This window comes from Pleurodeles waltl, chromosome 4_1 (genome assembly GCF_031143425.1).
Source record: "Pleurodeles waltl isolate 20211129_DDA chromosome 4_1, aPleWal1.hap1.20221129, whole genome shotgun sequence".
Classification (NCBI taxonomy): Eukaryota; Metazoa; Chordata; class Amphibia; order Caudata; family Salamandridae; genus Pleurodeles; species Pleurodeles waltl.
The window spans coordinates 490,281,365-490,425,543 of NC_090442.1; positions in this window are offsets into that span (position 1 = coordinate 490,281,365).

The window sequence follows — 144,179 nt, forward strand, 5'->3', positions numbered from 1 at the left end:
GATTCAAGAACAGGCCAGCGCAGACTACCAGGAGACAACACAGATGCAGGGTAAGTCGCATGGGGAATTATAATGCACTAATGTCAACTGTAAGCGGGGGGGATACCGACCACAAAATGCATGGAAGTCATCATATACATGGAGTGGCATGGGTAAAGGGGTATGGCATGGTGGCATGGCCGCACAGAGAGAAGCTGGGGCACACCATAACACTACACCAACAACAGTCCCATGGGGGCATGCTGCCATGCCAACGATGGAGCAAAGGTAAAGCCACGCCAGGAGGGAAGGGCACAACATCAAACTGACATCCTGGCACACGTCAGCCACTATACCCCCTAAAATAACTAGGGACCAATTAACAACCTCTAGCCATAATGACAACTGGAATGTAACAGTGACAACAGTTGCCACTACCACCTCCACTCTCTGTGCAGCTCAAGTAGCCAATGGCAGTAACATCCCCATGGATCATACACACCTAAATTAGAGGGTTGAGGATGACAACTTCAACAATCCCCTGAAACAAGACAAAGGCTTCAGTCCTGTCAAACGTGAATGTCCATAGTTGCCGCAAACATCAGCCAATGTCATCAACAGTAGGAGCTACACAGCACTAAGGTCACACCCATGCTGCATATGCCTGGGTCAAAATGCAACATCCCTAATGTCATACTGTTCAGACAACAGCATTGAGGGGGAGGACACATGTAACTGGTCCCTGACATACACCTGCACAATCAGAGGAGGAAATAGGACACTGCTACGACTATCAGGGCAATCCAATCTCCACACATTCCCCAACATCAGCTGTACACATTACCAATGCCAACATCCATATCGTGCCATGACAATGCTATGCATAGGATACGCTACATGTCAACTACATATACGTGGATGTGAAAAATCAGAGCCTGGGGCGGCTCCAGATTGTTAAGTGTGGTGCCAGTGCCATCAGAGCACCCACACCCAGTGAAAGGTCTCACCATGAGAATGGATGTAGACGGAGGCTTGAGTAGGACAAGAAGGTGGCAATTCATTATTTGGCCTAAAATAACACTAGAGGAGATGATGCTGACAAGTCCAATAACTTAATACAATACATGTGACATGCAGGTGGGCCAGAGGCCTGGGAGAATGCCCATCTAAAAGACTGGAGCAATGAACAGGAAACAAGATCGCAATGTTAAATCATCACAAGGCAGGCATGTCACATCACAAATGCCACAACAGACACACACTAATTGTACCCCATTTCATTTCAGAGGACGATGGATATGCCTGTCCCGGAATACCCTGATGACATGGATGACGATCTGACAAATATTCCCCAGCAGACCATCCAAGATGTCCTTGGAACCCTCCAGACCCCACCTTCAGTCACAAAGAGGAGCACAGAACAAGCAGCCATTGCAGAGGATCCACCCACCACCCCAATTGTAAGACCTGCCAGCTCCAATACAGCTGAGGACTCAGACGACACAGGCACCAGCTTTGAGAGAACTGTAGTTGGAGTACAGCGGGAGCTGGCCAATGAGGTGCGGGTGGGGATGGAAACTATGGCAGCCAGCCTAGCGGGGGTGCGTTAGTGCATGATGTCATCTGCAGATCAGGCAGCAGCTATGTAAGCCCTAACATCCATCCTGCAAGGACTACAAGAAACTGTCAAGGAATTCACCACTGCATTAAGGGAGTTGCCACAACACCTCGCACCCCAAACCTTCCACTGCATGCACGAATGCAATCATGACCCTCTCAGTGCCGACCTGGCTGCCTACCATCGTAATGTGGCTGCTATTCTTAAGAATCAGCAGATCCTCCTTGCAGCAGTACTGCCCTTAAGACCTTCACAGGTAGCAGCGACCGGGATGTCTGACTCCACTTCTTCTAACACTGAGGTGTGTGTTGCCCCTTCACAACCACCAGCACCAAGAACAGAGGAGGCAACACACACATCAGAAGAAGAAGATATGGAACAGATCACCTTCACACGGAAAAGTACCCAGACGCACTAGTCCCTGCCACTTGGCCAAGTATTACCAAAGTCCAGCTCTTTGTAACATGCCAGCCTTACGACAACTGTACTCAATGACTGTTCTGCAAACCACTGTTAATCTTGTCATCCTGCCCAGTGATTGTCTCTCACTCACTCATTGGCACATCCTGTCCCTATGCACTGTCTGACACACCACCCCAGCATGTCAAAAGCATTTTCCTTTACCACTTGTGTAGGATCACAATGGAAGATGTCACTATAATGTACATATAGCAGTACAGCAATTTTCAATAAATAGCACTTACACAACCACTTTGTCTCTGTGTAATGTGACACATCAACTGTGCAGTATATAACTGAAATGTTACTCCTGTCAAATTACATAGCTTGTCAATACAACTGTCCTGAAATTATGTAGTCAGATAAATTTGCACACTGGCCAGGATTACATCATACTCTGCCCTTCCTGAGGGTAATATCTGATGAAGTGAGAAACCATACACCATCATGCTGTGTTGGACAAAATAATGCTTCCTCAAGGGCTATCTAAGTCATCAAATGGTGGCAGCAAAACGTTGTCACCATGCAATACTAGCACATATAACAGTGCCCACAAATCTAAGCAAACACTCCACAAACTGCATGAATGAAGGTGTCTGAGTTTACATCCAAATAAGTAATCATGCTGAACAGTGTCACAAATGATGTCTGTGAGTCATGAAGACGATACTACAAGAGTGCTTATGACCACTCACCTTATAAGGGTGTCCTTGAACATCACACTGCAGTCAGACCTAAAACAGTTCCCCCAAATCCAAATCTGGAAGCACTGTTTGTGACTTTGAAAACATACTTATTGACAACAAAACTTTGGGATCCATATTAACTGTGATTGGTGGTTGCAATGAATGGTTGAATCTTTGCAAGGTAGCTCTGGGGTAGCTGCCAATCCTACAGCTCAGTTGGGATTTGTTCGTAGCATAGGACACAAATGTAATAGAACAAAATTAATGTACACTTATGCCAAGGCCCTGATCAACAAGCATTAAACACATACTGTAAAGTGTTCACTATATATTCATTAAACGGTAATAACAGAAGAGGAAACTCGGGGAAAAGTCTTACCTACCCTAATCTACCCTAACTACTCATTACCCACAACTGTTCCTAACTAACCTAACCTAAACTTATTTATCACATGTAACAAAACGTTCTAAACATCAACCCCCCACCCCCCTTATGAGACGGGACACATGGAGGACAACAGTTACTAACCTAAACACATACTATACTATCCTAAACAAATATATATTTATTTGTATTTCTTTGATATTTTTCTTTTTTTTCATTTTTATTTTTTTATTTGTTTTTGTAAACACACGAGAACCCCAACATAGCCCCCACCCACACACCCACCCACCCACACACTCAAAAAGTACAAATAGAAAGAATCAGGACCCCACACCCCCCACCCACTAACACTAACTAAACTAACAGCCTATACTAACCTAACACTAAGCCCCCTAAGCCCACTAAGTATAAGAACAAGGAAAGAGGAGGGATAGGAGGGAATTATGTCCATATTAAAAGTCTAGAGGTTGGCCCTCCGGAGGGTCCGCTTTATGGACCGCACATGCCTGTTCATATGTCGAACATCCCGCTGCAGGTGACTAATTTTCCGTAGCACACGGTCCATTTTTCTTTCCATTGCCTGAAAAGCTGCAGGGTCATCTGTGGCAGCTGGGACAGTCTGGGTACCGGCAGAGGATGTGTGTAGGCGTGTAGAGTCAATGCCTGTGGGCTGCCCTGAAGGTGTTCCACTGCTGTGGCCTGGAGCAACTGCAGACATTGGGACAACAGTCCCAGCTGTGGGTGGTGCCACCTGGGTGGAAGTGGTGGTTGTGCTGGTGGTGGCTGTGGTGGGCAAAGTAGGGCCCCACCCTGTGTGAAAGCCCTACATGCTCCAGAGGCCCGTTCGTTCCAGTATCTTCGGGCCATCCGTCTGAACCCCGACTCTACCAGCAGGATATGCTGGTACCTCATAGCCCGCCTCTGGAACTCACGGACCTGGATGGGTGTCATGTTTGCAGCTGTGAAGACAAAGGCAAACAATTTACATTAGGAACTGCATTGTGTGAAATTGCACAAGAAGTAAATCAGACAGTAGATCTATTGTACTTGTAACAGCTCATATCATCATAGAGATCATTGAATGTCCCTGAGGAAGTACATGGCAGGGCAGCCTACAAAGGTCATATCACACATAGCACATCCAAACCCTACAAGATGGGTAACAACTGGCATTTATTTGGCATCTGAATTCTGGCAGTTGTCAGCTAAAAATCATGCTGCACATCCTCCGCCAATGCCAGGGCTACAGATGTCAGTGTACGGGATGGAAATCTAAAGCCACATGATCTGCAAGTTGTAACTGGACTTACTAGTATAGTACTCATGTGCCATACCTGAGTGTGTATAGTAGGTTCCGACCAAACATTCACTTATTCACATGTCTGTGTAACAGACTGGTAGCATCAGTCCTAGGTACCCTATTCACAAACCCATGCCTGTGTTTGAGGGTGGGGGGGAGAAGCAACGAACCATTCCAAACAACATGGACACCAAGGAGTCTATAGAAAGCTGAACATGTGTTTGGCTCTACACACACACACCACAGGTAAGGTCTATCAACTAATAGGAGACAGCAAACCCTTGAGCAATCCTAGCGCCACACATGTCAGGAAATGCAGACCTTTGTCCACATCATTTACTTCCAGTAAGGCATGACTTACAACAGACACAGAGTTGCAAGAACATCCATGATCATGATTTGCATGCACACCTAGGCCATTGCACTCAAGTGCTGCATACATGTAGCACTACATGTGGAGCTACATGCTGCTAGGAAGATCAACCTACATTTTAATAAGTACTTTGGTGAATAGGGAAGCAGAAGTCTGTTGGAAAGCGATTTGCAGTCCCAGTCTGGGAGAATGCTGGTCTGACAGGCAGACTAAATCTGAGATGAGTTCCAGTGCAACTCTTGTTGATACAAGTGTTATCCACATGACTCACCCCAGTTCTCATTGCAGGGCCTACAGGAATGACCTACAATCCCTAGATAATACAATAGGATAAGCATTGGCCAATTAAAAAATGTTGAGAAACTGAAATCCCACTCATGGAACAAGACAAATGATTGGCTAGCGCTTCATACCTTGCTATGTGTTCAACACACAGGAGTCCATCACACATCACCAGCAAACACAACACATAACAGACATATCAACACTTACTGGAGTGGTCGGGGTCCTGAAATGAAGCCACCTCTCCCACAGTGTAGGGTGCTGGTCCACCTGTAAGGCATGGAAGGAAGAAATGTGCTCAAAATCTGTGCACTGACCAACAATTCCAAAGACAAAAACAATGTGTAAGATGACATAAGTAATGAAAGCCATTCAGACATGATGATACTGCATCTGATATAGCACGGCTAACGTGTACATAGCATGGGTCTCCTGTGACAATTACACACATATCTGCACACATGCAGTGACCCTAATTATCATGTGGTGGCAAACATGCTCCTTCATTAGTGAACAGAAATATTAATGGAGTGTAATCGTCTCATCATGTGCATCCAAGAGAGACATCCAAAGCCTGGTTATTTGAGGACTGCATTACCAGTCAAACAGCCTATGTGGCCATGACACATTTATGACACATAGGTACAATGTACAGAGGGGCAGGGACTTATGTAAGCCCTCATGTTGTTACAGTTTCTTCATTTGATGTGGCCCAGCAATGGTGATTTGCACCAAACATAGAAATATGAACCCATGTGCATACCTTTGGACTGCCATCCCTAATTGGAATGTGGCACAACAAACTCCAAATACCAGTGTAAGATCTTAGCTGAGGGTACCTTACACCTTTTCCCGATGTTTTCAAATCCAGATCTTACATGTATCCAAAAAGATGAAGGACCACAATAATCCCTAACATTCATAGAACTTCCAAAAACGCTTTCCTTACACACTCACCAGACACCCATGAGACATATGTCTGGCCCACATTGCTATCATCAATTGACGTGAAGCCAGCACTCATTTTCTGCATCATGTAGTGTTTCTAAAGTCAGTCTAGCTATTGCGTCAACAAAGGTTGCCAATATTTTAGTAAATCTATACTTCACTGGCAAATGTGACCTATATAGACATGATTGGCTCCTATTTTGTGTTGCTGTCTGACACAAAGGCGGCACCAAATTACATTAAGCAAAAGTATTCACTAAGTTTGCAGAGCACGTGCTTCCTGACAGCTATCAATTGTGGTCCTTCACATAGTCAATCAATGACCCTGTATGTTTCCGCAGCATTCCACACAGTCTCCTGCTCCCATACACGCGCTGCAAGTGATGCAGCACCTTTCCCCACCGGATTCGTTGCACCTCAGTGTGATATCCCTGTATCACCCTGCCCCCTGCCTCGATAATGAGTGGGAGGAAATGGTACACCAGCCATATAAACCCCCCAAGCTCCTCCTCAACCATCCTGCCAAGACGTGGCCTACCCAACATTGCAGCACCGAAAAGGGGAATAGGGGATAACGAAGAAGAAAGGAGAAAAGGGGGAAAGCAGAAGTACAAAAAAAAAGTAAACTTAACAAATAAAAGAGCCAAACTAGCACTACCCACAACAGACTCCCACAAACAACAAATACAATACAATACCGGACAATTGTAAACAAAACACACTCAGACAGTATACAACAGCAATATTTATTTCACAAAGTAACAAGTAAGGTAGCACACAGGACACAAAAGCACAAAATCACTGGACAACACTCTGAACACAGCCACACAGTCTAGAAGATTCACAGACTGCAAAGTGAAAGTACACTCACTGTACATAATCTGTAAACAGGATATCCTATTACATCACTTCCTGCATAAAATGCCCGCTGTTTTTATCATTATGCGTCATATTTTTTCATGCATACAGATTGTGTGTCATATTTTTCAACGCACAGGAGTGAAAATTAGGCCGCATCCAAATAATAGTAAATAGTCTTTACAATTATTTGGATGCGCCTAATTTCCACTCCTGTGCATCGAAAAATATGATGCACAATTTGTATGCGTGAAAAAATATGACGCATAACGATAAAAACGTCGAAATTTCAGGGCATGAACTGTTTTTGGGGATTTTTTCCATTTTAATGTTATGTTACGTTTGGGACACAACTGAGATAGGACGATTGCACCCACTTTGGTGTTGATGGTGTATGTTCACATGTGAGACATCACACCGCAGCGGACCATGACCCGCTACTTCCTTAACAGGATTTTGACGCTTGACTGACGCACTAGATGGCCATATGTGTGGCCTACATATATGTACTGCACAATTTGGGCATGTTTGGCATCAGGAGAGGCTAGCAAGGTGACGCACATGAGTACAATACCTCAATGCCTATGGCTCAATGTGTGTGCAGTGGCTACTAATGTATTAGTCGACCCAGTGTGTGTGCATCACAAGATGCATTATTGGAAATATGCTTGTCTGAATGTGAAGTCAATGTGTCCAAACCTTAGATGCAAGTCATTGTGGAAATGAGAGAGGACATGTGTTAGTCATACATGTAGCAACATCTGTTGTGTGCACTTCCAAGATTTTGGGTAACGTAGACACCACAAATGACAAAGCATGCACCAGATAGATGGCAGACGCTTGTTCATGTCAATGGTCTACAAGTTGCCCATCCCATGTCCTAGATTTTTGGTAACTACTTTCTAGACACTTGTTGGTGAATCCCACAGTGAGTCGGCACACGCATAGACGAAGTGGGTACCATGTAATTGGCCCAGACAGCCAAAGGTTAACCACAAATGTATTATGATGCCACAGTTGAGGTCATATAACTGAGCCACAACTCTCCAGTGGCTGTGGTGGATTGCAGACGAGGCAGCACGTGTCCACATTTTTCCAGTGATCAATTGCACAGAGGTGTCTCCAATGTTGATCCTGTATATTTTTAGGGGTGTATGTTGTCACAGTTACATCCATGTCTCATCCTGAGTCAGTGGCAGCTATTCCTGTATCTACTGAGTATCCTCCGGAGATCAATGTGAGTAAAGTCAATGAGGACATGAGAACCTACATGGGAATGGTCCCAACCAGTCACTGAAGACGTGTTATGAGACTGTCAACAGGGCAACATTGGTGTGCTGAGTGAGATAATGTCTCAGGTGCCATGTTCCAGCAGGTGTCATTACAACATTTGTACACAGGTTGGCCTCTTAAATTCCCACTGCATCTGGGAACATCATAGCCTCTGTGCTGATTATTCTCGCATCGATTCACCACGCACGGCCCATCAATATGATGTGAGCAATGTGATTCAGCGTGTGAACTGTCAGGGTTCTAACATGTGTGGACTTTTAATGGACATTATCAGAGGTAGCTGATTCTGCTGGAGGCACCGTACCCAATCCCTGCATATGGCCCTGGTACACTGTCACACTTTGTCGTTCATGCATACATGAGACCCAGACAAGGGAAGGGCCATGATTTTGGTATTCAAAAACAATTTAACAAATATGGTACAATTAAAAGGCAGACGATGCTATACAATGTATTTGGGTATGCATTGATGAAGCACATGACATAATACCCTCTGAGGAATGAGAGGTTTGCTAACGCAAGTGTGGTACATATGTAGCCACAAGGAATCTTTAGGGTGCCAGTCAGGCTGACAGGATGCAGGGTCAATCAGGATCCAGAAATTTCACAAGTTACATAATCAGTGGTCTGACTAAGACTGGTCGGAGGAAGAACAAGACAGTTGACATGGAAAACTGTGTATGCCCTGTGTTTTTGAAGGTGACACATGAACCCAAGGGCTGTGTTACATGGCTTAATTACGAGCAATGCATGACGGTGTATTTGACAAAATGGCAACTTCTGTGCTGTTCCAGGCATCAGCAGGGGCAGTGCATGTTCAGATGGGTGGTGTGCATGGAGGTGATCACAGGTGTGTGCTGCATCTGTTTCTCACAAGTCCTGTATGCGAGATTTGCATTCAAATGGCCAACAGTACCTTTCACATGGGAAGCAATCTACAGGTGCTAACAGGGCTTAGTAACTGCAAGCCAGTGTATTAATTGACCTGACGTCCATGCAGTTAGATGTACTATGACAATGGTATACCATAGGAAAGGGTGTAGCACACTGGATTACTATTGTTTGTCTGTGTGTGTAGAGGAGGGAATATCGGGGTACACATTTTACTATTCCAGGGTCCTCTTCAGACAGGTGGGTTGTGACCAGGAGCATGGGTGTGTCAGGAGTTAGGAAATGGGCTGACATGTACATGGAATGTCATATGCGCAATGCTTGTCATAGGTATGGCACTTGTGCTGTCTATGTTCTGCTTCTAGGGAACTCTAGTCACAGGTAGTCCTTGCAAAGATTGGATGCAGTTGGACTTTCTGCTGTCAAGGGTCTGGTTATACATTCCTGTTACCAATGCAATAGCACATCAACTGCCTCATGTATGAGGCTTGTTTTCCCCTTATTGAGTGATGGTGTCTTAGTTGTGTGCCATATGCTGCGATGAACCATGTTTCCAACATGTATGTGTGAAATAGGTGTGGTCCTCTGCTATTGCCCTTCAAAGGTGAAATGTACAGGATATATGTCATTTACATTGTTTGTGTATGTGACTGTTGTATGATACGCATCACAATTGCTCTGGGATTTTCTGTGTCCTGATCGGTATATCAGCAATGATCCATGAGGCTAACCTCTTATTCTGATAGTTAGAGATAAAGGTGAGCAAAACTGATTAGCCAGACCATGCTATGGTGATTATTATCGGAGTTTATTTACATTAGTTCATGCAGTGGTGATGGTGATTATTTTTAAAACAAATTGTTCATGATATGTTGGTGCCTACGCAATCCAGCAGCCATGTTTTGTTGTTCCCCCTCATGTTGCAGGCCACCATCCTCCTCTTCCTCCTCTTCAGGCATGTGTGGCTCTGGTTCCAAAAGGGGAATGTTCCTTCTTATGCAAATATTGTGCAGGATGGCACATTTTAGAATGATCTTACAGACCATTTCAGGGGAATATAGGAGGCTACCACCAGTGATGTCAAGGCACCTGAATCTCGACTTGAGGATGCCATGGTGCGTGTCCTCCTATAAGCCTCATTGTAGGCACGCTCTGCTCCAGTGCTTGGGTTGCCAAATGGTGTCATAATCCATGGCTGGATCCCATACCCCTGATCAGCTGAAAGAGAAAATAATTGGGATCATGGTGATGTAGCTTGCCCCATTAATATCACCTTGCATGGCAGTAGTTGTATTTTGTTGTCTGTGACTCTTTTGTGTTATTGTGTTGATTCCTAGGCTTCTAGGATGTACCATCTGCATTGGGTTGTTTCCTTGGCTGAATGAGTGTTTGCCTGCTGACCGGTTGTCAGCAGTATGTTTTGGGATTTGGAGTACAGTGTGCACTCCCTAGCATTGTGACTTGTGATACAGGTGTTCCTGTGTCATCACTGGGGGTAAGATGATAGTTCTGTACACAGATTCAATTTGACAGTGGTGGTAACACGTTAGCATCTATGTACCCTGGACATCCCATACCTTTAGACATATGAAATGGATTAATTTAAACATCAGTGAGACGCTTACATTTTGCAAAGTGACAATTAGCCAAACCTCTACATACGTTGTGATCATTGACGTCTTGACATTGGACTGTACACTAATTTCAGATGCGTGACACGTTCACTGCAGACCTATCAAACATGCCTAGCAGTGTCACAACCTCGGTGTGTTCCTGTTCACATGTCGCTGTCGTGGTGTATGTGTTGTTTGTCCTAGAGGGTTGCTGTGCAGTGTGTATATGAGTAGGTTTCTGTACTTACCAACAAGTAATTCATTTCCATATCGTCCATCCTGGAAGTGTTGATTGATGGTACAGTGACGGAAGATGAATGAGTCATGGACACTCCCAGGATATTTTGCCACGATGTTGGTGATCAATCCTTGGTGATCGACAATGTCCTGCACATTGATGGAATGTGTGTACTTCCTGTTGCAGTAGAGGTGTTCAGTTGCAGCAGGTGGCACAAGACGTACATGTGTGCAGTCGATTGCACTAAGGACATGTGGGAAGCCACTAATGAGGTAAAACCCCTGTTTTGTTTCCTGCTGCTTCTGCAGGGTGTTAGGGAAGCAGATGTGGCGGGTGTGAGTCCAATGATGGCATCCAGTACTTTGGGCAAAAAGGCAGAGAATGATGGCTGTGATATTCCGGCAACCAGGGCACCAGTTGTTTGAAAAGAGCCACTTGCCAGCATTTGAAGTACGGCAAGCATCTTGGTTTCTGTTGGGATGGTGCGGGGTGTCAGCAAGGTGGGTGCCAACTGTGGCTCAATGTTGTGCAGCAGCTGCTGAATGGCCTGCCAGTTCAACCTGTACCTCTGGATGATATCATGTTCCCTGAGGCCATAAAGGGTTGTTCTGGTGTGGAATATCCTCTCCTGCCTTCTGCGCTGCCTTTGGGGTCCCTGCTGGTGTTGTGGTAGCTGCTGTTGTTGCTTCTGGGCTCTGTGTCTGCGTGCACGCTGGATGAGAAGCACCTCCATGTCTCCCTTTTGCTGCTCTGCTGCTCTGCTGCTCTGCTGTTGCTTCTGTGTGTTCTGATTAAATACAGGTGTGTTTGCCCCATTTTAACGCATGCCCTGACCCAGGCGTTAATTTTGTACGCAAATCGGGCTGTGCGTCATTTTCCGGCTCCGCCTCCCGGCCGTGCGGCATTTTTCCCCGAAAGCATAAATACGACGCACAGCCGTTTATGTCATTTTTTGGACGGGAACGCCTACCTTGCATATGATTAACGCAAGGCGGGTTGCTGCATCCAAAAAATGGTGCACACGGCGGGATTTTGACGTCCGGGGGCTTGGGCGTCAAAGTTTAAATATGGGGCAAGGTTTGCGCTGAATGTGCATCAAAAAATTTTCCGCACATTCGGCGCAGACAGAGTATAAATATGCCCCTAGGTTTCCTGCATTCAACATTTTGCTTTATTGACCACAGTGGTATTCGTCGGTTCACTACTATTAGAACGTTTGATGCGCAGGTTATAGCCAGGGCTGTACAGAAGTGCGTTAACCCATTGTACATTGACCATCTGATTACAAAGTGCAGATAAAAGAAAAGTGACCTCTTCATGCCCAATTAAATGCCCCTTGTTTTGCTTTGAAACAGTGCATTTGGTAATACTGGCACTGTATCATAAGTGTCTAGCTTAAGCCCTTCACACGTCTCTTCAGGTTATCTTTCATGCTCGCAATAGACTGGCATAGGTTATTGGGTTAATAACATGTTAAAGATTTGTTCTCAACGTGTAGACCTTGGAATTGAATCCCAAAGAAGTGGTGCTATCTTTTAACTTTTTCATGCCAATAAAAAAGGTGCTATTAGCATGAAGGCAAAATTGGCTGTTTCATAGCATTACGAACACGGAGAACTGAACTATCGAGCTAGCGAGTGACATAGTTCTGATAATTTAAATAGCTGCTATCTCCAGTGATCTTTAGACAAGTGTGCATAATGACAAGGTCGAAGGTGATAGCAACATTTTCTAGTTACACACAATGCCAAACTGCTACGGAAGTTAGATTTAAGTAAATAGGTTAATATTTACAATCTGTTCGTGTATCATTTAGGCAGCATCACAATTTATCTAACAAAGTATTGGAAATCTGGCATTTTTTGTATTGTTTTATTTTATTTGGCATTGTTATAGTCCATACTTCCCTATAACTTGCATCCAGCTAAACACCGATTCAATTGCTTATTGTCAGTCAAAATAGTTTATTCACCTAATTAAAACCATAAAATATAAGAAAAATAAAATTTCGAATTACTTACAAAAATAAAATATAACAATATAACCGATTTATCAATACCTAAAACTCAGGTCATTCATAGAAAATTGAACCAAATAAGAGTTCTTTGAGAAAACAATATACACAAGAAAAAAATTGAAAAAGCACTAAGGATTGTACAGAAGTCTGAGCTCTATGACAATTGGACGTCAATACATTGGGTGCCATTTGTTTACAATTAATTACACAAATAAAGCAAAACAGCAAGGTCGATCCATCAATGCATAAATCACTAGCTAATTCATCAGATTGTTTATGTGTTTTACAGCAGCACTTGCCAGCACCCCTTTCAGAGGGTGACAGAGCATGCAGGGGAGACTGGTCCCAACCGTGGTGGTTGAGGCCTTTTACTCCAGATGTTCCGGGGCCTGACCTACAAGGGATGCTGTTCAGCTGGACCAAGTCCCCTTTCTGCACTCAACTGTCAGTGATAGCTGTAGTCAAGCAGTCAAGGCTCCCTCCGGGGGATGTTGATACGTGTCAGTGAAAATGAGTGATAAATAAAAAAGTAGACAGTACAACTAATAAATCAATGTCCAGACAAATTGTTGCTTTTATAGGAACATGTAGTATTTTATTTCTAACTCTGGACAAACAAAGGAACATGACATTCGGAAGGAACAACACAATCCCCCTTGAGGTAGGGGCTCTAGTAGTGGTCAGGTAAATCCCTGTCCCACCCTCAATAGTGTAATGAGTACAGGGTAATTCCCTGTTCACTGGTGGCTGCATCAGTGAATGCAGACTATTAGGCTATACTCAAGAGTTCCCTTTTGACTCTTCAGGCTCACAGTCAAAAGTGTCTATGATGCCAAGCACCTTCAGCAATGACTTTACTGTAGCCCCAAAGGCCCAGTGTCAGTCTTACTTGCTCTGGTGGGCTGGCAATGTTCAGCAGTGCAAAGAGTGCCCTCTTCTTAGGTGTGCCAAAGTCTGGATCCTGTATGGCAAAGTTGAACCAATCGCAATGGATGCTGCAGCACAGGTTCTTCCTTTCAAGCAGCACTTCCACTTGGTTTCCAGTGATCAGAGCACCTCCCACTCAGTGGATACAAAAGGTAAGTTGCGCTTCTCCTTGAAAAAGTGTGGGACGAGGGTGCCATGTTTCTCTGTAGAGTTCTGTGATCCTCGGGTAAACAGTCAGGTGTACTTGGTGGGCTAGACCTGCAGATCACAAGTGTAATCCTTTTGTCTGGGCCATGGCCCAAACAGTTAGCCACAGTGATACCGGCAGCCACTTTTGGCATATGGGTTTTCTGCGTGGCTCACTATTGGGTGCAAACTCATTGAGGTGGCTGCCTTAAAAAAGTCTTGTGCACCAACCCATTTAAGTTCACCAGTGGCCCCTTCTGGCATACAGGGTCACTGTGGCAGTGCGGACCTGGTGCTTCCTGGATGGTGCATTTCACACAGCAGAGATCATGGCAATCCAGTCTTGGAATACAGTCATTGGACTGTTCTGGCAGACGGGCAACAGCCTGATCAGTATGCAGCCACTCTCCTCACACCTCTCTCTTGGTGTCCCCTCAGCAGGGATCCCCACTGGACCTCACCCCCTCCAATGCTCTCCTCTTCCTCGCAGGGCACACTGGTCTTGGCAAGCAGGCATGCACTGGTGCTCCAGGTCAAGTGGACTTGGTGTCCCAGGGTGATATCCCTTTACCCCAGAGGGAGACTTGCAGGCCTTAGTCTGTAGCCCCTGTTGCCAGCAGTAGTCGTGCAAAGCTTCTCCTCTTCACACAGCCCGTCTGTCTACTTGGAAGATAATAAATGTTATTTAGGGTTTGGGACTTTGAAGCTTTATTTCGGGGTTCTACTTCTTTTGAAATGGGCACTTCCTTCTCCTTTTCATCTTCCTTCATGAATGACGGCTGTGACAGTAGGCACAACTCTGAAGCTGATTGTCCACACCATAATTCATGGGAGTGGTCAGGGTTTACACCTGGATGTCAGCCACAGTGATTTGGTATCAAAGTGTTAATCTCACACCCCTAGTCCTACTCTTTGTGCTTCTCCTATCAGCCCCATCTCACTTCCTGAGATGTGTTCAGGCCCGCTCCTGGTGCTCTATCACGGAATCAAAGAACAGTCTTTGGAGCTGGAAAGGGAGTGGTTTGCTTTTCTCCAGTATGTCCGCACTCAGGACACAAGAATGCAGCAATATAAAATCTCATATCTTCTCCAGGCAGACCTGGATTTCCCAAAATAGAACCCAGGGTCCTCCATACACCGTGCTATTGCAGGCACACTCACTCTGTGTACATTCAAAGAACACTTTCTGTTCAGCACTTTCTACCCCCACATGTACACATGCATTCAGCACACACAATCAGTCTGCCCGCATGGTTCTGCACTGACGCTTATCTATTATTAAGCAGGGTGGTTTATTTGAAAACACACACAGTGCCAGCACACACACACAGAGACACACACACTATGTGCACACTGCACAACTCTTCACCTTTAATATATTGTACTTCAAACAGGCACACATACACCCAGTACATGAGTTCTCTGCACTGCAGAGCACTACATCTACAATGTAATATATTTCACTCAGGCATACATACAATTGCTATATGTATTATCCACACATGCACTTCACAATATTGGTCTTAACACTGTAGTGTACCCTTCCTGCATGGTCCAGCACTGAAGCTTTTCTTACATTAACCAGGGTGCGTTATTTGAAACCTCACACAGTGCCAGTACACACACACACACTAGTGCCCTCATTATGACCCTGGTGGTGGGTGAGAAAGTGGCGGTAATACTGCCATAAGGCTGGAGAAAAGTACAGCCAAATTATGACCATGGCGGGGATATCTCCGATAGACAGCCAATGTACCACACCGACCTCCAGGGCAGAAACAACAGTCACCAAGGCGGTAGCCGCCTACAGCCAGGCGGAAGACAAAGTACCACCCACCATATTTTGACCCTGCAATCCACCACCTTTTCCGGGGCGGTACCAACGCCATCAGAAGCCTGGCGGAAACAGAGCACAAAAGTCAAAGGGCTCACCATTGGAGACACAGGGAAGGAGAACGCTGCCATTGAACCCGAACCTGCAAGTCTTCCCGATGATATTCTACGTTATGCTCCACCTGGAACACCAACGCAGGTGAAGACGACGACGGTGAGTACAGCCGCTGAGCACACAAGGAAGGGTGGGAGGAAAACGAGACTGACACACACACACACAACACACACCTGACACACACACGCCATACACACAACCAAATGCATTACAAAACAAATTTGACCCCGAAAATCTGCAGAATGATGCAAGGACAACAGGAATTGACAAAAGTGACTGTAATCAGTCCAGCAATACAATCAACAATCCGATTTGGCCATGAAACAGATATGTACACTTGTTTAATAAAGGGACACTGACCAGTCCATAGTTCAAAGGGCCCACATGGCCACAGGGCACAGTCCAAGGCCCCAATCGAATCTTGCACCAATCCAGATAGAACACTGCAGGGGCATCAGTTGTCAACTAGGCAGGCACCTCAGGGGGAGAGGGTGGGGGCATCTTAGCCAGATGCAGGAACAAGCCCACTGGTTCTGGAGGCGGCAACATGCCCATTGCTTTGTCCGGGGAGTGCAATGTCACAGTCTCTCAAGTGCATGTCTTGCCCACTGGTTCTGGAGAGGGCAACATGCCCTGTGCTTTGCCCTGGGGAGTGCAAGGCCACTGTCTCTCAAGTGGGTGACTTGCCCACTGGTTCTGGAGGGGGCAACATGCTCATTGCTTTGTCCTGGGGAGTGCAACGCCACAGTCTTTCAAGTGGGTGACTTGGCCACTGGTTCTGGAGGAGGTAACATGCCCTGTGCTTTGTCCTGGGGAGTGCAAAGCCACAGTCTCTCAAGTGGGTGACTTGCCCACCGGTTCTGGAGGGGGCAGGCTGCACAGTAGCCCCTGGAGGCTGGACTACACGGCGTCCGCCAGCAGTGATGCCTGCACTGTGGTGGTGGGGGTTGGGGGAGGCTCCTGGTCAGCCCCTGCACTCTCTGATGGCTGCACTGTGGTGGAGGTTGGGGGAGGCTCCTGGTCAGCCCCTGCACTCTATGATGGCTGCACAACCACGGCTGGCGGTGGGGGCCCTGTGACAGCTGCTGGTGGGGGCAGTATTTGGCTGACAAATTCCGCTGGCGTAGATTGCCTCCTTTCGTCATGGGTTGGGGATCCCTTACCATTCCTGGCAAGGGTGGATGGGCTCTTCCCCTTCTTTCCAGCTGGTGCAGGCTCCTTCCCTTTCTTTCCACCTGGTGCAGGCTCCTTCCCCTTCAGTATTGTTGGTCTGGAATCCCTACCACGACGCGTGGTGGTGCTACCACTGGCCACGTGGACTGGTTTTCTGAGGTGCTGGGCTGAGTCCTTGCTACCCTGCCCCTATGTGCAGGATGGGGGGCAGTGGTAGGGAAGAATTCAATTGTGGAAAGGAAAAGTTTTTTAGGTACGTTGGGGCAGGAAGTGGAAAGAGTAATGGGAGTGGAGGATGAGGTAGTGGTTGTTGGAGGTGTATGTCTTTTGGATTTGGGTGCAGGTGCATGGGCTGTATGCTGTTGTGAGGTGGATGGCTGTTGGGTGTCTGAGTGCTTGCGTTTGTGTCCTTTAGGAGGGGGGACAGACAAGGTGGGAGAGGACACAGGGGACATGTGCATGGATGTTGTGGAAGTGTCTGCGAGTGAGGTGTGTGTTCTGCTTGGTGTGGTGATCATGCTGGTAGTGGATATTGATGTAGTTCATGCAGATGTTAATGTAGATGTAACTGGGTGGGAGTTGGAGGAGGAGGGGGAGACAGTGGATGTTGTTGTGTCTGCAACTGAATGGTGTTTGTGTGAGTGCCTGTGGGATAAAGTGTGGTGCTTGTGTTTGCCTGTGCCACTCTTGGGTGTTGTCTGGTCTGCATGCTTGTCTGGCTGTTTGCTTGGGATGGAAGTTGGAGGGGGGACAGCTGAAACAGGGACAATGGCTCCCATCAGAGAGGAGGCCAGAGCCTAAATCGATCTCTGTTGGGCTGGTAATCCTCTGTGAATGCCCTCTAGGAATGAATTGCATTGCTGCATCTGGGATGCCAGCACCTAGATGGCATTCACAATGGTTGATTGTCCTACAGAGATGGATCTCAGGAGGTCAATAGCCTCCTCACTCAGGGCAGCAGGGCTTACTGGGGCAGGGCCTGAGGTGCCTGGGGAGAAGGAGATTCCCACCCTCCTGAGTGAGCGGGCACGGGCAACTCGCTGAGGGGCTACTGGGAGGGCAGTGCTGGTACGGTGGTGGTGGTTGTACCTGCAGCTGGGGTGGTCACAGAGGTGTCCACCACGACCAGGGAGCTCCCATCGGAGGAGGTATCAGAGTCTGGGTTGTCCCCTCAAGTCTCCACCGTGGTGCTCCCTTTGTCCTCTGTCCCACTGGTGCCCTCAGCGTCAGTGGACTCTACTTCCAGGGTCCTGTGGGATGCAGGTCCCTCTGCTGTCAGTGCCTCTGCTCCTCCACCAGCTGATGCTAATGCACATAAGGACAGGATGACAAAACAAGAAAGGGAGGAGAGAGACAAAGAATACACAGGATCAATGACTGCACCAACACCACATTAGCGTACACAGCACCCTCACACACAGGGAACAGGCCTACACACTATGCATGGCACTACCAGTGAAATGGCTAGTCACCAAGGAATGAGGAGGGGCACACACCGCCAACTGCAGCACACCTGGGACCCACGCAGCCCTGCCCAGAAGTGAATACTAACAAGCTAGGTAAACAGTATTTTCCACTCCAACCCTTGGCCTGCAGAGGACCTACACTGCTATGTCTGGCCTGGCCTGGCCTGGCCTAGGGGCACCCACTGACACACAACCACCACCCAGATACCACCCCACTAGCCGTAAGTTGTAATGATAGCCACTGTACTCACCCCCTTGTGGCTGCTGTGATGCCCTCAAGCGCCCATCCAGCTCAGGGTAGGCTAGTGCCAGTATGCGGGTCATCAGGGGGGTCATGGTCCGATGGGCTCCCCTTCCTCATTGGGAAGCCATCCCAGCTGGGCCTCCGTGGTCTTCCATACCCAGCATCTCAGGTCATCCGACTGTTTCCGACAGTGGGTGCTCCACCTGCCATAGACCCCCCAGGGTCCACACCTCCTTGGCGATGGCACACCATATTCCCTTCTTTTGATGGGCGCTGACCTGCAGAGGCAATACACACCATTCACCAGTCACCCCAACTCATCAGAAGTGAAGGCTGGGGTCCTTTCCCCTGTCACACAGGCCCTGGTAGGTTCCAGACACAGGTCACAGCAGCACATGCAGTGTAGGTCCTCTCCTATGGCAGACCAGTACATCTCCCAAGTCAATGCTAAGTATCCGGGGCCGGTGCATGATGCCTTTGTCCTGAGGAATAACAGCATCCCGAATGTGATGTCCCAACTATAGATGCACAGGGTGTGGCTAATACGTGAGCCCTGGTTCCCACCCAGTATATGTTGGTGTATGCCTATGGTGTTGGCCATGGAGGATAGTGTGTGGCTAAATGTTGTACCTCAATATTTGCAGGTGACTCTGGTTACCCAAACCTATAATGGCTGCTGACCCCTGTGAGGAATGCCAGGACAAGGGCAGACAAACGTTATAATGAGACACATGGGCGAACCAGAAGGATCATTGAAAGGACCTTTGGCCTCCTGAAGGCCAGGTTCAGGTGCCTCCATCTGACAGGTGGATTCCTGTGCTACTCACCCAAGAAGGTGTGCCAGATAGTAGTGGCATCCTGCATGTTGCACAACAAGGCCCCAGACGGCATGTACCTTTTCTGCAGAGAATGAAGATGCCCCTGTGGCAGCAGTGGACCCTGAGGACAGTGAGGATGAGGAGGCAGAGAATGAGGATGTGGAGAACTCAGTACTTCCAATGACACACAAGTGAGATGGTGCAACTTCACTTTTCTATGAGTATTGGTGTATTCTGTGTGGCATTCGCATGCTGGCCTTTCCCACTTCTTTGCCCTACTTACTGTTACCTATGGATATTCATTTTGCAGATTTTGGTGATATGACAACATTCTCCTGGTGTGATCACAACAGCCAGCTACAGGTCACTAATTCTATGCTTATTCTTCGTACAGTTCATTTGCAATGGTTGTAGTTGTTTCAATCAATACAAATTTGCAATACATGAAATACTAGTAGTCAAGTTTTATCCAAGGGTGTTTATTGTTGTGCTAAGGGGGAAAGTGCAATGGAATGGGGTGATGATGGAGGAAAGTCCAGGGTATTGTTCCAGTCTGTTTGTAGCACAGTGTCCAAGTGGACATAAGAAGGGGAGCAATGGCAGTTCAAGGTGGACAAGGTGACTGAGTGGGACACAAGGGGGACAATCAGGAGAGTCTCATTACCTGGCGGTGGTCTTGGCAAGTATCTCTGGCTTCTGTCTCGTTCGCAAGGAACGTTTGTGGGTGGTTCACCTTCTGCAGGGAGAGGGGTGCTGGTGGCCTGTTGGTCATTTGGTGGGGCCTCCTGGCCACTAGCGGCAGCGGAAGTGGAGGGCTGTTCAGATGACTGGCTAGTGGCAGGGGCCCGCTGGTGTGCTGTTGCCTCCCCCATGATGTTGGCCATGTCTGCCAGCACCCCTGCTATGGAGATCAGGGTGTTGTTAATGGCCTGCAAGTCCTCCCTGATATTGTCCCTCCTGCAGCCACCTGTTCTCCTGCACGTTGTCTAGTATCTGGCCAATCATGTCTGGGGAATGTTGGTAGGCTCCCAGGATCTTGGAGAGTGCCTCCTGGTAGGTCGGTTTCCTCCTCCTGTCCTCCCCCTGGCACACAACAGTCCTCCTAGTGTCCCTTTTGGCCTGTGCCTTTGTCCCCTGAGCGGGTGAGGTCCCAGGTCCCTGATTGTCCTGTGTTCGAGGTGTGGGCTTGGGTCCCTGTACAGGTGGGCACACTGCTGATTAACGTGTCATGGGGACAGAGGTGTGGGTATGCTGGGTGTGTGCTGTGGTGTTGGATCCTAATGAGGGAGGCTCTGTGGTGGTCTGTGAGTGGGCTTGGGTGACCGGCTACCCAGTGGTCCCTGATGGGCCAGGACGATGATTCAGATCCTGAAGTCCAGAATTACTGTCATCACTGTAAACCTCTTCTGTTGGGGGACTGGATAGTGGTGGCACCTCCTCTCCAGTGACATTGGCTGGGGTTCCTGTGGGGATGTAAATGATGTATTATGCTTCAGGTGTCTGACATTTGTACTTCTGTAGCTTCCCCTCTATGGTAATTGTTACCCTGACAGCTTTTGCTTGTGTATGTTGGTGTATTGTGGCTAAGTTAGTTTCCCTGTGCTGTACATGCTTTGGTAATGAGTGTCCATGCATTGGTAAAGCAAGCAGGGCTTGGCAATGGGATTAGTCAGATGTGATGGTGGAGTGTATGGGATCTGGTGGAGTGATGGGAGTGATGCTGAGGATGTGTGATGGCATGGAGGTATGGGGGGGTGATAGTTGTTAAAAGTAGACTTACTCATGTCCAGTCCTCCTCCAACTCCGGCGAGTCCCTCAGGATGCAGTAATGCCAAGACTTGCTCCTCCCATGCTGTGAGTTGTGGGGGAGGAGGTGGGGATCCACCGACAGTCCTCTGTATGGTGAGCTGGGGTCCTGCTGAAATGGAATGTACCTTCCCCCATAGGTCATTCCGCCACTTCCTCATGTTGTCCCTTGTTCTTGGGTGCTGTCCCACGGCGTTGAGCCTGTCCACGATTCTCCGCCATAGCTCATCTTCCTTGCTATTGATATCTGCTGCACCTGTGCTCCAAAGAGCTGTGGCTCTAAACTGTTGATTTCCTCCACCATGACCCTTAACTCCTCAGTGAAACAGGGGTGCCTTTGTGGTGCCATGGGGGTTGTGTGATGTATGATGTGTGTTGGAGAGGGTGTGTTGGGTAATGTGGTGGGGTGTGTGATGTGGAATGCGTGAGTGGTGTATGGGTGTGAATGGTGTGTGTGTCTAGTATTCTCTGTGCTCTTCTGAGTCTTGTGGGGCAATAGTTATTGGTAAAGGGTTGTGGGTAATGTGGGTGTGTGTTTTATAGTGGTGAGTGGTGTGTGGGTGTGGTGTGTGAATGGGTGTCAGGTGTGTCTTGTTTGAACTGTCCTATGTAGTGTTGTTTTGTATGTGGGTGTCCATTGTGAGTGCGGCGGTATGTACCACCAATGGTTTAACGCCGCTGAATGTCCGTCCTGGTGACTCGTGGGTCATAATGTGATGGGCGTTGTTCTGTTGGCTTAACGGTGTGGATTTTGGACTGCCACTTTTGCACTGACCTTTGGTCTGGCGGATTTGTGTATATGGCTGTATTCTGTCAGATTGGTGTGTGTGTGTCATAATATGATGAATGGATATTTGCCAGCACAGTGGTAAATTGGCGGCCGTCAGCACGGCGGTAAGCGCCATTTACCGTCAATGTCATAATGAGGGCCTATGTACGTCCTGCACATATTGTACTTGAAGCAAGCACACATACACCCAGCACATGAGATCCCTGTACTTTACATGCACTGCAGAGCGCTACATCTCTCATGTAATGTATTTCTCTCTGCTTCAATGGAACTTTTAAAGAGATAAGTGAGCCTGTAGGACACCCCAGTGACACAGGGTAAAAATATCCTGTTCCCTATTACTTATCACTACACGGTATGCTGCCACCACTGTGTTCATGCTGCTTAACTTCTGGTGAATGAAGTAGCCTTCCACCATTCTGAGGGTAGCACTTTAAGGACCCCTGCAGAACAGCACACATTGAAAGAGGGAAATGTCTCATTGGATTGTTTTTGTGTTGGAAGGTAACCTTCCTGCACAAAAACAATCCTCCTTACAATGCAGGCACACTAGCACCATGGAGCATGGGTCCCTGCATTGGTGCTAGGCAGCCAGAATGGTGGAAGCACTGGGACAAAGGTAGAAATGTGCCATATTCTTTTAAATATGGCACATCCCTGCCCTTTTCCTTTCATGCAGTGCAGTGCAGCCTAGCAAGGTGGCTTGCTGCGGTGCGCTGCATGACTTAGCCATACATATGGCTCTAACCTGATCCTTTGAGGAACAAATTCAGTCATGTTGGAGTATTGAAAGGTTTGGCCCCCTTTCTAAGTTCACAAAAATAGAAAAGGATGTTTTTTCCCCATCAGTTGCTTCTAGCATCCCAGATTACAGCTCTAAATGTGAGGAGGAAGCGCCTAAAAAGAATATGCTCAATAATGAAGTTTTTCATTCTGTCAGCCATAGGCCCATGTCAGTTGAGTTTGGAAACAAGAATCTCCCTAGAGCCCCACAGGTTAGTATAACTAATAATAGCCTGATCACAGTTGTACAGAAAAGACGTATCACAGTTAATCATGGACTATACCCAGCCAGACATACGGAGTGCGTACAGGCCCATAAAGCAGAAGCTGATGGGTCGCATCTCCAAACCACTATATCAGATACCCCTGCAAAGAAAACCTCCACTCCTTGTTTAATTACACTGTTGCAGTTTGAGTACTCACTAGTGATGGATTTCCCCTTTCAAGCTTCATGTAACTTTCTAGGAGAATACGTTCAGGCTTCAGTCACTTTAATGCCGGGAAATTATTCTTAGCTCACTTTGATCATTGTTGAAGAAATCTGCCAAAAACTCTGATCATGTTATGAGAATCTAAATTCAATTCTCCAGTGCCTATCCTCAAAAAGAGATGACCAGACAGCAGGAACTGGACATGCAAATAACAAACAAGCTAAAAATATTAAAGTAAAGAACATCCTCCTGAATAGTACACGTATTACTATCGACTACAAGAGCGGCACTCAGACAGCTAATATGTGTCCTCTGCCCTGAGACAGGAACACCTTCAAACATACTGGAACACAAACTGGAAACTTGGATACTCCAGATGAGAGTGTAGTAAAGATGAAAAACAAGAATAATGATAATACAACTTTTTTGTTAAGAAGATTTTTCAAAGAGCGCAAAAGAGAAAGTAACAGAGGCAAATTATCTATATTTTGCCCCTTGTTCCCTACATTTCAAGAAAGGAAAACAAATGTGTCAATTTAACCTGAGACACCTGGAAATCAGAGAAACAAGAGCTCTGAGTCCTCTAATATAATATATATTTTTTTTAAATCAAAAGAACAAAACGTCATTACAAAGGTAAAAGGATAAGAAAGAAGAATTAGCAAAAAAAGAGCAAGGCAAATCCAATTTGTCTTCTATGCTAAAAAACTGTCAGATGGCTCTGATGAAAACAGCAGGATCTAATTCTGCACCTCTGAGCAATGCTAATGATTTTTCAGAGCGAGACAGTGGTTGAAATGGGCATTTTTTCTACAATTATACAAGCTACAGATCTAGCCCTTGCTATTATTGATTACTGATGAAACTGACGATCATGGGGGAGTTGCAGCCTTTAAATTAAAGTCCCTGCCACATGTATATAAGACCCCAGGGTTAATAGACCCTAATGTGGCTTTTTTTTTACCAGAAACCTGCTTGTTCCACTGAGAGAATTTCTGTATGACAAATCAAAATCAAGCCAGGGTTTATAAGCACAACTACTCACCCATAAGGGTCTCAAGGCTCTAGGGGGCTTTGTCCTCTGAGCTTCAGTCGAAGAGCCAGGTTTTAAGGTCCTTCCTGAGTTGTGGTAGCAATGGTGACTGCCTAGAGGTGCAGGGACAGGGTGTTCCAGCTCTGTGCCGCAAGGTAGGCAAAGGATCTCCCCCTAGCCAAGGTCTTCTGTATGCAGGGTACAGTGGCTAGTGCTTGTTGAGTGTAGCAGAAAGGTTAGGTGGGGGAGTAGAAGGTTATGCGATGGTTAAGGCTAGGTTGTAGAGGGCCTTGTAAGCGTGGAAGAGGAGCTTGAAATTAATTCTCTTCTTGATAGGGAACCAGTGGAGGTCTTGTAGGTGATTGGAGATTTGTTTGCGACGGGGAATGTTTAGGATGAGGCTGGCAGAGGTATTTTGGATGTGTTGTAATTTTTTGAGGTTCTTCTTGGTTGTACCGGTGAAGAGGACATTGCTATAGTCGAGTCTGCTGGTAACAAGGGCATATTACCAAACAACATTGATCCATCCGGAAACAATTATCTTCATTACTCATGTAATAATAAATTACAAGAAAAAGAAAAAATTCAAGAATTTGCAGCACAGATACAAAAACATTCAAAATTCATCCTTTATTATAGATACATAATTATTTTCCATACTTTACTTAATATTACTAAAACCTCTTACCATATCACATCAAAGAAAAGAAGGACAAAAAAAGTGCCAAAGATCAAGTACTCGTGATTCGAAACATAGAAACTGACAATAAATCACCCACATATCCATTAACAGATTCAAGTTTTAAAAAGCCTCTTGGTTGACCATTCTTCTCAGTGAATCACCACTTATTTGCATCTTGGTCCACTTCCCCACTTTTGTCCTTCAATCCATTCCAAAAAGGCCAGGCCCTGCAGCCAACCCCTACTGCGCACGGCCTTCGGCTGTGAGCAGTGCAGGGTTGGGTAGGTTTAGGGGTTGGCCGCAGTCCCTGTGGCCAACCTCTGCTGTGCATGGCAGAAGGACATGTGCAGCGCATGGTTGGGTGGATATAGGTTTGACCGCGCACAGATTGGATTAACGTATAGTAATGAAAATTATATTTAAAAAAACATAGGAATTCACTGAAAAAGCCAAAGGTTACAGGAACATTATAGTTAGGAGATAGAAATTAAACAATATGGAAATTCACTGTAAAAGGTTAGAGGGACATTTTAAATGTACCAAACCTTAGAAATTCACCTGTTATTGTTATAGTTATTTCTAGTAACTATAAATCTTGCCCTATGGTAACTATAACCCATGCCCTCACCATGCACTGCTAATTACCTCATAAATTACGGTACTTAGGATATCTTTGATAACATCATTGATAATATCAATATAATATGTGCAGTAAAAGTTTTGATGAAAAAACTGTGCATGGCGGGTGCCAAGGCCAAGCCCTGTAGCCTACCTAATAATGTGCACGGCCTTCATCCATGTGCAGTTGGAGGTTGGCCACCTGTGTCAATGTTGGGACAGGGCCAGTCCCTGGGCCCAACCACTGACTGCATATGATTGAAGAATGTGTACAGGAGGGGCTTGGTCGCTCAACTTTCCAGCACAAATCTTAATTTGTTTTGGAAGGTATATAGAACCACAATGTTTTGCACTGAATTCACATTACAAAAGTACTCAAAGCCAATGGAAAATGTCAGTAAAGCTGGGCTTATGTTTGTACGTAACACAACCTTGTGCCAAACAATATTTAATTTGTCCAGTGAAATTGAGTCGGACTTTAATATTAAGACTTACACATGAAAACAAAAAAAAATCTATTCTTTAACCAAGAAACGTTGTTCTAACAAAAACCTTTTTACATTTTTTTGGGGGGAGGGGTCAACTAAAAACAAGATAAATGTTCATCTAAAGGTGGATTCAAAATAACAAAAAAATATTTGATGCTATTTGTTTGGTGAGCAGCCAACTGTTGATCTCTCGCAGCTGCACGAAAAATAATAATTTTCTTGTACTTCATGCAATATAACACAATTTTTGCATAAAGAGGGTTGACATCTATTGTTTGGGTGGCAACAACTTAAGAAGGAAGATGTTCACCAGGGTTTAGATTCTGAAACAGAGCAGAAGATGTGAAGACTCCCGAATCTTCCTGACATATATTTCTTTGCTGCTTTAAACTTAGAAGTGTTCCAAGGATTTGGATGTTTAATCATGCCTGATATTTCAAAGGAGTACTTCTTCCACGTACAACTGAAAAACTCACAGTGGCCCTGGATGCAGGTTACCACTTTTGCAAACACTTTAATTTTCACTTAAAATGATAGAAAAAGTCTCACACAATGCATCATTGAGAGGTCTAGGCCTCCTCCTTAAGTTCCTGGGCCTCTTCAGGTCCTCTCTGGTCTTCATTAGGTGCAATTTCTACTGGTTTTGTACGTGAATCCACCAAAAAAAATGGAAAAACCACAAACAAAATTAAAAAAAGTGGAAGGATGTGTATAGACACAAGTCTAACTCACTAATGACCATAATAGGATGAGACCTCCTTCAAAATACATCAATACAGTGACATCAGTCAATGAGATATAATTTCACTTTGAGTCACATGTAATGTGGTACAGTGTTTAAGTACAGAAGTATAGCAACACTTAAAAACGCAGAGGTTTTATTGAAAACTACAAGAGTTTCAATTTCTATTCCTGTCAGGAAACTCCTAGCCTCAAACTTAAAATAAAGTTACAGCTTCATAGTATGCACAACTTTTTATTATAACTTTGAGGTCCAGGTGGACTCTCGTAGGACTGAGAAAAAGAAATAAAGGCTTGGCATGAGTGACACAGCACTCCCTTATTGGCGTTTTGGGTACCATTGCAATCCTAAGGGCCCTATGGGACATCAAAAAATAAGAGTTTGGGCATCCAGGGAACACTTCTCTAAGGATAAGCTCACAGCCTTTAAAAGCAGCATCAAATGATTTTTCACACTTGCATTACCAGATTGGTGTTTTGTTGAGCCTGTGTGTGGTAAATATAATCACACTCCATCATGGCCTCCAACAAAACCACCAGGACTATCATATGTTCAGCATTAGAAAACAATGTCATTCTTGTCATTCTGTCAACATCTGCAGCATCATAGCCACCAAGGAATGAGAAAGATTTGGTGGTATGGTAGTTAGTTTTTTTTTTACTTTGAGCTGGTAAAACAAAGAAGGGGTAACACTTTGTGTAACTAGGTGCTCAATAGAGAAACTGCTGGACAATATTCCATCGGAATCAGTGGGATGTGGAAGCACTTAAGGGTTATTCATTCTACCAGCATAGCTCATGCTGAGATACAGAAGGGTTGACAGGCTCAAAAACAATTGACTTCCCCCAGAGGAAGAGCAGTGTCAAAACCAAATGAAGATTTACAAAAAGATGTAGCATTTTGCAATGTACTGAAGACTCTGCCTCAAAGTTGTGGTCTCTGGGAAACTATTAAAAGACTATTTTCAAGGGCCATGGTCCATTATCTTCACACAGAACACAGGGACTTGTTCAAAGAAGCAAAATACCAAATTGATTCAAAACTGTAAAAAAAAAAGAAAATTATAAAAAGTACCAAGAAAAAGGAAAACAGGATACATGTAACACAAAAAAACAAAAAATCCCAAGGTAAAATTGCACCCTATCTAGTCTAGAAACAAGCAGTGGAGTCAAGCTGGATGAGTTCAGAGAGTTAGATTCACAAGGTTAGACCCAAATTGGTTAGAGCCCGGTCCTTATCCCCAGTCCTCTAGTGCATATGCCTGTGTACCATCTGAAGATGGGCTTCCCATGTTAAGGAGTTACACATCCTATCTGTTGAATATGTTAAAAAGAGCTCAGGGATTCACTCAAAAAGACAAAGAATTGGGTATGATAGTAATAAGATCTTATCTTTTTTTTTTTAAATATATTTTTATTAACATTTTGTTTTTACACGGTTTCATATTTGTTCATTTTACATACATTTTTTGCTTATATTGTTATATTCTTTTTTGTGCTCATTGTTTGCACTCTTTATTATCGTTGGTCTTAATGATTTTTATTCCATAAATTGTGCACATTTACTTTGTTAATGTATATTTCCTTTCTGTAATTCGCTGTGTTGTGTATTCAACAATCAACCAACAAACTTGGACCCCTTCTTCCTTGTAACTTGGGAGAGTGGTGCTCGGGGCTAGATACAGGAAGGTAAGAGTGGTGGGAGGAGAAGCGGAAGGTGAGGGGGAGGGAAACCCGAGGTGTGCGATGTACTATTACCGTTGACACTCGTATTGAGCTAGTTGGAGGTAGGGAAAGGAGGAAGGGGAGAAAAAAGAAAATCAAAGGACCACAAACGGTCAACTTTACGGCTTCGTGCAAATGGCTTTTGTGGTTGCTAGCTTGAAGGTACTGTAATGTGCTCATTTTTGGGTGAGGGAAGATGGCAATCCAAGGCGCATCGGCGCACCGTGGAGGTGGCGGTCACTCACGTTGCTTACTATTATCGTCAGTGGTTCAGGGATCCAACTATCCTCCCACCTTTACTCTTGATGCGATCTATGTGTGGTTTGGGTCTGATTTTGGGTGCCTGTCTATGTGCTTCCACCATTTGGTTCCATCCTCGGTGTGGATTGAGTTGCACTGGTTTCTCCTACTGGGCTTGCCAGCCTCCTATTTATACTCTCCCAGTTCGTCATTAAATTCTCCCACCCTGGGGCTATAGGAACCTGGCGAATATTTCTGGCTTCTTCTGCTTTTAGGACCTGCAGTTCAGCTCTAGACCATGTTGATATATCCCTTTTCCAGTCAGACAGTGGAGGGTGATACGTGGCCTTCCAGCCCCTCGAGATTAGTCTCTTATAAAGGGCCAAGGAAAGGTCCAAAAAGCGCCCCTCCACTTTTCTGCAGAGCGCAGCTGGTCTGAGGCCCAGCAGGCACAGTTCAGGGGTGGGTCTCAACTCAGTTTCAAACAATTCAGACAGGGTGGGCAATATTTCCCTCCAGCCCGTCTGGATCGCTGGGCAAGTCCAAACCATGTGGTCAAAATCTGCCCCTCCTCCTCCACATCTCGGACAATTCCCCAGAGCCCCTCCATATATACGGAACAGTCTGTGAGGCGTGAGGTAGGTTCTGTGCAAATAATTATACTGAATGTATCTTAGCCGTGTATTACGTGATATTTTCCGGGGGTAGGCCAGTGTTCTCCTCCATTCTGAGTCAGTTAGTTCCCGTCCAATTGTGCCCTCCCACCTTCCTCTCAGCGACCGTAATGGGTCCAAGGCTGCCTCAACTTGGGCCCGATATATTTTAGTGATCAGATGTGATTCCTCCCCTAATGTCAACAGCGAGTGCAGGACCTCGTGTATGGTAGGCTCCGCGTTCACTGTGCCCCAGTGGGTCTTAAGAGTATGTATTAGCCTCCCATAAAGCAGGAACTGCCCCCCGGGAACCCCCTCTTCCGTTAATTCAGCAAATCCCCTCAGCACTCCCTCCTTGAAGAGTCCTCCCACTACTTCTATTCCAGTTGACAACCAGGGGCCAAGTCCGGTGTTTCCCGGCCCTCTCCCCCTGGGTTCTATGGCAAGCACCGCCAGTGGCAAAGCTGGGGAATACGGGGGGCCCACTCCCGCCCTCTTCATGAATCTTTTCCAGCATGCCAGCGCCACTTTTATCATTATATTGTTCCCAGGGGGGGTTATCTTTCTGTTTGTCATGCATGTCACAATCCACGCCGTGTCTATTGCTCCTTGGGCTGTATATAAATCCAGTTGGCCCTGGCCCGCAAGCCAGCCGGGTATCCACTGTAATTGGGATGCCAAATAGTATGCCTCAAAGTCGGGGGCTCCCAGGCCACCCGCGTTGGGTGGTCTGCAGATAATTGTAAGTGTAGTTCGCCTGCGCCCATTGTCCCATATTAGTTCTCTGAGTATTGCGTTCAGGTCGCGGAACCATGTTCGGGGTATTAGCAGTGGCAAGTTGGCAAAGTAGTAGAGAAGTCGGGGGAGCATGATCATCTTGGAGAGCGCCACCCTGGCCATCACCGACAGCTTCAGAGAGCGCCAAAATTCTACCGAGGGTCTCAGGGATCAGAGCGCATTACCAAGGTTGCCCTCTCTTAAGTCTCCCACGTCATGATAGATCTGGATCCCCAGGTATCTAAATGTCCGTGGGGCCCATTTCAGGTCTGTTGGGCATGTTGCAGGACAACTATATCCAGGCACCAGGGGGAACACATATGTTTTATTACGGTTAAGTCGTAATCCTGACACTTCTCCAAACTCCTCCAGGGCGTTCAGGGCCCAGGGGAGACCACTCGCCCCATCTCTAAGATAGATCAAGATGTCATCTGCATATAGCGATATAATGTGATCAGTTGGTCCCCACTGAATCCCTCTGTCAGCTACCTCCCCTCGTACCCAGGCCGCCAGGGGCTCATCGCCAGAGCGAACAACAATGGGGATAGGGGGCATCCCTGTCTGGTTCCTCGGTGCACTGGGTAGGCACCAGAGATTGTCCTACCTGTCTTGACCCTTGCCAGCGGGGATGAGTATAACAGGTCCACCCATTCGACCCAGCCCTCACCCAGACCCATCTTTAACATTGTCGCCCTCAGGTAGTCCCACCTAATTGAGTCGAAGGCCTTTTCAAAGTCCACTCCTAGCAGGGTCCCGGTTGGCGGCTTCGATTCACTGGGCATATGTATGATAGAGAAAATACGCCTAAGGTTTAGGGAGGTGCTGCGACCAGGTATGAAACCGTTCTGGTCAGGATGTATCAGGGTGGGCATAAGGGGCAACAGCCGGTTGGCCAGGATCTTACTGAGGATCTTAAAGTCGCTATTTAGCATTGATAGTGGGCGATAGTCTGTCACTGATGCCTCCTTGCTATTTGTTTTAGGAAGTGGCACTACCAATGCCTCACGCAATGTGCGTGGGAGTTCTCCGTTCTTTGCCGATTCCGTATACATTTCTATCAGTCTGGGGACTAGTAAGGTTTTATACTTTTTATAAAAGTCCATAGGAAGACCATCTGTACCAGGGGTCTTCCCAGGGGCCAACTGTGCAATTGCCTCAACCGTCTCATCTGCAGTCACTGGGCCCCCCAAGCCGACCCTGCCCTCTGGGCTCAATACCGGTAAAGGTATCCGAGTTAGGAAATTGTCGAGGGTCCCCCTCTCCATGTCTGTGGGCCTCCTATATAGGTGTGTATAGTAATCTCTAAATGCGTCGTTAATGGATTCTGGGCTAAGTCTGCGTGTTCCTCCCCTATCTAATTCACTTGCAATAGGGTCACTATCTCTGTTCGGGCGCACCAACCATGCCAATAGTCTACCAGATCTTCCCTCCTCTGACTGTATGGATGCCAAGTATCTTTGCATACTATGGCATCTAAGTCGCTCTTCAGCCTGGGAGTGCTCTCTACGTGCACGATCGTACTCTTCATCCACTTGCCCTGCAGAGCCCTGTCTCAGCTCCCCCTCATGTATGACCCTCTCCAGCGCATTTAATTCTCTCTCAAGCGTACGTTTTATCCCCACTGACTGTCCAAGACAGTGACCCCGTGTCCCCACTTTGAGTGTCTCCCACTCTATGCCTGTGGAGGAAGTGGATCCCTGGTTAGTTTCTATATGTTCTGTTAGGTAGCATCTTAATTCCTCCCTGTATGCCTGATCTTCAAGCGCTGTCGAGAGCATTCTCCATGACGGTATGGGGGGTCTGTCCTGTGATACTCTCAATGTCAGTAATAGAGGGTTGTGATCTGATATTGTGCGGGCAAGGTATTCAGCATGGGTCACTCTACGAGCCAGTCCCGCAGTGCAAACTATCCTATCGATTCTGGTGTGTACCTGGTGAAGACCCGAATAAAACGAATAGTCCCTGGTCGCTGGGTGTTGTAACCGCCAAGCATCTACCAGCCCCCAGGCGTCTAGCCACCCAACTAATTTTTTAGCTGTTTTGGTTGATGTTGCTCCCTGTAGTGGGGGGGTAGATCTATCTAGGACAGTGTCGAGCACTGCGTTGAAGTCTCCACCTATTAGTACTTCCCCCGTGTGTTGACGAGTAAGGTGCCTAGACAGGTTCGTCATAAATGTTGTTTGGTCCTGGTTGGGGGCGTATATACAACTCAGGGTCAACTTGAGCCCCTGTAATCTCCCTTCTAATATAACAAACCTTCCCTCATTGTCAATGTTGGAGGAATCAGTCGTGAAGGGGACCCCCGCCCTAATCCAAATCAGGACTCCCCTTGCGTAAGCTGAATATTTTGTGGCAAACACCTGTCCCCTCCATCTCCGCCTTAGTTTCTCTCCCTCTCCGAATGCGAGGTGGGTTTCCTGTAGCATAGCTATCTGCACCCCTCTCCTTTTTAGAAAGGAAAGGATTCTATGTCTCTTAGCAGGAGTACCCATCCCCCTGACATTCCAAGTTATGATACTGTAGTTCGCCATCCTATTCTCAAGGCCTGTTGTATGCAGGGTCGGCACGCCCAAGGCCCCGATCGATTCCCCCACAAGTTTGTACCTTCCTCATGCTCGTACCATTTCGCACGTGTAGCCGATATAACTAGTAACTGCAAACCCCAACTCCCCATCCCCAGGGCACCTCCGGAACTGTAGGCTGCCCAATAAGTTCTGCAACACTGCAAATTATTCAAACACATCATCGCAATACTCGCCAGTCAGAACTGACAGGCAAGAGTCAGGTCCTGGGGAGCGGCCAGGTCCGGAGGGGCCATTTCGCTTCTTATCTTGTCTCGCCTTTCAGCGCCGGTGCGGGCACGATCTATGCAAGTTCGTCAGAGGTCTGCGGGGTCACTCTTGGCACGTAGGTCGAGTCCCCAGAGCCGTCGGGCGAGGACACAACCGTATCATCCGATTCTTCTTCAGAGATCTCCCGGGGCGGCGACTCTCCACCCACCTTGGCCGCTGCCTCCAGGGCCTCTCTCTTGCCAGTTTCCCTCTGTGTCCGCGTTGGTGTTAGTCTCTGGCGGTCTCTGAGTCTTTTCCCCTTCGAGGCCCGCCGGGTCCCGCTCGCCCCGCGGTTCTCCGGTACTGGTTGTGTCGGCTGTGTCCCCGATCTTTCGAGCCATTCCCATGCCTCCTCTGGAGTTTGGAAAAACATGGTCTTCCCCTCCGCAATCACTCGTAGTCTTGCTGGGTAGAGCAGCGAGTACTGTATCCCCTCTTCTCGCAAGGTTCTTTTAATGGCTAGGAAGGAGGTGCGCTTGTTTTGGACCTCCAAGGTGAAGTCAGGGAATAATGTCGCTTCGCCATTGGCTACTTTAAACGGGCCTGTTTCCCTGCTTTCTGCAAGAGGATGTCTCTGTCCCTGTAGTGCAGGAGTCTAGCTATTACTGCACGCGGTGGCCTGCCAGGAGCCAGCGGTCTAGCCGGTACACGGTGTGCTCGCTCCAGTGAGTAGAAGGGGGTCAGACATCCTGGTGCGACAACTGTGCTTAGCCATTTCTCCAGAAACTCCACCATATTCGGCCCCTCGGCCGCTTCAGGAGGCCCACCACGCGAATGTTATTCCTCCTATTTCTGCCTTCTGCGTCTTCAGCACGCTGTTCAAGCTTTGCCACTCTGCCAACCAAGGAGGTCACCTTCGCCGATACATCATCTTGTTTTGGGACTACTTCCGCTAGCGTTGCCTCCGCTTCTTTTACTCTGTCAGCCAGTTTGTGATGATCAGCTCTCAGGAGGCCCACCTCTATCGCCACCTGATTGATGTTGCGCTGTAATGTGGATTTGGTGTCCTCAATGGCACCCAGTATTTTGTCAAGAGTGTCTTGCATTTTGCTTTGCGACTGGCTTAGCGTAGTCGGTTCATTTTCCCCCAGTGGTGCATGTGCCGGAGGGTCCATGGTTTTGCTCTTATGTTTGCCCTTGGGGGGCATTGGCCAGGCAGGTAGGGGCGACTCAATGAGGCTAGCGCCCAGTGCGCTTAGGCCCAGATCCACCAGCGGCCCCCGCGGACCGAACGATTGTGAGTGCGCCGTGCTCAGTCCCCCGGTCGCGCCACATCTACTCCATAGGCAAGAAACCAGTTTTGGGCTAAACCGGGGCTGGCATGCTTTTGTAGATTTGCGTTGTTGTGCGTATAAGTGATTGGTTCAGCAAGGCCTTCCGGTCGGGATTGGTCCGGTCAACCAAAGGGGGCTCCGCACCCGGGAACAAGGGCACCCGGCCCCCAACACTGGTAGATGACAGCAGATGGTGCAAGGCGATTCCCCGTTGTCTCGCCCCACAAAGGACAATCAGTACTCATCCTGGGGCGCCCTGAGCGTAGTAAGTCCCGTCTTCGGCATCCGGGGGCTCCTGGGCAGCAGACACCAGGGCTCCGGTCATGCGTTCTCCAGGGGGGCGCATCCAAAGTGGACTCCTCACTGGGCAGCTCCGGGGGGCCCCCCGTCTCCGCGTCTCTCCGTTGTGCGTAGTACCTCAGTCAGGGGGCATCAGGCTCCGCCTCCCGAGCAGAAGGCCGATCCGCCGCCGGCAGGTGCCCCCAGCAGACGCTCCAGCCTGCACCCCCCCTTCAGGGTGGGCCCGCATTCAAGGCCAGCGCCGGGCGCTGCGCACCGCTCAATCTGGGGCCGCGGCGAACCACGTGGGTCCAGGCCCGCACCGGGGCGCACGAGTCCCCCGGAGGCCGCCCCCGGGGCCGCGGCCGCACTCAAGCCGCTCCGGTCGCGTCGGCCGCTCACCTGCAATGCACCAACACGGGAAGCCCCCCGGCACAGCGCGCCTCGGCCCCGCCCGCCGGCCGGGCCGCGGCCTCCTCTCAGCCCCGAACAGCCCCAGTCACTCGGGGGCCCGCTCCAGGGGGGCAAGACCGCACCTCCGCGGTCCCCCCGTCCACATCAGTCGTCCCACTCCGCTCTGGACACCGGACCGCCCGCCTCAGCGCGTCCAGGCACCGATTTAAAGTCGGCCCCTCCGGAGCCGATCCGTTAAGCGTGCGCCATGCTCGGCTCCGTGGCCACGCCCCCCTCATAAGATCTTATCTTATTGAGCACCACTCCCCCTAAATTCTCTAAAATAAAAAACACAAGTTCACCAGTTATAATGTAGTGAGCTAACAATAACTTTCACCACAGTCATGCACTGCCAATGACCTGCATATTACATCACTCATTAAATGGTAAATTACATCACTGATGGCATTCCAAATTACATAATTTATGACTTTAAATATGACATCATCCAATGACTGCATCAGTGTCCTACATAGATTATGCACTTGAAGTAATTTAACCTACTACACCCATGCTAATTTTTTTTCAATCAAAATCAAGTGAAAATTGATGTTAGACATGGCATCCTTAGCATGACTTCCCCTCTGACTTTTTGTCTTCAGCCCTCCTGTTGTGCTCACTTTGTTGTTTCTGGCTTGATGACTGAGCACACCTTACCACTTATAACCAGGCTAAAGTGCTTTTCCTCTGTCCTTAAAACATGATAAAAGTTGCTTATAACCAATTGGCAAATTAAATGTTAGTTAAATTAAATTAAGTCCCTAACAATGTGGTACTACCTGTACCAGGGAATGCAAATTAAATGCTACTAGTGCGCCTGCAGCTCTGATTGTGCCAATTACTTACGTAGCACTTTAAACATGTCTCAGGTCTGCTGTTGCAGCCTTTGAGTGCAGTTCTTAAACTGCCATGCTGACCTGGCAAAATAAACCTTTTGCCAAGCCAAAACTTTACTTTTAAATACATACAAGTCACCCCTGCGGTAGGCCCTGGACAGCCCAGAGGTCAGGGTGAAGTGAATTTGAAAAATGGGACATGTGCTTTCTAGTTTTACACCTCCTAGTAGTAAAAACCTCTTTTCACTACTGTAAGCCATATCTCTCCCATAGGTTAACATTGGAGTTACCTTATTACATCTAATAAGTGATAACTGCTAAATGGGAGGTGGTAATCTGTTGATGTTTGGCGTCTTTGGAATTGCAATGAAAAGTCAACTCTGATAAAGGTAGATTTCAAATTACAATTTTGTAAATTGCACTTTTAGAAAGTTGACATTTTCCTGACTAACCATTTATTGCCTACAGTCTGTCTCTAGGTCATAGGACTAGGAATAGGTGGTAATTGTGTTTTGTATATTCCTCCCAGACAGCCACACACAATAGAGAGCTTTGGTATGCTGGGATGGGCCATCACTGGCAGGATGAGAGGGCAGAACTGGTCACAGTCCTACTTACCCCTGAATAGGCTGTGCCCTGCCCACACATAAAGGGCTGCATACACCCTGTAGTTAGGACAAGAAAGACAAGTTGTCTGTGGACTGAAAAATGAAACCTCTAGCTTTTCCCACTTCAAAGAACGGCCCAGGTACAAATATTGGACCCCAAAGACCAACATTTCAATACATGTCTGGAGCTGTGGATACTCTGCCAGGAGGAAGGAATGCTCTGCTGCTGAAAGGAGTGCTACTCTGCCTGACTGCTGCTCTGAAGTGCAAAATTAAAACGTTACACATTGTCTCAAAGTTAAGCTTTATTGCTCTGTGCCAAGCTACCAGCATAGTTTTATTTGGGCCTCACCATGACAAGGATCGTGGTTGTTGCTTGTGTATGGATTTACTCTCCTCAATCTGTAGCCCAATCTCTCACAATAAATATAACCTTTGTTCACCTGATAATATATTGTCACCATCATTGGTGAATGTTAACTTCTTTTTACTGGTATTTTCCTACCTGCCAAAACAAAATAGTACTATACATTTTAATGGAGACACCCCCGTTTAAAACCTTGAACAGCCTCAAATAAAAAGTTCTTACTATATTCACTCTAGCAGGATCATCTACAAATGACCCACAATTTCAGGGCAAGAGGTTTAGAGGTATGCATTTGCCAGTGATAAGAGAACTTTAGCCAGGCCACCTAGATAACCTTCCATAGTTTGTTAAACACTACACACATTCCAGAGATGAGTATGATGTCATACAAACTTAAAGCTATGCTTACAATCGCAGTGTGTGTTAAACCCTTTCTAAGTGGCTTACTCCTACATTCTAATTATTAAACAATCTCAAAATAAAATCTTCAGTTAATTTCAGAAAATAAAAATCTACCCCTTGTAAATGTCCTTGTTACATAGAATGTGTTTTCAGCTCGTTATTACAACTACTTAACGTAGGCACATCTTCAGACATCTATTTGTCGATAGTCTATTGTCAATAGAAGCTTTTTTTCTCACATTTTTTTTGCAACAGACTTTGGCTTCAAGAAAGAAACTACTTTGAAACATACCACTGCAACCCACATTAGGTGCTCTTAGCCCTTAACTTGTTCAATGACTACTTGCAACCCAAACTCTACTGGCTTTAAAACACGTACCATGTAATTTTCAACATATACAACCAAACTTGCCTACGTGGATTTATATGCCATTTCCAAGTAATGTAAGTATTAGCATTAATGATGATGTCATTTGAGATGTCATCAGTCATGTAATTTAACATGTTTTGAGTGATGTAATATGTGAGGTCATAAGCAGTTCATGACAGGGTGTACGCTTTAGCTAGATCACTTAATAATTACTGGAAAATTAAAGTACATTTTTGGCTTTTATCTCAATTGAGGACCTAACTATTATGTCACTCTAACCTTTATTTCTTAGTGAATATTTATCTATAATTATGTATATAGATGTAAGAAATGGGGGGAATATTTAGGGGGTAAGGACAAGCCTTAAGTAATAAACACTATCCTTGTTGGGGTGAATCATCAAAGTCAACAAATCAAACTGAGCTCAACCCTATGGTAGCTGTGACAGAGAGTAAATAGGCTTAACTTAGTGCAATGTGTAAAGTACCAAAACACAAATTACATCAAAACATAACACAAGAAAAATCCCAAACCAATTTGGAAAAATAGAATACATTTTAATAAATAAAAGGGCACAAAATCAATGAAAATCTAATATGTGAAAATGGAACTATGATTTTTTAAAGTTTGAGGGTACAAATAGCACCAACTGCCTGCAGTAGACCGGAACCTAGGTATGATTTGAGGCCAACTGCGATGGAGCCCAGACCAGCTACAGAAATTAGGTTTAACCCTGAGGGACGGTTTACCTTCTGACTTCAGACTAGAAGGGTACTACGAGGTCAGATAGCCATTGACAAGGTCCCAGTGAAGCTGTTGACTTTGGCAAGGAAGCCCAGAGCAGGCGCATTTTGAATTTTGCACCAAATTAAGGTGCTTTTGGCACCTTCACCTAGTGAAGATTTCTCTGTTTCTACATAGTCACCTATTTGGAACATCAGTTCCTCCAGTGGCGCAAGGCTGAGGGCTGTAGCTATAGAGGGCACCATGAGGCCAGATATCTTCTCTGCGAGGTCCTGCTGCATCTGATTTGATGCTGTGAAAAACTCTATGGAAGAAGCCTGATTTTTCATCCTAGCAACAACACATTTCATTAGATCTGCTTGACAGGTTTGTCCCATTCTTCAGGAGGTCTTTGGAGCCAAAGTCCTATTTCTATGATATTAAATAAGCTAAGGATATCCCTTAGTTATTTTTAACCATCACTTAAACCAGTCTACTCACTCTACTTCACATAACCCTGCACCTCACTCTTCACATTTATGAGACAAAAGATCTCTGGCAAAGAACCCCCCCGGTGGGGGGCCATTAGGTATTACAGTGCCGGCCCAACAAGAAGCTGCCCAATGATGAAACATGGCACCATTTTGTGTGTTTGAGGGCTCTTGCTCCTGTGCAATCAATTTCTCTGATCAGAGGGCTCAGGTTGTCTCTGACCTGTTTTAGATTATTTTTGCCTTCCTGTGTTCTTTGTTTGCCATGCCTCCTTGCTCCTTGTTGTTCTTTGACCATGTGGCTGGCAGCCATACTGTGCATTCAGCCACTGTGTCTTTGCCATATGCTTGCATGTGCTCTTTGTTCCCCATGCCTCCTTGCTCCTTGTTGCTGTTGTTTGACCATTTGGCTGGCGGACATTTTGTGCATCCAGCCAGTGTCCCTTTTGCCATAGGGTTGCATGTGTTTTTTCTTTGCCAGGCCTCCTTGTTCCTTGTTGTTGTTTTTTGACCATGTGACTGGCAGCCATTTTGTGCATCCAGCTAGTGTCCTTTTGCTATACACTTGCATGTTTTCTTTGTTTGCAATGCCTCTTTACTACTTCATTTTTGACCTTGTGCCTGGCAGCAATTTTGTGAATCCAGCCAGTGTCTCATTGCCATAGGCTTGCATGTCTTCTTTGTTTTGTCAGGTATCCTTGCTCCTTTTTGTTTGACCATGTGACTGGCAGCTATTTTGTGCATGAAGCCAGTGTGCCTCTGCCATAGACTTGCATACAAACATCAGAAATTAATGATCATTTGTTTATTTTAACATTACATTTACATTTTTTATTTCCATTTTCTATTTTAATTATTTATTTATTTTTACTTTTTGTTTTGTTTCTTATTGTAATATTTTCTAATTTCTTGTTTTTTTATTTCAAGGTTTACGTTAGTTTTTTTATTTGTGTTCATATTATTTATTTTTTATTTCATTTTAGTCAATACTGCAAGTTGCCTTGATCCATCCATCCTTAAATTTTTCCATCCATCCAGCCAGCCAGTCATCTATCCATCTACCAAAGGTGCACAGCCGCGCTACAGCATTAGGTTTCTTTATGTGAATAATATTTCCATTTCCTCCTAGACACCCTCGCTGTGATTCACTTCAGGCACATCAGCATTTTTAAATGATTATTCCATTTCTCCTGGACTACCTTACCACTGTAGGTTTTTTAAGGATTATTCCATTTACCTGTGCACCTCTCTCTGACTACCATAAGTGTCTCATTTACAGATGGAGATAAAGCAAATAGCTATATCTGCATGTTATGCTGCCTGATTTGAGAAGAAATGTAATGGTGATGTTTGACTTTACAATTTGATTAAATTGGTATTTATCACATAAGTAACCAAACAACCACACTAATATTGCATTTGTCTGGTCTATTTCAATATACAACGATGCCATGTTTCACTAACTATATGTTTTTCTTGCTTGGTTGCTTTTATGTGCACAAGAGAAGAACCATCACTTCACCCGCAGAACTGCCAAAGAGAAGGTCTGTGTAGTTATTCTTCCAATCTCTTCCGCTTGTGCATCATAGTGCCACTGCCAACTGAGAGGTTTAGGATGACCCAAAGAAAGTTACTCCCAAGAAATTTGTCAGTGAGAAGAAGCACCAGTGGCGTGCTGACTGCAACCTTTGGGGAGATGTGTGACTGCTACACTGGCCTCCAGGGAGGAACCTGGGCGCAGCACTCCTGCATCAACATCATCACCCAAACCTAAGGCCAAGATCATGTCTGTAGGCATCCCCTGCAATCATGGTGATGCCAACAAGCAGTGACGCTGAATTTGATTTGTCGATTTTGCAAAGTAGCACTCAATTGTTTCAGCAAACAGGCCAAAGTGGACAGCAGCCACAGCCAGCAATAGTAGATCTTCCAGAAGTTGGATCAGAACAGGAGGTCGAGCTTCCTGCCGAGCAAGAAACTCCTCTTTTAGAATCAATGGCTCCTAAATCCCTAGCGAGAAAAATAAGGGGTACTACTCCACCATCTTCTCCAAGCACAACTTCTGATGACGATAATAAGGACATGGACTGGACCCTTGAAGAGTCCCTGAGATACTAGGAGAGGCAAGGCAAAAGAAAAGTTCCAGAAAGCCTTAGAAGCAGGGAAGGGGATGATGGTGAGTAGGATGATGATGATGAGCCAGTCATTGGCAGGTCTTAAGTCCAGTGCAAAGTTGAAGACAAAAGAGGTTGAGCAAGTGGCAGCACCAATGACACTTCAGAGTATGTTCCAGGAGTATCTGGATGATACTGTCATGACCACACAAACTTGCCAAATCAAATCAAAGAAATGCTTGAGAAAAGCAAAGAGTTATCCTCAGTGGAGACAGCAAAGCCCAAACTGGAAGAAGGTTTGCAGAGTAATCTTGCACTTATTTCAAAGGAAGAATCAAAAAGAGAAGATTCAAGATGGCCGTCGTGAGTCCTGAAGGTTATTTACAGTTCTAGTCTTGCAATCGGTTGGTTGCTAGGTTACGAGCTCACCAGCTGGAAGCTTCGCACTTCAACTGAGGTCTGACAGGAATCAGCTGTGTGGAGAGAGACTGTGCTTCGGAGCAGAAACTCCTGTGAGGTAAAATTACACTTGAAGACTATTTTACAGAAAACGTGATAAATATTGTCAAGGTTTATTCAAGGAGTTTGATAGTAGACCGTTCCAGTGGAGGTTTGGCAAGGCTACAGAGTTTAATGTATGAATAAACCTTATGTTTACAAGGTTCCTGTTTAAGATACCAAAGTCAAAAGAAAAACGAACTTTAACAAGCAAGTATTTACAAATACCAAGGATATAAACGAAGGCCGAGTTTAACGGAGAAATGAATGTTAACAAGTAAGCATTTACAAATGCAACAATAATAAACCAAAGTAGAGTTTAACCCCTTCTGTGCCCAGGACGTAATGGTTACGTCCTGAGTCACAGTGCTGCTGTGCCCAGGACGTAACCATTACGTCCTGTGCACAGAGCCCAGAGGGAGCGCTCTCGCTCCCTCTGTGGGGTTCCCCCCCACCCCCCCAAGTCAGGGATGGAAGGGGAAGCCCTTCCCCTCCCACCCCCGACCCCCCCAACCCCCCCTGTGACGTCAGCGCGCGCGCGCTGATTAGTCACAGGGTCTCCCCCATCGCGCTGGAAGCAGAGCTTCCAGCGCGATTGAAAAAGAAATGCTTTTGCATTTCTTTTTCAATCCCATGGGGGAGGCCCCGAGAGGCTTCAAAGGGAAGGAAATGTATTTCCTTCCCTTTGAAGTCTCTCACAGGTTTCAAAAGCCGGATTGCTTGCAATCCGGCTTTTGAAACCCCACTAGACACCAGGGATTTTTTTTTTTTTCTTGAAATTGGCAAAAGGGAGCGACCCCTTGGGCAAGGGTCGCTCCCAGGGGGGCATTTTTTTAGGAAGGCCTTTTCTGCCCCCCCTGGGGGCAGATTGGCCTATTATTAGGCCGATCTGCCCCCAGGGGGGGCAGAAACCTCTAGGCACCAGGGACCTTTTTTTTTTTTTTTTTTTTTTTTGTGATGAATTCTTTTTTTTTAGGTGGGGAGCGATCCCTTAGGCAAGGGTCGCTCCCCTACGGGGCAATATATATTTAGGCCATTTCTGCCCCCCTTGGGGGCATATTGGCCTATTTTGATAAGGCCAATCTGCCCCCAAGGGGGGCAGAAACCATTAGACACCAGGGAGTTTGTTTTTTGCGCGCGAATGTCACGCAACAAAGCGACCCCCTTTGGCAAGGGTCGCTCCCAGGGGGGGCAATTTTTTGGGAAGGCCTTTTCTGAGGCCTTTTATTAGGCCGAACTGCCCCCGGGGGGGGGCAGAACACTCAAGGCCCCCAAGGGTCGCTCCCGGGGGGGGGTGGGGGTTGGGGGGGAAAATTTATTTTAGGCCATTTCTGCCCCCCCGGGGGACAGATCGGCCTATTATTAGGCCGAACTGCCCCCGGGGGCGGGGGGGCAGAACACTCTAGGCGCCAGGGCAATTTTTTTTTTGTGTTTTTTTTTGTTGTTGTTTCTTTTTTTAGAGATGGGGAGCGACCCATCAGGCAAGGGTCGCTCCCCTGGGGGGGCAAATTGTATTTAGACCATTTCTGCCCCCCTGGGGGCAGATTGGCCAATTTTAGGTCAATCTGCCCCCAAGGGGGCAGAAACCAATAGGCACCGGGGATTTGTTTTTTGGCGCCAATGTCACGCAGGGGGAGCGACCCCGTAGGCAAGGGTCGCTCCTGGGGGGGGGGGGGGGTTGGGGGTGCAAATTTATTTTAGGCCATTTCTGCCCCCCCGGGGGACAGATCGGCCTATTATTAGGCCGAACTGCCCCCGGGGGGGGGCAGAACACTCTAGGCGCCAGGGCAATTTTTTTTTTGTGTTTTTTTTTTTTGTTGTTTCTTTTTTTAGAGATGGGGAGCGACCCATCAGGCAAGGGTCGCTCCCCTGGGGGGGCAAATTGTATTTAGACCATTTCTGCCCCCCTGGGGGCAGATTAGCCAATTTTAGGTCAATCTGCCCCCAAGGGGGCAGAAATCACTAGGCACCGGGGATTTGTTTTTTGGCGCCAATGTCACGCAGGGGGAGCGACCCCGTAGGCAAGGGTCGCTCCCGGGGCGGGGGTGGGTGTTGGGGGGGCAAATTTATTTTAGGTCATTTCTGCCCCCCCGGGGGACAGATCGGCCTATTATTAGGCCGAACTGCCCCCCGGGGGGGGGCAGAACACTCTAGGCGCCAGGGCAATTTTTTTTTGTGTTTTTTTTTTTTTGTTGTTTCTTTTTTTAGAGATGGGGAGCGACCCATCAGGCAAGGGTCGCTCCCCTGGGGGGGCAAATTGTATTTAGACCATTTCTGCCCCCCTGGGGGCAGATTGGCCAATTTTAGGTCAATCTGCCCCCAAGGGGGCAGAAACCACTAGGCACCGGGGATTTGTTTTTTGGCGCCAATGTCACGCAGGGGGAGCGACCCCGTAGGCAAGGGTCGCTCCCGGGGGGGGGGGGGATGGGGGTTGGGGGGGCAAATTTATTTTAGGCCATTTCTGCCCCCCCGGGGGGACAGATCGGCCTATTATTAGGCCGAACTCCCCCCCGGGGGGGGGGGCAGAACACTCTAGGCGCCAGGGCAATTTTTTTTTTGTGTGTTTTTTTTTTTGTTGTTTCTTTTTTTAGAGATGGGGAGCGACCCATCAGGCAAGGGTCACTCCCCTGGGGGGGCAAATTGTATTTAGACCATTTCTGCCCCCCTGGGGGCAGATTGGCCAATTTTAGGTCAATCTGCCCCCAAGGGGGCAGAAACCACTAGGCACCGGGGATTTGTTTTTTGGCGCCAATGTCACGCAGGGGGAGCGACCCCCGTAGGCAAGGGTCGCTCCCGGGGGGGGGATGGGGGTTGGGGGGGCAAATTTATTTTAGGCCATTTCTGCCCCCCCGGGGGACAGATCGGCCTATTATTAGGCCGAACTGCCCCCGGGGGGGGGGGGGGGCAGAACACTCTAGGCACCAGGGCAATTTTTTTTTTTTTGTTGTTTCTTTTTTTAGAGATGGGGAGCGACCCATCAGGCAAGGGTCGCTCCCCTGGGGGGGCAAATTGTATTTAGACCATTTCTGCCCCCCTGGGGGCAGATTGGCCAATTTGCAGAAACCACTAGGCACCGGGGATTTGTTTTTTGGCGCCAATGTCACGCAGGGGGAGCGACCCCGTAGGCAAGGGTCGCTCCCGGGTGGGGGGTGGGGGTTGGGGGGGCAAATTTATTTTAGGCCATTTCTGCCCCCCCGGGGGACAGATCGGCCTATTATTAGGCCGAACTGCCCCCGGGGGGGGGGGGGCAGAACACTCTAGGCACCAGGGCAATTTTTTTTTTGTGTTTTTTTTTTTTTTTTTGTTTCTTTTTTTAGAGATGGGGAGCGACCCATCAGGCAAGGGTCGCTCCCCTGGGGGGGCAAATTGTATTTAGACCATTTCTGCCCCCCTGGGGGCAGATTGGCCAATTTTAGGTCAATCTGCCCCCAAGGGGGCAGAAACCACTAGGCACCGGGGATTTGTTTTTTGGCGCCAATGTCACGCAGGGGGAGCGACCCCGTAGGCAAGGGTCGCTCCCGGGGGGGGGGTGGGTGTTGGGGGGGCAAATTTATTTTAGGCCATTTCTGCCCCCCCGGGGGACAGATCGGCCTATTATTAGGCCGATCGGCCCCCGGGGGGGGGGGGGGTGGCAGAAACCTCTAGGCGCCAGGGGAATTTTTCTTTTCTTTTTTTTTTTTTTTTTTTTTTTTTTTTTTTTTTAGAGATGGGGAGCGACCCATCAGGCAAAAGTCGCTCCCCTGGGGGACAAATTGTATTTAGGCCATTTCTGCCCCCCTTGGAGGCAGATTGGCTGAGTTTAGGTCAACCTGCCCCCAAGGGGGCAGAAACCACTAGGCACCGGGGATTTGTTTTTTGGTGCCAATGTCACGCAGGGGGAGCGACCCCGTAGGCAAGGGTCGCTCCCGGGGGGGGATGGGGGTTGGGGGGGCAAATTTATTTTAGGCCATTTCTGCCCCCCCGGGGGACAGATCGGCCTATTATTAGGCCGAACTGCCCCCGGGGGGGGGGGGGGGGCAGAACACTCTAGGCACCAGGGCAATTTCTTTTTTTTTGTTGTTTCTTTTTTTAGAGATGGGGAGCGACCCATCAGGCAAGGGTCGCTCCCCTGGGGGGGCAAATTGTATTTAGACCATTTCTGCCCCCCTGGGGGCAGATTGGCCAATTTTAGGTCAATCTGCCCCCAAGGGGGCAGAAACCACTAGGCACCGGGGATTTGTTTTTTGGCGCCAATGTCACGCAGGGGGAGCGACCCCGTAGGCAAGGGTCGCTCCCGGGTGGGGGGTGGGGGTTGGGGGGGCAAATTTATTTTAGGCCATTTCTGCCCCCCCGGGGGACAGATCGGCCTATTATTAGGCCGAACTGCCCCCGGGGGGGGGGGGCAGAACACTCTAGGCACCAGGGCAATTTTTTTTTTGTGTTTTTTTTTTTTGTTTGTTTCTTTTTTTAGAGATGGGGAGCGACCCATCAGGCAAGGGTCGCTCCCCTGGGGGGGCAAATTGTATTTAGACCATTTCTGCCCCCCTGGGGGCAGATTGGCCAATTTTAGGTCAATCTGCCCCCAAGGGGGCAGAAACCACTAGGCACCGGGGATTTGTTTTTTGGCGCCAATGTCACGCAGGGGGAGCGACCCCGTAGGCAAGGGTCGCTCCCGGGGGGGGGATGGGGGTTGGGGGGGCAAATTTATTTTAGGCCATTTCTGCCCCCCCGGGGGACAGATCGGCCTATTATTAGGCCGAACTGCCCCCGGGGGGGGGGGGGGCAGAACACTCTAGGCACCAGGGCAATTTTTTTTTTTTTTGTTGTTTCTTTTTTTAGAGATGGGGAGCGACCCATCAGGCAAGGGTCGCTCCCCTGGGGGGGCAAATTGTATTTAGACCATTTCTGCCCCCCTGGGGGCAGATTGGCCAATTTTAGGTCAATCTGCCCCCAAGGGGGCAGAAACCACTAGGCACCGGGGATTTGTTTTTTGGCGCCAATGTCACGCAGGGGGAGCGACCCCGTAGGCAAGGGTCGCTCCCGGGGGGGGGTGGGTGTTGGGGGGGCAAATTTATTTTAGGCCATTTCTGCCCCCCTGGGGGGCAGATCGGCCTATTATTAGGCCGATCGGCCCCCGGGGGGGGGGGGGTGGCAGAAACCTCTAGGCGCCAGGGGAATTTTTCTTTTCTTTTTTTTTTTTTTTTTTTTTTTTTTTTAGAGATGGGGAGCGACCCATCAGGCAAAAGTCGCTCCCCTGGGGGACAAATTGTATTTAGGCCATTTCTGCCCCCCTTGGGGGCAGATTGGCTGAGTTTAGGTCAACCTGCCCCCAAGGGGGCAGAAACCACTAGGCACCGGGGATTTGTTTTTTGGCGCCAATGTCACGCAGGGGGAGCGACCCCGTAGGCAAGGGTCGCTCCCGGGTGGGGGGTGGGGGTTGGGGGGGCAAATTTATTTTAGGCCATTTCTGCCCCCCCGGGGGACAGATCGGCCTATTATTAGGCCGAACTGCCCCCGGGGGGGGGGGCAGAACACTCTAGGCACCAGGGCAATTTTTTTTTTGTGTTTTTTTTTTTTTTTTGTTTCTTTTTTTAGAGATGGGGAGCGACCCATCAGGCAAGGGTCGCTCCCCTGGGGGGGGCAAATTGTATTTAGACCATTTCTGCCCCCCTGGGGGCAGATTGGCCAATTTTAGGTCAATCTGCCCCCAAGGGGGCAGAAACCACTAGGCACCGGGGATTTGTTTTTTGGCGCCAATGTCACGCAGGGGGAGCGACCCCGTAGGCAAGGGTCGCTCCCGGGTGGGGGGTGGGGGTTGGGGGGGCAAATTTATTTTAGGCCATTTCTGCCCCCCCGGGGGACAGATCGGCCTATTATTAGGCCGAACTGCCCCCGGGGGGGGGGGGCAGAACACTCTAGGCACCAGGGCAATTTTTTTTTTGTGTTTTTTTTTTTTTTTTGTTTCTTTTTTTAGAGATGGGGAGCGACCCATCAGGCAAGGGTCGCTCCCCTGGGGGGGCAAATTGTATTTAGACCATTTCTGCCCCCCTGGGGGCAGATTGGCCAATTTTAGGTCAATCTGCCCCCAAGGGGGCAGAAACCACTAGGCACCGGGGATTTGTTTTTTGGCGCCAATGTCACGCAGGGGGAGCGACCCCGTAGGCAAGGGTCGCTCCCGGGGGGGGGTGGGTGTTGGGGGGGCAAATTTATTTTAGGCCATTTCTGCCCCCCCCGGGGGACAGATCGGCCTATTATTAGGCCGATCGGCCCCCGGGGGGGGGAGGTGGCAGAAACCTCTAGGCGCCAGGGGAATTTTTCTTTTCTTTTTTTTTTTTTTTTTTTTTTTTTTTTTTTTTAGAGATGGGGAGCGACCCATCAGGCAAAAGTCACTCCCCTGGGGGACAAATTGTATTTAGGCCATTTCTGCCCCCCTTGGAGGCAGATTGGCTGAGTTTAGGTCAACCTGCCCCCAAGGGGGCAGAAACCACTAGGCACCGGGGATTTGTTTTTTGGTGCCAATGTCACGCAGGGGGAGCGACCCCGTAGGCAAGGGTCGCTCCCGGCGGGGGAGGGTGGGGGTTGGGGGGGCAAATTTATTTTAGGGCATTTCTGCCCCCCCCCCCCTGGGGCCGGCTGAGCTACAGGCCAAACACCACAGGTAGGCACCTTGCAAAAAACACCTCTGTTTTCTGTGAAAAAATATGTTGTGTCCACGTTGTGTTTTGGGCCATTTCCTTTTGTGGGCGCTAGGCCTACCCACAGAAGTGATGTACCATTTTTATCGAGAGACTTAGGGGAACGCTGGGTGGAAGGAAATTTGTGGCTTCTCTCAGATTCCAGAACTTTCTGTCACCGAAATGAGAGGAAAAAGTGTTTTTTGGGCCAAATTTTGATGTTTGCAAAGGATTCTGGGTAACATAACCTGGTCAGAGCCCCGCAAGTCACCCCATCTTGGATTCCCCTGGGTTTCTAGTTTTCAAAAATGCACTGGTTTGCTAGGTTTCCTCAGGTGTCGGCTGAGCTAGAGGCCAAAATCTACAGGTAGGCACTTCGCAAAAAACACCTCTGTTTTTTTTCCAAAATTTAGGATGTGTCCACGTTGCGCTTTGGGGTGTTTCCTGTCGCCGGCGCTAGGCCTACCCACGCAAGTGAGGTATCATTTTTATCGGGAGACTTGGGGGAACGCTGGGTGGAAGGAAATTTGTAGCTCCTCTCAGATTCCAGAACTTTCTGCCACAGAAATGTGAGGGACGTGTTTTTTTAGCCAAATTTTGAGGTTTGCAAAGGATTCTGGGTAACAGAACCTGGTCCGAGCCACACAAGTCACCCCTCCTTGGATTCCCCTAGGTCTCTAGTTTTCAGAAATGTACAGGTTTGGTAGGTTTCCCTAGGTGGCGGCTGAGCTAGAGGCCAAAATCTCCAGGTAGTCACTTTGCTAAAAACAGCTCTGTTTTCTGTGATGTGTCCACGTTGTGTTTTGGGGCATATCCTGTCGCGGGCGCTAGGCCTACCCACACAAGTGAGGTATCATTTTTATCGGGAGACGTGGGGGAACGCTGGGTGGAAGGAAATTTGTGGCTCCTCTCAGATTCCAGAACTTTCTGCCACAGAAATGTGAGGAACATGTGTTTTTTTAGCCAAATTTTGAGGTTTGCAAAGGATTCTGGGTAACAGAACCTGGTCCGAGCCACACAAGTCACCCCTCCTTGGATTCCCCTAGGTCTCTAGTTTTCAGAAATGCACAGGTTTGGTAGGTTTCCCTAGGTGGCGGCTGAGCTAGAGGCCAAAATCTACAGGTAGTCACTTTGCTAAAAACAGCTCTGTTTTCTGTGATATGTCCACGTTGTGTTTTGGGGCATATCCTGTCGCGGGCGCTAGGCCTACCCACACAAGTGAGGTATCATTTTTATCGAGAGACGTGGGGGAACGCTGGGTGGAAGGAAATTTGTGGCTCCTCTCAGATTCCAGAACTTTCTGCCACAGAAATGTGAGGAACATGTGTTTTTTTAGCCAAATTTTGAGATTTGCAAAGGATTCTGGGTAACAGAACCTGGTCCGAGCCCCGCAAGTCACCCCTCCTTGGATTCCCCTAGGTCTCTAGTTTTCAGAAATGCACAGGTTTGGTAGGTTTCCCTAGGTGGCGGCTGAGCTAGAGGCCAAAATCTACAGGTAGTCACTTTGCTAAAAACAGCTCTGTTTTCTGTGATATGTCCACGTTGTGTTTTGGGGCATATCCTGTCGCGGGCGCTAGGCCTACCCACACAAGTGAGGTATCATTTTTATCGGGAGACGTGGGGGAACGCTGGGTGGAAGGAAATTTGTGGCTCCTCTCAGATTCCAGAACTTTCTGCCACAGAAATGTGAGGAACATGTTTTTTTTTAACCAAATTTTGAGGTTTGCAAAGGATTCTGGGTAACAGAACCTGGTCCGAGCCCCGCAAGTCACCCCTCCTTGGATTCCCCTAGGTCTCTAGTTTTCAGAAATGCACAGGTTTGGTAGGTTTCCCTAGGTGGCGGCTGAGCTAGAGGCCAAAATCTACAGGTAGTCACTTTGCTAAAAACAGCTCTGTTTTCTGTGATATGTCCACGTTGTGTTTTGGGGCATATCCTGTCGCGGGCGCTAGGCCTACCCACACAAGTGAGGTATCATTTTTATCGGGAGACGTGGGGGAACGCTGGGTGGAAGGAAATTTGTGGCTCCTCTCAGATTCCAGAACTTTCTGCCACAGAAATGTGAGGAACATGTGTTTTTTTAGCCAAATTTTGAGATTTGCAAAGGATTCTGGGTAACAGAACCTGGTCCGAGCCCCGCAAGTCACCCCTCCTTGGATTCCCCTAGGTCTCTAGTTTTCAGAAATGCACAGGTTTGGTAGGTTTCCCTAGGTGGCGGCTGAGCTAGAGGCCAAAATCTACAGGTAGTCACTTTGCTAAAAACAGCTCTGTTTTCTGTGATATGTCCACGTTGTGTTTTGGGGCATATCCTGTCGCGGGCGCTAGGCCTACCCACACAAGTGAGGTATCATTTTTATCGGGAGACGTGGGGGAACGCTGGGTGGAAGGAAATTTGTGGCTCCTCTCAGATTCCAGAACTTTCTGCCACAGAAATGTGAGGAACATATGTTTTTTTAGCCAAATTTTGAGGTTTGCAAAGGATTCTGGGTAACAGAACCTGGTCCGAGCCCCGCAAGTCACCCCTCCTTGGATTCCCCTAGGTCTCTAGTTTTCAGAAATGCACAGGTTTGGTAGGTTTCCCTAGGTGGCGGCTGAGCTAGAGGCCAAAATCTACAGGTAGTCACTTTGCTAAAAACAGCTCTGTTTTCTGTGATATGTCCACGTTGTGTTTTGGGGCATATCCTGTCGCGGGCGCTAGGCCTACCCACACAAGTGAGGTATCATTTTTATCGGGAGACGTGGGGGAACGCTGGGTGGAAGGAAATTTGTGGCTCCTCTCAGATTCCAGAACTTTCTGCCACAGAAATGTGAGGAACATGTGTTTTTTTATCCAAATTTTGAGATTTGCAAAGGATTCTGGGTAACAGAACCTGGTCCGAGCCCCGCAAGTCACCCCTCCTTGGATTCCCCTAGGTCTCTAGTTTTCAGAAATGCACAGGTTTGGTAGGTTTCCCTAGGTGGCGGCTGAGCTAGAGGCCAAAATCTACAGGTAGTCACTTTGCTAAAAACAGCTCTGTTTTCTGTGATATGTCCACGTTGTGTTTTGGGGCATATCCTGTCGCGGGCGCTAGGCCTACCCACACAAGTGAGGTATCATTTTTACCGGGAGACGTGGGGGAACGCTGGGTGGAAGGAAATTTGTGGCTCCTCTCAGATTCCAGAACTTTCTGCCACAGAAATGTGAGGAACATGTGTTTTTTTAGCCAAATTTTGAGGTTTGCAAAGGATTCTGGGTAACAGAACCTGGTCCGAGCCCCGCAAGTCACCCCTCCTTGGATTCCCCTAGGTCTCTAGTTTTCAGAAATGCACAGGTTTGGTAGGTTTCCCTAGGTGGCGGCTGAGCTAGAGGCCAAAATCTACAGGTAGTCACTTTGCTAAAAACAGCTCTGTTTTCTGTGATATGTCCACGTTGTGTTTTGGGGCATATCCTGTCGCGGGCGCTAGGCCTACCCACACAAGTGAGGTATCATTTTTATCGGGAGACGTGGGGGAACGCTGGGTGGAAGGAAATTTGTGGCTCCTCTCAGATTCCAGAACTTTCTGCCACAGAAATGTGAGGAACATGTGTTTTTTTAGCCAAATTTTGAGGTTTGCAAAGGATTCTGGGTAACAGAACCTGGTCCGAGCCACACAAGTCACCCCTCCTTGGATTCCCCTAGGTCTCTAGCTTTCAGAAATGCACAGGTTTGGTAGGTTTCCCTAGGTGGCGGCTGAGCTAGAGGCCAAAATCTACAGGTAGTCACTTTGCTAAAAACAGCTCTGTTTCCTGTGATATGTCCACGTTGTGTTTTGGGGCATATCCTGTCGCGGGCGCTAGGCCTACCCACACAAGTGAGGTATCATTTTTATCGGGAGACGTGGGGGAACGCTGGGTGGAAGGAAATTTGTGGCTCCTCTCAGATTCCAGAACTTTCTGCCACAGAAATGTGAGGAACATGTGTTTTTTTAGCCAAATTTTGAGGTTTGCAAAGGATTCTGGGTAACAGAACCTGGTCCGAGCCCTGCAAGTCACCCCTCCTTGGATTCCCCTAGGTCTCTAGTTTTCAGAAATGCACAGGTTTGGTAGGTTTCCCTAGGTGGCGGCTGAGCTAGAGGCCAAAATCTACAGGTAGTCACTTTGCTAAAAACAGCTCTGTTTTCTGTGATATGTCCACGTTGTGTTTTGGGGCATATCCTGTCGCGGGCGCTAGGCCTACCCACACAAGTGAGGTATCATTTTTATCGGGAGACGTGGGGGAACGCTGGGTGGAAGGAAATTTGTGGCTCCTCTCAGATTCCAGAACTTTCTGCCACAGAAATGTGAGGAACATGTGTTTTTTTAGCCAACTTTTGAGGTTTGCAAAGGATTCTGGGTAACAGAACCTGGTCCGAGCCACACAAGTCACCCCTCCTTGGATTCCCCTAGGTCTCTAGCTTTCGGAAATGCACAGGTTTGGTAGGTTTCCCTAGGTGGCGGCTGAGCTAGAGGCCAAAATCTACAGGTAGTCACTTTGCTAAAAACAGCTCTGTTTTCTGTGATGTGTCCACGTTGTGTTTTGGGGCATATCCTGTCGCGGGTGCTAGGCCTACCCACACAAGTGAGGTATCATTTTTATTGGGAGACGCAGGGGAACGCTGGGTGGAAGGAAATTTGTGGCTCCTCTCAGATTCCAGAACTTTCTGCCACAGAAATGTGAGGAACATGTGTTTTTTTAGCCAAATTTTGAGGTTTGCAAAGGATTCTGGGTAACAGAACCTGGTCCGAGCCACACAAGTCACCCCTCCTTGGATTCCCCTAGGTCTCTAGTTTTCAGAAATGCACAGGTTTGGTAGGTTTCCCTAGGTGGCGGCTGAGCTAGAGGCCAAAATCTACAGGTAGTCACTTTGCTAAAAACAGCTCTGTTTTCTGTGATGTGTCCACGTTGTGTTTTGGGGCATATCCTGTCGCGGGTGCTAGGCCTACCCACACAAGTGAGGTACCATTTTTATCGGGAGACTTGGGGGAACATAGATTAGCAAAACAAGTACTATTGCCCCTTGTCTTTCTCTACATTTTTTCCTTCCAAATATAGGAGTGTGTGTAAAAAAGACATCTATTTGAGAAATTCCCTGTAATTCACGTGCTACTATGGTCACCCCGGAATTCAGAGATGTGCAAATAACCACTGCTCCTCAACACCTTATCTTGTGCCCTTTTTGGAAATGCAAAGGTTTTCTTGATAGCAATTTTTTACTCCTTATATTTCAGCAAATTAATTGCTGTATACCCGGTATAGAATGAAAACGCACTGCAGGGTGCAGCTCATTTATTGGCTCTGGGTTCCTCGGGTTCTTGATGAACCTACAAACCCTATATATCCCCGCAACCAGAGGAGTCCAGCAGACGTAACGGTATATTGCTTTCGATAATCTGACATTGCAGGGAAAAGTTACAGAGTAAAACGAAGAGAAAAATTGATGTTTTTTTCACCTCAATTTCAATATTTTTCTTTTTCAGCTGTTATTTTCTGTAGGAAACCCTTGTAGGATCTACACAAATGACCCCTTGCTGAATTCAGAATTTTGTCTACTTTTCAGAAATGTTTAGGTTTCTGGGATCCAGCATTGGTTTCATGACCATTCCTGTCACTGACTGGAAGAAGGCTGAAAGCACAAAAAATTGCACAAATGGGGTATGCCCCAGTAAAATGCCAAAATTGTGTTGAAAAATTGGGTTTTCTGATTCAAGTCTGCCTGTTCCTGAAAGCTGGGAAGCTGCTGAGTTTAGCACCGCAAACCCTTTGTTGATGCCATTTTCAGGGGAAAAACCACAAGCCTTCTTCTGCAGCCACTTTTTCCAATTTTTTTGAAAAAAACGAAATTTTCACTGTATTTTGGCCAATTTCTTGGCCTCCTTCAGGGGAACCCACAAAGTCTGGGTACCTCTAGAATCCCTAGGATGTTGGAAAAAAAGGACGCAAATTTGGCTTGGTTAGCTTATGTGGACAAAAAGTTATGAGGGCCTAAGCGCGAACTGCCCCAAATAGGCAAAAAAAGGCCCGGCACAGGAGGGGGAAAAGGCCTGGCAGCGAAGGGGTTAAAAGAGAAACGAACTTTAATAAACAAGCATTCACAAATACAAGTTATCAACAGATGTCGGAGTAAGAAAGGAGAAGCTAAGTTTAATAAACAAGCATTTACAAATACAAGTCATCAACAGATGTCGAAGTAAGAAAGAAGAAACAAACTTTAATAAACAAGCATTTACAAATACAAGTATTGATAGAAGTCAAAATAAGACAGGAGAAACAAACTTTCACAAGCAAGAATTACCAATGCAATAAACGTAATTGAACTCTCTAATGTAAAGTAGAAACCAACTAACATCAGCTGATTTGGAGAACGCATTATCACCAACTATATATATATATATAGCAACATAAAACCAATCTCTAACAAAGGTTGAGAAGTTCTTCCAGAATCAGTAATAAGCATTTTTAAGAAGAGCTTATCATACATAGAGAGAAGCAAGGCTACAGAGAACTCAGTGTGAGTGAAGAAATAATAGAATTAAAGAGAATTAAGTGTTAAGAGTAGAAAGTGTAAAACTGATGTTGTATGTCCCTAGTAATTGCGACTGTGACTCTTGCAGATGCTGCATCCAATCTTAGACGTGAAGAGGCAGACTGAGTACTGACATTCATCATCTCTGTGGCAGTCTCTCTACAATCCCATTCCCCTTTCCCCCTCTGGGGTACTCAGCATGAAGGATTAAAATTTGTTGTGACTAGCTCGGGTCGGGACTGAGGAGTTATCTTCTACTTCTGAAGAAATCGAATTAAAGTATCCTGACAGACCCAAAAGAGGTGTATTGGTATGGGAAAATGTGCCAATGGCCAGAGCTCATCAGGCTGGCAATAGAGTATCTGGCTTGTCCAGTAGCCAGCATGTCTGCCGAACGTGTATTTAGTCCAGCTGGCGCAGTTGTTACAGTGAGAAAGACCAGTTTCTCACCTCAAAACGTGGAGAGATTAAGCATGATCAAAATGAAACAGCATTTTATACCATCTGAGTACACTGTTCCTGAAACACCACTGGAAAAGGAAGAGGTTGATTGGTCAGAATCAAGTTTGTTTGCTGACCAACTTCTGGGTGAACCACCTGAGTTTGAGGATGATCTCTACTTCCCAGACTGAGTATGCCTGTGGCAGCATAGACCATTTTAATTATTTCTTGTTAACCTTCTTTTTTTCTTTCTTTCTTTCTTTCTATCTTTCTTTCTTTCTTTCTTTCTTTCTTTCTTTCTTTCTTTCTTTCTTTCTTTCTTTCTTTCTTTCTTTCTCTGCAAAAAAATTGCTAGTAGAACACTGTTTGTGTTGGATTTATGCTGCTCCACCATTTAATAATCACATATATGGCCAGATTGGAGTTGTACCCGTGTGCAGTGAAGAAGCACCCACATTCCCTTGAGGATATTTGAGACCATGCCTGCCTCCCTCACATGCCATTGCCTATCCTTTTTTAATTTTTACATCATCTAGCTGGACTGCCCTAGACGATCATTCATTAAAAGACTGCCAGTGCCAATGCCAATTTCCAATGTGTTGCTACCATCAAAGAGGAGATAATATTTTGTATCAAACACTGTGCATGGATTGGAAGAGCTAACTACTAACTACTGCACCGATGAGTGGTGATATATTGAGTGACTGTGAGTGATGATTGATGACATATGTGGTAGCTGACAGTGATGAAGGGAATTCAACACATTTGTAAACTTAATTTGAAAGATTTGCAATGTTTGGGAGATGATGGGTGATCATTTTTTCCTGAAAGTGTTTGGACTCTCAATCTTAGCGCAAGTTACCTGCAGGGTCCACTCCTTTTTTCTGGTTCCTCAGAGACCAGACCAGTCACTTTAGTTACCAAATTGAGGGGCTGTACCCGCTGCACATGGAGCCGTCGGCAATGTCCCGGCCCTGCATTCTGCTCGGCCGGCGGACGGAAACAAGGTTTCCACCCGCCGGCCCAGCAGAATGTTCATAATGCGGCTGGCGGGTTCTCAAGGGGGCTGGTGGTATTAGGAAAGACCGCCAGCATGAACATGGCGTTGTTTACTGCCGTGTTCATAATGACCCCCTAAATCTACACAAAATACTCTAATTCTGTTTCTCTATATGTTCTTCAACAGCAGTACACTAAACATGTTCACTTCGCTCAATTTGGGACTGGGATGGAGTTACTCAGAATCAGAAGGAGGAGGATGGAAGGACTCAGGGTGGGACTACCTCAACAGCTAGAAGGAGAAAGGTATTAACTTGAAAAAGAAACCATGATGGTGCCGAAGCCTCTGAGGCCTAGTACACAATCAGCTCTGAGAACTGGAGAGAGGTGCGTTGATTTGGGAAATGCTGCTGAGTGTGTGTTTGCTGCATTGCTGGCTCAAAGCATGAAACTCCTCTTTATGTTCTTGGTCTGCCTCTAAATATTTTTGGTACAGTCCTAACTCCTCATGAAGCTTGCCTTGCTTCCTTTTGTCCTTCTCCTTTACTCTATAATACAGTTACTGTTTTTAAATATGCAGGCCTTCTCTTAGTCCACCCCTCTCCTGCACAAACAAAACTTGATGAAAGCTCTACACACACCAGCTTACCTACCGAACAGGTTCAGCCAGACACCCAAGAGTGACAGACATTCTGAGAAGAATTGAGATGCACCACCCAATTTGGCAATACAGTATAATTTTCCTTTTAACAATCAATTTTTAGAACTGGTTGGGTTAACTTCAATTCTCCATAATTTGTATTTTTCAAACCTAAACGACATATCATGTAAAGATATATTATCTTGGGTCTCTCGGTGGCAGATGGACTGTTTACAATGCATTTAATTGAACTGTGTCAAACTTATTCTATCATAGTTTCCTTCCACCTCAGATTGATGATGGTGTGCTGCTCAGCCCCCAAATGAATATTGTTGTGTTTCTTTTGTGCAGTGTTTGTCTTTGTCACACCTTTACCCAAATTCCCTTTCCCATACATTCATTAAGTCCCTTCTTCTCCTGGGCTGTTTGATTTATTGAGGTGTGGATTAAATTTACACGATAAATAGATCACATACTTGCTGGGCGGATTTGGTGAAGGTAACATCAACTCACTGCATTACCTTCTGTTACCTGAGCAATATTCCACACCGGCCCAATCAACATCATCATTGTGGTGCATAAATGCGTAACCTTGTCCAACCAGCCCTGACTCGAGCATTTCATTTTCAAGCTTTAGTTTTCATAATAGCTCCCCATTGCTCAGAAGAAGCTGGTATTGCTAGTTTTCATTACCATATTAGGTCTTTGTTGTGTTTCAAATACTGTAATTGTGGTAGCCTGGTCTCAGCCTTCCTAAAGTTATGATATAATATATGACCCACTAACTCTCTATTTCCCTTCAATCTAGTTGCCAGTGGTGGATGCCCCTTTGATTAATTCTGTGGTTGGAGTTCACATATGTGGGAGTGGTACCTTGTGCCCTCCCTGTTGCACGCTAGCCTGCTACTATTGCTACCACCCCTTAAGATATGATGCCACCTTGGCAAAACTCTGCAGTAAGAAAACTGATGTATCAGACCTCAATTCATCTATTCAGGTAAGAGAAGAACTATGGATTGAAGTGAACATGTTTAGATAGTAATTAACTTCTATTGAACAAGATGTGGTTTGTGTGTATCTAGGTTTTTGTAGGCAAAAGAGGCAATGACCATCATCCTCTTGTGGTCAATATAGTTGCAGAGGGCAGAAGAGCAAGGGTATAAGTAAATAACATACACTTTTTTTGCAGATTTAAAAAAAATGACAGCAGTGTCAACTAAAACACCAAAATAAACATTTGAGGCATAAATGAAGTAAAATGTCCCCTTTTATTTTTAACAGATAGAAAACCCACCCTTTACACCTACAACAGGCTCATCCCTCTCGCCAAAAAAATAGCCCAGACCCCAAAAAGTCCAATAAAAGTCAAAAGTGAAATTTAGTCCCAACTCCCTGCCCACCCACAAGTACCTCCCACCAAAACAAAAAATAAAAAGGGCTCATAAGAGGGCAATGTTTATTTGGGTCAGAAGCTGGTCCAGACTCTTTTCGATCCTGGCAAGCCAGCTCTCCATATGGTCAATCTGCTGCAGGATACAATGGAATTATGATATGTCAGAGCGGAAGGGGGTGGCAGCAGGTGCAGTCAGGGCCTCTGACAGCTGGAAGCACTGCCGGGGATATATTGGACAGGAGGCTGGAGGCTGGGACTGACATGCTGCTGAACTGGGTCCTAGGTCACAGACAGCTATTTCTTCATCATCCAGGATCACCAGCCGTAGTATTCGGCCTGTAGAGTCTTGAGCCTCTGCCACCACAGACGAGTCGCTATCTTCTGCATGGTGGGTGTTGATGGTCGACCAGCAGGAGCAGCTATATTGAGATAAAACTGAAATAAAAAATACAAATTGTAAGTAATGCTCTGAGCAAACACTTCATTAAACGTAAGTAGTGGGTGGCGCAGTAGCAGCACATTTCTGGTTCCCTAATGACAATGGACTTAGATGCGATTATGATTAGGAGAATCACAGGGCCAATTTTATTTGTTTACCCACACATGCCTCACATAAAAATAACTGACTAAAGTAAAAAAGAATTAAAGCAGAATAACACCAGATTAGAAAACTGTGATTTGATTGTTTTACTTTTAAAGGCTTTTCTAGTAACTAAACAGACACTTTTAGTGGAAATATAAAAATAAATGACCTCTCATTCATGAGGAAGGCATTATGCACTATGGAGTACAAGTTGTTGTTCCAGATTAATGGAGGCATGCTAGCCAGCCCTTGGGTACTTTGCTACTGTCTGCAGCTTGGGCGGTTGTAGTTGGCAGTTATCTATCTTCAATTCCAATGGCCCTGCTCTTCTTCAAATATCTTTTACTTAGTTTCTACCCTAACTCCAAAGAGGCAGATGAATAATAAATAAGATACTATGTCGCACACGTCACATAAAAAATGCGGATATATTATCCTGTTCGTTGTAAGTAGATGGTGGGGGAAACGATGCACTGCACTACACGGAGAGGAACGGGCTGTATAGATTGTATTTGGGATGTTAGTCACAGAGTATCCCTTATGCCAAACTTGAAATCAAATCAGGCACATACTAGTCCCATTTTACTTGCTGGACTCGCCCACCACCGCAAATTATTTCCAACAAATTAAATTGCTGGACAGTAAGAAAAGGCCACTTGGCTTAGTCTACTGCAGGGTAAGGCAGAAGGATTAGGCAGGTATGTAGAGCTTTTGCTATAGAATAGAGAGGTATCACTGATCATTGATTCATCATGTGCCTAAGCTTTGGCTTAGTCAGTCATTGTATAGATAAAAGTCCAAAGGGAAAAATTTGAACAGGCATAAAAATAATCAGTTATGGGAAACCATGAAATGTATTTTGAAAACACTCAGCATGGCCATAAAAATGTGACACATGGCAAGAATGTATTTTTCATTTTTTTTGGTAGGCTGCGACAGAAAAACTTGGGAAAGAATAAAGTAGTGAAGTACTAAGAGGTGACCGAGTAGGCAAAAAGAAACATACCTTGAGTGTTCGGATTGCAATGCACTGAAAACTTTCACAATTCCACTTTAACTGAAGCAGACACACATTGCACAGCCAACACTGCAATCACAAATTGAACCATACTACACTTCTTCAGTCATGGATGGCAAAATGACATGGACAGGCAGGGGGGTGATGAATGGCGATGGGTGGAATACATATCTGCCTTACTTAACAAACACAGTGAGTCAAGACATTATAACACAAATTAAAATACCCTCCACTTTGAACCATAGCTTTGATAACCATAAAACAAAGTTAGCAAAGAAGGTGCGCTGCATGCCCCTCTCCAGAAGACCTCCCTTGTTTATTCATCCAAGCAATTATTCAATCATCCTTTCATTCTTCCTACTATGTTTACCCATAGCCACCACGATTTAAGATTTACTTTCTCTCAACAAGTCTTTTACCAAAATTCCCAATCCATTATACATCCATTCCATATCCATCCTTTCTTTCAATCATCCTTTCACGCATCAATCCATTTACCCAATGTTCACCCACTCATCCTTTCAGCCACCCATGCATCTTTTCCTTTCACTTATTTCAGCCATCCTTTCTTTTAACTTTCCCTTTTTTCCGTTTCCATAAAGACATTATTTTTAGTGAACATTATGTGAGCTTTTGCTAAGTGGAAGATAGAAGAGGCCATAGCTCAACAACCGCTGTAGCTGGGTTTCATGGTCACAATGAGATCCTTGTAGTTATTGAGTATATTAGTAATTGTCAAAAAGCAAGCAATGTGGCTTACTACCACCTGTCCCTGGTGCCGCTTCTCCCCCGTCATCTGACTCTCCTTCTGCAGCTGCATTTGAGCCAGCACCACTGGTGGTCAGTATGACTAGAAACAAAACATCATTCATTTTCTAGATGCGAGAATCACCTCCCCTAATATTTTTTATAAAAAGAAATACAAATGCAATGCATTGCTACAGTTTGGCTGGCACTGCAGTATCTTCTATCACAAATATCACTCTGGGCATTTTGTTGGTTCACAATGTTAGAAAAGCCAGGTACTCAAACCAACCAAATACTTGTTGTAATGGAGGGGCAGAGTGATGATGATGATGATGACTCATTGAATTGCAATGAAGGGGTGGAATAATGATGGTGAATGAAAGACAGGAAAAAAGATAATGCAGGGGTAACAGGAATGAAACAAAAATTGGATAGCAGGGTTGGAAAACAAAGGAGACAGTATAAACAAATAAACAAAGCAAAATTAAAAGTAGTATAATAGAGGGCAGAGGTAAAAGTTATGGAAATAATGATAATAACTAATAGGACTTACTGGGATGAGCAGAGGCCTCAGCAGTGGCACTGATGGTCAGCACTTCCTCCTCCCCAGCTCTTTCCGAACCCTCTTTGGCGCTGTCCCTCTTCTTGCCTTTGGGTGCGGATGTAAGAAGTAAAGAAAATAAAAAAATTAGGTTAGTGGTACAGTTAATCTCCACAAAAGCATCATAACAGGCAACTCAGTAACATTGTATTTATCTAAATCAGATTGCCTGTGGTACTAGTATTGACTATCGTTGAGTTGGCTATACTAATCCTAAAATCCCTATTCAAAATTTCCATAACGAAAACTACATTTGGAATTAATGCATTGCAATGAATGATCTTTGATTTTTTTGTCATCTCTCAACACCCTTGATGAACCAACTCAGCCTCCCTCTTTTGCAATAAATAGATGGATACTAGAAGTACTACACATTACTGTGAAATAGCTTGGGACTATATGAGCTACATAGATAAAAGTCACAGAGAATGCTAACTCACTGATATCACTAATTCACTATGGTGATAGAAGGACAGAAGAGTCTTCATTGTAATGGCTTCTTAAATAATCAGCTAAAGCGAGGCCGAGTAAGATTGGGTAGCGTTGAGCACTTGCCTAGCTTAAACTGGATGACATAATATTCTTAACATAAACTAAACATAACTTACCTCTTAATATGAGCAGCATGCCATTCAGAAAAATAGTTAGCATTAGAGAACACAAACACAACAAATAATATAATCAATAATCACTGTGCCCTGGAATCTCGATGCTGGGTGGTGCGCTGGACCAGACTGACGTGCTGCACATAACTGCTCACCCTTCTCTCATGCAGCTGATGCTCCTGCAGGGGTACCCACTGTCAGGCCTGCCGTCTGCTGCCAGCATTGAGGAGGGGTGTCGCTGCACATCAGAAAACCATTGCTACCACTTCCACCTCACAAAAGATTGGCCGGGTCTGCACCCTTGGCTGCTGCTGCTGGCTGCTCGGGGGTGCTTGGTGTCACCACTTGCCGTGCTCTACCATAACACTGGGTGGGGTAAAGTAAATGCAAAGAAACAGGAGAACGAATGAAGGAAGTAAGGAAGGATGGAAGGAAGAAAGTAAAGGGAAAAAAAAGCGAAAATACAAAAAGTCACGGAAACTTGAAAAAATAAAAACAAACATAAAGTACACATACACAAAAACACACACTAATACAATAGATAAAAATTAGGGGTAGAATAATTAGGAGAGCAGAGGATTAAAAAGATATAAAAGGATTTAAAAACAGGCCTAGCACCATGAACAGAGAAGGAAAAACAAGATGGGCGCACCAATGCAAACCATGTGGTGCCTTTCGTGTGTGATTTTGAATGTGAGAACCTACTTTATGTTGTGTTTGATGTAAAATGTGCATAGGCATGACAGGGTAAACTCTGCCTTCCCACGGAACTCTGTAGCGCAGCATAGTTATTTGACCACTTCACAGAGTTCCACATAGTCAAACTCTGTTGATGTCTACCAAAAACACAGAAAAAAAAGAAAAGGGGGCAGGGTCATCCTCATCCCTTACCTCTGATGTTGGTGTACCAGGGCTGAAATCTTTTTTTTCAAATTGTCATTAAAAAATCGTGGCGGATGCGCAAATTCTGTGAAAATTCAAAAAAAAAAAACAAGCAGGGCTCCCTTGCTTGTTTTGAATAGAGCTCCTGGGTGGGCCAGGTCCCTGGTGCATTTTTTAAAAAAGGAGGGGGAACATTGGGGCAGCCCTCCTGCGGCTCGTTCAACCTGGAGACCACCACCTTCGTTAATCTTTATTTACATATTGGAAGGGGGCCGGCAGGCCCCCCTCCATGGGCTCAAATGAGCCCAGGGGACCACCACCTCCCCGGGCCTCTAATTAATAAATGGAGGGGCACCGCACGGACACACTCCAGGGGCTGGGGGATGGAGTCCTTGGGGCCAAGATTGGTCCAAGCAGGGGGGCCGTGTGGTCTTCCTCCCCTATTGATTGAAGGTTGGGCCCCAGGGATGGGGTCCCCGGGACTGAGATCTGCCAGGTGAGGGGGGCTGTGCAACCCCCATTCCTACTGAATGAAGGCCAGGCCATGGGGCTGGGGTCGCTGGGCCTGAGATTGATCCGGGGAGGGGGCAGTGCAGCCCCTTTACTCTAATAAAATCTGAAAACTTTCATGGAAGTGGATGCAATGCTGCTTGATCTATTGGAGAGCCATCTCTATGTGACTATGAGGAGTGGTTTTTTTCTTGTCCTCCCTTGGTGAGAGCAAAGTCAATGGTTCTCCCTTTTAATTGCTACAAGTATGCAAATGTGCAAATCACCTAGAAGCTCTATCCACTTGGCCCTGCACTGTACACCTTATTGGTATGCAAAGGTCTTCACACCTTCTACCAGGATGATGGACAGCTTACCAAAGGGCCCCCCCAGTGTGTTTGCCGCTGATTTGTGTGATGTGTTCTTGATGCAAAGGAATATGAGGACATCTCCACAAAACAAAGAAGCAGTTATGTGATATAGCTAAGAGGAAGGCCCTTGCTTTGGTGGAGATTAAGGCCCTCATTATAACCCTGGCATTCAGTTATAAAGTGGCGGCAATACTGCCAACAGGCCGGCAGTATTTTCCGCCAAATTACGACCATGGCGGAAAGTGCTCAGATAGACAGCCACTTTACCACACCGACCGCAAGGCCAGAACCAACAGCCACCACTGCGGTAGCCGCGAACAGCCAGGCAGAAGTCAATGTTCTGCCTACCATATTATGACTGCCCAATCCGCCACCTTTTCTGAGGCGGTACCAATGACATCAAAAGCCTGGCAGAAACACTGAACAGAAGGAAAATGACTCACCATTGGAGACACAGGCAACAACCACACTGCCATGGAGCCCGAGCTGCAAATATTTCCAATGATTTTTTTATGTCCTGCTCCACCACAAACACCAACGACGGAGAAGACGACCGCAGTGAGTACAGCTGCCTAGCACACAGGGGAAAAGGGAAGGAAAAATAGAATGACACACACACACAACACGCACCCCCAACACCATACACACAATCAGATGCAGTAAGAAAGCATATTCACCCCGTACCACACAGGAATAATGCAAGGACAACAGGAATAGATGAAAGTTAGTGTAATAGTATAAATACAGTAGGAATACGTACATCCAATCTAAAAGTATATACATATGTACAATTTAAGGGACACTGCCCAGTACTCAATGTGTGTGGACCTCAGGGCCACATTACAAAGTCCAAGGCCCCACTTGTCTCCTGCACCAACACGGAGAGAACACTGCAGGGGCATCATTTGGAAAATAGGCAGGCACCTCGGGGATGGGAAACAGGGGGCACCTCAGCTGGCAGATGGAACAACAGCGCTGGTCCTGGAGGGGGCAACATGCCCGGTGCTCTATCCTGATGAGTGCAAGGCCACAGTCTCACAAATGGGTAACTTGCCCATATGCTCTGGAGGGGGCAACATGCCCATTGCTCTGTCCTGGGGAGTGCAAGGCCACAGTCTCTAAAGTGGGTGACTTGCCCACATACTCTGGAGGCGGCAACATGCCCTGTGAACATCTTCCTGTGGAGGATGGGCTGAGTGGGTGCCTTACCCACTGGTTCTGGAAGGGGCATCATGCCCTGTGATGCAGATCTTGGGGAGGGCAAGGTCTCAGTTTATCAAATGGGTGTAATTCCCACAGGATTTGGAGGGGACAGGCTGCATAACAGCCCATGGAGGCAGGTCTACAGAATGTCCGCCGGCAGTGACGGCTTCTCAGTGGTGGCAGTGGTGTTGCTGCTGTTGGCGGTGGTTGTGGGGGGAAGCTCCAGTCCATCCCCTGCAGACTCAGACGGCTGCCGACTGGTGGTGGTGGTGGTGCTGCTGCTGCTGGTAGTTGTGGGGGGAAGCTTCAACCCGTCCCCTTCAGCCTCAGACGACTGCTCACTGGTGGTGGTGCTGCTGGTGGTGGTTGTGGGGGGAAGCTCCAGCCCATCCCCTGCAGCCTCAGATGGCTTCACAACCATGGTTGGTAGTGAGGGCTCAGAATGAGTCCCAGCACCAGGCCCATTGTCCTTCCTGCCTGCTGGTGCAGGCCCCTTGCCCTTCCTGGCAGCAGCTGGGGATGGGTCCTTGCCCTTCCTGGCAGCAGCTGGGGATGGCTCCTTGCCCTTTCTGGCAGCAGCTGGGGATGGCTTCTTGCCCTTCCTGGCAGCAGCTGGGGATGGCTCCTTGCCCTTCCTGGCAACACTTGGGGCAGGCACCCTTTCCGTGAGGCAGCCTGGTGCCCTGGATCCTTTCCCTCCACTAGTGGGTGTGGACACTACCGGGCCTGTGGACTGGGTGGCTGCAGAGCTTGCCTGGGTTTTAGCCACCCTGGCCAGATGTGAAAGACGGAGGGAGGGGTAGGGAAGAGGTCAGTGGTGGAGAGGCATTAGGGCATTGGAGCGGGGAGAGGGAGAAGGTATGGGAGACTGGAGGAAGAGGGAGTGGTTGTGGGCGGTGTCTTCCTGCTGTGTTTGGGTGCAGCTGCATGGGCTGGATGCTGTTGTGAGATGGATGGCTGTTGGGTGTCTGAGTGCTAGCGTTTGTGTATCTTGGGAGGGGGGTGACAGACACAGTGGGAGAGGACAGAGGGGACGTGTGCATGGCTGTTGTGGTGGTGTCTGCCAGTGAGGTGTGTGTTCTGATAGGTGTGCTGGTGATGGCGGTAGTGGATGTGGGTGTAGTGCATGCAGATGTGAGTGTAGACGCAACTGGGAGGGAGGTGGAGGAGGAGGAGGACGGGGACACAGTGGAGGCAGTGGATGTTGGTATGTTTGCATCTGGATGGTATTTGTGTGAGTGCCTGTGGGATGATGTGTGGTGCTTGTGTTTGCCTATGCCACTCTTGAGTTTTGTCTTGTGTGCATGCTCATCTGCCTGTGTGCTTGGGATAGGTTGGGGTTGAGGGGAGTGGGATTAGGTAGAGGAAGTTGGAGGGGGGAGGGTGGAAACAGGGACAATGGCTGCCATCAGAGAGGAGGCCAGAGCTTGGATTAGTCTCTGTTGGGCCGCCAAGCCAGTGTGAATGCCCTCCAGAAATGCATTAGTCTGTTGCATTTGGGCTACCAGCCCCTGGATGGCATTCACAATGGTTGACTGCCCTACAGAGATGGATCTCAGGAGGTCAATAGCCTCCTCACTCAGAGCAGCAGGGCTAACTGCGGCTGGGCCTGAGGTGCCTAGGGCGAAGGAGATGCCCACCCTCCTGGGTGAGCGGCATAAGCAACTTGATGAGGTGCTGCTGGGAGGGCAGTGCTGTTACGGGGGTGGCAGTTGTCCCTGTAGCTGGGGTCGTCACAGAGGTGTCCGCCACCACCAGGGAGCTTCCATCGGAGGAGGTATCTGTGTAAGAACTGTCTCCTCCAGTCTCCGCCGTAGTGCTCCCCTCTCCCTCCGTCCCACTGGTGCCCTCACCGTCAGTGGACTCTGCCTCCTAGGTCCTGTGGGATGCAGCTCCCTCCGTCGCCAGAGCCTCTGCTCCTCCACCAGATGATGCTAATGCACAGAAGGACAGGATGACAAAACAAAAAGGGGTGGGGAGAGACAAAGGATACACTTGGTCAATGACTGCACCCACACCACCGTTGGCATACACAGCACCCTCACACACAGGGAACAGGCTTACGCACTATGCAATATACTACCAGTAACAACGCTAGTCACCAGGGCATGGGGAGGGACAGATACTGCCAACTGCAGCATACCTGAGACCCACACAGCCCTGCCTAGTAGTGGATGCCTACAAGCTAGGTAGGAGGACTATCACATCAGAACCCTTGCCAACATGGGACTTACTCTTCAATGTCAGGCTTAGCCTAGGGGCACCCACAGACACACATCCCCCACCCGGATACCACCCCTACAGGCGTAAATAGTAATGATGGGCACTGCACTCACCCCTTTGTGGCTGCTGTGATGCCCTCAAGCGCCCATCCAGCTCCGAATAGACCACCGCCAGTAGGCAGGCCATCAGGGGGGTCAGGGTTCGAGGGGCACCCCTTCCTCATTGGGAGGCCATCCCCAGCTGGGCCTCTGCCGTCTTCCATGCCCAGCGTCTCAGATCCTCCCACCGTTTCCGACAGTGGGTGCTCCACCTGCAGTAGACCCCCAGGGTCTGCACGTCCTTGGCGATGGCACGCCATATACCTTTCTTTTGATGGGTACTGACCTGCAGAGGAAATACACACAGGGAAAGGTATTAGTCGGACCGTCCTGCCTGTTAAACTGACAGCCCACCATACCCCTTCATATCCCCATTTGCAGTGACCTGGCCCAGCACACAAGCAGCACGTCACCCAGGGAACATCCACTAACCCTCCCCACACGAGGACTTCACACATACCACTCCATGCATTCATGCCCCATGCAATTTGCTCACAGTGTACTCACCTGTTGGTCTGGAGGCCCATACAACAGTCCGTACTGGGGTAGGATGCCATTTCAAAGGGAGTGGGGGGGCAGGCCCTGGATTATAACTCTGTCACATTTCACAATTGGACATACAGTACAAATGCCACTTATACATTCAGAAGTGACATCAGGCATTGTACTGTTGTGGCTCCAATATTCAGTTTGTGACCGGCTCCTCACTCCTTTGTCCCTTAGGCTGCAACTGCTGCAGATGAATAGGAGATGGAGACATACCCCCATGTACAGACCCCTGGTGGACTTGGCAACAATGGAGGACAGGCACATTATCTTCACCTACAGTCTTGAAAGGGCCACAATAACAGATCTGTGTGCCCAACTGGGGCTTGACTTGATATCTGCTATCCGTCAACCAACTGGGATTCCCTCTCTTGTGCAAGTTCTATCAGTGCTTTCCAAGTGATAGTGGGCTTGACAGCAGGAATGTCACAGCCAATGGTTTCCATAGTACTGACCAGAGTGGTGTCTGTCCAGATTCAACACATGTGCAACTACATTGTTTTACCCAAGTGGATGATTTGGCCACAGTGAAGGCTGACTTCTATGCAATGGGACATATCTCCAACATAATTGGGGAATTGATGGAACTCATATTGCAATTGTCCCCCCGGCAAGATGAACAGGTATTCTGAAATCTAAAAAAGTTATCATTCCATGAATGTCCAGATGGTGTGCCTGGCGGACCAGTAAATCTCCCATGTCAATGCTAAATATCCTGGGTCTGTGCATGATGCCTTTGTCCTGAGGAATAGCAGCATCCCAAATGTGATGGCCCAAACTACAGAGGCACCGGGTGTGGCTAATAGGTGAGCCCTGGTTTCAACCCAGTGGAGGTTGGGGTATGGTGTAGGCCACATGGGATGGTGTGTGGCTAAATGTTGTCCTTCAATATTTGCAGGTGACCCAGGTTACCCCAACCTATCATTGATACTGATCCCTGTGAGGAATCCCAGGAAAAGGGCAGAAAAACGTTACAATGAGGCACATGGGCGTCCAAGAAGAATTATAGAACATAATTTTGGCCTCCTGAAAGCCAGGTTTTGGTGCCTCCATCTAACAGATGGATCCCTGTGCTACTCACCCAAGAAAGTCTGCCAGATCATTGTGGCATGCTGTATGTTGCACAAGCTGTCCTTGAGACGCCATGCACCTTTTCTGCAGGAGGAGGAGGCTGGAGATGGCCATGTGGCTGCAGTGGACCCTGTGGACAGTGAAGATGAGGAGGCAGAGGATGAGGATGAGGACAACAGATCTGCAGTGATACAACAATACTTCCAGTGACAGACAGGTAGGACAGTGTTACTTCACAGTTCATTGTCATTATTTAGATTAAGTTTGTCACTGGCGTGCTGTTATTTCCCACTTCTATGCCCACTCACTGTACCCTTTGGTAACTCATTTTGCAGAGGTTGGTGCCCCACTATCGCTCCTTGTGTGATCACTGCAGCCTACTACAGGTCTTTCCAATGTAAACATTACTGTATATTTGAAATGCAATGTTTGAATCTGGTTAAATGAATACATACTGAAATCATTTGACATACTCTATAGTTGTATTTTGTTCAAAGGGTGTTTATTTAAGTGCTAAGGAGTAGGGGGGCAAGTGCATTGGGCTGGGGTGATGATGGAGGAAAGTCCAGGGTATAGTTTCATTCTATTTGTAGCACAGGTGCATTGTCCAAGGGGACATAGGTAGGGGAGCAATGGAAGTTCAAGGGGGACAGGGTGACAGAGCGGGACACAAGGTTGACAATCAGGAGTCTTATTTCCTGACGGGGTCTTGGCATTAGTCTCTGGCTTATGCCTGGATCGCAGGCAACGTTTGCAGGGTGGTTCTCCTTCTGGAGGGGTGCAGGTGGCCTGTTGGTCCTGTGGCGGGGCCTCCTATCCTCTAGCGGCAGCAGAGGTGGAAGGCAGTTCAGATGTCTGGCTAGTGGCAGGGGCCCGCTGTTGTTAGGCTGCCTCTCTCATAATGTTGGCCATGTCTGCCAGCACCCCTGCAATGGAGACCAGGGTGCTGTTAATGGCCTGCAAGTCCTCCCTGATCCCGTGGTACTGTGCCTCCTGCAGCCACATGTTCTCCTGCACGTTGGCCAGGATCTGGCCCAGCGTATCCTGGGAATGTTGGTATGCTCCCAGGATCTTGGTGAGTGCCTCTTGGCGACTCTGTTCCCTGGGCCTGTCTTCCCCCTGGTGCACAGCACTCCTCCCAGTTTCCCTGTTGTCCTGTGCCTCTGTCCCCTGAAACGTGTGCCCACTGCCACTGACCCCAGGTCCCTGATTGTCTTGGGTATGAGGTGCGCCCTGGGGTACCTGTAGTGGTTGACACACTGATGATTGACGTGTTCTGGGGATAGAGGTTTGGGTACGCTGGGTGGGTGCTGTGGTGGTGTTTCTTAAGGGGGAGGCTCTGTGGTGGTATGTGACTGTGGCTTGGTAACAGACTGTCCAGAGGTCCCTGATAGGCCAGGTTGGTCATCCAGATCCAGAGTTGCTGTCATCACAGTGGGCCTCTTCAGTGGGGGGACCGGAAGTTACCTCTTCTCCGGTGACATTGGCTGGGATACCTGTGGAGATGTAAATGCAGTGCAAATGCAGTGTTTTTGTTCCTATGTGTGACATATGGTGCATGGGTGGCTTGCCCTGCTTGAGTGTATTTCCCTGTCAGCTTTCAGTTGTGGGAGTTGTTATGTGGTCGGCTAGCTGATTCTCTCTAGTGTGCATGCTTTAGTGATAGGTGTCAATGCAGGTCAGTGAGTGGTGTCCATGCATTGGTGTGGCATGCCGGGCTTGGCATTGGGATGAGTGAGATGTGATGGTGGGACTTGGTGATGTGATGGGAGTGAGGGTGGGGGTATGGGATGGCATGCAGGTAGGGGGTGATAGAAATAGAGAGTTGAATTACCAGAGTCAAGTCCTCCTGCTACTCCAGCCAGGCCCTCAGGATGCATGATTGCCAAGACTTGTTCCTCCCATGTTGTTAGTTGTGGGGGAGGAGGTGAGGGTCCACCGCCAGTCCTCTGTACAGCGAGTTCCTGATGTCATTCCTGGTTCTTGGGTGCTGTCCCACGGCGTTGACCATAGTAATAATCCTCCGCCATAGCTCCATCTTCCTAGCAATGGATATTTGCTGTACCTGTGCTTCAAATAGCTGTGGCTCTACCCGGATGATTTCCTCCACCATGACCCTTAGCTCCTCCTCAGTGAATCTGGGTGTCGTTGTGGTGCCATGGGTGTTGTGTGAGTGGTGTGGGTGAGAGTGTGTAAGGTGATGTGTTGGGGGGTGTGATGTGTAGTGTATAGGTGATGGTGGTGTGTGGGTCTGGTCTTTTCTGTAGTTGTGATGTCAGTCTGTTGGCAATGGTTTGTAGTCGTAAGGGGTTGTTGGTAATGTGGGTGTGTGTTTTATAGTGGTGTGGGTGTGGTGTGTGTATGGGTGTCAGGTGTGTGTTATTTAAATTGATCACTATAGTGGTGTTTTGTTTGAGTGTGTGTATTTTGAGCGTGGCGGTATGTACCGCCAATAGTTCACTGCCATTGAATGTCTGCCGTGGTGATTCGTGGGTCATAATGTGATGGGCATAGTTCTGTTGGCGTAACGGTGTGGGTTTTGATACTGCCAGTATATCACTGACCTTTGGTGTGGCGGACTTGTGTCTGTGGCTGATGGATTGGTGTGTGTGTGTCATAATATGATGAACGGATATCAGTGGCAGCTGTGATATGTTGGCGTCAGTCAGCATGGCGGTGAGTGGGATTTACTGCCGCTGTCATAATGAGGGTCTAAGTCTTTGTAGTAATGTTGGCCTCTCTGTAGGAGGACACAGGTTATCACAGAATTCTAGCGAAAGACGCACCAGGAACAATCATGTTGCTAAAACACCCACAAAGTAATTGGTGACATTTCTTTTGTGCTTGCAGCTATAGTGTTGAATACATACTGGACAATTACCCAAGAAGGCACAAAGAACTCCACTTTCATAGATATTTTGTGCAAAGCTGTGGACTTTTGTTGGATAAAAGGGCAGGTGAGGTTCCTTTGTGGCCGAGTCACTCACACAGCTACTAACACAAACACAGAGACACTCACAGACCCACTCACAGTCCCACTCAGAGACTCATGTACTCACTCACAGACCCTCTCAAACATTCATGCACCCACTCACAGACCCAATCAGAGACTTATGCACTGACTCAGAAACTCAGAACCTCATGCACTCTCTCACAGATGCACCCAGAAACTCACATACCCACTCATAGACCTACTCCGTCACTCACACCCACTCACAGATCCACTTAGACCCTCACACAGCCACTCACAGATAGGACTGGGCCAAGTTTGCAGAGTGGCGCTATGTGTAGTTCTGCAAAATGGCCAAAAACTCTGCACTACACAGAGCTTTGCAAGTGGCGGAGTGCGTTAGATCGCACAGATTTTTAGTGCCAGGTGTTTGGCCCGCACTGAAAAATCATTGTGAATGGCTCCCTGCGCAGCGCAAGGGGGTGCTGCTTCTTTTCTGCCACTCAAGTTGATTTTCTACTCGAGCAGCATCTATCTCAACGCAAATGGAAGGTTTCTGTAAGCAAGGGGTCACAACCATCTGCGACTGCCAATGTTATAAGTGGTGTTGAATAAGATTTTACTTGCTTGTGCTTTGCAAATCACCTTTGACAAGTGCGACTGAGGAAAAAACGCCGCTCCTCTCCACTACGCAGTGTTGTTTGGAACTCTGCGCTCTAAGCGGAGCGTGGAGTGGGGAAAAACTCTGCAAACTCTGCAAGTGGAGCGGAGTTCACCGCCAACCCCTACTCACAGACCCACTCAGACACTCACATACCCACTCACAGATCCATTCAAACCCTCTTGTGCCCATTCACAGACCAATTCAGACACTCATGCACACAATCATAAACATACCCAGACAACCAGGTACCTACTCAGAGACCCACTCAGACAGTCATGCATTTACTCACAGACCTATTCAAAGAGTCATGCATCCACTCAAACATCCACTCAGAGACTGATATACCCACTCACAGACCCACTCACCCACTGACAAAACAATCAAGGTACTCATGCACACATTCACAGACCCACCCAGAGGCTTATGCATGTGGGGTTGGGTAGTTATAAAAGGTTAGCCAGAGGGCCTGACCACAGGCCCGGACCTTTGGCCAACCTTGGGCATGCACGGACAAGGTTGGTAGGTGATGCGGGGCTGGGGATTGGGTGGTTATAACAGGTCTGGCTTCAGGCCAGGCACTGCGACCAACCCCGCCACACATGGCAAAAGGCTATTTATGGCTTAGGGTTGGGTAGTTATAGCCAGTTGGCCACAAGGCCTGGCTGCAGGCCAAGCCCTGTATCCAACCCTCACCATGCACTGCTAATTACCCCACACATTACATCACTTATGAAATGTTTGATTGTCTCATTGATAATATTAATGTAACATTTGCAGTAAAACTATTAAAAAGAAAACTGTGCATTGCAAGGGCTTGAGTTATAGTTACCTTAGGGCTGGAATTATAGTTACTTGAGCTAACCATAACTATAACTGCTGAATTTCTATGGTTATGTGCAAGTGAATTCCGATCCTAACTATAACGTCCCTGTAATCTTTGTTTTTACATGAATTTATATTTTATTTTCATTCTATTTCCTAACTATACCATCCTGTAACCTTTGTTTTTTCAGTGGATATATGTATATATATATATATAGATAGATAGATAGATAGATAGATAGATAGATAGATAGATAGATAGATAGATAGATAGATAGATAGATAGATAGATATGTTACCTTGTGGTGGTTGCCACTTGGTAGTTCTAGTTAGGACTTTTTTTTTATCATAGATGGAGCCTTTTTTGTTTTGCCAATAACTTTGGCACCACTTGACAGATCTTAATGAAATTTTCAAAATGTCTTACTTTGGTCAGTTCAGGTGTTGTCTTTAAAGTTATGGGGTAATCCGTCAAGTGGGGCCCCAAGAAAAAGGGGGGCTCTAAAACACTTTTTCCCCTTTCTATGTCAATGGGATTTTTCAAACTTTTGAACACATCTACAGCCCAAACTGCTGAACGGAATCAAACCAAATTTGGCAGAAAGCTAGACCGTGGTCCAAAAAGCATGCTTTTTGTGATTTGATGTAAATCCATTTAGTAGGTTTGGAGAAATTAGAGTTGAAAAAATATAGATATATAGGGACGCAGATTCTCCACAGATCCTACTGTCCCATGCAGATATCTGATTATCTGTCAACACTTCAAGCAGGAAGTGTTGGCAGTCATCTCGGGACTCGGCTTCAGCCGAATACCCAGAAAAACAAGGAAAAAATAGGAAAGGGGCCAGGGTAGGGACACCCTGACACCTTAGCTATGGTATTTGGGCCTAAAAAGCATTTTTTTTAAACTGCTGGAAAACTCACTGTTCAGATCCCCAGATTTTCCAACATTTTTTTTTAAAAAAGGGCGGTCTCCCACCCATTTCTTTTAACTAGCCTCTGAGTGGGCCAGGTCCTGTGTACATTTGGGCTTTTCATTAAGGAGGTGGTCTCACAGGGCCCCCCTCCTAGGGCTTCCATTTGCCCCGGGGGCTACCACCTCCCTGTGGTAATCAGTAATTAGAATTTGGGGGGGATTATGGCTTCCCCGTGCCCCTGGGACCACCACCTCCCCAGGGCAGAAGTTTATTTTAAAATGGGGGAGGCCCTGCAGCACCAGGGACCACCACCTCCCTGGGGCTAAAATTTAATAATGAGGGAGGTCTGTTTTGAACCTCTCCCCCCGAGGGACTGGCACCTTCCTGTGGTAATGTTATACTGTGTGCGGGAGCCGCTCAGCCCCCCGTAGCCTGAGGACTCCACCTCCCCAAGGCTAAAATAATACAATGAAGGCGGTCCATTTTGAACACCCCCATCCCAGGGTTCTGAATTTACTGGTACAAAACCACAGAAATTCACCATTTATACTTAGAGTTATCTCAAGTAAATATAACTCATACCCTAAGGTAACCATAACTTATACACTCACCATGCAGTTTCTTCATCAAAACTTTTACTGCAAATATTACATTGATATTATCAATGATGTTATCAAAAATGTCATGAGTGCCATAATTTGTGGGGTAATTATCAGTGCGTGGTGTGGGCATGAGTTATAGTTACTTGAGAAAACTTTAAGTATACCTGGTGAATTTCTATGATTTTGTACAAGTCAATTCAGAACGTAACTATAACATTCCTGTATCCTTTGTTTTTTTAAGTGAATATATATACATAGTTGCACACATAAACATATGTATATTGGCCACATGCCAAGATCTGGTGGTGTACAGGTAGTGGGTACAGTTTCACAGTTGAATAGCCACAGTGACTCTCCCAAAGCCTGGGCTAAGCCCCATACTGAGAGATACATTTGTCAGGCCCTGATCTCTGGAGGCTGAACATACAGAACCTATATGATAGTCACTTTTCTATCACTTCCATGCATGGCAGTACATTATGTGGCCATCACCAATGTGGCTTGTATTGCAACCTGAAGGGCACAGCGAGTCATGATATGCCTTCTAGACAACAGTTTGGCAAGGCATGATGTGGGGTGAAAGATCTGTGGCACAATACACATTGCTTACAAGATCCTCAAATGGCTCAGACAAGATGCATACACAGCTCATGCTGTCATGCATATACATGTTGTCTAACATTTACACCCATCTTAAACAAATAAATGTGTTTGGATGGCAGTAAAGTCTCCTTGCCCAGTTATGTGCATTCAACACAAGGAGGATCTAGGACCCCAAAACCATCACACAACACAATGGGAATGAACACAACATATAGTATTAGTCACCAATACCTGCACCATGTACATCCCATTAATACCACAGTCTGTAAGAAGGGAAAGGATGGGGTTGGACAGAGTCAATTGTGCCAATAAGATACTTACCTACTCCTTTGGTGAGCCATAGAGCTGTTCATAAAAGGGAAGGACCTCACTCACAAGCCACAGCAGCTCCTCTGGAGAGCAGGCAGGGGCGCTTTCACCTGCTGGACAAGGCATGATTGCTGCCAGAGGCAGCACACAGCAGCTGAAGTGGTGAGGGGTTCCCAGTCAAGTGACTCATTTTGAACAATGCGGCATATACATACGCCACGTACGCAGTCATCACCGCCAACTGACACAGCAATTGGGCCGCATCTGCCACAGGTAACAACATTAGCCTATGGCTGTGTCTGTCTCAGTTGGAACTGCCTACCATGCTGACAACTTCCGCCGGAGGACGCGGGCGGTTCCTGATGTCCATTGGAGTAGGTCAGGCATCTGCCATTTTGGCGGCTCAAAATGCGGTATATGGCCATGTAAAATGTGTCACACCAGCAATATATGTTTCATATTAGTAGAAAAATCCTAAATCTCTCTTGTTTTGTAGATCCGACTACCCAACCATCAGTGTAGGGTGTTGCAGGGCACAGATGGCATGTGATGGCAGTGCGCGGTGCACCACAGCCGACTGAATTTTTGGCAGTCTGGAATGACAGTCACATTTCGAGGGGCAAATGTCTAGCAGATAGTTGGGTGTCACCTCAATTCATGTTTTGGACTTGTGTTGAAAACCACGGGGGTCACATGTCACCTTTGTGTAGTTGCCAGCTGGGATGTGTATTGGGTGTCATGTCTATCCAGTCAGAAATACTTTGTCACATGATATTGTTGGCATGCATCATGTATGCTGCTGAGGGCACACTGACTAATGCTACAAATCATGTCTGGCCACACATAGGTACCCTGGGAGAGGGAGGATGTGACAACCTCCTATCTACTGTCCACTGCCATCCCTTCAGACCATGAAGAAATGCCATATCATCCAGTTATACCGTCTGAATAGGCAAACAACAGTGAACGTATGCATCAGTTGGAGCCAGATCTGATGCTAGCTAACAGTAATTCAACCTGCATACTACCCACTGTACAAATCATGTCAGTATGGCACTTCCTGGACACAGGGTCCTTTCAGCATACAGTGGCCCTATCCACTGGTAAGTCCCAATCTATGTACAGTCTGGTTTTGAAGTATCTCCTCTCAGCAATGTTGAAACATATTGACAGCTTTCTCAGGTTCCACCGACGTGAGGATTTAGCCAAAGTAAAGGCTGACTTCTACGGTTTTGCCTGCCTCCCACATGCGGTGGGAGCCATTGATGGCATACATGTTGGCTTGGTGCCACTGCAGGTCACTAAGGAGGTCTTTCACAACAGTAAGAACTTCCATTACATCAATGTGCAAGTTGTCTGTTTGGGGGATCTCTACATCTTAAATGTGTTTGCCAGTTATCCAGGATCAGCACATGATTCCTTCATAATGCAGAACAGTAAAATGCCCCAGCTGATGTCACAACTGCAACCAGAGAGGGCCTGGCTAGTTGATAAGTCACATCTGTCCTGATTGTGTGTGAGCAATGTCAGGTTGTCTCATTGGTCACTTATGTCCCATTCCTTAATAGGAAACCTAGCATATCCGAAACGTCCTTGGTTGTTGACACCGCTGAGGAATCCAACTACTACAGGGGAAGTCCGCTTCAGTAAGGCCCATGGAAGAATACAGCAGCCAGTGGAGCGGGCTTTTCGGCTCCTGAAGGCCAGATTTTGCTGTCTGGACAGTTCTGGTTGAACCCTCCTCTACTCACCCAGGAAAGTTTTTCAGATCACTGTGGCATGCTGCATTCTTCACAACATTGCTCTGTGGAGGATTATCCCATACATCCCAGGTGAGGGGGAAGCTGCAGTGCCACTGAGTGAGAATCATGACATTGCAACTGAAGATGACAGTGGTAAAGCGGAAGGGACTGACTTACAAGACAATCTCATCCACAGCTACTTCTCATGAGTGTGAGTATGTCATGTGATGTTATGACTGTGACTGTGCAATGAACTGTAGCTGTGAGAATGTGTTGAGTTTAGTGTTTTAAAACAGCTAGCAAGCTGATACTCTGCAGTAATTAGCTAAAGGCTGATTGATTAGATAGCTTTTGATACATCCCCACCTTGATGATGTTGCTTTGATTGTGTCTGTTTCCTTGAAATGTACTTTGTTTTCGAGATGCTTGCTATTTGACTTGAGTCATATGTATGGTTTCAAACCTATACTTCTTGTTTTGTTCGTTGTACAGGAACCTTCACCATGACATCTTCATGTGGGTATTTCTATGTTGTGACGTTGGCAGGTCTGGGATGCTGTTCTGACACCCAAAGTAGACATGGATTGTTCCAGGTAATGTAGATCACAGAGTTTGTGTGTATGAAACCTGTGCAAAGACAGCTTGCACAGTCATTGTGTGGAAGGTCAGAAGTGCCCATTAGACATGTTTTGTGTGCTGTGGTGGGCCTGATGCATCATGTGTGCCATCATGTGGGCATAAAATATGTAGTCCTAGAACACGATCAAGTAATTTTCCCTTCACATTGGCTAAACACTCTTTATGTACGACCTGTATAGAGCTGTAGAAGAGTTTTATCATTGTAAGCCATAGTGCCTGTGCCACAACACTGACATATGTTTATGTCATACCACCAGATGCATGAGCATTGGATTATGATGGCCCTGTGTTCAGGGACTGTTGTACTTCCATCTGTGTGTATCTCGGATCATGTGATGGTAAATTACGTTGGTGTGGTATGTGATAAGGCTCATTCTGGCAACATCAACCACTTCAATGTTTGCCTATTCTACAGCACAATGTCTGACAAATCCCTTCCTTCCACGGTCTGGACGTCTCTACCTGTAAATATGTTCATTTACTCAGTATGAGTCAATCATTTATGATTTCAAATGGTTCAGAGACATTGACAGTCTATGTGCTGAGCACTGTAATACAAACTTTACTTTGACCAGATACTTGTATGTATATGTTTGTGTGGGATGGTTGTAATCCTGAGCTGGACACTGTGTACATGCAACATATCCCATCTTGAACACGCACCTTGGATCATCATCATATGGTTCACATGATCTGACATACCTACATGGCAAAAAATTAAATCAAAATCAGCAGACAGTGAGTCAGGGAAGAGTGATTTTATTGTGAAGATACAACCAACAGAAAATATACGTGACATGACTGAACAGAAATTCCAATGTTAAGAGGTCAGTCATGGTGAATGAAATCATTGGAGTAGATGCCACACTATTGGGAGTCCAAAGTCCAGAGTACTCCTCCCATTGGAAATTGTAGGTGGTTCAGGACCAGTTCAGGGTGAATGTGTAATTCAAAAAGGAAGTCCTTAAGGCAGACGGTTATTGCTGGCAGTGGTGGGTATCTTGTCATCTGCACCTCCTGGATTCTTTGCCGGATGTCCCAGCTTGTGAGAGGGATCAGCTGCTACACAGGCAGGAGTGCCTGTGGCTTGTTGTTCCTCTGGCAGGGCTTCCCTTCTTGTGGCAGGTGCTGATGTTGTTGGGCCTGCTGTTGATGAGCCAAAGGAAGGGGTAGACTGGTTTTGAAAAACCCTGCTCAGGGTGTTGTGTATGTTCCTCAACACCCTTGTTAGGGAGGCCATGTTGGAATTGTGGGCCTCTTTCTGTTCATGTATGTCCCTATGCATGTCTCTGTGTAGCTGCTTGATTTCCCAGTTTTCGGTCAACACCTGGCCCATCATGCCTTGGGACTCCTGATAGACCCCCAAGACATGACTAATGGTGTCCTGACCAAGAGCAGATCCAGTGGCCTCACTCTGCTACAACATCCATCCCACACATCCTACCCCTACCGGTCAATACCCCTGCTACAGGGTGCCCTCTCCAACTTGTTCCTGGACCCTCACTGCCCGAAGTGGTACGCTGCAACTTAGTATCCAGGACTGGGGGGCACAAGATGGTGGACACTGTGCTAGGGACACAGGTTGGGGGGATGGTTACTTGGGATGTTGAAGCAACAGGGCTGGGAGTTGACATTGTGGGCACAGTCAGACTAACTGTTGCCATCTGACCAGGCTGCCCAGATGAGCCAGAACTGTCCTCCACATTCAGACCTCCAGGTGTGTCATCGTCACTGAGGGCTTCATCCAGGGCAGTAGCGGTAGTCTGTTCCATGGCCTCTCTGTTCCCAGCGGCAGATCCACCTGTTGATGTAAAATGTACATTGTTATTGGTTGTATTGTGACATCTACCTCCAAAGGTTTAGTGTTACAGAAAGCAGAGACCTTTGACAAAGTTAAGTTGTAGTTAATCCAATTGTGCCAAGTAACTATGGTATTTGGTGATTTGACATGACATGTGTAAAGCATGTCAAACCAATTTGACTCTAGAAGCTGATGTGATGTGCAGATCAGTTGCACTTTGGAGGAATGCATGAAAATTACATTTTACCACGAGTGCAGCCATCACAGTGGTCAGACAAGATATGGCTTTGACCATTTTGAGGCCTACTTCAGTGGGATGCAGGCAGACTCAGGACTTTGTTGTATATGTGACTTGAGTCATCATATGGAAAGTACTGTTTCAATGTGTCAGCTGCTCCTACCAATCTGTGATGCATCTTGAGGCCTTAGGAATACTTGTTGTACACAATGGGTAGGGTGCCATTTCTGTCCTCAATAGTTTCATCTTGCGTTAACAGGTCAAGATGGAGCAAGGTAGAAAAACACGTCTCTGATTTGAGCAGGATCTGTGATTGATCACTCCCAGGTGAGAAAAATTTATTTTTCTACTTGACAAATAAAGGTCTTTGGACAAGAGTACACAGGGCTGGTGGTTGAAGTTCCTGAAACAGGGCCTGCTGGGAGTTGCAGTCAGATCACTCCCTCTTCTACATACACTATACAATCATTATCCCCCCAGGTGAGTACACTTCAAAAGAGAACACTGGGCTTGTATTTGGAGTTACTTAAACAGTACCTCCTGGGAGTTGCAGTTAGATATGTGCTTCAGCTACACACACTATATAATTGTTATTGCCCCAGGTGAGTACACTTCAATTGAGAATTAACAAACAGGGGTATTTGGACAAGTGAACACTGGGCTGGTGGTTGGAGTTACTGAAACAGTGCCTCCTGGGAATTGCAGTCAGGTCACTCTCTACTACACACATTTCACAAATGTTATCCCCTAGGTGAGTACACTTCAATTGAGAATTAACAAACAGGGGTTTTTGGACATGTGAACACTGTGCTGGGAGTTGGAGTTACTGAAGCAGTGCCTCCTGGGACTCGCGGTCACGTAACTCTCTCTACTACACACACTAGCCAAATGTCATCCACCCAGGTGAGTACACTTCAATTGAGAGTTAACAAACAGGGATATTTGGACAAGTGAACACTGGGCTGGTGGTTGGAGTTCTTGAAACAGTGCCTCCTGGGAGTTGCAGTCAGGTCACTTTCTCTACAGCACACACTTGAAAAATGCTATCCCCCCAGGTGAGTACACTTCAATTGAGAGTTGAGGAACAAGGATATTTGGACAAGTGAACACTGGGCTTGTGGTTGAAGTTACTGAAACAGTGCCTCCTGGGAGTTGCAGTCAGGTCACTCTCTCTACTCCCCAGGAATGCGTTTTTCAATGTTCCCGCTGGTCAGCCTGGTGGTATCATTGTAATACACACAGTGGGGATGTCACCGTCACGGCGGTGGCGTCCTCCAGGTGAGTTTGACGGTCCAGTAGTGGGACTGCCAACGTAGTAATGAGGCAAATATTCTGATATTAACATCCCTTTCCAACTAATAGAATAGTTTATCCTTTCCTTCTTTATGATAACAAACCCTCAGAAATGTATACTAATCTTTGCAACCCTGCATAATACCGTAACCCTCTAAAATAGTGAAATTTGAATGATGAATGATACATTTAAGTCCACTCCCCCATTCATTTGAAAGTAATTTACACTATTTATGGTAACATAAATATAAATAACTCCACTATGCTACTAATGTATGGTTTCTACCAGACAAACAGTCCTCAATATATACTGAACTTTTATCAGTAATAAAATCTAAAACTATGAACAAGAGTCCTAGAAAACGAATAACTGACTTTGAATTACAAATGATAAATACTATTACTAACACTTATCCAAATAGGCAAATATTGGAGAAAAAAAAATCAAACCTCCTGAAATGAGGATTACATGTTTATCAGCTACACGTTGAGCTAAGCAAACTAACAGCTTTGTGTTTTGTTCCTCCTGAATATATGGATGACTTCTGTCCAACAATTATACAATCAAACAATTTTACACAAAACAAAGAGAAATTTGGACCACTCTTAAATTGCTTTGAAGGGACATAGACGGGCCATCCTGGAAATGCCATTCAAACTGATTAGAGGGAGGTGCATAAAGAAACAATACCATTAAGGGTTGGCATAATTCTCTTAATTGATCCATTAGTGGAACACACTGCAATCTGTATCATTTCCTAGAAAATTTGGAGAAGGAACAACATTTTCAGCAACTGAGGCAGGCACAATCATTGGTAAGTAGTCCGAATCTTCAAATTAAAAAAAGAAAAGTAAAGAAATGTCTGAAAGCCCATTGGTCAGAATCCAACAGTTTTCAATATTGGGAGCTTCAGACTGTCTTGATAATGTCTTGATAATATTGCATACATCTTATGTTAGTAACAACATTAATAAAGAAAAAGCATTACTCTCCTCTTCTAAAATAAATACATTCAATTGACATTTCTCAAAATTGTTTTAACTTTATTAAATTTATTTTGCCCTATTATGTGTTGTCCTCTTTCTTTAACACTGGGCGATTACTAAGCCATCCACTCACCAGGAGTTTCTAGTAACCCAAGAGTCAACAAACTTTAACCACAATAAACTACCCCAAAAAATGTTTAAAATGTATTTAAAAAGAAAAACAAAACAGAATTCTGTACAGGATTTAAAATCCATTTCTTCTATTGTTTACCCCCATTCAACATCTTTCTGCGTTTGTATCAATATAAAAAATGTGTTTAAAAAAAAAAAAATACAAAACGAAATCCATAATGCCATCTTCTTTGTCCCATGACAAATCTGTATCAAATTAATACCAATGTCATAGCATCCCAATAAGTTATTGTTTCAAAATATGATTATGCAATCTAGTGATTTTCTCTTCTTTCTTCTTAGTCAGAGTCTTGCTTTTTAAGTATTGAACACAGATAAAAAAGACCTGACAAAAAAATTAGGTTGTCTATTTTTTTTTTAACTAAAGGGCCTGATTAGGAGTTGGGCAGTTGAACAACCACAACATAATTACAGTGGTAGTGAGGCAACTATCAAAACAGAGGCCTCCCCACTGCCATATAAAGAAGTTTCCACTGGTCTGACCAGCAGAAACGACATACTACAACATTTCTGACAGTCAGCCCTTTGGAAACAGTGCAGCGGCATGGACCTTGTCTCCCTTAGGGAGCAAAAGCCAATGCCGTTGCACACAATACCCTTGGAATGTACACTGTCTTCCATAGCAGATAGTGCGCATTCCAAGGGTGCTGGTAGGAGGCCCCCTGCACTGCCCACTGCCCAGCACTGCCTTTCCACCAGCCTTTTCATGGCGGGGAACCTGCCACGAAAAGGCTGGTGGAAAGAGAAGTTGTGATCAGCATGGCGGTGCCAAACCCAGCACCGCCGTAGCTGACCACTTTTCGACCACCGCCAACTCGTCGGTATCCCAATCCCAGCAGAGGTGGCGGTTGCCTGATGGTCACACTTCCAGGATCATAATCTGGGAGTTGGACCACCAGGATTGCAGCAGTCTGACCACTACAGCGAGTTTGGCAGTCTATGGACTGCCAAACTCGTAATTAGGCTGAAGTCTTTTTCAAAATTTTAAAAACCTCTTTTAAAACAACTGACAACTGGCATGATGTGTGCATGCAAACACAACCTGTATGGGGATATAAAGCTCGCTAAACACAATACATACAACATGCTTTTAGTTGACATCTAACTACCTTCCTACCACTTTCTTTACAATAAATGTCCTAACCTACATGCATTTTTAGGTAATTTAAATTGTTCTTACCTGACCATTGCTCCTCCATGCTGCCTGTCTTGAATGCAGTGCCCTACCAACTGTAGAATCAGATGCACAATCAAGAACGTCAACCTGAGAACTCAAATTTGTTCAATAGGGAATTATTTTAGTATTGTTATTTAAATATTAAAATGTTTTTATATATCTGTTTATAAGTTTTTAAAAAATAAGAAAATACTTTTAAAATGTATATATTTTTTTTTAAATTCCACATTGTATTCAATAACATTTTTATGACAAAGTTGTGCTGTGTTTACTAATTTATTTGTATTTTTTAAACATGTATATTATATTAATCATTTTTATATATTTTATAATTTTTATTCAGTAACCGATTAACTATTAAAATGAATCATCTTATGTTACAATTTTTGCATTACATTTTTAACTGAATTTATATGTTTAATGTACTAAAATTAATAACACCCAGGTAATTTAATTACATGAGTACTATACATTTCCCCAGCCATTACCTATATATTTCTTACATCTGGTGTCTAATATTTTTAAGTTTATTAAAAAATTGCATTGGAATTTTAATAAATATAAATGATATGCAATTATTAATACCCTGGTATTTTAATTATTATCCAAGTATTAATACACTTCTTAACCAATAACCCCTAGAGCCCTTAAATCCCACTCCCCAAAAATATTTTGCACATTTTAATCAAATTCATTGCAATTTTACTAATTATAAATGTTAGTTCCCAGGTATTTCAAGTAATGTACTTCTCCACTGATTATCTCTAGACCCCTTGTGTCCCACTCCTAAAAAAAATCAAACAAATATGCATTATAATTAAAAAAATTAATGTTTGACCCAGAACACTTAAATTACAATAAATAAAAAACATTTGACTCCAAAATATAGCTATTATTATGCATGGTAATGGCATGTATTGTGAAGGCATGCGTCGTAAAGACCCATGGCTGGCCAAGACTGCATAGTAGAATTGCTTTGTGAGAAAGACTGCATGGTAAAGGCTGTTTCCCACACAAAAGTGTTAACCTTTTTGGCTGTAGGCACCAGCAACATTTCCTATAAGAGCTACTATGAGAATTTGGGCTGTTGATTGATTGGGGTGTGAATCCTGGTCAAGCGATAGCCACATTCCCTTGCAGGGTGAACCAAAAATTGTCACAAGATGAAGCTGTGGTTTACCCCGGGTAGCTATGCACAAAATGCAGTCAGGCTTAACTTAGAGACAATGGGGGTCATTACGAGTCTGGTAGTCACTAGACCGCTAGACTCGCGAATTGCGGTGGTCCAAGTGCCACATTCCAACCCTGGCTGTTGGTCCGCCAGGGAACCGCCAGCTCTGCCAGGATCAGGATCCCTGGAGGTGGTGGCAGCCCTAATCCGCCAGGGCAGCACTGCCCTTGGGATTGCAACCCCCTTCTCTGCCAGCTGTTTCATGGCAGTACCACCGCCATGAAAATGCTGGCAGAGAACAGGTGCAGGAGGTTCCAGGGGGGCACCTGTACTGCCCATGCAGTTGGCATGGGCAGTGCAGGGGCCCCCCTGGCTAGCACTGTTGCAGACAGTGAACATTGCAAGGGTGCTGGGAAACCCTGCTGGATACCACATTGCTGCAATTATGAGCCAGTGACAATGCTGCAGTCTGTTTCCTGCTAGGCTGGCAGGCAGAAATGAAGGTTTCCACCCACCAGCCTAGTAGGAAACTCCTAATGGGGCCGGCGGGGAGGTAGCCTGTGTGGTTCAACCACCCTGTCGGAAGTTTGGCGGATGGTAAAATCTGTCTGACAAACTTGTAATGACCCCCTATGTGTAAAGTAATTACACAGCACACAAACATTAATAACATGAAAACACAACACAAGAAAAATCCTACACCAATGTAGAAAAATAGTGTACATCTTAATAAATTATTTGACACCAAAACAATAAAATCCAATCAGTAGCACTGGAGGTATAATTTTTTTATATTTTTAGGAAAAACTAGTGCTTAAAAGATCAAAGCACTAACTGTGGACATCTGGGCCCTCATTACGAGTGTGGTGGTCTGAAGACCGCCACACTTGCAGTGGCAGTCTTACCACTGCAGGGCCGGCGGTAAAGACCACCATATTATGACATTGGCAGTTTGGGTGAAGCGACAATGCCGCCAGTACCACCGGTATTTTGAGTCGGCAAACCACCAGGCTTTCAGTGGAGGTTGCACTGCCACAAAAACCCTGGCAGTAACGCACCCGACTACAGGAATCTCCATTCCTGTCACCAGCACATGCACCCCACACATCCACACACCTTCTGACCCCCCATATGCACACTTGCACCCCCCTCTCATCTGCACACTTGCACACACCCTCCTTATCCACACACTTTCACACAGCCCCCTCGTCCACATGCATCCACCCCCCATCCACACACATCCACACAGACACACCCACTCACTTGCAGACTTGCACACATGCACCCCCACTTGTATGCATCCCAATACACACACCTAGTCACTCGCACCCCGACGCCCCCCCTCCCCTCTGCTTTCATTCGGACACACACAGCCTCCATGCACACATACATGCACACATGCACCCACGCACACCCATACCGTTATACATACACATACACGCACACACCACACACATGCACAAAATACCCCCCCCCCTCTTTTGGATGGACCACCTACCTGTCTTGGCGAGGCGGTCGTCTGGGAGGGGATGGTTCTCAGTGTTTTCCACAGACAGTGCCACCGTGCCATTCAGGGAACCGCCACATCATATTATGTATCAGAATATGGCAAGCGGTGTCAGGTCGGCGTGGCAGTGCTGCGGTGGAAACGCCTCCCTTCCACCATCGGCCAGGCTGACTTAACTTGTAATATGGTAGCCTTCTGGCACCTGCGACTTTGGCGGTCTTGTGAAAATTCAAAAATATCGCTGACCACAAAGGAGCACACTTGATCAATGCTTACCCTTGGAAGTTTCTGTGAAAAATGTTCTGAGAAGGTACAGTTTAATAAGGTAATGCTGTGAGAGGTGTCTGAGAGGGAGCTTTGTTGTTGAATTGGGTAAAAACTGCATGAAGATTTCTTCGTTCATACTTAGGTCCTCACTACCATCTAGGCGATCCGACCACTGTTCCGCTAATACGATGGTGGGGAGGCGGCCGCCAAGCCGGGGACCTCCCCACTGCCTATTACTATGTATCCGCCGGGCTGGCTGGCAGAAACAGTGCAACTGCATTGGCTTTGGCTCTCATTGGCTGCCATGGTAAACAGTGTCCATTTTCAGTGTGCTGGCAGGGGGGCCCATCGCCTGTCACATGGTCCTGGGTAGTGAAGGGGCCCCCCTGTAGCCCCAAATCTGCCTTTCTGCCAGACTCTTCTTGGCAGTGACACTGCCACGAAAAGGCTGGCAGAAAGGAAAGTTGTGATCAACACAGCAGTGTCGAACTCGGCACCGCCGCGGCTGACTATGACTTGCACCGCCGCCAATCCGTTTGGATCTCTGATCCTGGCAGCGGTGTTCTGGCGGTCCGACTGCCAGCATCGTAATTTGGAGGTCGGACTGGCCAGGTTTCAGCAGTCCAACCGCCACTGCGGGTACTACGGCCCATGGACCCCCATACTCATAATGTCTCTTAAATGGAAGTTGAAAATCTCCAGCGAGATGAGGCAGAGGGCTGTAGCCCAAGATAATTCCATTAGGTTGGATATCTCTTTGGCGAAGGTCAGCTGAAAAAGCTTTGCTGCTGCAGAGAAAATGTAGCTGGAGAAGCTGTAAAGTTAATCTGACCAGCAAAGCACCATGGGCAGATAGGTTAGCAGGTTGGTCCTGGTCTCCTCCTATTTCTCAGAGCAGTTTTTAGCCAAAAACCTTCAAAATCCTCACTTTGGAGTTTTGGCTATCTGGTTTCCTTCAACACCACTTCCAAGGGTATAGGTCTGGTGTGGTATCACTTGAAGGGTCAGGGTTCACTTAAACTGGGTTAATGTGTGGGTACAAGGTGAAGGGAGACCTTTATGTACCTGAGGATAAGATAGAAGGACAGCAAACTAGCCCTTTGGAGTCACTCTGGTGGTCTTGTGTTTAAGTTGCAAGCCCAGGCCTTCTGCCCCAGTCAAAAGAGCAGCAGGGCAGAAAGGCAGCAATTCAGAAAGGCAGCAGCAGGTCATTATTCCAGCAGAGTGGCAATCATTTCAGCAGTGTTGCAGTCCTTCTTCCTGGCAGAGAACCCACGGGTTCAAAAGCATATTGGAGAGATGGTGTCTGAGGTCCTATTTTTATGCCCTGGTGCCCTCCATCTGGAAAGAAGAAGTTTCTAGACCTTGAATTTGAAGTACATGGAATTTCCTGACGTCCCTGCCCTGGCTCTAAGCTGGATGCAGTCAAAATGAGGAGGTGTTAGGCCCTTTGTGTGAATGCAGGGCACTGCCTATTCAGTTGCAAGTGGGGCTTTGCACACCTCTGCCCCCTCATCCTCACTTCAGATGGCCCATCAAGACACATTTAATCCCTCTATCTATTGTGTGTCTCGCTGTGAGGAATCCACAAAATCTTACTGTTACTTACACTGGGTCATGTGTCCCAGGCCAGACTGCGGGCACAAAAGGGCTTAGGGCAGAAAAATTTCAAATTTCTAAAAGTAGCATTTTTAAAATTGAAATCAAACACCAGACTTTACCATTCAATAGGGTTTTTCATTACAATTCCAAAGACATTAAACATGACATAACTATCTTCCTCCATTTGGAAATTATAGCTTATTAAATGTAATAAGGAATCCTCAGTGTTATCCTATGGGAGGGGTAGGCCTCACTGTAGTTGAAAACATATTTAGGAGTGCCATTTAATTACACAGCACCCTGCCCTATGGGCTTCCTAGGGCCTATCTTAGGTGTGACTGATACATAATAAAAGGGGTGCTTAAGGCTTAGAGGGGGGTTTAATGTCAAATTGATATGGCAGTTTAAAGCGGCATCCAGGTAATAGTGGCAGGCTTCGGACATGCCTTCTGATTCTACTTAAGAGGGTGGCACAATAGGTACTGCAGGCCCACTGGTAGAATTAAATTTACAGACCTTGGGCACATGGTATATCACTTTACAAGTAAAATAAATATGCCAATTGGGTATATGCCAAATTAACCATGTTTTAAGGGAGTGAACACATGCACTTTAGTAATGGTTAGCATGGGTAAAGTGCACATAGTCCTAACACCAACAAAAATAAGTTCAGCAAAATGAAGGAGGAGAGGCAAAATGTTTGGGGGAAGACCACCCTAAGGCTGACTGGTCTAACAGCTGCAATGCGAAAACAGATTTCTTTTCACCCCGTCCTTATCTTTTTTACCTATATAGATCTCCACAAAAAATTCCACACCAGACTTGAGCTAAATATAGCAAGAGATTACTGTAAATCAGTGTTTTTAACATAGTGTTCTTACATCGGCATAAGAATCACAAGGTACAACTGGTTCCCCCTTAGTTGATAAGTATCATCTTTCAAAAGGTTCATGTGCATAATAATCAATGTTAGTAGGTATCCAACAGGCAGCACGTTTTGGTCACCTCTCCAAATAGCAGCACAGCACTTATATGAGAATGCTATGTTGAAAAGAGTGATTTGCAGCAGCAGTACTGTGCAGCCAGGGTGATGAATTCCCAGGATGATGTTCTAATTTGTTATGCCTTGAAGAAGCGGCTTGCTATCGTTAAATACTTGGTGACTGAAATTGTATTTATTATAGTGGGTTTTAAGAATGAACAAGCGCAAGAGATTTTCCATCTAAAGACCACTAGAATAAACAATACAGAAATGGTTTTAATTTATGGTGGATTTATTATTGTACACTATGGAAGATTTATAATGTGAATATTTCTTTATAAATGTACAGAAGATCTGTTTTTATACTTAATGCTCATACAACAAGAATGCTAAACCAATATCTATTTCATGTTTTCAAATAAAGAATTATAAACCCCCTACAAATATATATACAAGGTTCAAATTGGCCACAAGCCTCTCAGATAGCTAATGCAGATGAGAAGGGAGACACCAAACTATTAAGGTGGTACATCTCTCTACAGGGAATAGATTTAACTGTTGCACTTGAACCTTGAATTGACCAACCCAATGAAGATGGCATTTTCAGTTTCCTCTACTTAGATGATGAGAACCACCATGGAAAAATGTTAGTTGCTCCTCACCTTTTATCTGAGGAAGGGGCATGTAAAAATGTCTTTTTGGCATGATCAATCCAATTATTTTGCACTGATGTTGTTGGTTTGGACTATATACACTGGTCACTGCTACCCAGGCCCTGATGCATGTTTGCTGACCCCTAGATACTTCTCAAATTGATTAAACACACTGATTGGTACATTTAACATACCTATAATTGACTAGTATATGGTACCCACAGTGCCCAGGGCTTGTAAGGTAAGTATCACTACTGAACTGAAGCTCTTCTTGCATCTAGACCAGCCACATTAGCTTAGTAAGGCAGTTTTAAGACTACCATTTCCACCTGTCAAAATAACCCCTTTCCCAAGCTTAAGCTTTCATTTTAAATAGTAGTCAGTCACTCTTAAGTAGGCCTTACCAGCCCCAAGGCAGTGTGCATAGTAGTTAAAAGTAAGACTTATCTATTTAATGTTTTTACATGTCCTTACTTTAAAAAGGTCCCCCAACCCATTTTTCACTGAAGCAGTTCTGGTTGTGCTATAGAAAACACTGGGTTACTTTATTGCATGTAATAAAGGTAAGCTAATAAATACTCCAAACACTACTTTTTGTAGTTAAACAAAATCTAACTTAATGCTAAAGTTGAATTTGTCCACTTCAGAAATTCTTGCTAAGAAAATTGTTTTCTTCCCACTTTAAGCCTCCGGTAGCCCTGTCAGGGTTAATCCCCAAGTATCACCTGGCAACTTACAGTCCCCGTGCAAGGAGGTATGAATGGCTCCCAGGAAAGGGAAGAAAACATTGTTGGCTGGAAGGCGGTAGGACCTCCTTGTGACAGGAAGGCCTGGGGGATGTGTCCACCCAGTGCACAAACCTCAAGGAGAATCCCCTGCCACAGCCAGATGCAACTCACACATATGCTTTCATTTATCATTGCCCAGTTAGTCAGGATGAGACCAATCCCAGTGCTTTGATAACCTGTTTCAGAACTGGTATATAGGAGAAGTTTCTAATTTCCCTAAACATGCCCCAGGGATGTGTCCAGAGCTCTGTCTGCACAGGGGGAAAAGGTTAGGGAGCCTCTTCCACTCACAAGGTAGTGCAGGCCTAAATGTGGCACCTATGATACCTTCACATCTCGACCTCTGGAAGGTAAGAACTTCTCCTTCTGTTGAACATGTGTAGAGAGACTCCCAGGGTTAGATCTGCTCCCACTTGTACCCAGGACAAAGACGTGGATTTCACGGGTCAGTTGGCGGACATCCTCTTAAGCTACAGGGTCATGAAAGGGCAAGAAGCCAACTTTTTCTAAGAGTGCAGCTGAACAGTTCAAATTGGATTTGCTGTAGGTCCTGACTTCCGCAAGAGTGAGTCCTAACTTCCAAGTGGTTAGCGTGTACTCCTCTGACCCTAAAAACTGGACACTTAAAAACCTTTTTAGAATTTTACCCTCAGAGAACTAGCAGCAACCAGGACTGAAAGCAAAGCCACAACTTCATATCGCTAGTTGGATTCAACTCTCCAGTTTCCTCCGCCAAAAAATGTCAACTTCTAAAAAAGTTTCTAAGTCCAAATGTAGAGGGACTTCACCGAGGCAGACATCGAACTGCATCCAACCGGCAATGAGATCTTCCTTGGTATGACCCACGCCCTTGCAGAGCTTCCCACTGTCGACCATGGCAAGTGTTCCACTGGAGCTGATGCTCCCGCAGAGGACCCATGCTGCACTAGCTCACTGCTTGGAACCCAGCCTGCAGCCCAACCCCCAACGAACTGTCAATGAGGATTTTTTCTCCCAAAAATCTTCAAAGTCAGAATGTAAACTTTCCACCAGGACAAACCTAGCCCCTCCCCCAAATGGCACGAGCTCACAGTCGGCCTTAGGTTTTGACATGGACCCGGCCTAGCATGACCAGAAAACCACGATTGGCACTTTGCCTTTTTAGGTTCCCTACATCTGACTTGTGTTGTTTTGGTATCTATTCGTTCAGTACATTTTACTCCATTTTTTATAAATTAGAGTGGGATGTTGAATGGGCATTGTTTTCTACTTTTTTAGTTTTTTTGGTACTGCTAATAGTTTTACATTTTTCAAGGATTGACCTCAGGTTTAAATTATTGGGACCTAACCTGAACCTGGTGCAGAATTGTGACATTATACCTTGGTGAGAACTCACATCCCCCTCCAACTAATTAAGCCATATTTACACTCTCTGATATTAACAGTGGTTTGAAAAATGTGCAAAGCCTTGCAACACAGCTCAGTGAGTTGCACACTAGCTGTATAATCTGCAAGTCATGAGTTTGAATGCTGAAAGAGTTTGATTAAATACTTAAAGTGTATTTCAAACAGAATAGAAAAGGAACAAGGAGAAGGATGTCTTATAAGGTAGAACTTTGGCAAACATCAGATACTCAAGAAGTAGTCATAAATCAGTGCGTAAAGGCCGGGTGGCAATCCATTCTACTTGCTGTCAAATATTCTGATACTTTAAGCCAACTGGGGGTCTGGAAGTGGGTCTACCTTCTCACATACCACATCTCATTTGAGGGCTGTATTGTTTGAGGCTGCAATGTCTGCTGATAGTCCTTGGTCTCCTTCTGGGATATCTGCTGTTCTTGTATTTTTCTGAATGCATCAGCTGTGGAACCTAAAGAGAGACAGTGGTTAACTAGCTGCAGATCAAATGTGCGTATTGTGGTTAGCAAGATAAACTGAGAAACGCTTCTTGCCAATCAAAGATGGCAAGAGCAAAGAAAAATAAAAGAAGTGAATTGAAAAACATCTAGTGACTACCATCTCGGGTTGGATAGGGTATTGTGGTATACGTTTGGGGGCATTGAACTAAACAACAGGGAGCAGTAAGACAAATGGGAGTGAGAAAAGTGGGCGGATGAATAGAAGAGGATTGGAAGTGATGGGGCGTATGACATGGGGACAGACGGGCGGGAGCAAAGCTGGTAGAGAAGAAAATTCTCTGACATCAGCGGGAAAGGAAACATTTCATCCACTCAAAACATAGTGAGACAAAAATGACCCTGAGCGGGACAACCACCAGAATATAAAGGAAAGTGTTTGAAAAAAAGCGCAGACCACCAAGCCATCTAATCACTAACAAGGGTCTGACCCAAATCCCTCTCGTATATATTCATTGGAAACAATAGGCCTGCCAACAAGCTAAATCTGTCTGTAGCCGAGACCAATAAATTCGCCTTTTTTATTGTCTGGGAAAAATGGTTGCAACTAGTCCTGCTTTTAACTCAGCAACAACTACCCTGACACGCTTTCCTTTTGAAGGCTTACATGCAGGCCAAATGATGTGGAGCCGGCAAATATCTACACTACCTCTGCGGTGCCACATGTGGCACACCCTTCCTTTAAGTACTGCCATCACAACAGTTCAGCCACCACATGCTTACTAAAGATATATGGTCACAGATACATTATCTTGACATTTTGAAGGACATTTTAGGTTGTGCTGTTTACTTATCCGTGACCCATTTTTTCTATTTTTTCATGTGCTTGCACGAAAACAGTCCGCACTTTAGCAATCTTTCTTTATCAATTAGATGGAAATTCCATTGTTTTACTGCAATAGACATTTTTTTTTCTTTCTTCAGAAATAAGACTATAACGACAATAAAGTGTCAAGTCCAATTTAAAACATACTTAACCTTTGTAAGAATTGCCCTCAGCATTATACCTGCAGTCTAGATGTAATACACCAGGCAATGCCAAATCAATGAATGTTCAAACAAGCAAACATCAAAAGGGCGTGTCAAAGCTCTGCTCTTTCAATCAGAAAGAAAATAATTTAAGGTCAATTAAAACCACAGAGCAAAGGACTGGCATAAAACATGATTTCTATCACAATATATACAAATGCATGGCTGTGTGGAAGTTTGTTTTGGTTCAAGTTTATGCAATTAATGTATTTTTAAAGGCCATTTGTCCTGTTATTGTTAAAAGAGAGAAACGAGATTGCTTAAAGAGGAGAATGGTATCTTGGCAAACAGGAGGGCCTGTAAAGCAAAATTGTGACCCCCACCCCCTGCAGACTGTGATGAGTGTTCTCTGAGGCTCCCAATCTCATAGATATTCATTGACCTTGTACTGAATGGGCTCCCCTTGAAGGTTGGGGGCAGCGAGGTTGGTTGGTAACCAGCAGCGGCTCCTCTGTTAGGGTGGAGGAGCATTGGGCCCTGCCAGCACCAGCAGCTGCAAAACCTTTACAAGAAAATGCTAATAAACTGTGTTCATTATAATTTTCTTGTAAAGGGGCAGGGCTAAAGGCTCTGACGAGCACTGAGAGGGACTGTAAAGCACTCCCCCTCAGTGTGCATGTATGTTTGGCCGACCGTCTCGAGCCGTCAAAACACACATGCGCAGAGGGGTCTCTCCATCCTGGCACTGTGTTGCCGGGCTGGAGAGAGCATGCACAGGCTCCCAGTCTGCCTAGGATTGCCCTGGCTGGATGCTCCCAGCCAATTGGCCGTAGGCAGGCTGGGAGCCTGTGCCTGCAGCAGAGGAGTGGTGCGGTGGTTTCAGCAGCAGTGGCAGCGACAATCCAGGTAAGTGTGTTAATTTTTTTTTTTTTAATGTTTATTCCCCCTCCACCTCCCTGGGTGCTACCCGCTCCTTCAGCGGGCCATGAGCTGCCCCTGTAGGTAACCCCCGCCAAGCAGCAGGGGCCTGCGTTACGCCCACACAAATAGGCAAGCAGAAGTTGGAAAAAGAAGGCTAGCATTCTCTGAAAAATTTATTGGACTGTGTATTCCAAGCATATTTAAAATATATATTGTTCTGAACTAAACATACACCTCCCTTTGTTGAAGGTAAAGAGTATAGAAAGATAGTTGTCATGTAGATAAAAAGTAAATCTCAGAATCTGATTGAACTTGGTGACAAATTAACTGAGTAAACATACCGGATCTGGGGAAATAGTGGGTATGAAGGTTATAAAATAAAAGCAAAAAAAAAATTCATGGCTATTATTCTAAATATACGGATAAGAAGAGTATCCTACACCAACAGAGGTTTTGCTTCAAAAATACAAAGAAGAATGAAAGAAAGTATAAAACATTACAAGAAGGGAGGCTTTGGAACTTTGCCAAATAGTGAAAGAAAAGCTTTTGAAATTCATTCTGCCTTGCAGCAGGCAACCACATAAAATCATTAATGCAGTAAAGAAACAATGGTACATTTTGCTAATGATCAAGTTTATTCTCACTTAGGGTCTTGCTACAACTTGCCAGTTATTTGGTGTGGGCATCTCAAAGGATGAAATCTTGGATTCTGGTGGGTTGGCATGTCTATAACACATATCATATGCTGGAATGCAGGGGCCCCAGAAAAATTCCTACTCTCCACAACCACCAGTGCTTGGCTTGAGTGAAACACCAACACCAAGCTCACCTTCTGAGGTCGACTGAATCTTTGGACATGGTGACAAAGTAGTAGTCAGAATCATACGGTCACATAGGATTGACATGAAACCATAAACATTATTAAACACCATACCAAATTGAACACTAAATCAAACACCAAACCGAATACATTTTCAAAGCTTTTTTACATTCCCAAAATCAACGTCACATAAATGGTGCACAAAACCAAATGATAGACATACATGAAAACTATAGGCTAACCAAAATGTCTGAAATATTCAATTTACTAAACATCAATACTCTTAGACACACCAAAAGAATAATATAAGTTAACAGCAAACAAAATGAACATTATTTCCAGATTTCAAAGCAGATGATGGTGACATCCGTAAATTGTCAAAATAGAGCTTTAACAATTAATTTCAGAACTGAGCCATTCCCAATACTTACCAGAATTTGGACTTGCATATGGGGTGGTGGGCTAACACATGCGGACAAAAGCAAAAATAAAAGAAGGCAAAAATAATTTGGAAAACATCTAACTAGGCAGCTAACTATACAAATATGCTGATGTAAGTGACTAAGCTAAAAATGAACAAGAAACCACATGAGACAGCATACAGGATAATTAATCAAGAATGAACTGTCACCGTGTTTCACGTCAGTTGATAGCAGCATCAGGATGGTGCAGAACTTGGGCTGCACATGGGACAGATCAGCAGTTCAGAATTAGCTGGCCTTATTAATACTGAAACACATAACAGAATAGAGCAGTTAAGACTGTGATGAGAAAATCCATTAGGAAGCCCAGAGAAGAGATGTGAGAGCAGACTTAAGCAAACATAGAACTGACTCTAAAGAGATCTCAAGATGGACTGGCTTCAAGAAAGTTCAGAGGGAAACTGCCTTCGATTCCAAAGTTGTTCACTAATTAAAATACCCATAATCCATTTGATTGGTCCTTCAGGTGGGCACATACTGGGTGTTGATTTCAGCATCCAGTGGTAAACAATGGTACCACCAAGTTTGTAATTTTCAGAAATTTTCTCAGCAACTTACAATTCCTTTCATACGATCCACAATAAACTAAGCTAATACTCTTTTACATGAGCTTCATCAGTTTCCTGTGCAATTCAGCAGTTAGAACAAATATTGTTACATTAGCTAAATTTGAAACATGCTCTTCTACAACATAATAGAATATTCAACATTACATTAGCTGCCTAGGGAAAGAATTCAGGTCTGAGGGAACAGAATAAACAAACAATTTTCCATTGCTGCTTGCAAAATGAATTTACATCTTCAGGCCTAGTCAAGTTAAGGAAGCCCAATTGCACATTTATACATTTGATTCATTAATAAAACCTATTGAGCACCTTAAAGGTCAAATCGAATATGCAAAGCAAATTACTTAATTTCCTATATCATTCATGTTACGTCAAAGCAATTTTCTAACATATAATTATTTTTCTGAACACATAATTCATAATAATGAAATCCATTTAATTCAATATAGTGTGTTTAATTAATATTCAAACAATACTCACACTATATTTTATTTCTATTGTTTCTACTTAAAAATAATGCTTTTCAGGTTAATGTTTATTAATAATTCACTCAAATTACGGATGCATGTTTTTATGTCAAAAGTGATGTCAAAATAAATTGGTAAGCACAAATGTCCACTACCGTTTAAATGTCCACATTTTCTTTTCTATGTTATTTTCTCTATTAGGCTTTATAAAACTGCAGAATTATTAGTTGCCATATGCTACTTCTATGCCAATAATTTATTAATAAAATGTTGCTCTCTCTCAATCCCTCCTCTGGCAGAAATCTATGCCTTCACAAAAGAATTATTCTCATTTACAATAAGACAAGTCAAACCCTTGTAGTTTGATAATGCATTGGTCTATGTTTGCAATAATTGTCAATCCTCTTCATCGTCCGATAATACCTATTCTCCATTTCCATTTCTTCCCTCCTCAGTTTATTCTTTGCTCTTTGTTTTCTTCAGAAATTGAAAATCTTATTAAATCCAAGTGCACACATTATGCACACTGTCACAATCAATAAAGGTTTCAGGATCATCTTCACAAAACCATTACCCAAGTTACCAAGCCAATATCCTACCTTAGAGAGTCCTCCACCTATTGTTTCCCAAACATTTGTCACTTTTAGGTCTCTTAAGTTATTTTTTAGACTTGTCAGATTATATAAGTATCTCCTTATCTCATTGCTGTTATTAGGTATGTACGTGGAACAGTGTTTTGATTTCAAAATCTGCAGACTCCGCCCTCTTTTGCTAAAAGAACGTATAATGCAAGGCGATTCTGAAGAATCATAGACCTTGCCACAACCATTTCTGTGTCCATTAGAAGCATTACACCTGGAAAATCAGTTGATATCTTATCTACAATCCTTAATAACTTCCTTATCTTTATGTCATTCAAGATCACACCTACTGATGGAATAATAGCTCCAAATATATCTCCTGTAATTTCTGAGCCACTTGCTTCTCTTTTAAACCTTGTTTTGTCTCTCAATCCCTTCACGATTGTCTATGTTGTCCACTTGGTACATTTTTGGGAAAACCACTCCCAAGTGACATGTGCCATACAAACCTTTTCAGCAATTTGTAATAAGCATTCTTTCCACAGATGTAATAAACAATAGGTACAGTGGGGTCTTGTCCATTTAGCATAAAATCCCATTTACTCTTGAACTGGAGCACATGTGCATTCACTTGTTGCTACAAACTGGTTGTCAGTTTTAGATTGTGGCTTACATATACAAACTTTCCTACATGTTGCCAATCTAAAGCTAAGCAGCCTTTTGTATCTGGTGTGTTATGCAATGATTTATTTCTAGAAACGATTCCCTTGTCTACCCTTTCTTTCATTGCTTTTCTTCTATCATCTACTTGATTAATGAACTCCTTTTGTACCTGTGTGAGAATGCATGGCAGGTTATTCCTGTGTGCATATGCTGTGCCAAAAGTCAGTGTAGGCTTAAAAAAATCTACCACTATGTTTATGTTCTTAACCCTTGCAATGCTGCTCAAATGCTGATTAATTGGAACAAAAGAGAAAACTACAGCAAACTTTGAATAAAAATAGTGACTGTACTCCTGGTTGTACAAATGTGTTAATAATAGATTGCAACTATTTCCATAAGTTAATGGTAAGCTGTGATAAGTGATTCCTTATTGCACTGATGAAGGAATTTTTGTACACACATAGCAATCACATACAGTCATCATCTCTGCCTACTTATACAGCAAACTACAATACACATTGGAAAACAACTCTCTCTTTGTGTCATCTAAGTGAAGCAATTCCTCAAATTCTAAAAAAGAGTTCAATGTTTGTTTTCTATAGAACACAAGCTGTTGATCACACAGTGATTTCTAGAGTGTTATGTCTCTGTTGATTAATTGGCAGGTTATTTCAAAGCTCAGTTCAAATGCAATTTCAAGTTCCAGAACGTTCAGCTGAATTCTCACTGTCAAAACAAAAGGTAATAAACTTGTTCTCCCATTCATCTGTGGCAAAGTAGATCCATTCAGGTGAAGAGTCTCTGGCCCTCATTACAACCCTGGTGGTCCAAGACCGCCAAGGCTGTTTCGACGGAAGCACCACCAACAGGCTGGCGGTGCTTCCTGGTGTATTACGACTGCGGCGGTAGCGCCCGCCAATGTTGTAATGAGGGCCTCTGTGTCTTGGCACTCTTTTCCTTTTGCTCTCCTTACTGCACCATCTTCATCTTAACTCTGATTTGACTCTTTGACTGCTGTAGTTACTGATGGGAGTTTATCAGCAACAAACTCATGTGCAGCTGCAGGCCATTTGTCTCCTTTCACAGTTCTCTTTCCGGGTGCAACTGCTTTCACGTTTGTTGCACTGGCTGGAATCAGTTGATGTTGTCTTTGACTTTCCTTTCCTGCACTCTGTCTGATTGCAGGCTGCTTGCACTGTTATCTGTGCTTTTGTCGCGTGGGCTCTCATTATCCTAAATGAGACTACTGGATTTCTAGGCAGCAGGATCGATCACAGTGTGGGGGACTGAGTCGGACCCACGTGTAAGGAACTCTGTCACCCTAAATCCGTTTTTTGCTCCGGCTAACTAGCAGTGCCTCATTTCTCCCAAGGGAAAGAGATGATTGGGCAGCCGAGCGCATGACATCTTTGGAACTTCTCAGGGAAGTCGTGGTCACTCAGATCCAAACCAACTCTCTCATTTACAGTATGATCTCATATACAAATGACAAAGGCAGTATAAGTTTTATATAATGTTTTAATAAAACAACTGTATTTTAGATAATAAGGCGTGAGCCGCAATAACCAGAACCATACAACACAGTAGGATTGAAATAGTCACCAGGAGAGTAAAACATAAGAACAAAGCTATCATGGTGTCTAATAATTTCTACTCTCCCTCTGCCTGGTCTATTTCGAGCACAGCATGTTAAGCTTCTAACTTGCCTTTCTGAATCCCTGGGGAGACATCAGCCCTCATACCTGAGCAAAGGCCTGTGATCTTGGTTCAGCATCTGCAACAAGGCAGTCAGCGTCTAGTTGTGGTTACCTGGTCGGAATCTCCCTCTTGTGTGTATAGGGACAAGGAAGTGATTTTATAACTAACATGTCAGCGTGATCACAAAATGTCCCTACGCAGGAATGCCAAAGACTAAACTCCTACCAGGTCTATCGGCAATGTACCAGACTGTATCCTTGACTGAATCACAGAGTGAACAGAAATGTGTTATGGAGAACTCCAGTGCTGAAGTAGGCTAAACAGTGTGATATGAAAAAAAAACAAGACCGTAGAACTAGCTATTTGAAAAATAACAGTACGAAGCCTAATAAAAAGCATTTAGAGCAAAGTGCACAGAGGCTCTAAGCTGCAAGCAAATGAATAAAATACATCCAGGGCAAAGTGCACAAAGGCCTAAAGCCTGAAGCTAATGCGCAAAGGATACGTAAAACTAACCACACTTCACCCTCCCCTTGTCGGTAGCAAGTGGTTCCAATAATATAAAAGTATGCCCCAAATACAAACAATACATAAAACTATATATATTTCGACAAGGTCAGAAGACAACAAAGTCATAAATTTAGTAAACATGTGACGATAAAGCCAAATTCAATATAGTGTCAATTTTGTAGGAGAGAAAAAAAAATCCAATTGTCAGACAGAAGCAATAGAACGTAGGAGCTCCTCCACCTCGATATATGTCAATATCAGAAGATCCACGCCACAAAGTACCATGGAGCAGGTGTGTTCCAAAGCCCCAAAACCATTCAGGGCGGCACCCCGTGCAGGGCCTATAAATGAGACAATACCATCTTCCTCCAGGAAGGGAATCTCATAAACAGCCTCACGAAGCAAACGCAACCGTAGTGCACAAGTCTGGGAATGAACCCTAATCGGGAACATCAACAGATCAGTTTCGACCATCGGAGGGCGCTGCAGTGAGAGACAGAAAGCAAGTGCATGTTCAAACGAGCACCAAAGGCACCGAAACACGGGTTGCACACAATCCAAAACTGGTCGGAATGACAGAGACCAGTCACACTCCAAATGTCCCAGGAGTGTCGCTCCAAAATGCTGCATCATGCGTTCACGACACAGCTGCACTGACGAGAGCAGCAACACAGGATCTTGTCGTGGCGGGACAGCCATTGCGAAAAAATTGCAACAATAGCAAGACTCCAGCCAACAAAGCCAAAGTAATCGGGCAACCCCCAAAAATGCTTCCGAAAATAGAGTGTATAGCCGACGGTATGAAACCGAATATGGAAGAGAAGGTGTGAGCAAAACCAACACCAACGGTTTTGAAAAAATGTGCAATTCCAGCAGTGCTGCACGCATTAAATATACGTCCCACAAGTTCACCAAAGTGACTCGGAAAGTTAGTATTCAAAAGGGACTGTATTTCCACTGATGACCGTGCCACTTGTAGTGCGTAGGTCTCGCTAGCAGATGTAAGGGCCACATGCTTTTGAAACAATTATATCAGTCTACTCAACTTGTCGAAATTAACCTTGGAAGTAGCAATATGAGGCCTGATGTCCGCTACCTCCCTAATTTGAGTGGGGGGAAACAACACATTCCCGCAGCACGTAATGGCCTTGGTGACAACGACAACGTAAACTATTCCGGCACGCATGCCACAGCAGCGTTCGCTGTTAAGAACAATGTAACTGCCGCTAGAAAGCACCTGGAAAGTGTTTTTAATAACCGGGACTGGAACTCCCTTCAAATAACAAGCTAAGTTAGCAATCGAAGCGTTACACGCTCCGTGCAAGGACAGCTGTTTACAAACCATGGAATGGCTGACAGAAGTTTCGCATTCACTACCGCTAAGAAAAACCTCCCTCAAACCATTAATACGTCTGTATAAAAAGGGAAGCTCCCACACCTCGTGTATGTAACTGTCTCCCAACCGTTCATATCTACCCACCGGAATGTGCTTCAAACAAAAAGTAAATTGCAGAGTGGAGATAGGCAGATTAATTACCCCATGAATCAACCACTCAGCTGACGGAATCTCCGCAACCGTGAAAGGCAGTTTTTCAAATTTTTCAATATTCAACATGACATACGTCGCTTCCTTTTTAGCCATCAGCTGTTGTTGACGAGTTAAATTAAAGGAGACAAAGATCTCTCTGGCACGAATGTGCTGCCACGGAACGCGACCTGCCTTCAAGGTCTGAAGAGTCCAACCCAGCTGCATGATGGACCGCGTCTGACTCTGCCCAGGATATAAAGAAGACATATCTGATTTAATAATGTCTATAGCAGAGGAAACGATGCTGTCAATTGTGTAAACACGGTCAGAAAGGGTATGCATGCCATTATCTACAACAGACAAAGCCTGCATCAGGTTTTCCTGATCAATTTGACTCAACCGGGCTGCTGCCTCCTGCTGTGAAAGCTTCCAAATCTCATTATATACTTCGTATAAAAATCGTTTCTTCCGTGGTACCTTAGGTCCCGACAAAAAATCTTGGAAGTCAGTATCATTAGACAGTAACGTGAGATGTGATTTAACTGCATCCAGCGTGGACGACTTCAACCATTGCTGACAAAGCTTTCCCACGCTGTATGTAGTTATAATATCAGCATGTTCTGGTGAAATGTAACGAGGGTCTGCCCTACTAGTCCTGAACCCACCTGAAGAGTTGACAAAACATTGATGACACTTATTAGTGTCTACAGGCCATAATAACCACCAGCCCGGATGTACCAATGAAGTGTTAAGCGTACCATTCTGGACCCAGTGTGTAAACTCACTAAACGTAGCATTTACATATCGCTGCCAATTGTTCAATTTGGAAGGGACAGGTATACTAGGTAAATTCAACTCTCTAATTGTTGCCAAGCCCAAACAGCTAGTCTGTTGTACTGTGTCATTGAGGAAAATCATCTGCACAGGGATAATACATGCTCTAAATAATGTGTCCCTGCCCTGCATTTGCCAATTTTTCGTTCCCCAGACACTTTTCAAATCAACAGTCTTAAACCAATATTCATACCCCTCAACCGAAAGTTTAGACACAAACAAATTTGAATACAGTAAGTTAGTATCGGTCAATAACATTTGCTTATTAGCATACGGAGTAACTTTAAAATAGTAAGACTTAGCATCACATTGATTATGCCCAGAAAATATGCAAATTTATCATAATACGTCTTTGAACTCCCTTGTGGAGGAGTTGGGCAATGTTCCCATTGCACATAATCAAATATGGACTAGGGCTACTTGCTTTATGAATAAAGTGGTGTCCATAATAGTTGTAGCAAAACATGTCACCATGATTATCTCTAAATAGGTAAGCATCTTCATCGTCATAGACAGTATAATATTGCAAGTCTGTCAGCATAGAATCTACTGTCTTCACATCCCAATCATCAGAAACAATGCCTGGTATAACAATATCATTCATTGATAACTTGAGGACATACGGTATTTGAATCAATTCAGTGGGACCATATATATCAAACATTACTTTATCCCACACAATCCCATCCGGAATCGGTATTGCAGAAATGTTTACATTGGATAAGTCTCTTCGAACCATATGAGATGAAAAATGTGGTTTTAACACAGTCTCCACGTGCTCAATGTCAGATCGTTCAGGAAGAAAATCACCATGTATTACTAGAAAAAAGTAACCACAAATCCCAACCACAAAAAAACAGTCATAACAGCCATAAAAAGCCATAAATAGTTCCAAGGAAAAACAAAATATGTGCGTGTAAGCCAACACAGCAGCTTACGTGGACCTCGGACTGAAGACATCGAGGACGAGGAGCCGGACACTGCATCATCAGTGTTGTTGAAGCAGCCAGAGGCAGTTCTTGCAAAAGGTGCAACTGTGAACAAAGAAGCAGATGGAGGCTCTCGCCTTGGCACACTATAAACCACATGTTCAGAAACACCAGTAGAACGTACAGCAACTTGATCAAAAGATTCCAAATTAATCGTTGTCTGTGGAACAATCGCAAGATCATCTTCCACCCTCCCCAAGCTCGGAGACGAAACAGCGTCGGTGTAAATCACCTGCAGCGGGACTTCTTCCCCAGTAGTGAGAGGGATTCCGGAACTACTGGGTGTCCCTCTTGGTCTGCTGTGCAGAATCGGCCACATGTTGTAACTTGACATTATCAATGGAAACACAGCGATTTCCTTTGGCCCCTTGCAGCGGCGGTAAAATCACAGTTCTCGTGCCACTAACCCCTAACACAGGGACAGGTGCTCGATAAGAAGGACCAAATTCTTTCTTTACTGCAACCTTTTCACGCACTAGATCACCAATCCTGGGTATCCAACCAGTAGGAGTTACTGGCGCATCCTTAATTCCTGAGGAGGCAGCACTTGCAGAAGAATTATCTTCACAGAATTGTTGTAAATCCTGCAAAACAGTGACACAATCATTTATGTCAAAGGGCGTATCTGCCTCCTCCACACCAGGACCATCTAGATCAGGAACATACATTTGTGTTCCAAACTGGCACTCATATGAAGTACGACCCCCAAGTGACCTTCTAGGCTAGTTATTAAGTGCTCTCTGTACTCCATACAGGTGGGCTAGCCAACTACGACCCGTACCTATAACTCTGGCCGTTAAGGATTGCTTTAAATCACGATTTAAACGCTCCACGACAGAATTTCCCTCGGGATGAAATGGAGACGAGAATTGGAGTTGGACCCCCAACGAAGCCATGGTGTCCCTGAATGCCTTAGAGGCAAAAGCAGGGCCCTGGTCCGAATGAAAAGCCGCAACTGCAAATGTATCGACAAAGATGCACAAATCTTTAATAACAGTCCGAGCGCCAGCCGAGCGCTGTGGCCAGACCCACACAAATCTGGAGCACGAATCTACAGCAACCAAGATATATTTGTATGCACTGTCTGGGGTCAACGGACCACAATGATCCAAGTACAAACACTGTAAAGGTTTGTTTGTAATTGGAAGGGGCGTCTGCTGCGGGCGTCTAGCCGAAGAAGCTTTAATTTGTTGACAAACATCACAACAAAGGACATATTGCTTTGTCTCTTTATAGAGACCAGGCCACCAGTAACGGGCCTGTAAAAGCGAAACAGTGGCAGCCACACCAGCATGTGCAGATGCCGCCCCCTCATGTGCTGCAGAAATTAATCGAGGTCTCTCAATTTTATTTGGTAAATCACGTACACCAATGCCTGGAATATTAACAACAGCATTGAACGCACTACTCAAGCAGTAACGATACTTAGAAGGAAATCCTTTAGGAAATGGCGTGCCATCAGCCGTAGCTTTTATGGCAGCCGAAATCTCTGTGTCTGGTTTGGAACTCGAACGAGTCACTGCGGCCACAGTGGCAACAACCACTGCCGACTTCACGGCTTCATCAGCCAAAGTATTCCCAGCAACGTGTATCCCAACGCGCTGGTGTCCAAGTGTATGCACAACATGGACCTTAGGAAGCGTCTCTTTCAGATCCGCAACCTTACCCCACAACAATTTGTGTTTAATGGTGTTGCCCTTAGAATCTCTGAACCCATTCAACTTCCAATAGTGTAGATATTCATTGAAAGACTGAACACAGTAGTAGGAGTCACAGACCAGCAAGGTTAAAATCGCCGGATCCGCGTGCTCCAACGCTAACAATAGAGCTTTGAGCTCAGCCAGCTGTGCCGTGCAATCTCCCAAGGTTTTAGTATAAGTATGTCGGGGGCAGAACACTTCCCCCTCCATAGTGCCGCTCACCACCGCACATGCAGCAGAATACTGTTGTTTAGTCCCAACTGCTGGTTGCGCAGAGCCATCGGTATACATGACCACCTGATATTGGTCAATAGGCAATGTGCCAGCAGGAACTGGGTACTCCATTTCATATTGAAGAAATTCTTGAGTCTGCAGTTTAGGGTCAAAGATGTAATCTACATCAGTAGCTGTCAAATACGTAGCCCATTGTATCCATCGCGGGTGTAAAGCTTTCAAATTAGGGACACTCGCTTTTGTAACAGCCTCTAAGGCCGGAATCAGGGAAACGACAATAATGCGTTGGCCCTGGGCAAGCGGTCTTTCTTTAATCATAGCCATCTGTACGGCAGTGAGTATTTTCTCAGTTTGCGCAAATCGTTGTTCTGCAGCAGAATACAAGTGGGACTTGTATGCAATCGGGACAGTCTCACCCTCATTAAAGGTGACATATGTAAACCCAACAGCCCCAGGTATCACCCTGATGACTAAATGTGTCATATTGTCCCGTGTGTGTAAGTGTTTAACTGCTAAGAGATCAGTCTGCAAATCTCGTATGCTCAATCGTCCAAAATCTACTCTAAAAATTTGGGCGAATTAACTCGTATAAGGGTTTTATACGCGTAGCATAATCAGGAATGTAAGTTCTGCCAATATTCAGAAACCCCAACAAGGACTGGAGCTTCCGAACCGTATTAGGAGGCTGCAATAAAGCACATTTCTCCCAAAAATGTGGCGCTAAGCTCTTGCCCTCACTCGACAACTCATATCCCAGGAAAATGAAGCTGAGGAAGGGAATCTTCGATTTCTTAAAATTAAACTTATAGCCAATTTCAGCAAACCCCGCAACAATGCGCGATACACGCCTTAGATGTTGCAGAATCTCATCGTCTGTCAGATATATGTCATCAACATATGATAACACTTCAGGGTCCAACTCGTGTAGAATTTCAGTCACACGAGCCGAAAATAGTCCTGGGCTATTCTTATACCCCTGAGGCAAACGACAAAACTTTTTCTGAGAGCCAAACGCACTGAAACTGGTATAGTCCTGACTTTCGGGTGCAATATATTTGGCAGAAAAATCCATTCGAGATATCTAACGTTGTTTTGTATTTTTTACGCACTATATTATTCATAAGCGCTGCGCTATGTGAATTCTGTATTGCATATGTGCGTGTATGACCATTTAAATGTCTGTAATCCACCACTATCCTATATGAATGGTCCGGTTTAGCAACCGGAAATAAGGGATTATTCATCGGCGAGACACAGGGCTCAATTACACCCTGGCCCTCCAATTGTGTAATAATATTCCTAACCGATGCCCTCGCTTCAAATTTGATAGGATACTGCGGCTGCGGCTGAGGTTCGCCCTTTATTGGAATTACATGATAAGGTGATTGTCTATCCCACCCCACATTATTTCTATATAGAGCGGGGGCCTGTGCAAGAGCCCATAATTTACTATAGGACTCCGCTAGTTCTCTCGGAACAAGTGGTGAGCAGGAAGGTGCAATAACCTCTTCCCCCACTGGACAGTCGCGAACAAAGTCAGGCGGCCAATCTTGTTCGGCCAGCAGAACATCATATGATTTTACCACATGGTCCCAAAAGATGGCGTGTACAATGCGGTCAATGTCCCCTTCTAATTGCAGAGTCACTTGATATACTCTATCAGGATCAGAGACTCGCATATCCGCCGTTTCTACTTGTATGAAGTCATCAGTTGCTTTCACCTCCAGATGCTCTAGAAGACTCCGGCAAACTATTGTGACCTCTGCCGCGCTGTCTAACATTGCCAACGCCCATGTCTTGTTCGTCAAGAGAACTCTCTTCTTGAGCGGCATGTCTAACTGAGACTGCTGCCACTTTCTTCTTTTTAAATTGCTGTTTTTGTTGCAGCGGTTTCTCTTCTTGTTTAATAGAAACCTCCGTTGAGCGTTGTGAATCCTGTCTTGGTTTCACGTACTCCGTTCTCCGCACTGACCGCCCACTTCCTGAAAGGAACGAGATTGGCGTGTATCAGTATATTTATATCTTTCAGGCGTCTTCAAATTATCCCTATTCCTGAGATTATACCTATTCTGCGGGGTCTCCGGTTGCGGAGACTGTCCCCCATCTTTCTTAGGTGTTTGCTGTTTCTTTTCCCAGCGCTTTTTAGTACCCTCAGGTTGCTGTTGTTTAGCATTGTCTTTATTATTTTTACCCTGTAATTGGGGTTTTTGCGGTCTAGCCCCTAGGCTATCGCGACCAATACTGGAATATGTCTCTGCTATTATTCTCGGAAGTTCCCGCTCCTGATTAATCTGCGGAACGTCCCGAAGACACATTCGCACTGCTAGTGCTACTGCCTCTCCCTTGAGATTACTCAAAATAATAGAAGAAACTGCGGCAAAATTGCCCATTAACTGCATGCCCAAATCTAAGGCAGGGGCAGCCCCATATTCATCTTGAATTTGTTAAAGCTCTTCCGGTAAATTAGCTAATGTCGGTGTACCGTGTGCCGTAGTGTAGAGTGCGGCAAACACCGTGCCCCAGGTATTACAAAGGTCAACCGGAGGAACCATCCCATACAGCAAACACATCGCCAATATTCTATGTTTATCCTGAGGTCCCGTATGGGGAAATACTGTTTCCAGCGTATTTATTTTTTGCGCCAGCCAAAATTGAGTTTCCTCACGTTTAGCCGGTACCTTACCCATAACTGAGTGTACAGTGGCCGGATTGATACCCGGAACCACCGCCTGTGGGTGCGCCGGAGCAGCACGCGCTGCATTTGTATTTAGTGTCTGCATTACAAACTGAACTAATCGTCTATATGTATCCGTTAAGTCTGTATATAAACGACGAACTTTAACCACTGTCAATTGAGCAGCCGCAGGATGAGGTGTATATGTAGTCAATAAAGGCCAGGTAGGACCATCATTACTCAGTGGACCTAACCTAACTTGTGCTACTGTGTGTGGGAGGGCACCATCAAGCCAATTATGGTGTTCTTGATAAGATAAAGGTATCTCTAAATATGTATAAGCCCTGTATTGTCCAGGGACATTCGCAACAGTGTATTCGGGAAAAGTGTTTGTACCCCCATCAACTGCTGGAAATACGACCCAAGAATAAAAAAGTTCTGTTCTATAGGCTGCATGGGCGTCCACCACAAAAGTGACCGGACCCCCCTGGACCGTCAGGCCATGTGCCACCAGATGTCCTGTGAGCGGTTGTCGCATATTGATTGCTATATTCACTACATTAGGATTCGCCATTTGTAAAAAATAGCACTAGGTAAGAGAAGGCACACCAATATTGGGGTTTTCCTTTTAAAGTTCAAGCTTGAACAACCAACCACTAAGTAACAGGATGAACCTATACCGTGGTGGCGGAAACCCTCAGCCCCACGGACGTCTCCGCTTACGGAACCGAGGAGTCAAAACATATATGAGACCGAGAGAGTCAGCCGGACCTAAATATTAGAGCCAGACCAATCGTTGGCGGCGCCATGTCACGTGGGCTCTCATTATCCTAAATGAGACTACTGGATTTCTAGGCAGCAGGATCGATCATGGTGTGGGGGACTGAGTCGGACCCACGTGTAAGGAACTCTGTCACCCTAAATCCGGTTTTTGCTCCGGCTAACTAGCAGTGCCTCATTTCTCCCAAGGGGAAGAGATGATTGGGCAGCCGAGCGCATGACATCTTTGGAACTTCTCAGGGAAGTCGTGGTCACTCAGATCCAAACCAACTATCTCATTTACAGTATGATCTCATACACAAATGACAAAGGCAGTATAAGTTTTATATAATGTTTTAATAAAACAACTGTATTTTAGATAATAAGGCGTGAGCCGCAATAACCAGAACCATACAACACAGTAGGATTGAAGTAGTCACCAGGAGAGTAAAACATAAGAACAAAGCTATCATGGTGTCTAATAGTTTCTACTCTCCCTCTGCCTGGTCTATTTCGAGCACAGCATGTTAAGCTTCTAACTTGCCTTTCTGAATCCCTGGGGAGACATCAGCCCTCATACCTAAGCAAAGGCCTGTGATATTGGTTCAGCATCTGCAACAAGGCAGTCAGCGTCTAGTTGTGGTTTCCTGGTCGGAATCTCCCTCTTGCGTGTATTGGGAAAAGGAAGTGATTTTATAACTAACATGTCAGCGTGATCACAAAATGTCCCTACGCAGGAATGTCAAAGACTAAACTCCTACCACATCTATCGGCAATGTACCAGACTGTATCCTTGACTGAAGCACAGAGTGAACAGAAATGTGTTATGGAGAACTCCAGTGCTGAAGTAGGCTAAACAGTGTGATATGAAAAAAAAACAAGACCGTAGAACTGGCTATTTGAAAAATAACAGTACGAAGCCTAATAAAAAGCATTTAGAGCAAAGTGCACAGAGGCTCTAAGCTGCAAGCAAATGAATAAAATACATCCAGAGCAAAATGCACAAAGGCCTAAAGCCTGAAGCTAATGCGCAAAGGATACGTAAAACTAACCACACTACACTTTCATCTGCATGCAAACCACTTGTGCTTTCACCACTTTAAACATGTTCTGCTTCAGCTGCTGGTTCCGTCAGCTAGGTAAGGTTGAACTCCTTCTTCATCTGCATTCGCTCTTGCAGGATCATACTCAGTGTTTTCAAGGGAACATGGAACTTTGCACGTGTGGCTTGTGTGTATCCAGTTTGGGAGACCAGCACACTTCACAGGTGTCTTCATCACAAAGATTATTTGAAATGGTTCTTTCCACCTTGGTTCCAGGCAAGTCTTTCACACATCTTTTTTAACCAGCACCCATTCCCCAGCCTTCTGGCTGTGGCACTGTTCTTGAGCTGGTTAAATTGTTGCTACTTCAAACTGATGAGACAAAGAGGGAACCACATCAGCTAGACCTTTGCGATGATCCAGCACTAAGAATCTGTTATGTTCACAAGTGCATTTGCAGGTAATGCTGGTAGTTTAATTGCACAACCCATCAGAATTTCATGGGAGACAGTCCTGTCTTCCAGTCAGGGGTGCTACGCATGCCCATCAGGACAAGTGGAAATGCATCAGGCCATTTCAATGCTGTTGAGGCACAAACCTTTGCCAATTGTGCTTTCGGTGTTCTATTCATTTGCTCCACCAATGCAGATGCCTCTGGTCTGCAACTGCAGTGCAATTTTTTCTCAATGTTTAATGCTGCACACAGCAACTTTATATTCTCATTATTAAAATGAGTTACTCAATCTGATTCCAAAGAAGTTGGAAATCCATAACGTGGTATTAGTTCCTGTAGCAGCAAATTAGCTACAGTGAGACTATCATTCCTGTGTTGGATAAGCCTCAACCCATATAGAAAATGCATACACAATGACCAACACATACCTCAATCGAATACAGGCAGGCATCTCAATGAAGTCAAGTTGCATTCTGTTAAATGGATCTCCTGATCTACCTATGTTGCTCCAATTAACCACTGTGTGTTTCCCTTCATTCATTTGTTGGCTTGCCTAACACTGTAGGGAAAACCCAAAACACACATGCACACACAACATACACATCTGGGACAGCCAGCAACACACACACCCATGTGCACCCACACCCACATACACACACGCACATCCATACTACACACACGATGGCCAACACACATGTGCTATACACGCAACAACCCGCAGATACATAGCACTGGCAAAGTCCAACACAACAATACACAACTGAACACATTCACACAAGGACACCACAAATGCGCTAAAACACAAACACTTCGGCAAACAAATTCATAACACACTTCTACATGACACCACGTACATACAACACACAACAACACATGTAAACCAATCTACCAATCACACAGCCATACAATGAAACAATCGTCAGACCATGCTAACACAACATACAACGCATCGAAATTATCCATCACCACACACACAAATGCACACACAACAACCACACAAGGGCACGCAACACCATCATTACACATGTCAACACAAACAATACTCAATTCTTCTACATAAATGCATGTACCAAACATAAACATATCCTACACACAAAACACACCCATCACAGTGGCATACACATGCATATGCAGCCCAGACACAGCAGCTAGCACAACCAACACACACACAAATGCCACATACACAAACAAAAGCTGCTACTTACACAGCAGCCAAGTTGAAAGAAAGCCAGAACAAATATGTTGCAATTTTACCAAGGAACTATGTACAAATTTAAGGCACTTCACCAGTCCAAAGTCCAACATGCCAAAGGCACAAATGACACCTCTGTGTGCCCCTACTTGATGCCTGACTGCTATATGACCTTCGTAGGGTAAGGGCGTCAAGGGGGCAGGCAGGAACCTCAGTGGTTGGGGGAGGGGGTTTGGGAGGGTGGTCTTTGTGCTTGGGCTTTGGAGGGGGTCCTTGGGCTTTGGCTTGGGAGGGGTTGATGTCGTGGCAGGGGGAGGGGCATGGGTACTAGCAGGGGAGGCCGTGGGGGCAGGGGAGGACTTGGAGGTGGAAGGTATGGACTTGGGAAGGAACATAGACCATTTGGGGGTATCACGGGTGGGAGAGGAGTAGGTAACAGGGAAAACTCTGGGAGGAAATGCTTTTTAGATACATGGGGTGGTCATGGCAAAAAGGTTTGGGAGTGGAGGTAGAGGGAGTGATTGTAGGAGGTATTGGTGTGGATGTCTTAGGTGCAAGTGGGTGCAATGAGTACTTGTGGTTGTTGGGTGTCTGTTGGGTGGGTGAGTGTGAGGTATCGTGGGAGGAGTGGGGGAGGAGGTGCTAGGAGATGCCATGCTGGATGGGTGACTGTCTGTTGGGGTGGTGTCTGCAGGTATGATGGATGTGCTGTATGTGGGGTGTCGGTGGTTGTGGTGGCTGCGGATGTGGTGACTGGGGTGGATGTCTCTGGGTCTGCTATTATGTTGACTGTGGGTAAGATAGGAGTTGTGGCTGGATCAGTGAATGTTGGTATGGTGGCTGCAGGTGTGTCTGGTGTAGTGTCTGTGAAAAAGGGGGTAGTGGGGGCGTCTGTGCAGGTAGTGGATGTTGGTGTGTCTGCAGGTGGGTGTTGTTTGTGTGCATGCCGGAGGTGGGTCTTGTGGTGCTTGTCTTTGACTGTGGTACTCTTGGCTGTTGAGGTGGCTGCATGTTTGTGTGTCTCTGGGCATTGGGTGGGGTTGGGAAGAAAGGGCTTGGGATTGGGAAGATGTTGTTGGAGAGAGGACGTTAGACAAAGGGTGACTGGCTGCTGTGAGTGTGGAGGCCAGAGCCTGAAAGGATCTCTGTCAGCCAGCCAGCATACCATGAATGCCCTCCAGGAATGCATTGCTCTGGTGGACTTGAGCTGCCAGTCCCTGGGTGGCATTTACGATGGTCAACTGACCCACAGAGATGGTCCTCATGCGGTCAATACCCTCCTCACTGAGAGCAGCAGGGCTGACTGGGGCAGGGACAGAGGTGCCTGCAGTGAAGGAGATGCCCACCCTCCTGGGTGAGTGGGCATGGGCAACTGGGTGGGGAGCTGCAGAGAGGGCGGTAGTAGTAAGGGGGGGTGTCGGACAATGATTGTGATGGGGTGGTCCCAGAAGGGTCCACCACCACCAGGGTGTGTCCCCTGGTGGAGGATTCTGAAGGTGAGTTGGTAGATCCAGTCTCCCCTGTGACACTCCCCTTGCCCTCCATGCACTGGGTCCCTCGCTATTGCTGGTAGCAGCATCCCGGATCCTGTGGCCTGCAGCTTCCCTGCTCACCTGTGCCCCTTCTCTTTAACCTTCTGATTCTGATGCACAGAGAGAGAGAGAAGGAGGGAGAGAGATAGGGAGAGAGTGAGCTAACATATACCTCACATACACACTTGTAAACATGTACATCTGTGACAATACACATCCTAGCTAGCATATCTCGTATGTCAATACACATGTCCTATATCATGTTACAATATGTCACCACTACTCACCCCTGTATACTAACCCTCACACCTACATCTACATCCAAGTAAGTCTGCATGACTGGAGTCATCCACATTATGACCACTATAGCCATGTCTACATGGACATCATGCCCTGAATGAACTGCAAATGGCTGCCTGATTTCACATCATACTTCTCCATACTCAGATCACCCATTGGAAGTGCAGTTGACTGATACAAACACAGCAGACTTGTGCTGTTTCAAAAGACAATCAGTCCATTTCCCTGAAATATGTCCATCACAGTGAATCGTACAACACACACCCCACACAGCATTTGGCACATTACATGGCTGACATAACACTCTATACAATAATGGGAATTTAGATCTAAGAAGTGCCTAGGCACTACAAGTTAGACAGCCACACAGGTGACATCTGATGTGAACAGTACAAGTCAATGGAACAGGCATGTGATTAGTCTGACCCAATCACAGAGGAAGAGCTCCAGACCCCAAACACATATGTATCACAACTATTCCTTCATCTAGGAGCATCTACAATGCCCCCTATAGCTCATATCATATAGCCATTGCCAATCACTGAGTGAAGTGTCACAACTGCTAAACATCAGGAACACACATATGCCATCATGGACCATATGCAATACCAGCACACATGCAGTGTCACCAGTTGCACTTTAAAACATGATAACATCACCCTAACTCACTCTATTACATATTTGGGAATATCTGTACCTAAGTCCAGACAACATGCACCTCAGACAGAACATGCATGCAAGCATTATGCAAACATGGACCAACACCACTGCTTTTTCACTGACAACATATCACACTACCACATAGGGCAGCCTCAAAAGAGATAATACAACGTTCATTTCGCATCCAAATTTCATAAGTCATACAATGCCCAATCCTGTACTAATTACCCACTTCAGCTAGGCCAATGGTGGCAGACATTTTACGACACCATCGGGTGTGCCACCAAGTAACCATTGGAACATGATGTAGGCATTTAATAAGCTATGTTGCACTGGAATTCCTAGGGCAGTGGCATACATGCCGCTCACATTACCTCTTGTGAATGAGGAGGTCTGTATAGGCACTTCCCACCTCTAGTACCATCCATTGTGTTCAAGCTTTACACCCCACAAGTCTAGCAATTAGAAATGCATGATTATTGCAATTAGACCATATCAAAGTCACATAGAAAATGAGGCTACTTGAGCAACCTTCATATACCCAATAGATAGCAGATAACCAAGATATGGGGATACAGCAGTTGAGTCTTTACTCCAGTCCTATATAAGCCATATCTGTGTTGGAAAGCTAAAGGCTGCCTCACATGGAGTCAATAACATTACCAGTACCTGATGTACCTAGTCCCAGTGATATAAGCTGTGCCACACAGTTGCATTAACAGGTGTGCTGTACAGATGGGAGTTGACTGACACCTTAGAGCAACAAATGGCCAAATGCTGATTGATGGAGCAGGTCATACTCAATGGGGTGGGTGATACACAAGCTCACATCCGTAAAAAAGGCAGGATGGAGTTGCATATGTGGCAATGGGATTAGACCATCTCCACAATGCAGGCATGAGGATTCTCGATGTGGGAGACGTACTTCCACTGGCAGCAAACCATGAATTCACTTCTACAAATAATAGTCAGATACATTGGTTACTACCCTTCCCCCCAAGTCTACATACGTGTTTCATTGACTACATTTTCAAATTAGCTACAGTGAGGCAGCTAATCCTATACATCTGAATCAAGTGCCAGAATACAATTAGTACTCACCCCCTTGTGGCTGCTGTGCTGCACTCAAACGCCCATCCACCTCACAGTAGGCCACTGCCAGATGCAGGCCTTTAGGGGGGTCAGGCTCTGACAGGCACCCCTCCATCATTGGGAGGACATCCCCAGCTGGCCTCCGCGGTCTTGTGGGCCCATTGTCTCAGGTCCTCCCACTGCTTCCTACAGTGGGTGCTCCGGCGGCTATGGACCCCCAGAGTCCGCACTTCCTTGCCAATGGCACGCAAGATCCCTTTCTTCTGATGGGCTTTCACCTACATGGATGAGACAAACAAAAGGAGAGAGTTATGTACACTGGCTCCATACCTATAGGAGTGGCCTATACACATCCCACTCACTAAGTGTCCATACATACCCATCCTCTCTGCCCATGTGCCTTCACTTGATGACCTCTGCATCCATCTATATTCCCTCACCGGTGGAATTACCCCATTCACCGTCACACACAAACCCATCACACATGACTAAGGCATAGGGCTCATCTGCTACTTTGGGGCCTCATACAGCTGTTCATACAGGGGTAGGACCCCATCCACAAGCTTCTCCAGCTCCTCTGGGGTGAAGGCAGGGGCCCTATCACTTGCAGGACATGGCATGATGGCTCCCAGAGACAGTGCACAGCAGCTCAGGTCTTGGTGGTCTTGATAACAACAGTGTGAGGATTCAAGTGAGAAAGGTTGCACAAAATGGCAGAAACGGCCACCACACACAGGACTGTCAACACCGTCAGTCATCTCCATTGGCCCCAATCCCCCATAGGCAGCATTGTTAACCAATGACAAGTTGCATGCGGTTGTGACCTCTTACCACCATGACAACATACGCCGGCGGACTTAGGTCACTTTCACCTATCCCATGCTACAGGACAGGTGGCTGCCATCTTGTGTACATCCAACGTATTGATATGCCAATGTAAGTGTGCCATACACATTTATGACCACATCGGGGAGTAACTCCATGGTGTGCCATCATGGTGGAGGTGACGCATCTTTCATGTATAACACAGTGAGGTGATGTGCCAGTATATATGTTGATGGGCTTGCTTTGATATTCAGTGTCACGTAGGTGGTGGCACTATATTGAAGTATCACATTACATTTGTAATGATTAGTGCAGGACAGCCTAGTCTGCCACACATGGTACACTACACATGTGTGATCTGTCCTATACGACTTTCAGGTTCAGCATTGTGCAGCAAGGTTGGTATCCAAAGCGCTTCTGCATGATCATTATATTATATGACAGGAGTGCTATGCGTGTCCTAAAGTGTTAGGTGTGTGCTATTTTGACATATCCTGCATACATGTGTGAAGTGTGATTCATAAATGTACATTATTTCCTCTCTACCCTAGATATCCTGACATTAGGAGATTGAGACGACCACCTGTGTACCATCCACTAGTTGACCTTGCAACCAAGGAGGAGAGGCATATCATACTAACCTATCATCTGAATCATCAGACCATCATGGATCTTTGTACACAGTTGGGGCCTGATCTCTTACCTGCAATACACAATCCCTATTGCATCCCTCCCCCAGTACATGTCCTGTCAGTGCTACACTTCCTAGCCACAGGCTTCTTTCAGAATACAGTAGGCCTGTCAGCAGGGATGTCACAGCCCATGGTCAGTCTTGTCCTGAAGGATGTACTGTGTGCATTTTTAAAACACCTGTACAGCTACATCCGGTTCCCCCAAGGTGCAGATCTAGCCCATGAGAAGTCTGTTTTTTATGCTATGGGTCACATTCCTCATGTGAAAGGGGGCCATTGATGGCACTCATATAGCCCTGGTCCCTCCTAGTGCCCATGAACAGGTGTTTAGGAACAGGCAGAATTTCCACTCTATGAATGTTCAGGTGGTGTGGCTGGCAGCCCAGTACATTTCAAAGTCACAGCCAAGTATCCAGGATCTGTGCATGACTCCTTCATTATGAGGAACAGCAATGTCCCACACATGATGGGACGACTATACAGATAGAGTGCCTGGCTCCTTGGTATATCTGCATATGTAGGTGTTTCTGCATGATGGCACCTGTCATCACAATCTTCCGTGTTGCTGTACCTGTCACTTCACTGGTCCTATATCTAAACACACAGGTGACTCTGGCTATCCTAACCTTCCCTGGCTGTTGACACCTGTTAGGTACCCTGCCACGGATGGGAACTCCGTTACAATGAGGCCCAAGGGAGGACAAGGTGTGTAAAAGAAAGACAATTTGATCCATGAAGCAAGATTCAGGTGCCTAGACCTATCTGGAGGTGCCCTCCTTTACTCGCCCCAAAAGGTATGTCAGATAATAGTAGCCTGCTGCATGCTCTACAACCTAGCCCTGAGACGTCAGATTCCATTGCTAGCTGATGAGGGTGAAGCAGCTGGACCAGTGACTGGTAATGCTGACATGGCAAATGATGAGGAGGCAGAGGAGGAAGGTGCAGCTGACTCTAGGATGGAGCTCATCAATCAGTACTTCCAGTGACAGAGAGGTATGTTGAGTATGGGTTTTCAAGTGTTACATAGCCACATGATTTGCTGAAAATAGTCGTCCTGAGTAGACTCAACAGTGGGTCTGTAATGTGTTACTATCCCTGTGTGTGTGCTGGGGGAGCTGACTGCCCGCATGTAAGTTGCATAGTAAAAGTATTTCAACAAGTGTAATCAATGAGGTTACCACGATATACATTCACAATGTACACACCAGTATTGAGCTATGTGACCTCCATTATCCTGTTCTCATGTCAGTCCACCCACTGACTGTGGTATTGGAATATGTGCCTCTACTACCTATGGCTTGAGGCATTCACAGTCATTAGCCATTGCTAGATAACGTTTAGAATTGAGGGTTGTACCTGACAGATGGCAGCTAAGGAGTGTTTAGATGTATGTACTGTGACTGGTGATGTAGATTTAATCTCTGGTGGCCCCTGCTTAGGAGATATCCTACACTGGGTACAATGCCTATGTACTAAATAAATGCTTTTTGTGACTCTATGACTTCAACCCGATGGTACTCTCTGTCATTGTCACTTTGCAGGTTAGAATACTGACTGTACTCTTGTTTGGGCCTGGATTTTTTGACTGCCTGGCATCTGTCCTGGGACACATCTTTTGTATTGTGTGTCCTGCTGAGGATGGCTCTCTCTGATGTCCATTTGACTGCCTGTTGGATGTTGGGGGGCATAACCAGTTCTGTAATTGGAATCATGACATTTGTTGGTCTTGTAATGAAGACACATATACAGTAGCTGTGTTTCATTTGTGTTTATGGTGCATATATGAAATGTGCCAAAATGATATGGTGCATACGTTGTACAATAGATGATGAATGGGGCCATGGTAGTTGAAATCATCAGAGTAGGTTGTACAGCAGTTGGTTGCACAGGTCCAGTGTCCATGTGCCAATGGGAAGATGGTGCTGTGTCATTGAACAGTCAATAGGGTCTCTGTGGCACACAAGGGAGGCAAAACAGGTGAGGCTCACTTCCTGGCAGTAGGTGTGGTCTTGGCATCTGATCCACCCGGAAGTCTGGGTGGATGACACGTTTGCGGGGGTTGTTCAGCTACAGAGGCGGGGTGTCTGGGGCCTGTACTTCCCCTGGCAGGGCCTCCATTCCAGTAGCTGCCGCAGATATGGGTGGACCAGGTGTTATGATGCTAGTGGATGGAGACTGCTGGTGGGTGGAGGAAGGACACAGGGTAGTGTTGATGTCCCTGAGTACCCCTGCAAGGGAGACCATGATGGCATTGTGTGCCTGCCACTGCTGCATGGTCTCCTGGTGGTATTTCCTCTGTAACATTTGGTTCTCCCCCAACATGGTCATGATCTAGCCCATCCTGTCCTGGGTTTGTTGGTATTCTCCCAGGACTTGGGAGATGGCTTCCTGGTTACTAGAGTCCCTTTGGGGCCCCATCCTATGGCCGCCGCTTCCCTCCCAAGCCCTATGCTCCCAAATGCCTGTGCCCCAGGCATGGTGTGCTCACTCCCAGTGTTTGCAGAACCTTCATTGTCTGGGATGTGAGGGGTTGACTCAGGTGCCTGTACTGTGGGGCACACAGTAGTTGGAACAGTCCTTGGGACACAGGTTTGGGGACGGAGAGTTGGCAGAAATGTAGTGGCCACAGGGTTGGGGGGATAGCTGTGGGCAGGGTGAGGCAGGAAGTCGAAGACTGACCAGGTGATCCTGATGGGCCAGGTAGGTCGTCAGTGTCCAAACATCCAGAAGTGTTGTCTTCACTGGGGCCTTCATCCTGACAGTCTCTGGTATCGTCTCCAAGGTGACAGTGGCCGGGTTACCTGTGGATGGAGAGAGACAGAGTTAAGGTATAAGAGGTGTGTTTGGTTATCTCTTTCTCAAATACATACGGTGGCTTGACTTAATTCCCAGCAATGACAATGGCAGATGCTGCACAGCATACCAGTGATGGTAGACAGTGGTCTGTGAGATGTGTGTCATCAGAGTGTTAACTTTGGCTCAGTGGATGGGTTCTGGTAGTATCTGTTAGTTCACATGAGTAGCCTGCACTGTTAGCTAGTGTCTGTTCAGGCTTGGTAGTTGTAAGAGATAATGGCAGGACATTGCAGCATGGTGTCCCAGTAGGAGGAGGGTATGTGAGTTTGTCCTATCTGTCCATGTTGTGCTTGTGCATAGAGTCTGCCATCTTACATTACTAATCAGAGTGGGTCAATTTCTGGGTTTTGGATACTGATTAGTGGCAACTGTAAATAGTCACAGTGCTGCAGCAGTGTTTAGCCTTGTTAGCTATTGTGTTGTGCCATTGAATTGCTATCATTGCCATATAGTGGTCCTCAGTCGTACCATCTAGTTGGTATGGGTAGTCCATTAGTCATACATGCAAGGGATATGATGTGATGTGCACATTCCATGTATTCACGTAGATGGGCTAGTGCATTCTGGGAGTCGTAGTGATAGTATTATCCATTGGTATCTGTGCCTCTGCCAAGGGCTGTGTGGGTAGTTGGGCAGGGTGAAGGTGTGGCATGCAGGAGAGAAGCATTAGGTGAATGGTTGGGAGGGGTAGTTGGACATCCAGTGTATTGGGATGTTTTCTGGTAATGAGGAAGCATGCAGGACACAACACTTAGTTGACATAGAAGTTGTGGGAATTTACCAGAGTCTAGTCCCCCAGGTATTCCAGTCAGGCCCTCTGGATGCAGAATGTCCAAGACCTTCTCCTCCCAAAATGTGAACTGTGGGGGAGAAATTGGGGGCCCACCGTCAGTCTTGTGCATGGCGATTTGGTGCCTAGATGCTATGGAACGCACATTCCCCCTAACATCATTCCACCTCTTCCTGATGTCCTCCCTTGTGCGTGGATGGTTGCCCACTGAGTTGACCCTGTTGACTACTCTCTGCCACAGCTCCATTTTCCTGGCTATGGAGGTTTGCTGGACCTGTGCTCCAAACAGTTGGGGCTCTACCCTGACGACTTCATCCACCATGACCCTCAACTCCTTGTCTGCAAACCGTGGGTGTTGCGCCGCCGCGCGCGGCACAAGCCAAACATTTGGCTCGGGCTGCGGCACGTGTCATGAAGACGCGCCGCGTCCCAAGCCTGCTGTGCACATTACGAGGCCCCAAATTGGGCATGGGGCCTCGTTCTTTCTTAGGGCGCCGCGCACACATGCAGGTCTGACCTCCCCCATTCACCTGTTCTGCTTTTCTTCTTCTTTTTCTGTCTTTTCATTGTGCCTTCCTTTATGTTTTTTCCTTTTCCCATATTATCCCTCTCTTCCCAGCATGCCTTAGTCCCCTGCTCTCTGTGGCTCCTAGTCCATTATGTTCTATGTGTTTTTCCCTATCTAAGATGGTGTCCTTGTACTTCCTGTTGGTCGCTTCCTGTTTCAGGAACCTTCCTTTTTGGAGGTTTTTTCCCCTTTCAGGTTTTTTTTCCCCTCTGGCACTATTTCTGAAGGACACGGCCTGCTCTTGGCGTTTCCATTGCCTGCAGCACCATGGCTACCAGAAAGAGTTGCCCCTACCTGGGCCAAGGCTGAACATTTAGGAACAAGATCCTCGCCACTCGTTCTACGGACTCCAGGTTAAAGCAGCGCGTAAGTCGTGACAGTGGGTGCTTTGTGGGGACATGGTGGTGGTTGTGTTGAGGGTGTGGGGGTGTTGTGTGTGTAAGGGTGCAATGTAGGGTGATTGATGGGGTGTTGGTGGTGCATTGTGAGTGATGAAGGGGTGTGGTGAGTGTGTGTGCTTGTTGTGCGTATTTTGTGTTGGTTGTGCAGTTGTGTGATATGTGCTGAGTGAGATGTGTATATGTGCCTATGGTGTAATGGCGCTATATATGTGTATTTTGCAGCTCTCGTGTTTATGTGTATCTCTTTTGTCGCAAAGCATTGTGAGATGTGTGGGTGTGTTATATAGTGCAGTGGGTAGGTGTGTCTGGTGTGTATGTGTGTCAGGTGTTGGGTATTCAAACTGTCCAATGTGGTGTTGTGTTTTGTCAGTAGTAGTTTCTGACTGCGGTGGTTCAAACCTCCAATGGTTTTCCACCGTGAAAGAGCTGCTGTGCTGATATGTGGGTCGTAATCTGGTGGGTGGAATATTATCAACGTGGCTGTGCTGGTGGCGAAGCTGCCTCTTTCCTGCACTTCTGAATCCTGGCAGTATCAGATTTGTGGCTCTTTTTTGGCGGTCTTCACAATTGGTGTCATAATGCGGTGGTCGGAAGACCGCCAACATGGCAGTCTTTTGGTGGCTGCCACCGTGACGATCTTCAGAAAAGACTGCCAAAGTCGTATAATGAGGCCCATAGTCATTTGATCTTACGTGTGCGGTATATTTTACAACCACGATCTTCTCAGGTAACTGTAGAGCTTTTAACAAGCTATTAATTCTTTCACCATTTTGAATGGGTGATCTTGATGAGGTCATTAAACCTCGCTGGTTCCATAACTGCACGAAATCATACACCAAATCCATATTGATTATCTGTGAATATTATCAGTTTGAGCTGCTCTGATATGCAGCATGTTCCATTTCATTAACATCAATCGAGTCATCAACATTTACAGGCATTAATGTGACAGGATTCAAAGTTGAACACCTCTTAGTCACAACATTGAGGGGATCTAGGAATTAATAACTCATAACTGTAAGTCAGGCACTGATCAAATAATGGGTTTTGGACCTAGTCAAAAGAATTTTGACTGAGTCTGAGACAAAGACAGTTTAAGGATGCCCCATCACAATGCCTTCACATTGACTAATGCTCACACCAGCACTGGCCACTGCCTTCAAACAGCCAGGCAAAGCAGCAGCGACAGGATCTAAGGTGGCAGAAAAATAAACCACTGGCCTGTTCATTCCTCCATGTGACTGCATCAAAACAGAAAGAGCACAACCATCACGTTCATGACAAAACAGTGCAAAACCTTTTGTAGAAGCAGGCATTCCCAAAGCTGGAGCTCTGCACAAACTCTCTCTCAACTCAGTGAAAGCTTTCATGCACTCTTCATCGAAAGGGACTGGATCTGTGACTTTGTCGTGTATCAATTTCTGCATTAGTTTGGAAATTACTGAAAAATTTGGGATCTATTGGAGGCAATAGCTCACCATGTCCAAAAACATTCTGACATCTCTCTGTGTAAATGGGGGATTCATTTGCATAATGCCTGCAACTCTCCCTCTGAACACTTTCCTTGTACCTTTCTCAATTTTGTTACCCTAATGCTTTATTTCTTTCTGACAACACTGTAATTTAGCTGGGGAAACTCTGTGTCCGTTTCCACCCAAGCGATTCAATAATGCTATGGTATCTTGTCTGCAAGCTTCACGTGTATCGGACACAACCATCAGATAATCAATGTACTGCACTAAAGCAGACTGAAATGGCATGTCCAAAGACTAAATTCTTCTTCAGGATCTGATTTAAAATGGAGTGTAATTCCGAAAACCTCTCCGGAGTACAACACTATGAATTCACATTGGTACCGAATCGGAAACAAAAGAGGAATTGGCTATTATCGTGAAATGGCACTGAGAAAAATGCTTGTGACAGATCAATGACCATAAACCACTCTGCTTCACATTGAATCTGAATTCAAATCACTGCTAGATTTGGCACAATGGGAACACAGGATACTATGATTTTGTTTGCCTTTCGCATATCCTGAACTATGCGATATTTCCCACTTGGGTTTTGTGATCCCGTAATTGGTGAATGACGTGGGCTGCCCATCACTTGTTTTAACACACACTGCTTAACAAAATCTTTAATTACTGGATTAATACCTTAATTTATTTCTGGAGTCATGTGATACTGTGTTGTCCTGTGGAAAACTGTGTTTGGCTTCACAGTTGCATTAACTGGTTCAACCCCTCCAATAAGTCCAACATCTTTTCCAGAGAGATCCCAAACTCTGTCACTGTAACAGACTCACAAGACTTGAATCACAAACTACAAATCTATGCAGACCCTCAAAAGTTCCAATTTTAACTGGAATAGGCTCTGTAATGGAATTTTCCAAATGATGATTTGCTACTCCTACAACCTGAACTGTCCTTCATATAGGGCACATTAGGAACTTCTGCAGATCTGACAGTGGAACATGTTGCTCCTGTGTTAACCAGGAATGAAACATCAGGACACTCGCATTCACAAAATGACTACGCTGATCTACCTCCAGTGAGGCAGCCACCACACATTCTTCTTCTGAATATCCGCTCATGCATTTTTCACTCATTTCATCATCACTGAACTCAATCAATGGGTATTGCATGATTAACTGATTTGCATTTGCATTTACTCTTTGGTTCACGTTCTGCTGAGTACCAATCACCTGCTGCTTTGCCATCGGAGCTTGTGGTATCTGCATCTGCCTACCTGCATCTGCCACACCTAGGAAAGTTCTCCAGTCATTTTGATCAAAATGTATTCATATTAAATTTCCGTTTCTTGAAGAATTTCTAGTTAGTTTCTGAACATAATATCAATACCTAATTTTAGATGAATGTATTATTTAATCAAGGGCTTTGAAGTCATTTAAATAAAACTAAACTAAAATACAAACAAGATTATTACCACTGTTTCAGGTCAATTCTTAAGATTAATGCCACATTGTGGCTATGGATATCTGCTGAAATGTTTTTCGGTGTGGGGGGCAGAATTTTAACGGGAGCTGCTGCTGTACTAGTGCAGGCAGCATAACACTACAGTGGCTGTAGTGTCACTATACAGTTCTCGTCTGCACCTTCTTGAAGTCACTCCAACTTGAGATCTCTTCAGAGTCAGTTCTATGTTGCTTAAGTCTGCTTTCACATCTCTTCTCTGAGTTTCCTGATGAGATTCCTCATCATAGGCTTAACTGCCCTATTCTGCTATGTGGTTCAGTACTAATAAGGCCAACTAATTCTGAACTGCTGATCTGTTATGTGTGTGGCTCATGTTCTGCACCATCCTAATGCTGCTATCAACTGATGCTGAAAAAAGTGACCATTCCTGCTTGATGAATGATCCTGTATGCTGTCCCATGAGGAGAGGTATAACGAAATGTGGTTTCTTGTTTCCTTTTTAGCTTAGTCACTTACACCAGCATAATTTTATAGTGAGTTGCCTAGTTAGATGTTTTCCAAATAATTTTTGCATTGTTTTATTTTTGTCTTTGTCTGCATGTGTTAGCCCATTCCCACACATGCAAGTCATAATTCTGATTAGTAATAGGAATGGCCCAGCTCAGAAATTAATTGTTAAAGCTGTATTTTGATGATTTACCACCATCATCTGCTTTGAAATCTGGTAATATTGTTCATATTGTATTGTTTTTATTCTATATTATTCTTTTGGAGTGCCAAAATTATTGATGTTTAGTAGATTGAATCTTTCCAGACGTTTTGGTCAGTATGGTTTTTATGTATGCCGGTAATTTTGTTTTGCGCGCCATTTATGTGACATTGATTTTGGAATTGTAATAACGTTTCGAAAATGTATTTGGTTTAGTGTTTGATTTAGTGTTCAATTTGTTATGGTGTTTAATGTTGTTTATGGTTTCATGTCAATGATTTGGGACTGCATGGTCCTGACTACTACATAAATCACCAAGTCCAAAGATTCAGTCAACCTCAGAATGTGAGCATGGTGTTGTTGTTTAACTCACCCGAGCGCTGGTGGTTGTTTAGCCCGAAGCTGGAGAGTAGGAATTTTTCCAGGGCCCGGTGCTCGAGCAGTTTTTGGAAGCAGAGTTACAGTTATGTCTTGTGAGGAGTAGCGTCAGAGTTTGTCCACATTCTGAGTTGTTCTTTGTGTAGTGTAAGGGTTGATGAAATCTCAGCGTTGTGTTACAAGTGTACGGTATGTGTTTTGAGTGCAGTTTTGCACTTGTACTGCTTTAGCAAATCGGGGTGAAGTGTGATGTATGAAGTGAGTAGGAAGTATGTGTTCTCCAAAGTAATTGAGTAGGGAGTTTGCGTACTCCAAAGTAAGGGAGTGGGGAGTCGACATACTCCAAGTGAATGCTCAGCTTTGTGCGCAAAAATTGCCTACATAGTTGTTGTTGGTAATGGGTTCTGCAAGGCCTAAGACTCCAGGAGTAATATTGTACAAGTGTATGGAGCCACTTGGTTAATTTGTTCTCTGCAGTTAAGGTGTTGAGTGATTGAGCGCTGTTCAAAATATCATTAGTATTTCCCTTGAGTGTGTGTGTTGCTGGTTGGTATTAGGTGAATCCTGGGTGCACATGGAGGATCCATATTAACTGGAGTGAGGTTTGCAGGTCAAATCTTACTTGCGTTTGTGAGAGAGCGTCAGCCAGAAGAGTAGCTGTTTGTGCGAAAGGCCACTGTAAAATTTTCTTTCCAGCTTCCGAAGTGTTAATGTCATACCCGTAGTGAGAAGACAGATTTTGGTTCTTGTGCTCAGAACATTGGCATTTAGGTTTTGAGTGAGAAGTGTGTGAGACAGCTCTGAAGTGAGTTGCCGCTGCTGAACTGAGTAAGTGTCACACCATTTGGTCCACGCTGGGATAGGTAGGCTAGTGAGAAAAGCCAAACATGGATCGGTGGACAAGACTGCACTGCTATGGGTTGAGAACAGCGCATAAATAGGATTGTGGGATTGAAATTACTTCCTGGTTTCATAGAATTTGTGTTTGTGAATTAGATTTGTGTAACAATGAAGTTTATCAAAGCTTTAAGGAGTACGTTGAAAGGAGATGTCCTTATTCCACTTAGGAAGAGAGAGCCTACTCCACCTGAGTGTACACCAGCATTCGAGATAATGGAAGAAAGAGGAGTTTCAATATGTCTTTGGGTAAATCAGTGGTGTAAATTAATTGAGAAGGAAGACACCTTAGCTTTTCCCTGTTATGGAAATTTGTATTTGAAACTTTTAGAGAATCTGAGGAGGGTGATATATGAATCAAAACCCCTGCCTAGACCTGCACAATTTGATGAACTTGCTATTTGGGAATTAGTTGAGAGACAAAAAAAAAGCTTACTAATTTGAAAGGAAAATGAGGAAAGCTGAAAAGATGCTAGCAGAAGCTAGGTGGGACGCAGAGCAGAGAATGTGGAGAGCAAATACATGACATGCAGTGAAGTTGTTTCCAGCAATAACACAGGAAGGTGATGGAAGTGTTCAGCCTAAAGATAAAAAGAAACCTGAGGACGATACAGAACAGGAATTCAGTGAAAATATCAGGGTAGCAGATGTTGAGAGTCCTTCAGATGATGAATTTATAGCTCAGTTGTTGCAGAATCGTCCCTCATCGTATAATGCAGTTCAATCACTAAGTCAGAATGTAGTCCTGAAAGTTGCCACAGCTCCAGTTGCACAAAGCCAGGTTCAGATAATTCCAAATGTGCCTATTGCAAACGTTGCACAGGTGCCATTGATTTATTCAACAGTTCCAAATAATAACACAGTTCAGAATGTTCCGGTTTTGGTTATGCCACAGCCAATTCAGACTCCAGGAATGGCTCAGTTTGAGTCCACACCTAATGTACAGACACCTGCACACATCATTATCTAGAGAAAGACAATGCCAATGTATTCCCCAGTAATAAAACTGCAGAATATTGCCCAGAATTTGCCAAAGTAAAGGATTAATGTTTCCGCAAAGTCAGACAAATTTCACAGGACTAGAAGCATTAACAGTTCCTGTAACCATAGGTCCAGTTGTCCCGTTGTATGCTCAGGGTAATAATGAGAGTGGTCCTCAGAAATCACATCCAGTATCAGCAATGAATTCACCTTTTGGAACTAATGCAGAAATGGAGATACTGAGCACTACTGTGCTACCCATGACCCCTATGACATCTTTTGGTTCAAACAAGACACATAATGGAGTTGGCCCACTAATTGATGTGACATGTCCCCATGCTCAATGAGATCATCTGTGATCATCTGTGATGACTCAAGAGCAGGCTTTGAGAGCTCCTTTTAATGTACCATAGTTTGTGACATAAACAATGGTAATAACATTAGGTTACAAGAATTGACAGCCCAACAATTGAGTGAGTGGTTAGACAATTTGAGTGGAACTTCAACTTCAGGAACTACGTCAGTGGGAGACAGGGCATTAAACATGGCAATTTTCTAACACATAATTACTTTTCTAAACATGTAATACTTTTCAGGTTTGTGTTTATTAATAATTCACTCAAAAAACAAATGCATGTCTTCATGCTAAACGTGATGTTAAAATATTTTTAGTTGCCATATGCTACTTCTTTGCCACTAATTTATTAGAAAATGTTGCTCCATCTCTCATAAGTACTCCATAACGTCGCTGTAACTCAGGAAAGAGTTTAAGACTCACCTTTTGAAAGAACAGTACTTCACAATACAGTAACAATACACTTCTGTGACCAGAACCCAGCTACATATTCTATCATTTGTTGATTATATGCTTGCCTTTGTACTTGCCATCCCACTGGCTTTCGGCTAGGGTCCTACATACCACATACATGATTAAATACATATGTACACTTACACTTATTTTTGGACACAACAAAAAAGAACTATTCGTGTGTTTTCATCATTATGGTACACACAAGAATGCTAATGATAAGAATCAACCCATTGTACATAACAGACAGAAATACATTGCCAGTATTGTTTGGCAAGTGAGATAGAGCTGCAATCATGGGCGTCCGTGGGGCTCATGGGGGCTGTGCCCCCTGGATTTAGCTGCAGAATTACAGTGCTGTATAACACTTTGGATGCTGTAGTGTTACGCTGCCTGCACTAGTACGGCTGATGCCCCCGAAAACAATTCTGGGATGCCCATGGCCACAATAAGGCATTAATCTTTGGAATTGGTCTGAAACAGTGGTAATAATCTTTTTTTTTCATTTAGTTTTATTTAAATGACTTCAAAGCTCCTGAATAAATAATATATTCATCTGAAATTAGGTATTGATATTATGTTAAGAAACTAACTATAAATTCTTCAGAAAACACAAATTTAATATGAATACATATTGATCAAAATGATTGGAGAAATTTCCCAGGTGTGTTCTTTACCCTGGCACAGGATATACCAAAAGGAATTTTTAAATAGCTGGATCCTTGCACTTGTGCAGAATGATTTATCCACCTTTGGTTGAATCTATTAAGGTGGTATTCAGCTACATAGACAGGAAGAGGAAACCAATGATGATACATGCCACACAAATTGTGGGTGAAGTATCCTTTTGGATACCTGTGATATATTAGGAAACAATATTTTGCGGATTTTGTTGAGCTGCTGATGCACATTGGATGTGTTTATAACTCTATAATAATTGTCTACAGAATGCCTAGTACTATGCAAGGCAGCCTTTAGCATGCATAGCTTTCAGGAGTCCTAGACCGAGAGTGGGCACCCACATGTAGAACCAACTCAAGAACCCCATTATGTAGCACTTCTTCTATGATGCTAGCAGAGGAGAAATAAGAAACCAGATTGCACAAAAACATAGGAAAGAAGCAATGAAGCACAATACATGTTACTTCATAGATTGTAAACACCTCAGAATTTGATACTTGAAGAAAGTTTTATCAGCATAATTGCAAACAATTAATTGATGACTAACAACAATGACTAGTGTTAGAAATTGGGTTTCTAGTTGCAAAAAGTATACACATTTGTCCAATCAGGGACCACAATCCTAGTCAGGGTAAGTCACAACACATTCCAAATTATCCTGTGCTCACCCAATAGTAACTTGCAGATAAGACAGGCAGGCTTAACTTAGAAGGCAGTGTGTAAAGTATTTGTGCAACAAATCATACAATAATACTGGGAAAACACCACAATATGTTCTCCATATCAGTTTAGGAAAATGTATAATGTGTGTCTGAATACAATAAGACCAAATTGTCAAGAATACAATGTACACAAGTAAAGTTATGAATTTTTAAAGATGACATCCAAATAAAGTGCTTAGAAATCCAATAGCTCCAACTGGGGCTATCACTACGTCGTTGAAGGACCCGTTCCCAACAGTTCAATGCCACTCAGGAGGGAGTGCAGTGCCAGTCACGGAGTTGCACAGACCTCCAGGTTCAGTACCTTTGAAAACGATAAAACAAAGATGCTGCACAGAGTTGGGGAGGTTTGGCAACACTGGAGCTGGTGCAGCGTCAGTTCCTTATGGCTACTGGGGAGGTGGGGCATCAGTTCCTTACTGCGAGGCATAGGCGGCAAGGCATTGGTTCTGTCTGGTGAAGGGGAGCTGATGCGGCGTTAGTGACAGACGTTGGTTCCTTGTGACCCGGTGTGGTCGATAAATCCAGGCAGTCAACATGTGATGTATCAACTTTACAGTACTGCAATCACACCGCAGGACTTCAACTTCATTGTGGCGACATCGGACGTACATTGCAGGCAACGGTCATTGCATTCAGTGAGTACCACGGAGATGGAGCAGGCAGTGGTGCAGTGTAGGATGGGGCACTGATTCTGGAGTTGCTTAATACAGTAAACTAGTTAGGAGCTGCTTGTAGATAAAGTCTTTGTTGGCCCTGAGACTTGAGAACAGGAGGCAAGTTCAATCCCAGACCTTAGAGAGCACTTGTGGAGGATGGCAGGGTCCTTCCAGCCAAGCAGTCCAGATGAGTCCTTTGGGCAGCCAGGCAGTTTCTCTGACAGAGTCCAGTGGTACATCCAGAAGTGTCTGAATTTGGAGGGTCACAGACCCAGTATTTATACACACTGAAAAATGCCTTTGAAGTGAGGGAAACTTCAAAGAGTGGTTTTGAAGTGTACAGGTTTCCCTTTCAACCCAGCCTTTTCTGCCAGGATCCCTGTGGGGGGGTTATCAGTCCCGTATGTGGGGTCAGGCCACTGGCCTTTGAAGTGTGAGTGAGAGCCCCTCTACCCTTCCTGCCCAGTGAGACCTATTCAGTATGCAGATTAATGCAAATGTGGCTGAGTGTCCTGTGTTTATGGCTGTCTGGGTGGCATGCACAAGGGGAGCTGTCAACTTGCACAGCCCAGACGTGGGTTGGAGACAGGCTGTAATGCACAGAAGGCAGTAAGTGCAGTGAAACACTCCTTTTATAAAAGTAGTACTTCTGAAGTAGTAATATCAAATCTAACTTCAGCGGTAAGCAGGATTTTCTATTACCATTCTGGCCATCCTAAACATGACAGGGCTTCTCCTTTCATACATTGTGTTAGTCTGTCTACACCTCTGCACACAGATAATACATTATGTCCACATATTTGTATGACTACAAATCTAATGTGGGAATTTTAATTTTAATTTGCCGATATTCTGAATTCAAATGTTGGCACATAGAAGCACCACAATAAAAGAACCTACTATAAAAGGTAAATAAATAAAACTGTACAATAACGTGCAAGTATCCATGGAGAGAGAATACACCTATGAGAATATGACCTTATACAATTTAAATATGTGCACATTTCAAATGATAACCAATTGTCTGTGATGCATAGCACTGACAGCTTCAAGTCTACAGTTTTACAAACAATGCCAGGGTAATCAATGTCAAGCATGCACAACTATTAAATGACATGCTGCAAAGAGTACATAACAAAAAAATGTATTCTAATTATGAGGTGCTCCAAAGGAAGACAAGAGACAGAATGAAAGCATTGAGAGAAAGAATACATGAAAGTATAGGTATTGTGCTTAGGGGACCATGAGGGATAGATATTGTATGTAGGCACAACAGTTGTGTGTGTGTGTATGTGTGTAGGTGTGTGTGTTTGTGTGTTATGGGACAAGAAATATGATTTAAGTGTGAAAGGGGCAAATGAGGTCATATATTGTGCCCACTTCTAGGGCAACAATAAGAAAGCCCGTACCTGCAGTTGGCTGTTATTACAAAAATGCATGCCCAAATAGAAATATTACAACAAGATATGGATTTTAAGTCCAATACATTTTCAATACATATTTGTAGCAGCCGGGATTTAGCTGCTGATGGTTTATGTAGAGACACCATTTATTCTAAAATATTAAGTACACAAGCCTCATAAGAACCACAATGAAAGAGGTCAAAATAGCACTTACAAATATGTCCATTCAAGGGATGGTGGGAAATAATGTACCAGTTCATATATCTTGCGGTGTTCAAGAAAGAACACATTTTTCCTAACATTTAGCTCTAGAAAATTTCCAAACCACAATATGAGAAATTCAATGGCTCTCAGCATATACAAACTCATAAAAATGATAGATTGAGAAATTTTCAATTTAGTGTGTAGCACATCTGGCATAAAGAAGACTACACCTTAGACCCCTACATGATTGATGTCTATTCAAACATCACGTAGTCCTATAAACACAAATGAATAACATGTGACCAATACACCTTATCTTTACCATTTTATGTTTGCCCTGGTTAGCTAAAATGCATTTGAAGTTGACTTCCATTGTGTGCTGATTTGACAAAGCACCAGAAATCAGATATGTGTCCTCCACCTGACAAAGACAGTGTAATGTCTTTATGATCAATGTGTCCTCTTCTGCAACAGTGAGGATATTTAGGACTCAAAAGGCAACAACAAAAAAGGAAAGAGCAGAAGCGAATGTGCAGAAAACAGAGCATGATGTTCTAAATATATGTAAAATCATCAATATTGGAATGATGTTAGATTACATGATTTTCATATTACCCACAATCAGGGGCTGTATTATGATGGCCCTTTCTGGCACAGTTCAGAGTCAAATGTCTGCTTTATGTACCTGCAGGACATAAACTGAATTCATTTAACCCAATATTTCTCTCAGTTAGTACTTTATTTTCAGTTGGTACATCTTTTAAAGAGTGGGAAAGGTTTGGCTCTTTCAGATTCTGAGCTGTGCTGCCTGAAGATAAAGCACTCACTGAGTCAGAAGAGCCCATCATGATATGGCCACAAGAGTTGTGGGCGCGTCCTACCTCATATTTGTTTTGATAATTTATTTTATAAGGGGGCACATAAGGGTAAACAACCATCTACCCTCATAAGGTCAAATTAACCTTTGGAGTAAGATAGGTGTGAGTGTTTGGCTCTGAACCAAATGAAGTCAACACTAAACAAAACCAAACAATGCTACCATTATTCAACATTAGAGTCAGAAATGTATACCCACCATGACATTTTTGGCCATTGTTAGACCTGACAGCCTTAGGGTAGTCACCCCTAACTGTTTTGCCTGCCTCCCTCCACTTTTTGGACACTGTTCTTGCTGGTTTTAGGACTCTGCACACTTTACCACTGCTAACCAGTGCTAAAGTGCATATGCTCTCTCCCTTAAAACATGGTAACATTGGTTAATACCCAATTGGCTTATTTAATTTATTTATAAGGCCCTAGTAAAGTGCACTATATGTGCTGAGGACCTGTAAATTACATGCTACTAGTGGGCCTGCAGCACTGATTGTGCCACCCACTTCAGAAGCCTCTTAACAATGTCTCAGGCCTGCCATTGCAAGGCCTGTGCATGCAGTTTCACTGCCACTTCAATGCTAAAACTCCCCTTTTTCTACATATAAGTCATCCCTAAGGAGACCCTAGGTAACCCATAGGGCATGGTGCTGTGTAGGCAAAAGACAGGACATGTACCTGTGTAGTTTACATGTCCTGGTAGTGTAAAACCCTCATTTACTGTTTGAGTGGTAACTTCTGATCTGAAAAGAGTAACAAGGTCATATTTAGTATTGCCAGAATGGTAATACAAAACCCTGCCTATTGGTGAGGTTGGATTTAATATTACTATTTTAGAAAGTGATAATTTCTCTCCACTTAAATCCTTCTGTGCCTTCAGTACATGTCTGGCTAGGTTTAGTGACATCTCCCTTGTGCATTCACTCAGACAAACCCCAAACACAGGATGCTCAGTCACAATTGCACACATCTGCATATTGAATGGGTTTTCCTGGGCTGGTAGGGTGGAGCGCCTGACACTTACATGTCAAAGGGCAGTAGCCTGCCCTCACACAAAGGACTGCCACACACCCTACTGGGACCCTGAGAGACAGGATGGAACTGAAAGGGGACCTTGTGTACTTCTAAGCCACTCTTTAAAATCTTCCCCACTTCAAAGGCACATTTGGGTATTTAAGCAGGGTCCCTGACCCTACCAACTCAGATACTTCTGGACAAGTCACCACTGGAGAAGAAACCCTGAACCAGAACCTGCAACCTGCCAAGAGGACCTGCCTGGCTGCCCAAAGGACTCATCTGACTGCTTTTCTGCAAAGGACTGCTGCCCAACTGTTGCCCTGTTGCCTTGCTGTCCTCTGGCTCTGCTGAGAAGTGGTCTCCAATGGCTTAGATAGAGCTTACCTCCTGTTCCCTGAGGTCTCAGGACCAAAAAGACTTCATTCCTGCAAAAGAACTCCTTGTGCGGCGACGCACAGCCTGCATCGCGGTGAGAAAATCACAGCACACCGAACCGGAATGACGCAGCTTGACTTCGCAAGGAGAAGATTGATGAAGCGCTGGCCGTGTGGCATAAATTTCAACACATCGCCCACTGGATCGACGCAGCCCCTGTGACTTCATCCTGCATGCCCAGTATTTCGACGCATCATCCCCGGGGTGTCCAAAAACCCCGCAACCAGAAGAGGATCCCAGTCTATGTGCCGGAAATTGATGCAAAGCCTGTCCTGCGTGAAAACTCAATGACGTGTGTGCCGGAAAATTAGACGCACACCTCCCCGTTTTCCACGCATATCCTCCTCTGCTGTCTCTCGTGGAGAATTTGAATGCAAACCAGGTACTTTGTGCTTGCAAGAGATCATTTTTACAGTGATATTTCAATGTATACCTATTGAATCTTGATCGTATCTTACCAGATAAATATTACATATTTTTCTAAACACAGTGTAATGTATTTCTGTGGTGTTCTACTGTGTTATTGCATGATTTATTGCACAAATATTTACACACTGCCTTCTAAGTTAAGCCTGACTGCTCAATGCCAAGCTACCAGAGGGTGGGTACAGGATAATTTAGCTTGTGTGCGACCTACCCTGACTAGAGTGAGAGTCCTTGCTTGGACAGGGGCTAACCTGACTGCAAACCAAAGACCCCATTTCTAACAGCCATTAATCACCACACAAGTTTAGTAAAGTTCAGACATTTATTGCCCTTCAAATTAACAATGCTAAGATCAAGGAAACCAAGCGCAAAACCAAATTATAAAGATACATGAATAACACAGGTTGACCAAACCTTCTAAAGAATCTCAGATTTGAAAGAATATGAATCATTAGGCACTCAGATTCACCATACAGAATAAAAGCAATACCAGATGCACAGTTGAGATTGAATACATTGAGTTAAAACAGATGTATTATTCACAATCAGTTATTTTGCGCAGCCAAATTCAGAATGCCATATTCTAACTATTACCCTAATTAGATTAAGCTATTTTATTTATAAATTATGTTGGACTTCATGAAAAAGAAAAAGAAGAGAAAAACGAATTTAGAAAACATCTATCTATGGTGCTAGCAAAAAGAAAGTGGTTGGGTTTTTAAAAGAGGAAAACATGGAAACCTGCAAGAAAGAAAAATGTGCACACAATATTATACCTCTCCTTAATGGGTTCAGCAGGTAGCAATGTCTTCTTCAGTGGAGCATCTTCTGATCATCTCCAGCGGACAGTGACATATATGGGAACAATCCTGCAAAGTTAGGCCTTAATGCATCAGAACTGACAGTGGCACATAGCACATTATTTTATTAGCAGAAATAAAAGCACATCTGAACACAGCAAAGGACAAAGCAAAAATCTCTCAAGTCTGAGCTTCAGCAAGAAAGAATAAGACTGCGCTGACATCACCTAAACATTGCTATATTAGAGTCCCAGAAAAAAAACTAGCTACTCTACCATTAGTCAGACAATGGGATGGTTAGGACAGAACCAATTAAAACTAAAGCATGTTTCTTCATGTTGCATTCTTGTGGTCTTTTCGCCCTCATTGATTCAGCTTCTTTCACTGCCATCACCATTTTCTGTTTGCAGAAATAAAATGTTTCAAACTACATAAAACCACTGAAAACCATTGTTTTCTGTGGAACACTATCTAACAGGACCTAAATAAATGTATCAAAATATAGAGCACAAGAACATTTGTCTCAAATATTAAATCATCACACAGGATGTTTCAGAAAGAACAGAAAACTTTCCACTGCCATCAGCATTTTCTAAGTGTCACATTATTTCATTCTGAATCAGCTTAACATAGGACTTTTGAAACACCCAGTAAAATGTGCAGTGTATAACATTTCATAAAACTCAAACTATTTATTTTCTGAACATGTAAGTATTATTTTTTCATTACTCTCAGTTACTAAAACATAAAATACATTTAGTTAGACAGGGCTTTATTTTCATTCTCAAAATATCTGTTTAGGCCTCATTGCACTTCAGCCTTGCACTTTTAAACGCATGTTTTTCTTTCAGTTAATCACACAATTTTATTAGTAATTTTCATACTCTAACAATCCCTTCCCTGATGACTATAAATGTCATTACAAAACTATATTAATTAAAATATTAATTCCTTTACGTTAGCCTAAAAAATCATAAACTTGTTTGCTTCTCAGTTTCTCAAGTCTCAATTCTTCCCTCCTCTGATCATTTTTCATTTGTTTTCTATTAGTCAGTTTATACAACTTATAAAATGCAATAGTACAAATGACACAAGTAATTATGATCAATATTGATCCTAGACTTTTCCCCACAATCCCTTTACACGATTACCCAGACAATTTCTCATATTTGTCACACTTTTACCAAAAACGTCCTATAACCCTAGCTCTTTCAGATCTTTTAAGTCTGAATTTGAATCTGTCAGGATCTTAATAAAATTGCTAATTCCTTTACTATTGTCGGGAATGTATGCACAACGTTTCAATTTCAGCATCCGGCAGACTCTGCCTTCTTTTGCTAAAATGATATCTAACGCAAGACGGTTCTGAAGAACCTTTGAACGGACCACAGCCATTTCGGTATCCATTAAATTACAGCTCCAGAAAAATCAGTTAGCATGATATCCACTCCACAATAGTAGACAACTTTCTAATTTTCAGAGGATTCAGAATAACTCCTACAGAAGGAATAATTGCTCCAAAAATATCCCCAATTATTCCAGAATATGATTCTCTTTTTGAGCTTGGTCTTTGTAATTCATTTGAATTATGTGTGTCATCTATGTTGTCAATTTGAAAAATTCTCAGGAATACAACTCCCAAATAGCAAGTCCCATACCATCCCCTTAGGAGACGATAATAAGCATTCTTTCCACAGATGTAATAAACTCCTTGAATAACAAGGTCTTGGCCACTTAGCTTAATGTCCCATGTATTCTTGAAAGGAAATACATGTCTGCATTCACTCGTTCCAACAAGGTTAGTGTCAAATGTAGATTGTGGTCTATAAATGCAAAGCTTTCCTACATGTTGAGCATCTAAAGCTTGCCTTGGGTTTTCGTTGCACTAAATGTGTAGTCATTTCTAAATGTCCTCTTCACTAACCCTTTTTCTATTTTCTCCTTCAAAGCTTTCCCCCTGTCATCAGTTTAATCTGAAAAGGACTTTTCTACTCATGAAAGCAAGCATGTAAGATTGTTGCGATATGCATAGGCAGTCCCAAATGTTAGTGTAGGTTCCAAGAAACCTTCCACAATGTCAATGTTTCTTTCTTTAGCAATGTTTCTCAAATGCTGATTAGTCGGAACAAGGTTAGAGTAGAAATACTGAATGTATTCCTGGTTATAAAGCTTTGTTAGTAGAAAACTCCAACTAATTCCATATGTTAGTGGCAAGCTATGGTATGTTACTCCTTCTTGCACTGATGAAGGGATTCACGTACAAATATAAAACTCTCACATTCATCATTTCATCATATTCATACAACAAGTGATGGAAAACTTTAGAAGAAAGATCTCCTTGTGAGTGGTCTCAATATAAGTGTTTCTCATCCCTATTAAACTTTTCTAACTTTGAAAGTGTAGCAGTCTCTACTGAACTAATATAACTATTTTCAACAGTGTGAGAAATACTTTTGATCACAATCAACAACAAACTCACTAGCACACATACAATTCCCAAGACAATACACATACACTTGGAACACCTATTAGTTTTCACTTCATTGTGACTGTCATCCATCCTGTAAACAATCAGAAAGTAGAAGAAAAAGACAAAATATTTAACTATGAAGCCAACAAATCATATATATATATATATATATATATATATATATATATATTTTTTTTTTTTTTTTTGCAGTTGTTTATAGCTTTCTGACTCTTCTCCAGAACTATTGACAAAAAATTGGTTTAGTAGCTTCTCAAAATTGGATCAGTTTGTCAAAATCAGTTTCAAATTCTCTTTTAGTATATTATAGTCTATAAAACAACAATTTTCATTTGAACTCGTAGCATGTAATCTTCTTCTTGTTCAGCTGGCGCTTTAGTTTAAAATTTCAATTCAAAATCAAATTCAAGTTCCTAAATCTATATCTGGAAATTCAAGATCAAAACAAAGAGACAAAAATTCTCCTTGCCACACATCAGTTGCACAGTATGCCCATTCAGGACCAGAGTATCTTCGACTTGCAACTCTTTTTCTTTTCGATCTTCGATTTACACTTATTTCTCCTTCACTCAGATCTTTATCTGTATTTGTTCTTGTTGTTGTGTCTGGCTCTTCATTTATTGTGTGCAGTACATCTGGAACGTTTTCATTTGTCTGTAATTCAAACCACTTGTCTCCTTTCACAGTTTTCTTTGACAGCGTCTTTTGAAGAACTGGACTTAAAGCTCTTCTTGCTTTGGCAGGGTTTTCACTTTGACTTGATGTACCTGCACCATTCAGCATTTCAGGAGGAGTCAAACATGTATGACTTTGATCCAACTAATTCCCTCATCAGCTGCTTCTTCAGGAAACAGAATTAGTTTTAACTGATCTTCCCACATTTCTGCTTCTGGGAGAGCTCTCCTCTGACTTTGCTATCCTGCTTCATTTGCTGATGCTTGAGTAACTTCAGGAACCTTTATTTGATCTCTCAGTGGTGTACCTGGATCTTCACCAGTTTGCACTGTCTCTGTTTCTGTTTCCACAGTCTCTCTTCTTGCTTCTTGAGACTGTTCAATGGTTGTCGGTACTGTCAACAACTCATGTTCATCTTCTAGTGGATAGGGAAGTTTCCTTGTGTGGCTGGCTTAAATCCAGTTTGGGATACCAACACAGCAGTCGTAGCCACAAGTACAACTTAATACAGACTTTTTCACCTAAGCTCCAGACAAATTTTTCTCACGTGCTTCTTGGCCACCACCCAGTCGCCAGCCCGCAGACTATGACACTGGTCCTGGTATGGTTGCACGCTTATCACTACCACCTGATGAGAGAAAGATCTAACCACATCAGCTAGATTCTTGCAGTAATCCAGCACCATAGCATCTGTTTTCACTCTGTAACACTTTTACCCAAGCACTCGGACAGGCCAATTTATATTAGCCACTACTGCTACATATGGATCTACATAAAGATCTGTTGTTTATAATTGTTATTTTTCTTAGTAAAGCGCTCTGACATCTTTTTGTGGGGTAACTGTGTATTCTAAATAAAAACCCTCAAATAAAGAAATAAAATAGTTGCAAGTGTTGTGGACAAAAACACTACCACCACTTGGGGTGCAAACAGATGGTATACCACGCAATGGGGAGATGCACTCTAATCCAACAGATTTTTTATTGCATTTTGGTATTACACTGGTATACAAAGTATGTGCCGTCAGCATAGACAGTGAGATATATAAATCAGTGATTGAACGAGATGCACCGAACAGCTTTTAAGCTGTGTAAAGAATGATTAATAATTTTAAGTCCCCTACATTCAAGTGTGTGTGAAAGAGTATGCCTTTTTATGCAGTTTGTTACACATCCCAGGATGGAACATCAAACCATCTAGCACAATTCAGGTGTGTAGTCAAAAAGCTGCAGTGATAAAACTTGTACAGACTTGTTCTACACTTCACAACCTCTATGAATATACATTATGAGCAGAAAACCAATAGAAGCACCCCAACAAAAGGGGGACTAGACAGAACAAATGGAAAAACAAAGTCAAAACCTTCTTACTGTTTACCTAACTGTTTTGTAAAGTCCCAGTTACTGAACTGTTTTGTGGAACCCTAGTATGTGACAAGAGACCACTTAGCAATGCTGGTAAGTTGGTAGGGGACAGGATTTGAAGATGATCAAACCCCTTTGCAAATGATCTGAAAACGAGTCTGGAAGTGCAATAGTAAAAATGTTCTCCTTTCTGGCTGAATTTAGATACACCAATGCTTCCTAAGTATGTCTCAAATTCATTGTGTCATTGTTTTGAAGGTATTGGTGGATCTCCTGGGGTTGCTAAAAAAGGCAGTGGCAAATTCACTGACTGCATAACGACTATCATACACATTTAGATACAATAACATGTAAACACCAGGATAACACAGCGCTATGTAGGTGTGCCCATCACCAAGATAAGTACATAGGTAGTGCAAGTTTGCAAACCAACAATCAGCAAACGTAGACTGCAGCTGAAGTGCAAACACACCGTTGAGAAACTGCGGGAAAACGATATCACTGTTACAATTGCCGTGAAATGATTTGCCTGTCACAGTAGTCTAAATATGCAATAGAATATTGCCCCTTAAAACTGGATTCTGACAATGTCAATTTGTGAATCACCATGGGTGTTGTTTCATCGTAAACTCCTCTGTGATAATACCAGGCCAGAACTAGTGTGCCTGTCACCATGTAAAATGAGCACATAAATCTCACATTTAATAGAGAATGATGATGACACCGTAGTGCTGTTAACCTTACGATCTTTACTTTGCAGAGTTTTCATCTATTCATTATTTATATCTGGTTGTGAAAATGTTTAGAAGTGAATAATTTATCAAATCTTCAAAGAATATATATTGTCTTTTTGTTCTTAAGTTATGTTAGCTGGAGCGCAGTGGACCTGCTGACAATAGTAGCTACATAATGTTCATAATATGCTAACATTGTTTGAAAGCTATCCTAAAGAGTTAAGCTGGTCGCCAAGCTACTTGTTTATTTCTAAGGGCAATAGATGTATTGTTTTGTCTAAAAAGCCTTTCTCAATGACTTAAAATGGCCGCTGGTATTTTCTTTTCTTTTTCAAGGGGAAGGAGCTGGTTATATATGCCCGATACTGTGCAGCCTGGTCACACAACTGTTCAGCGTTGCTGGTGATTAAGACAGAAATCGCTAGAGGAGGAACAGGCTTGCAACTTACCTGAGTCGGATAAGAGGCATATGCTTTGTAGATGGATCTGTCTAGAAAGATGAAATTAGGGTAAATCGCACAAGTCTTCGGGTGATGTAGGTTCTTGAAGGGTGGGTTCTTTCCATCTGGGGTGATTGCTGCTCACTCGAAGCCACATAAAAGAAGTGGGAAGACCTGTTTGAAGGTAAAAATGTATTCTTTAAAAAATAATACAGTTGCTGAAAATCACTCCAAACTGCTCTAGGGAGGACACAGCTTTCAATTGCCAATTATTCGCCTGAGCCCAACATTCCAAAGCACTTGAAGGATTCTACATTCGATTTGGAATCCTGATGAAAAATCTGCCTGTTCAATGCTGATACAATAAAAGCTGTATCTTATAAATATTGCAATTTATCTAACTTACGCTAGATATCACACAGCACCGAAACAAAAGGGGAACTAGATAGAACAGTTGGGAAAAAAGACCAAATCCTGCTTACTGTTTACCTAACTGGTTTGTAAAGCCCTCGTTTGTAACAAGAGACCACTTAGTGAAGCTAGTTTTTGGTAGTTGGACACTGTCTTATTTTGAAGTGCAAAAGGGTAGTCCCAAAAATATTGTAGCGTTAGGGGAAGGTATCTTTGTAAAGGCTTGTTTTCATACTTTTGTTTAAGGCAGTCACATTTGTGTGATTCCGAGGCCTGAAGAGCAAACCATTCCAGAACTGAATACCTAATGTATAAATTGAGGTTCTTTCATGTGATGTGTGATTATATGTGACCCCAGAGTCATAGTTTATGCGATTCAGCGTGGTGATTGTTTTTTAAACATTGCTTGCATTTGGGATACACTGCTTGAAAAAGAGTGCAGAAAAGTTTAAAGATTATTCTATGTGCCACTGAAGGTCACTGAAAGGCTTTGATAGATGAGGTAATATGAATCCATTTCAGTTAATTAAGAAATAATCTGGCTCCATAGATTTGAATTCTTTTGAATTTCAGTTTATTGCATGGTGGCATGGTCATGTACATGATTGCAGAAGTCCATGTGCAAGTTGAGCCCTCATCAATTCATTGTACTTGATAATTGAAGCAGTGGTTGGAATCTTCTAAGCAACATGTGGGAGAAGATGATATATTTAAGTTTTGATGTTATTTGAGAGCCAAAGGATAGATTTGTGTGAAAGACCTTTAAGATTTTAAACTGCTTCAGATGGCTTTGGGATAGCTTTTAACTTCTTCAGAAAATTGATTATTAGTGTGTCATCGGAGTGTGGTTGAAATCTCAGGGTTTTGGTTTGTGTACCATGTAGGCAGAGGCATCTCTCTCCTTCATTCAAATGCACAAATGTTTCACCAGATTGCAGGTGTTTTTGGTGTGATCTTTGTGGATGTCCATTCACATGCAAATTTAGATGTCATCTTTGAACATGTGGAGTTGTAGGCAGTATTGAGAAATGTTAGAAATTAGGTCTTTGGTTGGCAGTCAGGTTACGCCCTGTCCAAGCAAGGACTGTCACTCTGGTCAGGGTAAGTCACACACAATCCAAATTATCCTGTGCCCACCCTCCGGTAGCTTGGCACTGAGCAGTCAGGCTTAACTTAGAAGGCAATGTGTAAAGTATTTGTGCAATAAATCATGCAATAACACAGTATAGCACCACAAAAATACACCACACACTGTTTAGAAAAATACGTAATATTTATCTGATAAGATGCAGGTCAAAACAAATAAAATACAATAAGTATGTGTTGAAATATGACTGTAAAAGTGATATAAAGTGTCTTTAGTCTTTAAAAAGCAATAAATGTCTCTTTCAAGCACAAAGTACTTTGTTTGCGTGCAAAATCTCTACAAAGAACCGCAGAGGAGGAGATGCGTGGAAACAAAGGGGGTGTACGTCGGGTTCTCAGGCCACACACGGCAATGCGTCATTTAGTTTTCGTGCAGGGACAGCTGTGCATCAATTTCCGGTACTCGGTCAAGGATCCTCTTAGTGTTGTGGGATTTTCAGACGCCCTGGGGATGTTGAGTGGACTTCCGTCACTGACAGGACGAAGTCACAGGGGCTGCGTCGATCCAGTGGGCATTGCATGGAAATTTCTACCACACAGCAGGCACTGCGTCAATTCCTCTCTGGAAGTCAGGCTGCAACATTCTGGCTTGACTGTACGTCGATCCAGTGGGCCGTGCGTCAAATTTCCCGTCGCTACGCTGGTGCTGTGTCAATCTTCTTGTTGCGAAGTCGGGCTGCATCATACCGGTTTGGCATGCTGTGAATTTTTCACCACACTGCAGGCTGTGAGTAGTTTATGTCAGGCTGCGCTTCGATTTTCACCGCACATGGAGTCCTTCTTGTAGAGATGAAATCTTTTTGGTCCTGAGACTTCAGGGAACAGGAGGCAAGCTCTATCCAAGCCCTTAGAGAGCACTTCTCACCACAGCCAGAGAGCAGCAAGGCAGCAGTCCTTCACAAAAAGCAGTCAGGTGAGTCCTTTGGGCAGCCAGACAGTTCTTCTTGGCAGGATGCAGGTTCTGGTTCAGGTTCTCTTCACCAGGAAGTGTCTGAGTTGGTAGTGGCAGAGGCCCTGTTGAAATACCCAAATGTGCCTTTGAAGTGGGGGAGACTTCAAAGAGTGGCTTAGAAGTGCACAAGGTCCCCTTTCAGTCCAGTACTGTCTGCCAGGGTCCCAGTAGGGGGTGTGGCAGTCCTTTGTGTGAGGACAGGGTACTGTCCTTTGACATGTAATTGTCAGGCCCTCCACCCTCCCAGCCAAGGAAGACCCACTCAAAATGCAGATGTATGCAAGTGAGGCTGAGTATCCTGTGTATGGGGTATGTCTGAGTGAAAGGACAGGGGAGCTGTCAACTGAACCCAGCCAGACGTGGATTGTAAGGCACAGCAGGATTTAAGTGCAGAGAAATGCTCACTTTTTAAAAGTGTCATTTCTAAAATAGTAATATTAAATCCAACTTCACCAGTCACCAGCATTTTGTATCACCATTCCGGACATACTAAATATGAACTTCCTACTCCTTTCAGATCAGCAGCTACCACTCAAACATTATATGAGGGTAGCCCCAATGTTAGCAGATGAAGGGCAGTGTAAAAACAAATTTAGGGTTTTTACACTACCAGGACATGTAAACTACACAGGTGCATGTCCTGC